A 134820-nucleotide genomic window follows, 5' to 3' on the forward strand; every position below is an offset into this window, starting at 1 on the left:
CCAACCTAGTTTTGCACCACCTATTTGATCGCCATTGCCACAGAACAAGTCTCAATTACTCAACCAACTAGATCGTTTACATAGAACTGTGACATGAATGCCTCCTGTGGGTTGTTGCTAGTGTCATTCCTAGCGTTTGTAACCTGCCTAGGCCTGCGCCTTGTTGTTGTCGTCGCCGCCGATAGTTCCAATGCCTCTTTGGCTAGGTGTATACTCTCGATACTAGCAAATATCTCGTTCACGTCGATAGCCTTGCCCTTTTGCCCTCTGGTTTTCTCCTCGTCTAGGCCATTCTGTAGCTTAGTTATTTGTTCATCCTTCTGCCTAGTATCTCACTCTAAACGCTCGATAACCTGGCCTGTCTTTTTGAGCCAATTACGCATGGGACGAGATAGCGTTTCGCGCTGGGTTGCCAACACTAGTGACTCGCCATATACTCTCCTGTTGATTGGCGTACTATAGACGTCACTATCGAGCGCTTTTCGCTTGCGTGAAGGTGGTGTATGTACTGTATATTGGGCCTTTTCCTTGTCGGCTAGGACCTGGCTAGATCGGATAGGTAGTCGTGGATTCCATGGGTATATATCACTAGCTTTCCAGCCAGCCTTGATATTAGCGACTGTTAGGCCTTCCTAACTAGCCTTTTGATATATCTGGAGGAACTTGGTCTTCTTGATTGGGGCTGCGTTATCGAACCTAGCGAGATCAGCTAGGGTGTCTCGATAGCGCGACTTAACAGGTGAAAAACAAGCAAGATCAAGAGACTGGAGAACATAGCTTGAATAAGGTAGTAAGTAGTATATCACAATGTTGTTCTGAAAGCATTTCCACATAAATTCGTATGTGATATAACTCTTGTGGCCATCCATAAGTAATAATCGATAGGCGCCGCGAGTAGTGTCTTCTGTAACTGTTTAAGGTATAAATATTAGGTCTAGCCAGGCGAGACCTATCTCGTTCGATATTCAGCCATTATTAGATATTATATATCGATAGGTAGGACTGTTCTAGTCGAACTAAGTGGTCCGAAGTGTTTAGCCTTTAAAGATAACTAGCGGTTATAGACGCTAACCAATAACCGATACTGTCTCAATAATCGTTGTCTATTCTCGCGTCTCTAGCGTTTTCCTGAGTGCCCTGGTAGTGGCCGATATCTTAATAACTAATTAATTATTGTAGACACCTAGGGCTGTGCCAGCTTCGTCCATATTATAGCTATTCTCAGGCCATATAGAATATCGCGCTTTAACGACCTTTAAGTCGTTGAACCAGGGCTCAAGTAGCTCAGGAAGGGTATAGTTGACACGCCTAGCACAGATCTTTTGACCTACCTTGCTTTTAACGTCAGGGTGACGTTCTAGGAATCGTGGTAGCCAGTTAAGTCCAACGCGTCGAGGGCCGCCATTTGACTCGCTGATTATCCCTGCGAGATCTCGTACAGCTCTGTAGCTAGGTGCGTGTCCTTGTGCCTCTAGGTCGATTATCTAACTCTTTAACAGGGCCTCCTGTTGATTCGACAGTAACTGCTGCGATTCATGGGATAATGAGGGTGATTGATGACCCTGTAGACGGCGAACTAGTGTGGAATGATGGATATCGTTTGCGGCCGCGGCTGCGCGAATAGAGGAATGTGTGCGTCGTTGATAGTCTGTGATGGCTTGCTGGATCCTAAGCTCTCGATTTGAGGCGTTTAACGCGCGATTCATGGTAAATTGGTTGAGTGGTTAGTTGTTCAAGTTGGTGGTAGAGAGGTGGCGGGGTTGCAGGACGCGTGGTGCAAAACTAGGTTGGTGCAAAACCTGGTGGTGGGACTTACTCTCGGTTCACCTTCCACTCCCTAAGCCATAGTTGAGCATTTCCCAACGTTCTCCCTGAGTGAGCACCTGGGATTTCTCTCTTTCATTCTCAACACCAACCTCCTCAATCCTAGACGATGACACCCTTTTGACAGGTTTGGACATTCCAAAATGGACCTTCTTCTAAAGCGCTCGGACTGCTGGCTTAGGCGTCGTGCCCTCTTGCATGGCAAGGCTAAATTTCCGCCAACTCGTTCAACCGCTGATGAAATGTCGATCTTATATGAAACCCCTGAAACACAACAATGTCATGATTCACTGGCGATAATTCTTCTTCTACTCGACAATGGTAGCTACACTATCTGCGAGAATGTAGGTTGCCGTCTTCAAGCGGCTTTGACGCCCTATCTTGTTTATACTTTGAAGTTCTCATCAGTTCCCCTTCTCCCAAACTGTGTTCACTGACGAGTCTCTTTCTGCTCTCGGCTGTACCTATTTAAGCCTAATGGTTAAAGTTCGATTGAGCTTCTCGACTGGACAGATGACAAGATTCGGAATCGGACATATAATTGTTCAAACCTCCCTGGAAGGTGGGACACAAACAAGAGAGAGATGCCGAAAATCTATGGTGTGAAGGTGTTTTTGCAGTAGTTCCCCATCTTACAGGGGACGTCAGGGGCATGACGTGCACATCAGACAAGGTGAATTTCCTTTGCAGGATTCAAGGCCCCTCATGGCCATATAGGTTCTTTGTTAAACATCAACATGGACCGTCAGAACAGGCCGAAATCAGAGATCTATGAAGGCTCGAAGCCAGGACCTTTCTTCCTCAACCCAACTCTCCCAGAACGGGTCATGCTTCTGGCGCCTGGCGCTTTTCGCTGACCCTACCGCAACCCAAGCACACCCAAAGTCACTGGACTCTTGTATGTACCTATCTTCCTAGATACTAACCGAGAATGGTGCGAGTTGAATACGGTGCCCTAACACGTTGCGCCACAAAGCCTTACTATCTCAAGAGCAGCACTTCTCAGGCCCGACAATGGACGATGCGTTGCCATGATTTGAAGCTGATCAGATTGAGGGTCTTCATAGATGGTAGGCATACATAAAGAACCATCCAAGTGTCAAAAACTTCTTAAGCGAGGCAAGATTCCAATGTTTGTCAGCCGTATTGACGAGAGGTCAGCCCAGATCACATGCTGATGCCTTGCTATTACTGTCCAGCCTACTTCACCAATCCCTCAAATGATCGAGCCCAAGCCCGATGCCTCCATGGACTTCGTTCATGTGACTATGGCACGGTGCGCTCGCCTCGAAGACTTTCATGCATACCCAGCAAATGTGTGCCCTGCAACCCCCACAAGTCATATGATTGCACCCCTCTGTTTTCTCCATCGGCGTCATGCATTTAGGACAGTCTTTGATGTTAAGTTCCCTCTTCAGTCTCTCGAGCGCCGCGTGACCACCCGATGCAATGTCTTTGAATTCTGCACATGTGTAATCCCCATGTCGCTCGTGGCAAGAGGTACAAAGCCTCTCAAAACAGTTGGAACAAGTGTACACAGCAGGCTTCGACCCTGAACTTGTAGTGCATCTATATATGTGGCCACAATCCGGAGTTGGACAGTAGCGAAAGGTCTCAGGGTGGCGTTGGATATAATCTTCGAAGAATGATTTGAGAACAGCTTCGAATACTGATGACGAGACATGGTTCTCTAATTCGCGTAGAGTGAAGATGGTCGGGCAAGTGCCTCCGCCCCCTTGGCACTTGATTTGGACTTCTTTCTTGCTAGTCGATGCGGCAGATTTGCAGTATCCTTCAAAGCATTCAATGCAGTACGTGTGCTCGCACGAAGTCTGAATAGGAGTGTCGGCTTCGCAGAAGCAGATTGGACAGCATCCGTCGGACCTTGTTGCGCCATCTAGTGAAGAGCGGAGTTCGATAGCAGGCTTGCCGTCCATGATTGCCATGGCGGCTTCGTATTGCTGCTGTGTACCATTGATGACGATTCTCTTCGAGACCACATTGAAGACCGCGACGTTGTTGCCCAAAGCCTGTACAATGCTCTTAAAGCCACCATTGATCGTCCATGAGAATTGGTGAGGTTTGAGGTCAATTTCGTAGCTGGTGGAGGACTCCGTTCTGATGATATCGGCAATTTGGCGTATTACAAGCTGCAATTTCTCAGATGGCCCGTGAAACCGGAGTTGGCGTTTTGATTTATCTCTGACGATAACAACACTAAGGTCTCTCTCCAGTGACTTGAGCTTCTTGTATACGCTTCCAGTGGTGTTGAGTGCTGAATCCCAAATTACTTTCCCTCCATCCTCAAGGACCACCCCAATCGAAATCTCTTCAAGCGTTCGGCGCGCATTTGCAACGGCTTGCATGTTGTCGCCCTCGACTTTCAAGGTCGTATACAAAGTGCCAGTGTAGACTCGGAACGCCAGATGCTGTTCTCTCCAAGTTATGCTCTCCGTGCCAATTCTGGCTTTCGAGGCCAAGTAAATGGTCGTCAGAACTTTGATCTTAGCTGATTGCACCAGGGTAACAGTTACGTTGCCTTTCCCCAAGATAGTGAGTGGCTTGTTATTTAATGAGCACGCCGATCTGGCGTCAGCTTCATCTTGAAACCAAGCGGTAGCTTTGACTCGTTTCCCCGTGGATGTGGGAGCGAGATAGAAGTTCTCAAGTGGGCCATGCTCCTCCAGGCGCGAGCGAACCTCAACGCTGACTTCCGCATGAGAAGCTTGGTAGCTCAACACGCCCACCTCAATGTGTCGAGGTCTATCGCACCGCAATGTGATACTTTCTTGGATGTCCCTGACCGTCGTACCGTTGGGCACATCGCTCAATATAATGGTCCAAGATACAGGGTTGTACGGGAAGCCTCCTCCACCCCGCTGATCCTGGCTGTTCTTTCCAGCAGAAGACTTGACAGACTGACCAAGGCATGTGTACGTACCCTCGTTGAATCTCTGCGCAACCCTGTTCGCTATCTCGCCATTACCGAAATTCAACCATACACCCTGGGTGGCTTTGTGCCATGAAATGTACACTTTTCTGCAGTTTGTCCGCCTAGCATCAATCGGCATTGGCGTCGCGCTGAGGGCTGTTTGTTGATTCTGAAGTTTGACGCTAAGCTCTTTTGCAAACGTCGGGTCTTCTACCTTTGCCGTAGCCCTTACACCCGCGGATGCCGAATGTTCAAGGATGCGAACGCATTCGGAGTCTATGTTGAAGCCCAAATCACGCAGGATAGCGACGACCTCTTGAGGCGTGGTTCCTGGAACAAGACCCGTAATGCAAGCAAGAGAAAAGTCTGTTGGGAGGGAGATTTTGAGAATATCACCGTATTCATTATAGTAGACTGATGCTCCGGAGAAATCTCGAGCAGGACGGTCGTCACAATCTTGATCCTATTTTTAACGTCAATATGGGGCTCTACCTTAAAGGTAAGGAAAATTACTGGCCTCATCTTTTTCTTCGCAATCTCTGCTGTGGTTTCCCTCATGATTACCTAGGATGTGGAGATATGGGCAAGATTCGTTTCGACAGCCTCCAGGGAGCGAGAAGAATCTGCAGGGAACTTGCGCGCGAGAATCTGATCGTGATGGAGGAGTGCTGTTGTCTTCTTGGCCTCGACAAGAGTCAAAGGAGGTAGCGTTCATGTCGACTTGGGGCGATTGTGCTGTAGCTTGAGGATGACGGTCCCGGCACTTATTGCCCTTCTGACACGATCCTTGCATAAATAATGTGCAGATTCGAGATGATCTAACATCCTCACTCTTAAGGGTTGGAGCTGAAGGACGAATCCTAGGTCTTTGGGTGGTTGATAAGGCAGTATTGTGTGTTTGCCATCCATGAAGGAAGTTGCAAGCATCTCCATACTTGCAGAACCCTTGTGCAAAGAATTTGCATTTTATCATCTTGGTGGGTGCCATGGCGTGTGGAGTTCCAAGATCGGGTTGATATCTAAAGTCCATAGTATGATTCTGCCCTAGTGACGAGTGGACGAGGGAGTTGGTCGTGGTTCACTGCGATTGCTCTGGTACACACTGGTGAGCGACCTTACGACACCCATATGATCTTCAGGATCTGGTATCAAGTCACTTGGTACATGTCTTTCCCAAGCTTGGACGTTTCCCATTCGATGTTGGCAAGTCCGTCAGTCCTCCTCTTTGTGGTTGATTGCCTCAACTCACGTGTTAGAGTAATCGTGTTATGTGAAAGGGTCGAGATGTAGTTACGCTGTAATCCCCGAGCTTGTTTGCTAATGGCAACAGGTCAGTGATACAACAACGAGCAAGTGACACTACAAGAGGTAAGGAATTGACGGAACCCCTTAAGTCTGGAGCAGCTCCGCTTGCAGTCTGCTCCAAGAAGATACCCTACAGCCTCATTGATGGCCAACAGTTAAGCTGGCTGTGACGACTTCGGACGGGCTCGTGCCAGTCTATAGATTAGGGTGTTGATCTCGGGATCTCTTCGTTCTGCAAAATTGCCACTCGTATCATGTATCTGCGTACATGGTGAGCGCATGCAAGGATTGCCAGGAAATAGGATGGCCACGTTACACGGCGGGGTGATTGCTACATGCTATACCTTGCCTACCTTAGGTCACAGCGGTCGACGGCAGCCTCACCAGCAAATCACGTGGCAAGCGATGATTGTCAGCCGCTCCCATGACGATATTGTTTAAAGCGATACTGAAAGATCATTCCAGGAACTTGCATCCTACAAGCTTGATAACAGATGTGATCTGCTCAGCTATAGCTAGGACGTTAAGAGGCATATAGCTCGGCATATTTGCAAAGACCAAGGAGGACGTGCTTCTCCACAGCTGACGCCCGCCTCGATCTCGTTATCTCTGCCCCCACAAAAACGATCAAGGGGGATGCAGGCATCTGTCTGGTCGCAGATATTGCTTGCACGCGATCCACGGTCATCGAGTGAGATGCGATGAGACAACCCAGCAACCCAGTCCATGTGGAGAGAACATCAAAGAGGGGAGATCGCAATAAGCTTCGACCAGCACTTCCGTAGTGCAATGCGAAAATTGGCCGACCATGAATCCACCCAAAGGGACACAGAAGGTCGAAGCGTACGAATGAGAACGCGAGCTCCCTTTCACCCCAAAGTCAGGGCAGATACTGTACGACCCACACCATAAGTAGATACCTTACGGAATTGTTTGAGGAAAGAAACTCTTCTGACCACAATAAAATCAGTTCGTTGCATTTCACCGGCCACACCTGTTGAGTCTGAGCTACTTGCGACAAGAGAACCTTCAAATCGCCCCTACTTGTCCAGGGTGGTGCAGAAGCCGCGGATACGACGAGTTACGAAACTGAGAGGTCTACATTCTTCGGAAGACATTGTGATCGCTCGGCACGACGAGCTACCATCCCACAAGTTACTACTGGACAGTTTGATCTCAATACCCCTCTACTTGTACCAGCCACATACGTTCGGGCCCAAAACTACAATGTCCCAGTTGTCGCACGACTCGTCCATCCTCGTCATAGGAGGCGGTACATGGGGATGTGCCACGGCTCTCCAGCTCGCGCGACAAGGCTACAAGAATGTGACGGTTCTCGACGCCCACCCAATCCCTTCACCCATCTCTGCCGGCAACGACGTCAACAAGATCATGGAAGAAGGCATCCCTTCCGAAGACGACGACGAAGAAAGCTACGTCTGGAACAGACTCTTCCAGCTCGCCACGGAAGCATGGAAATCCGACCCGGTGTACTCTCCCTTCTACCACGCCACGGGCTTCGTCATGGCCGCCTCATCCCCCGAGGCAGGCAAGCACGTCGACTCGTACATAAAGTCGTGCAAGTCACCCATCCGCCGCCTCGATACGCCTGAAGCTTTCCGCGCGACCATGCCCCCCGGCATCCTTACCGGCGACTTTCCCAACTGGAAGGGCTTTATCCGACCCGAAGGTGCTGGATGGGTGTTTGCGCGCGGGGCGCTCGAGGCCGCGTACAACGAGGCTTGCAGACTCGGCGTGCGCTTCGTCACGGGCGAGTCCAAAGGGAACGTCGAAAGACTGGTCTACTCTGATTCAGACGTGCTGGGGGCCCTTACGAGCGACGGCGTCGAGCACAGAGCCGACAGAACCATTCTCTGCGCCGGTGCGAACAGTGATAGGATATTCGACTTTGAAAAGCAACTTAGGCCGACGGCATGGACCCTGGCACATATCCAGATGACCGAAGACGAGCGCGTGCAGTGGAGAGATCTGCCTGTCCTGTTCAACGTCGAACGTGGATTCTTCATGGTATGTGTATTGCATCTTCGGTAAACCCCCTGAAGCTGCTCACTCCTATTCATGGTTGCTCTATACTCTATACGAGTGTAGATAGGTTCAAGTCGTCTAGGTTAAGACAAGTTCATCTTTGCCCGTGATGAAACTCATCTCTACCTTATGGTAGTAGAATGCACAGCGAGGTATTGAAGCTAATTTTTATGATTCCTAGGAACCTACAACTAGGACTGGCGAACTTAAATTCGTTGACGAGCATCCTGGATATTGCAACTTCATTCATGACCATTCTATCAACGCTGAGCGTTCTGTCCCTCTTGCTCGGCAACAAATACCCGTCGACGCTGAGGCTCGTGCACGCCGATTCCTACGCGAGACAGTGCCCCAAATCGCAGATCGTCCATTCACCTTCGCAAGGGTGTGCTGGGATGCAGATACTCCGGACCGCGTCTTCCTGATTGATCAGCACCCAAAATACTCGAGGCTTTTGGTGGCTGTAGGAGGGAGTGGAATGGGGTTCATGACAATGCCGGCTGTGGGCATCCAGGTTGTCAACGCTCTTGAAGGCCAAATGGAACCTCAGCTGAAGAAAGCTTTCAGATGGAGGCCGGAGATGGCCGTCGGCAGAGACTGGCGAGATACCCAGGATCGATTTGGGGCGGATGGAGAAGTGATGGACTTGCAGCAAGTAAAGGGATGGACGAATGTCGACAATAGTAGACAACCACGGTGATAATCTATAACAGAAGAAAATCTGAACCGTGTCCACCTCGTCGGAGGAATCATGCTGTAAATTGTGTAGCCGTAATTTGGAGCGATTGTGGTCGCTTCATACATTTCCACGAGTGTGCACACTTCTCAACTTGTGAGCGGGTGATGATCACTGCTCGGATTGACTTGGGTGAGAAATCATTCACTCCATTATTCACGATCCTCGGCCTTTCCTGGCTTCTTGGTTTGCGTCATTTGCACGGTAACGCAGCCATGTATCAGATCCAGAGACTGGACAAGATTAAAACATCTTGGGACTCATAAAAGGCATCTCGTGACGCCTTTGTGACGCCTTTGTCTGGACGGACTTGATGACGTTTGGCTTTCTCCGTTCTTCGACTGCAAGATTGAGCTGTGCGTCCACCAGAGAGTCTCTAAGTGTGGCAGGGTTACGTGCTTTGACGTCCCATGGAAAATCAGCAAAATCCGAGTCGTGGTTGCCGGTGTGCACAGGTGCGAGCTGTGAGAGAATAAGCGTCGAGATGCTGTACAGGCTGCTTCACTTCTCAGTACCAAGAACCATTTTCTCCCGTTCGCTTTGTCGTGGCATGCTCCCTTTCTTGCTATGCTTACGAACGTTCTCCTCTTTCCTCTTAATGGACTTGAGCTCCTCTCCTTTAATCTCGGACGCCTTCTTGACCGTTTTAGGCAAATGCCGATGTCTCTTGATACGTCGAATCTCCGGCATGTGCGAATAACGCTTGATCAAGGCTTGATCATACTCCAACTTTTGTCGTTGCCTGGCTGACTTGATCCCACCTCGGCTGGAGGCATTTGTTCGCCACAACCTAACATTGCCATCATCCGACCCCGACAAGACATAGTTATTGTCCGCAGTGAATCTGGCTGAGAAGACTCTTTGCATTCGTTTAGTGTGATAGACGTCTCTCGAATGTCCTCGATCTCTGTTCCACAGTCGGATTGTCCGGTCATATGAGGCGCTGACCAACTCTTCGCCAGTTGGACTGAACTCGACATCCATTACGGCCGCCACATGATCCTTCAATACATTCAAAGCTCTGTCCATCTTCCGCATATCGAAAATGTATATGTTGTGATCTTCGTTGGCAGCAGCAAAATTGAACGCCTCCATCGGATTCCAAGAGATGGCATTCGATGCGAGCCTGAGGACGACTTTTGAGATAGAAGAGGATGTCCGGAGATCATAGAGAACAAGAGCTCTATCAAGGGCAGCAGAAGCAAGTATCGACGTTTCAGTCTGGTTGAATGAAACTGCAGTGATGGTGTCGGTAGAAGTTGGCCATCGCAACACCTGGCTGGGTCCGGAGGCAGGACGTGAAAGATCGTAAATTGAAATAGCACTGGATGAGGCTGCAAATGAAGAATGGTCGCGATGGTGTGATATGTCTGTAAAAGCCCCCTGACCAAGGTATGTTGTAAGAGGTACGCCGTTCTTCTCGCCGTTGTAAGGATCCCAGACCTTGACAGTCTTGTCGGTAGCACAAGACAATAGTTTTCGATCGGGAGTCCAACACATGCCTCTGACAACGTTCTCATGTGCTCTGGCTTGCCACACCTCTTCGCGACTGGGCAAATCCCAGACTTTGACCACGCCATCACCACTGCCGCTTGCAAAACGTTCTAGGGATCCAGGATCTTTTGCCATCGAGTACACTCCGTCCACATGTCCAACTCCCAATTGACCAATAAAAGGGGCAGCAAACATTCGCTCCATCTTGACAGCATTGAGGGCTCTCGTGTATTCTCTTGCTCGCTCGAAGGGATGGTGGGAGGGATCAAGATTTCGAGATTGGCGTACTGCACCATCGCCCGGGGGCGGCGGCGCCCTAGTCAACGATTTAATTTTCTGTGCATGGTGAGTTTAGGGTCATCACGAGCAGCATATGGCGTACATACCATCTTGCGAGCAGCATCACTGAGCCAGCAGATGAGGCTTCCTCGATTGCCGGCTTTGATGAGGAGAAATTGTAGAACGGAGGAAACTTTTTTGTGGAGAAGAGGGCAGTCAGCCTCACGTTGCCGCCGGCGCGATAGGCCTGGCGTCATCCGCGGTGCCTGCAGGATCATACCGCATATCCAGTGGCTTGACTTAGCATTTTGATGCTTGTCACTCGCCAGACCGCGTACTGCGCTCAATCACTCTGCAGCCTGAACACCCTTAATCCATCTCTCAACCGCTCCCCAGCCATCTCTTCTCCTCGAACGCATCTGCAACTGCCATCATGGCTCCTCCACCTGCCGAGAACGCCAAAATCACGGAAGCCAACAAACTGGCCAAGTCGGAGCCCGCAAAAGCAGAGAGCATCTACAAGGACGTTCTGGCAAAGTCGCCTGGTGCCAACCAAGCTGCTCTCCAGAATTACGAGAATGCTCTCGTCGGACTGGGAGAACTCTATCGAGACAACAAGCGGTCGGAAGATCTAGCGCAGCTGGTAAAGACTAGCAGGTCGACCCTATCCTCGTTCGCCAAAGCAAAGACAGCAAAACTAGGTATGTTCATCACAGACGCACTCTCTGCGTTACTAACGGTGCTACTTAGTTCGTCAATTACTTGACTTCATCGCAGAGATTCCCAATACCTTGGAATTACAGATTGCTACCACCAAGTCATGTATCGATTGGGCCAATTCCGAGAAGCGATCCTTCCTGCGTCAGAACCTCGAAACACGCCTGGTCAGCCTCTACATGCAAAAACAGTCCTACTACGATGCTCTCACTCTGATTAACGGTCTCCTGCGAGAGTTGAAGAGATTGGATGACAAGCTCGTTCTCGTAGAGGTACAATTGCTGGAATCAAGAGTATACCATGCACTTACGAACCAGGCCAAAGCCAGAGCTGCTTTGACCTCTGCGAGGACATCTGCTGCCTCCGTTTACACACCTCCGCTATTACAGGCCGGACTCGACATGCAGAGTGGAATGCTGCACGCTGAAGACCAGGACTTCAACACCGCATTCTCATACTTTATCGAAGCTTTGGAAGGATACCATAGCCAGGACGACACTCCGCGTGCGACTTCTGCGTTACAATACATGCTTCTATGCAAAATCATGCTGAACCTTGGAGATGATGTTACAAATCTATTGTCGTCGAAGCAGGCACAAAAATACGCTGGCACAAATCTGGAAGCCATGAAAGCGGTCGCACGAGCACACTCTAACCGGTCACTGGAAGAATATGAGCAGGCACTATCTAATTACCGTTATGAACTCGGTAGCGACGTGTTCATCCGGAATCATCTTCGACGGCTGTACGATGCGATGTTGGAACAGAACCTTATCAAGGTGATTGAGCCTTTCAGCAAGGTTGAAATCGATCATGTGGCAAAGATGGTCGGCCTTGATGTGCAGCAGGTGGAAAGAAAACTGTCCCAAATGATCCTCGACAAGGTCATCGTTGGCGTCCTGGATCAGGGAGAGGGATGTTTGATCGTGTATGACGAGGTGGAAAGAGACGCCGGCTACGACGCGGCTTTGGAGACCATCGAGAAGCTGAGCAACGTCGTCGACGTGCTCTATACCAATCAGGCTGCGTTGCTAGAGTAGAACAAGCATGGAGTTTGGGACTGGGACAGTCATTAGGCATGGTAGACATCACGCTAATCGACAGTCATACGATTGCGAGCTTTGCTTTGCCTAAATAGATGATTATCCAGACTGCATAACAATGCCGACGGGGTTCTAGACCAAAGAATCCTTGTTCATAGAAATCATTGGTGACCCGAGAGTGGCGGCAAACCCGTCTTAGTTTCAAGCTCCGTTCCAAATGTAAGATGCAAGGCCGCGCTTTGTCATTTGGTGGATTGACTCCCCGCCGCAGAAAGGCTCCAGGCGCCGAAGACTCGATCACTGCACTGTTTCCGGCCGAACAAACATGAGGCTATAGACCTCCTGCTTTTATTCTGAAACTCTGCGACCGCGCCTTTTTCCAAGAAATACTTTTTTGACTCTCACGACTTGACGAACATATACTCCTTCACGATCCTAATCGCAAGCCCTTCAGCCAAAGTCCTACCCCTCTACAACCGGTACAGAGCGTAGTACGACGTCACCGCAGCTGGTCCTTCCTGACGTCGCGCTCCTGGCATACTCTATCCCGACCCTGCCCTGAATATCTTGAGATACTTGGCCGCAAGGCCTTCGGTGGGCTATTAGCATGGGTCAAAAGTGAGCAATAGTGTGGTTGACCTCATGTGTACTACCTTGGCGCTAATATGCGCCTCCTAGGCAGTCCAAGTTGTCGCGGGACCAACTCGAGGAACTTCAAAAGGCGACTCATTTCGACAAAAAGGAGTTACAACAATGGTACAAAGGTGCGTCTTGAAGAAACGAGAGCCATGTATCCCCCCGCACTAATCAATACACCTAGGCTTCCTCAAGGATTGCCCGTCCGGCACCCTGACCAAGCAAGAGTTCCAGAAGATATACCGACAATTCTTCCCCTTCGGTGACCCAAGCTCTTTTGCAGATTACGTCTTCAAAGTGTTCGACTCGGATAAGAGCGGGACCATTGATTTTAAGGAGTTCATATGCGCGCTGAGTGTGACAAGTCGGGGCAAGATGGAGGACAAGCTGGACTGGGCATTTCAACTATATGATATTGATGGCGATGGAAAGATCAGCTTTGACGAGATGCTGGCGATTGTGGAGGCTATATACAAGATGGTAAGTTCCACATCGCATTGTCGCAAAGGTGCGTTCGACCAGCTGACAATTGGTTGGTAAAGGTTGGGTCCATGGTCAAATTACCCGAAGACGAGGATACGCCTGAAAAGAGGGTAAGGAAGATCTTCCGAATGATGGATAAAGACGAGAACGGAAGCCTCGATATGGCCGAATTCAAAGAGGGAAGCAAGCGGGACGAAACGATTGTGTCAGCGCTTTCGCTGTATGATGGGCTCGTCTAATTGACCCATGACTTTCTTTCTTATTAAGGACGTTTCGTTACAAGACGGCGCACTTGTTCTTCAGCGGATCGCAAGAGTCTGTCCGCGCCCAACGGTTTAGTCTGCTGGTCGACTCAGAGCAAGAAGATGCCGTGCCCGATTCCCGGTTCATGCCATGCGGACACAAGTATATGTGCCGGACAATGCGAATCACCGAAATGAATGCGCCTACATATCTATCTTATTACGAGGAGGCACCAGGGTATTTCGAGAAGTACACTGCTAGGCTGGATATCCGAGCTGGACGTTTCATCATTAGTATCTCGGTTATTCTTTGCCTGGAGTCTTGGTGATGCAAAGGCCATCTAATAGACTTCGTCCGCCGTTGCACGCGTATTATGTTTATACTTTCCGTAATGTCCCATTGTGTCTCACAATGAGGCTATGAAGGGTTTGCTCCGTGTTAGGCCTTCCGCACTTGTACTAGTGTGATCCATGTCACTTCGCGGTCTGTGACAATGTCAATTTGACCCAAGCCACTGTGACCTGAATTAAGCAACGCAAACACTCACAGAGGTGACAGGGAGACGAAGTAAACAAACAGCTCCAACGCAGAACACAGGCCAAAGGACAGACTTTTGTGTCGCTGAGACGACTACGAAAGCCTCGGACATAGACCTGCCCTCGTTGTCAGGGTAAAGACTAGGTATGAACAAATGACAGACATTTGAAAACATCCCTGGATCACGCCAAAAGTGTTGCAGCTGGTTATGCCAGTTACTGACCTGGCAACGCGATGCCGGCATTTGGAGTCAATACTCCGGTTCTGGACTCCTTCCTGACTGTCATTATTGATAGCATAAGAAGCAAAAATGGCCAGCGTATCACGGAGCTCATCCAGTTGGATTTTGGTAGTCTGCCACCAGAGCGGCAAAAGCCCTATGCCGATCTCAATGCAGAACTGAATCGCACCTATCCTCCGGAGAAGGATGGAGAGTTGTCGGCGAGATGCCAAAGGGATTTGTCACAAGATGAATTTGGACTGTTCAGCATCACTTTCGCCGACAGCATCGTATACTACTTCCGCTATCTTCGCGATTTCACCACAGCTGATAACCATGCAAAGGCCTCGAAGATCAGACAGCTCACAAGGTAAGTCACGATCCCGGCGGGCTGAGTCTAAGCTAATGGACCTCTCAGTCAGTGTGTCATCGCCCTTGGGGACTCCAGATATGGGGTGATTATGGTACCTATTGTACTCTCATTTTCACGTACTTTGGCCACGATTGCCTCGAATCTGGACCGGAACCCCAGCCTGGTGAGGAGCAGCGACCTTCTTACCACTGCCGATACGGAAGGCGCCCCGGGGAAAGTCAGCTTTGTTGAAGATGCCGCGAATGTCTTGCGAGACGCCTTCATCAAGTGTCTTGCGGGCAGCCCTGGCGTGTCACGCACTTCACGGCCAACAGCCGATGACAAACGAGTCGGAATCTATCTGACGGCAAATTCATGCCTGAAGCTGCTGATCCAGTGTCGGAAGTTACGAAATGCACAACAAATGTTCTCGAGCATCGACGCACAGTCTCCGCCACTGTTGTATTATCCTGCGGCGCAGCGGGTGACATATCTTTATTATCTTGGTCGTTACCATTTCGCCAACAATCATTTTCTGCGTGCTCAGGCTGCTCTTCAAGCGGCCTACGATCAATGCCATCGAGATGCTTTCAAGCACCGAAAGACCATCCTTATCTACCTTATGGCAGCGAACCTATGTTTGGGTCGCTTCCCATCATCGTTCTTGCTCTCAAGGCCCGAAGCCTCGGAACTGAGCCAGAGATATCTGCCCCTTTGCAAGATATTGCAGAGGGGTGATCTGGGCGCTTTCTACCAATACTTAGATCCAGAGAGAGAGTCTGGGTTGTGGTTCCTCCGTCGATCTGTCCTGCTTCAATTACAGAACAGATGCGAGATCATAGTTTGGAGAAGTCTGATCAGGAAAACGTTCTTCATCAGTGGTTACATGGGCGAAGAGAAGAAAGTCCCATTCTTGAGACTTCACTATGTCCAACATGCTGCGGCTTGGTCTTTGAACAGGCACCTCACCCCGACGCAGGCAGGTGGTTTCATGCCTCAAGTCTCAAACGCAAAAGCCGCCTATATAGACCCCGAGTTCAGGGACATGGACTCTGCTATTAACGAAACGGGCTTTGATTTGGATAGCGGAGAGTACATTGATGAGTATATCGGGCAGCACGAGGCGTCCGATGGCAACAACATTGATGAGCAGACACCTACAATGACTGAGATCGAGTCTGTCATACTTAGCCTTATTCAGCAAGGGCTCATCAAAGGATTTGCGCTACATACTAACCCGAGATTTGCGATACCGGGCAGTCAAAAGGCGGGAGGCCCGATGAAAGCCGGGTTTCCAGCAATATGGAAGGTGATCAAGGGCAGAATGGGAGACGAGCCAGTGCCAGGCTGGGTTGAGGAGGCGAATCTCAACACGGGAGGTAGCAACGTGGTAAGGATATTTGGGGCTAGACCTGCAGGCGCATAGCGTTGGTCCACGAAGCAGACACATAAAAAGACACATAAAAAGACGCAAATAAATCACAGAGACAGGGCAAAGCGCCTTGCAATGTCGAATGTATATCATAAATGCCGCAAATCCTAGCCGGTTGGCGGCTGTACAAGCTCAGGCAGGGTCGATACGGCTTTGGCGGCTCAGATGAGGGAGGCGGAGCACTCGTCTAGCTCTGCGTCGCTCGTCTTGCGCTCCTCTATTCTTCTGGATGCGGAGGTGGCCGAAGTGTTGACAAGCTAATGCTATCCTAGAGAAGGGCAAAGAAATGTCACCACTCCGTTTGAACTGGCCCCCCAGAGTCCTCGTGAATCCAGCTAACTAGTTAGTGCACTGGGAAGCCCGCTCCGTGTTCTACGGCGTATGATCGTGTGTATGGCGAGTCACGTTCTTCAAAAAAAGAGAGAGAGAGAGAATGCGTGTCCCTGGCGACCGATTGAACTACAATGACGATCAATCTGTATCAAATGTCCCCTTCTATTCGGACCCGGTACTCAAGACGGCCAAATCTATTTAGTGGCAATCACGACGACGAAACCTTCCTCTCCGCCTCCGGCCTCAGCTGCAAGTCTCGCGGCAGGTCCAAGGTCCAGGGGACGTCGGAATTCCTGATGTAGGGGGCCATTTGAAATCGACGTCAAGTCCGTCCTGCCACTCGATCTCCAAGTCCGTGCGGCCGTCACCCAGGAAGGACCAGACATTCTCGTGCCGAAACCGCAGGTCGTAGTGCTCGTAGCGAGGCTCCCGGAGGGTCTTGAGATGGTGCAACAGACTTCCTGCCCAGATGTAGACGCGACCGTCGGGCCGGTTGTCTTTGTACCAGGACCTGCAGTTGTCACTCCAGATGCCACATTTCTGGTGCCAAGTATCCATGTGCTGCCTGATCTGGGTCGTCGGTCCCTGTCGAGGCTCCATGGAGAGAATGCCCTCCTCCTATCCTCCTGGAGCTTGCGGCAGCACTTGAGGGCGTACTCGATGTGCACCTCATGCTGGGGAGAAAAAGTTCGTCAGCACACACACCTGAAAACTCTGATACGTCCGTCCGCCAGCCCAAGGGGGGCCGGCGACGACGACAGGCCCAAAAACTTACAGAAGGCATTACACAGCCGTTTCCCCAGTTCGCCGTCGGCCCGTCGATGACAAAATAGTTCGGGTAGTTGGGAGCTGTTATCCCCAGATAGATGTTGACGTTGCCTTTCCATTCCTCTCGCATGCTGACACCTTTCCTGCCGACGATGTTAAAGTGCGGGATAAATGACACGTCAAAGCCGGTGGCACAGGCCATGATATCGAAATCGAGCTCTTCCCCCGCCGCCGTCACGACGCCGGTCTCGGTAAACCTATCGATCTCGTCGTAAGCGACTCGGACATGATCGAGAACTAAGGTCTCCAGGTATCCTTCTCCGGGAGTAAGACGTCGACACCCGGGTGCCCAGTCGGGGATGAAGCGCTTCTTCAGTTCGTCATGGCCAGGTCCGATTCTTGCAAGCATCTGTGCCGTCAGGGCCTCCTTTGCCATGACACTCTCCGGGGTCCCGCGAATGAAGATGGGGAATTGCTTCGTCAGAACCGTCTCCTGGTCCTTGCGGTACTGGAGATGTCGGGCCGGGTCGGTTCGAAACACCTCTTTCTCGACTTCGAGGTAGTGATGTTTGCCATCGGGATGCACCCTATAATCGCCCGGGCTGACTAGAGGGGAGATGTAGGTTGAATTACGGGCAAACACCGTCAGAGTCTGAGAGCCTGATGATAAGAAGCTGTCAGCGGGGGTTTGAACCTTTGCCCTTGTTTCTGTTGAGAGGGAGAAAAATGGAATCAGGCTAAAAAGAGAACATGCTCAATGTGCCTCACCTTTTGCCATCTGAGGAACCATCTGGATCGAACTTGACCCGGTCCGGATGACGGCCACTCTCTTCCCTTCCCATTTAATAGAAGTGTCCCAGTTGGCACTGTGGCTGAGGATGCCTTTATACAACTCACGACCCTCAATTGCAGGCCCTTCGCATGTTAGTTAGCTCTGCATTTAGTATCATTGATCTCTTGAGAATGGCCTCACATTTCCACTTGTTGACGACACCTGCCCCATTGATCAATACATGGCAACGATCCTTGAAGATGCCTTCGGCGTTCTTCAGTTCAATTTCCCCTATCATCGTAGACGTCAGAGTCATCCTCGAGAGCATCCTATTTACTTGGAAAAGAAAAGGCCGCGATCTCCTGGCGACTCACACTCCGCACTGTCTTCGTCCCAGGTGGCGCTCGGCACTTCCGTGCTCAGCTTGATATAGGGCGCTAATTCGTGCTCGTCGTGGAAGTTTTGAAAGTACGCCAGAATCTCGTCCGCGCACGAGTAAAACCCAGACCATTCGGTGTTTGGCTGAAAGGGATATGTGTACGTGTGGGCAGGAATATCACAGGCGCATCCAGGGTACTTGTTCTCGAACCACGTCCCGCCGATCGATGGGTTTCTGATAAGTCAAAGGTCAGCGGGATCTCCTGTGGAAGAAAGCAACAGACGCGTCGAGAGCCATCTTGTGTACGTACTTCTCGTAACATGTCAGTTCATAGTTTAGCAACAGGCGTTTTGCCTTGTAAGCGAACAACAGGCCCGAGGCTCCCGCTCCGACATGTATGATCTTGAGCCTCCGTGGTTGCGAGTGATATTGTGGAAGGATTTGATATTCACTGGTTGGTTGGGTGATCATGTTCAATGTTTGCGGTACGTGTGCACAATTAACCAAAGAGTATGGCGTCTTCTATGCCCTAATAATCAACGGAGCTGGGAATTTTCTGCACTTCCACGTTCTTTCTCATTTAATTTATTCATTTTCTCCCAGATGCCTCGTCCGCGTAGAGCCTGGATACCTCAAACATAAATGCTGCCACTCCGACATCATGGTGTCGAATTCTCCGTCGAGGTAGGGTCTCACCACCATGCTCCCCGTCGACTGATATAATCAGTAAGTAATGACTGACTGTCCATCGTGCATTTAGGGGTCATTGACAGGTAGGCTTCTCATGTCGCCAAGGAAAGCAGTCACACCCCCTTTGGGACGGTCTGATATAGATAGAGGTTGACCTCAGACATTTCTTAGTCACTAGATGCTGCACGGTACAGGGGCAGCAGACCCACCACAGTGTCGCGCTCCGTTTGTGACTGTACCGCGGGAGCATCGTTCTATTTCCCTCGACCGCGTCAGCCACCAGGGATATATCTAAGCAGTGAGATGGAACGACAGCTAATGGCCATCGTGAGTTGGCAGATATGGTCTAATGTTGCATTCAGGAAGCCGTTTGCCGAGAGGGCCTTGACGGCCATGTCTGATTTGTCGCAGGCTGGAAGCTCTATAAGCAATGAGTTACTGTCCCTATTTGAACTCAATTGGTCGTCCCTGGTTGCACTGGCCGGGTCGAGGAAATGGAGCTGTAGAGCCACGCACAGCATCTTGCACCGAGGAGGCTGTCATATAACGCCGCAGGCTGCAAACCCACCCAGGATGGTCGTGCTATTCTCCCTCTGTTCCAAGAGAGACATTACAATGGTACTCGACGCTGCTCGAGCACTTCGAGACAAATCTCTTGCCTTCCCCTCCTACCTCATCCACACGAAACTGTGCTTCTTTGTACGAATATGGCTTCTCAAGTTTGCAGTTTTTGCAGCCTTGCGAGTGATCCGGCTGTTCAGGGCGAAAGAAATGGGCCAGTTTTTACCCACATATACAAAGAGATACTCCGTTCGTCCATGGCTTGAGAACCGCGTTTTCCTGCCCCGTGACGCAGACGGGAGACAAAGTAAATATCCCCTGCTGTTTTCTATCCACGGAGGTGGTTTTGCAATTTGTGATCCTGCGATCGACGATCACATCAACCGCAGATTCGCCGACGACCATGGTTTTGTTGTCGTGGCCCTGAACTACCGCAAGGCGCCGCAGCATCCCTACCCTACCTGCGTGAACGATGTAGCAGATCTCATGCGTGCGGTGCTGGCAGACGGGGATCTTCCAGTTGACCACTCTTGTGTGGGCGTCATGGGCTTCTCTGCTGGCGGTGTTCTCAGCCTCGCCGTTCCTCAGCTCTCTGATATTCGGGTCCAGATACATTTTATTGTTCCCATGTATCCCGGTCTCTGTACGGTGGGATTAGTCCTGGCAATGGACCCGGCCTCTTTCCTGTCCAGTGGAACGCGTATTGTTTTCTCACAAGAGCAATACCACAGGGTTAGTTACGCAAATTTCCAACTCAGTTCTCAGTTAAAGTTGTAGGGACAGTTGGTGACCCGTCTGATCGGTGCGCCCCGAGGTACAACCGCGATAATAGTCCATCATTGTCTTGTCCAGCGGGCGGGCCTTTGGCCAAGGAACCTTGTTGCTGGATCTGAGAGGGATCCCTTGGGCCACCTTCTCGTCGAGCTCGAAGAATTCCGGATATTTGACGAACAAGCGCGGGTCGACCCGGAAGTCTTCGATCCTCTCGGAGATCCGCAGGTGTTTATACAGCGACCATGCGTATTCTTTGGAATGCAGCAGAGTGTAAATGTTTGGCGCTGGTAGGTTGACCTCGGGCAAATTAGTGGAGCTATGGAACTCGTAGCACGAGGGAAAATGGTCGATCCCGTAGATGATCTCGTGGACGCTGAGATTGACCAACAGGGACTCGGCGCCAGCGACGAGCTCGGACAGATCGGCTTGGATGGCATAAGCGAGACCGACGTCGCTGCAGATTTCATCCAGGGCCGAGTTTCCCGAGTGATATTGGATGAGCTTGTCCCGGAGAAAAGGGAACACACACCAGTCGATGAAGGATGGATGTGGCACAGCCACCTGTAACCGCGTAGGGCGGAAACACGGCGGGATCGCAGAATAGGTGTCAGGGCCTGGAGCCATCCGCCACAGGGTAACTTTGGCCAAGCTATCAGGCCCATTGACATATTTGATCCACGGCTCCATCTCGGACCATGCGAACTTGACGAAGGCAGATATGAGGCCAGATACAATTGGCAGGAGACTAGAATCTATTGTCAGCAGGTAGTGAAGAACAGGCCCGGGAGATCCAGGATACCAACGTACACAAGAGGATCTACGTCGCGTCGGTCCCTCAGACAAGTAGCCATCGCACACATTTCGTAGGCGTCGATGTGTTCGGAATGCCCGGAAGAGTTCGACACCAACGGCAACTGCAGCTCACGGGCTGGTGTGAATGTAAAGGTCTGGATGGTAGAGATAGGAGGCAATTTCGGCACATGTCCGGGGGCATTCGTGCCTGGGAGCGTGGTGGCACTGGTGTCGATGGCATCCTTGTCTGATGAAATATCTGTGGTCTGCTTTCGCAGAGACGATTCTCTTGATGTGTCGATTAGAGGAGCTGCCAGTTCGTTTGTTGTGTAGTTCAATCCCATCTCAAGGACTGTGCTGGTGGCGTCGAACTCAGCGATGTTGGGGGCATCGTCCACATCGACGAGGGAGACGTCCAATGTGGTGCCGTTCTCACCTTCCTGTTTCATTCCTGATAGCGCTACTCTGCTGGAACTACTGTCATCCGCTGCTGGGGGCCGCGGCTCGGGCGACGCTGAATCTACGTTGCGGCTGGCATCTCCTCGGTCAGGACCGACAGGATACACGTCTCGGTGATCTTGATTGTTCAGACCACCTTTGTTTGTCTCTGCCACCGAGTCGACGATACCCGTCAAGGTCGCCTGGAGACTTCGTAGACTGGTTTCACAGCGCCACAGCCGTTGGCGCAAGTCTTGATTCTCCTGGACGAGAAAGGTGTTGCGCTCGCTTTCGGAACCGGAAAACTGGGCTAGACGTTGCTTTAGTTCACTTATTTCGAGATTCTGTCGAGCTCGAAATGCTTGCTGCGAAAGACGATTGCGAAGCCTCCTATCGGCCAGAACAGAGTCAGCAACGCCCGAGCGATCCAACGGTGCGAGCTACAGTGCAACCTACCGCTTCTCTACGGCACTGCCATTCTTCGGCGCCACAGGTGTCCGGGGGGTGGGGGCCCTTTCCACTCCCGACTCTTCGGGGCCTGAAGAGCTGGGCTGAGAAGTAGGAGGCGCTCGGCGGCCTCTCATTGTTTGCGCCCTTGTAGTCATGTCCGAAAAGCCGTCAACAGAAGGATGGGATTCAACAACACCTGATTGTATTTAAAAAGGGGGATTTGGTAAGCCCAATTCGACCGAAGCTCGGGCGACCTTCCAACCACTCGGGCATCTTGGATTTAATGAATGGGGAGCCCCAGGTGCCAAGAGAGCATCTTATCGACCCCGGATTTTCTATTCTGTGGCCAACGGAGAGTGTTTGGAGGGGAAGGAATCTGACCTCGGGATGGTCGACACTGAACTAGTCCCTGGGATCTCGAGGACCCCCGGGAGATTCCTGTCGTCTGACTCTGCGCCGCTAGCACCTCCCCACGACAATGACAGAGGCGAGTCACCAACTGGAAAGTGGCTGTGGAGGACAAGGCTCGAGAGATGACTATACGACTGGGAAAAGAAACTCGAAATGCGGAGGATGCTACGCTACCTAACTCACTAACTTAGGACGATTCTTGTGCTCTGGGGGATGCGCTAGGTGTGCTCTGAGGCCTCAGAGAACCGTCAGCGACCGTTCCTTTGCCCAGCCCTATCAATTGCCCTTTTCCAGTTCGGCACTGGTGTCTTGGGAAAAGAGGCAAGGATTTGGAGTGCAGGCGAGATGTGATAACAACTTGACCCCTCTCAAGACAGAAAGGCAGGAGAAGGCCGCAACCCGCGTGAGTGCCTGTCAAAACCCAACTGATATTGACATTCTTACGAGACGAAGAAGTGCGTTCCGTTGAAAGGCGACTGAGGCATTTGTTGCCGAGGTTTGGTGAATGAGAAATCGCTTGAGACCTCGATATTGATGCAGAAGGATTGTGCTTCTCGCCTCCCATCCGGACGACCTAGGTAATTGAACCGGGAACTTTCAACGACTAACAGCGCTACTGCTCTGAGAGCTTTGCAAAAATCACCCCCGAGGGGCTCGATACGACAGTCAAAATCTGTTTGTTTGACCAAGGGTCCCGTCCGAAGTCTTGGGTACGGCCGCAAAGCATTCTGGAGTCCGGTCAGCGTTCGCTGACTGTCCGCGGCACAGGGAGCTCTGAATTGCGCGACGTCCATGCATGTGGATGGCGACAAATGAGTGTCGCTGGCACTACAGGTCTCCGACACTCTGAGATCGCCCTTGCTTGCCATTGAAAAATCTCGACATTGGCAAATGTATTCCTGACAACGACATGAGGTAGTCGGCTGCGGTGGCCCACACGTACACTAACCAACCATCTTCGCCGGGCCAATTTCGTCCGAGTACTCGTCCTCCGGACGTAGGATCCCCCTATCTCTAGGGCGATGGGGTGTTTATAACGGCGGCGGTCGAGGCTGTCTTACTCGTACTCCAAATCGGCCATATCACTTTTGTTGAAAGATGCCTGATGTCAAGTCCGAGATATTCATCCCAGCTCCGCCCGAGCGAGTTTGGGACGTCCTGGCCGACTTCAAGTCCTATCCCGAATGGAACACTTTTAACCCGACCATGAGCTGCGACAGCTTCCAGGCAGGGAGTACGGTCCGCTTTCGCCTCGTCCTCGATATCATCAAACCGCAACAAGTCACCACGACAATGTACAGGATCGACGTCGGCAAGGAGTTTGTCTGGGGGAACGTCCCACTCTATTTCAACGTTCTGGGTCATTCGGAGCACAACTTTACCGTGGAATCCGCGACGGAGGATGGTGTGTCGGGGACCAAGTTCTGGCATGAGGAGCGCTTTCACGGTTTACTTGCCGCCATCCTTCCAGGCGCCTTTTATCGCAGTGTCCAACGGGGGTTTGACACCCTATGTCGAGATGTGAAGCGAAGAGCCGAAATGATTGAAGAGGGGAATGTCGTTAAAGGGGCTGCCTCACCGTGAAACGAACAGGGGGGGAGCAGCGTATCACTCAGTATCATGTTCTTGGTCCTTCTGCGGACGTGGAGACAAATGAATGTCCGATTCACAGGAGGGCACAGCTGTCAACGAGCGGTGTTAAAAGCTTCTATATGGTATCTAGCGCAAGAAACGGTGAGATTTCGACATGTAGTCGGAACTCCACTCAAGGGCAAACCCATATATCGCACTGCGCGTTAACTAGACTAGAGCGGTTCATGGCATAAATCCCTTGCGGGATTCATCTGTTACTGCTTCAGCCCAACAGCCACTCTGTCGCTCATAAATTTGGAAATGTCCCCGAGCAAGCAACATCCGATGACCGACAGTATTCCAAATGGTATGCTGGTATACCATACATATTTCAAAGACTCTAAGTAGGCCCATCGACTACCCATGGTCGCCGCTTCCAGAACACCGGGTGTGCCTCCGGGAATGCTCCCAGGCAAGGCTGTAGAATTGGTGAGAAATGTTTCCACAAAGTCTGGAGCCGAGCCAACTGGAAGGCCAGCAGCTACAACGAGCTGGAGAACCGTGGCGGGAAGATTCACTTTCAGTTTCTGCATAAAGACGCTATAGTAGATTGAATAGCCGATAGAGCTTCCGAGGAACCGCACGGAGAGAGTAAGCGCCGTCGTCGTCGCCATCAGTGCGTCGGGACAGGCATTCATCACCGACACCCCGAGGGCGCCAGAGAGCGAGTATCCCAGCCCCTTAAGGCCTACTTGGACCGGACTAATGTCGATCAGCGTAGCTCGGCATACCTCGTGAAAGGGGCGTATACTCAGGGTCAAAAACTGTGACAAAGGGCAGAGGGACGAAGCTGATCATCGAGTTGAAGTTCATTCCGGAGAGGAACGCAATTGCCAGAGCAATTTCAACGACTCGCTGACCCGCAAACAGCTCGCCGGGGATCATCTGGTGCTGGGCCCCCCTCCATTCCCAGAGTATGAACCCAAAAATGGAAACAAATCCTGAAGACCAGGAGGCACAGGACATAGGCGCTGGTCCAAGGATGGAGAGAGCCTCCACTTTGGAAGGCAACAAGGCTGACTGGGTTTAGAAATGTGTGTCCAGGACGCTCAATCTCCTTGAAAGCTTACAGTAAAGTAACTCCGCCTATCGACAGTACCATGCCAATGTAGTCGATTCGCTTTGCAATTTCCTGTGGTTGCATTGAGCCCTTGCGAAGGATATGAGAGTCGGGGAAGTAGAAAATAAGAACACCTATGAAGCAGACCCCGTTATAGGTCCTGATAGGCAACTTAGGAATCATAGAATCTAATGGCTGCGCATGACTCACAATGAAATCCATAGGCCCCATTTCCATGTCGACTTGGTTGAGAGGAGTTGAGAGTACAGCACATATGGAAGACAAGGAACTCGAAATCAGTCAGCGAGATCTCTGAGTATGAGAGGCTCTTCCGTGCGTACAAAGGAAGAAAGTCACACAAGCCAGATACAATCCACGTTTCTTGACGGGCACCAGCTCCACAACTCTGTTAAAAAGTCATTTCACGTCCAAATGGGCGTCGATGTGGAAATGGAGAAGACGACACCTACCCTGCTAGAGCCGTGAGCTCGCCGATGGCAGCACCAGCTCTTGAAATCGACATCCCGGTGATTCCCTGTCCTAGTGTGTGGGCAGTACCCATGAGAATGATGCCAGTCATGATAAGAGTCGATCCCAATATCGATATATTTCTCTTGCCGAAGGTGTCTTGCAAATAACCACAAAGTGGACAGACGGCGGCCGGAACCAACGTATTCGAGCTGGGCAGCCATCCAAGAGAGCTGGCTCCAAGGTCGGCAGCAATGAACGTCAACGAAGCTGGAGTCGAGATTCAGCTGGGAGTCATAGAAATCAGGCGAGGTCTTACAGCCAACGAAGTAGAGGGGAAGCTGCGAGCCTGTCTTCAACATTAGTCCCGAGTACTGGTAGCGGAGCCGGAAGGGAGAAGTCTTGCCAACATAGACACCACACAAGCAGACCACGGCGACCATATGCTTCCAAGTCCACTTCGCTTCTCCATGCTGTTCATTTGTTTCAACTGGGTGGGCTTTCTCCGTCTCCCAGACGTCGTCCTTTTCGTCTACAGTGGGCACTTGGTCCTCTTCCTTCCGGTCTCTTGCAGTATGATTCGGCTTCACGGGGCTGGCCATTTTGGCGGTATTGTTCAGTATTTCACGTAGGCGAGTGAGTCATTGGACATCAGAAGAAATCTGTCCAGTCGTTGCGGAGTAACAATTGGCGTGCTCCTCTACGCAGATATATCAAGGGCTTTATAGGCCTCGCCTCCCCTGTTCTCCTCGAGGGTCCGGCGCCCTGAATATTGGTGAAGATAGCCAGGACAAGGACTGACCGAGACTCGGCCGAACCATCACCATACCTACCGTCGTAGTCGCTGGTTTCTCTCATGTCGTGGTAAACCTTGAGACTTCTAAGACAGCGGTGATTGTAAATCTGGGGACTAGAAACGCCCAGCTCACGCCTCATCTGCATACCACCAGCCGGAAAATGGTACAACCATTGGAGGGTTCGTGGAAATCGCGTTTCCCACCAATTAAAGCTTGCTCAGTTGCCATCTATTTTCCATGATGCATTGGTCTGCCTGACAGTGAGAAGGCTGAGTGTAGCTCATGGATCGCAGGCAGCCAAACCAAAGTCTTTGACGATGAAACCGCTTATCTGCCCTTTCGTGCCGCGCCCCATCTCCGCCATTCCCCAGACGGGGCTCCATACTTTTTGGCAAGAGATTAGACTCTCTGCGGGGTTGTAGTCGGACATGTCGAAGGAAATTCTCGTCTGAGACCTTCCTCCGTTTCCGAAGACTCTTGCCTTGGTAAATTTTCATCCCTCGTCTGGTGTGCCATTGGCGAGGACCGGTGAGGCATCACCCACCCGAGCCGGGCGTGGACGTACCTATTTCGACCCGATAGCCATATGCCATCAGCCGCTTTTCACCTCATATCTTGTTACAGCGTAATGGTGTTCATCACGAGTAATGGAGAGATCGAGCGAGGCCTAGGCAGCGTAAGGGATAGTATTGTATATAAGAAGTGTTGGAGAGCAACTGATGTCCCGCGATGTGACAAGGACGGATGAGAACTTTTCTGTCTTAGGGTCCGGCGTAGAAAAGGGACTCTGACCCCCCATATAGGCACCGATTGAGGGCTAGCTCTCTGTCATTACGCAGATGCGTCCTAGTAAAATCGGCCTACCTAAGGTATGTATCTGAGTCCCATCAACAAGGCAGACACTGACCGTTGCCCCGGCGGCTACGGACGCCAGACCGGACAGTCTATGAAACAACCAAACAACCAACAAACAACCGAATTCATCCCTAGGGATGCCAAGCGATGGAACATGGGTATGCACCAAAGCAGGGTACTTTTGAGCCGCGTCCGCCTCACTTGGACGGTGGCTGCGCCTCAAACCATGAGCCTTTTTTATAGCCAAACACATGCTCACTCGATTGGCTCCCAGGCTCTGGATTCCAACACTCCTTTGCCGACGTGCGGCCTGCGAAGACGGACTGTCTTGTCGCCTGAACGACCCATGCAGGGCGCACGAGGTTCTTGGAAATAGACGATAGTGAGTCTTGATGTCTGGAGTCATCAAATAAAAAAGTGGGTGAATGTCTCTGCCCCTTGAAAATACCTGCAAAGCCCTTCTTCGATCAATTGCATTCCGCTTCTTTCGTGCCCAGAGAGCGCCTGTAAGGTCCAGATGACTGATTCTTCATGCTGATCCTGGCAAGAGCCGGTGGAGACGTCATGCTTTCGCCAGTGATATACATCGTGTAGCTACTCACGCGACACCCCTCGAAGCAAGAAGAACAGTGTCACTATGTCTGGTGTTGAGATTGGCATCGCAGTCATCGGAGCGGTAGCAGCACTCGTTACAGCATACAAGGATGCCGGTGGAATAGTTGGAAACATCAAGGCGCGTCGCAAGACAAAGGGGGCTCTGCCTCCGAGCTTTGCCTTGGAAGAATCACTCAAGGAAGGGCAAGAGGAGATTGAAAGAATTACAGCCAAGGGCATTCGACGATTCGGCTCCGACTTTGAGCAGGGCGATGGTGAATTACCTACCTCATTTTCTTGCGAGCAGTCCATCTGGCTAACAGCACTAAGACATCGCGTATCGCGCCCTACAAGCACTCATCATCGAGGTGCAGGCGACTTTCTTGCACCATCTGGTCACGGCAGGCAAGGACGACGAGTTCGTCGACTTTGAATCGTGCATCGATTCCGCGATTGAAGCTAGGCTCAGAGCTGTCACCATCCTGAACGAGCTCTACCTGCGGCAGCAGAGGCGCTCTAGCCTGGTCAACGAGCCAGTTCAACAAGTACTCGGGCAACTGCGAAAAGAGGACAACAAGACCTGTGGCGTGGAAGAAACTAACGAATTAAAGGCACCCAGTAACACAGTTGGACCAGAAGTAGCTACGGCACCACGTCCTCCAGCAAGTCGCAAATCGTCTTGGAATGTCTTCAAGAAACACCGACGCACCTCTTCAACGGAGTCGCGTAGGGAGGACCCTTCGACGGTCCGGGGATCGAGAGGATCAACGGCCACTGTCACGTCTCCTGTGCTATCCGCATCACCTGGCTCATTCACATTGAGAACATCGCGCACATCGGCAATACTCACTCCCCCTATCAGTCCTGCCTCCACGTGGACACCGTACGACGCCATCACTGCTGCGGGCTTCTGCGAAGGAGCTCACTATGCCCAGCAAGGCCTCTACGAGAAGTCGGTCCAGGTTTCAATGAGGAACATGGAATGGTCCTGCCACTGTCGCAAGTGCTCCTTTGCCACGCCCGCCGACAAAGACGAGCGTGGCCGTCCGCGGTTTGACGACAACGTGTATGAAGCATCGACGCTCCGTTTCCGGCCTTTACTGTTGTTCAAGTCTCACCTGCCATCGAAGGAGAAGAAAGCGCGAAGCTACAAGTGTTTGATCTGCATCTTGGGAGGTGATTCATCTTCAAACTTCCACGGCGAAGTCCATCTGCTCGAACATCTTTCTCACCACCAAAGCGCGTTAGTGGGTGGGGTGGAACTGGTCGGTCCGATCTGCCTGGAAGCTATAGGTGTGAGAGAGGGTTCAGAGAAGACATTCGATATCTGTTTCCCGATCACGTCTGGTTTCTCTTTGCCAGCAGGGGCAGTCGAGCTGGACGACACAGCAATCGTGGAGGCTGACGGGAATGAGTACGGGGAAGAGGAGGAAGTGTTCAAGAACCAGTGGGTGAACGAGGGGCTCCGATGAAGCAAAGGGGGTCTCGTTTAAGTGCGACTGGGGCCCGCTTGCAGATGTACCTTTCGCGACCTGGTAGTGAGTGCATGTGTTGAAACGGTCTACGCGCGTGCTACTTGAAAAGGATGTCTTTCTGGCCATTCGACGAACTGGGGCAGATTTGAATAGGAGTACAGGACAAGAAGATTGTTTTACCATGCGACTTGGAGTATCCTAGCTGCATAATAAGTCGAGGTAGAGTAGAATCTCGCAAAGGTTCGCTGATTCGACTCACTGATCTCTTACCAGGAAGAGACCCTGAGCATGTGCCTCGGGCGGAATCTGCCGAACATTGAGCCAGATGTCTCAGACCACGAGACAGCAAGCGAGTCTCAGGGGAGCATTCATCGCTTCTTCTCCATCTAGTCTGATTAGGCCTTGGTCCATAAAGTTCGAGTCATTCCTTTTTAATTCCCTTATCTCGGCCTTTTGTGAAGCACCGGCCGGCGGCGGCACGGCTAGTACCATTTTTGAGGATGAGGTGGTGTGTAAGATTGTGTAGGGTGATGTGCACGCCGTCAACAATTGCGACAATTCATTGTTTCGTCTCTCTCATGAGGTGTCTTGCAGTCGACCAGAATTCCACCAAGCAATGCCAGTTGGCATTTCCGGAGCTCGTGCTGGTACGGATGCAATAGGAAGGGAGTGGAAGATCCCGGCTTCGTGTGTGGCCGTGCTCTTGTGCTCCCTGGCGCTCGTCCAGTATTGCACAGGGCCCTTCCCCGTCTGTGCCACGGTGCCAGGAGGCCGGGCGACCCTGGACAGTTGATAAGCGCAAAGTTGAGGGCTGGTTGCTTGCAGTTGCTCACTAGGCTCACCTGGGCTGCCATCCCGCCGTCGACTCCTCTTCGGCGGGCTGCGGGCTCACTGGATGGCGTGGATGGCGTCGACTCTGCTTCGCCTAAATCGTCTTCGTTCGCTTTCATCGACTGCCCCTCTGGCCACTTGAAATGGCTCCCTCTATCAGCACGAACCGCCACACCGTCCACCCGGCGCACTCCTGTGCCCACAATCGGCCGCTAGCTTCGCAAGTCCACGAATCGACCATCCAGCGCTCGAGGAGGCCTATCGCCTCACATCGAGCCCTGCTTCGCTCGTCATGGCTCCCCAGCCTGCCGCACCTTCCTACCGTATGTACCTCGTCGTCGCCGTCCCTACGTATATTCTTTTCACTACTTCGCGACGGCTTTGGTTTAATCGGCTCAAGACGCACATTCAATATATCCGTTCCAACGCGCCCAAGAGAAAGCTCAGGATATTTACTCTGGCGGTCACTGTGTTGAAGTGCGCACGACTCGCTTTGCATTTCGATGGCTTTTTCATATTATCAGGAACTCGAGCATCTCCCCCGAATTCTCTCGAGGCTATGAGGCCAACATCGCGGTTTCTTCCCAGCCGAGCGCACCCGAGAACGAGACGGCCGCATACGATATAACACAAGCAAAAATGTATCATCAGGAGCCGCCCGACGTACAGTCGAGGCTCGACATGAACCCGACGCTCATAGTGGCATGGTGGTGTACATTATTTTCCGTCACGATCATTCTGATCAGGCTATTCGGGCGATGGATACGTACAGAAAGACTGTTTCGAGAAGACTGGATTATGTTGGGCAGCATGATACCGCTCATGATCCGCATGGGCTTTGTCCACGTTATCTTGATCTGGGGAACGAACAACACAAAAACTCAAGGGCTCACCGACATGCAAATACACCACCGCGAGGTTGGTAGTAGGTTGGTCCTTGTGGCGCGCATATCCTACGCAGCCTTTATCTGGATTGCCAAATGGACGGTTCTGGAATTCATCAAACGCCTAATTGGAAAATCTTGGGCCAAAACGTACGAGATTGGGCTCCAGATCATTTACGCCTTCCTAGTCGTCACTTACATTGGCGTTGTTATCAGCACACTCAGTGAATGCCACCCCTTCAACCACTACTGGCAGGTCGTCCCAGATCCGGGCCCGAAGTGTCGCGAGGGTCTGGTCCAACTAATCGTCATGGGAGTCTGCGACATGGTCACCGATGTCGTGCTGATTGCCTTTCCTATCCCTTTGGTCTGGCAATCCTCGATGCGCTTGACCAAGAAAATATCCTTGATCCTCCTCTTCCTCTTATCCACCATCCTCATTGCCATTACGGCGTACAGAATCCCCTCGACCATCTCCCGCCGTTCCTCTCAGCAGTATCGATCACTCCTTGCGTCGCTCGAAATCCTCGCCGCAGCCGGTGTCTCCAATGCCATCGCCATTGGCAGCTTCATCCGCGACAAGGGCGTCAAAAAGGCAAAGTTTCGCATTCCATCGTTCGACGAGACGAGCTCCCTCGGCCGAAGCGTCACTCGCAGCGTCACGCGTACCCGCACACGCTCCATGACTCACCATCATTGGGGGTCGGACGAAGATCTAGCACGCGGTGTTGGTGTGTCCTTACCCGCTCCTCTCAGACACGGAAGTAACAGGGAACCTCGTCTCGCCGAACCAGCGGCGCCTACCACGACCAACGACTCCCAAGACCTGGAATCGGGATTGCATCATCGGCATAGCCCGACGTTTAATTCAGATTGGAACTTTACCCAGGCGTCTCGCGGCAGACGGCGGAGCTCGACGAACAGTATGAGCAGTACCTCTACTGACATCAAACTGCGTGATCTCCGAGCTCAACTACAAGAACCCGTCAGTCCATATGCCGAACAACCGGATACGCCGAGTAAGATGGGTTTTTTCGACGTCGGTGGCCTAGTGGCGAACCCAGAGTCGCCGAGCTCCCTATCCCGACAGACGTCAATCCACGAAGCCCGCCGCTTCTCTCTCCCTAGTACCAGTTCGCGATCTGGTTCCAAGGCGTTCTTGTCGGATATCGGTGGGCTCTTGTCTCGTCATTCCCACATTCGCGAGGAGGACGAAGCGCCTGCTAGGATGCCCTCACCTGCACGCAGTAAAGGTAGAAGTCCAGCTCGCTCACCGATGCGTTTCGCCATGGACAGGAAGATATCAAGGGCCAGCCGTCTACCGTCACAGATAGAAGAGGATGAAGAACCCATTCGACCGGTACCCAACGGCCCCGATGACTTGACGTTCGTGGATGTCGGTGGGCTCCTACGGTGACCATCGCAGCTGTCAACTTGGTTGTTCGGCGCAGAAAAGATTAAAACATATAGCTTACAAGACGAGAGACTAGCTAGACCGCTAGCTAGATGTGATGGGATCAGATGTTATTTATGGGGTGGGGCTTTTTTCTCTTGAATCTTTGAAACGGCTCTATACCATCTAGCGACGGCGTTCCTGGGGATGGTTGAGCGATTGAGGTTTCTGATCACCATTTTTCTTTGGATATATCCCTCTCCACTGCTTCGGCAACTAACTGGTTTGAGATTCGTGGACACAACTATGAGGTGCTGGCAGGCATGGGATAGGCCATGGGATGGATGGGGTGTGGTCTCGGTGATGAATCTTGACAGAACGGCAAAAGGTGCTTTACGATTTTGGGTTCGGGTTTTCCTCCCTCGGAAGGCTAGGTATTGGATATTGACGATTGGAATGATACGAATATGGGATGTGAATAGGAAGAGGGCTGAAGTGATGAGATCGACGAATATACCCTTGGTGTCTTGCTCTGAGTGATGGTACCTAGTGTTGTTGCTACTCGTAGCAGGTGATTCTGCCACCAGTGGAGTGGCAGATACATAAATACCTAACTACATAGCAAGAATGGAATGGAGATTGGGATATATCATCCGGAATACTCCCAAACTTTGCTTGCAATGACTCAACTACCTTGAGGTTGCTAGGACCGCCGTGTGATCTGAGGATGCTCCCTCCGTGAGGTAGTCTGTGAATGCTTGGAGGTACTCTTTTCGCGTTCATAGTGTGCGTTTTCTGCATGCAACCTTCATCTGTTCTTCTGCTCGGTGTTTATCTTTCCGTCAAACTGTCCCCCAGCGAGCATCTTGGCTTCACAACAAGCACTGCAACTAAGGTACCTAGGTATTCTTCGGGCTCAGTCAATCCATACTGTACCCTGCCGAAGCGAAATACAACATGTTTCCCCAACATCTGACCGTCCATCATCTCCTGTCTGCCTACCTCTGCCTCAGGTACCCGCACCTTCGCTCGAACTACTCATGCCAATTCAATGATCCAATATGACGTCGCCCTAACGGAGTCAACAACCGCAGCCAGAGATTCCATTCGCCATCATGACAGCATTATGCCGTTATATTGTCGTGTGTCCTCGATTACTCCTCCAGATAGTGAGGTAGTCAGGTAGGCAGACAGGTAAGGTATAAAGACACCGCAAGCAAAAAAGTTGTTACCACTACTAATAAGAGGTGTTTTACCCAACGTCACCTTCACGGTCCGCTGCTTTGCCAAATGTTTCGCGCACGCTGAGGCGGGGAAAAAAGCAAACAACAAGAAGAGAAGGATAGAGGCTGTGAGATTGTTATTAACTTTATCACCACAATACAAAGGCTACCTGAGTACCTACCTACCTACTACCTAGCGCCCGGAGATGGCTGTGCCTCGCGAACGTCGAGGATACCCGTCGACCGGCTCGACTCTGGGCCTCTTGCAGACGGCTCTCCCACCGAACCTCACGTTCCATGGGGCGCTCTCCCTTTTGACGTACGCGGCTGCCCGAGCCACCGACCGTGTCGAGCTCAAGGACTGGCTGTGGCCGTCGGGCATGGTGCTCAACACCTGGGCCGCGTTCCTGGCTCGCAAGTCCATCGAGACGCCCGACTCTTCCGTCGTCGACGCCTTCGTCGGCCTGCCCTGGCCTCACAAGCTTCTCTTGACCGGAGTCACGGCGTGGGGAGGACGTCTCTTCTACCGCATCGTCACGCGGAGCATCAGGCGACGACAACGACAGAGACACCTCCACGACGACCCCAGATATGTCGCCGTCAAAAGGGAGTCCGCCGACGACGGGTTCTGGACCAAGGCTCTCTTTTCGATGTTCCTCCCCGAAGCCATTTTCCAATCCTTCATCACGCTGCCGTTCACTCTACCTTTTCGATTCGATGCGGATGCTGTGGTGCCCGACGGTCGAGCTCGAGGTGTGGGATTGGCGCACTACCATCACCACCACGACATCGGCCCTGATCCGGAGCAGGCCGAATGGTTTCGCGCGTTGGCTGTTGGCCTGTTTTGCTCCGGCTTCGCTCTGGAAGTACTTGCCGATCGTCAACTTGACAAGCACAAGGACGACGGTGATAATGATAATGATGAAGGTTCAGGTTCCGCCGGCCTTGTAAGGAGTGGCGTATGGAGTATCGTTCGACATCCAAAGTAAGTTTCTTTCCACCTTTTGCCTATCCTTACCTTGGGTACCCTGGATACCTTGGCTTGCCTGGAAATTACCTCTGATGGTCTGTTTTGGTCTGTTCTGGTTTCACCTGTCCTGACTTGACCTGACTTGACTTGACCTGTTCTGAATGGACCTTTGCCCTGGTGTGTTGTGGTGCGGTCTGATGTGATCCGATATGTGTTTTTCTTGTCGTTGTCCTTTTTCCCCCCTCTAGTTTCGATATGAATACCAAACTGACATATCCACCCACTTGCGTTTCGTACTTGTACAGCTACCTCGGCGACGCACTCATCCATCTCTCATTCCCGTCCCTCCTCCTCTCGTCGTCGGCAACGAACTACATTCACCCCCTCCTGACCTTCTTGGGCCCGGTGGCCAACTACGTCTTCCTGCGCCACGTCGGGGGCGACCGCCAGACCGAGGCGTACCAGAAGGACCAGTACAACGTCGCGGCGCAACGGGGCAGCACCGAGGCCGCGGTCAAGTTGAGCGACTTTGAGCACTACAAGACGCGCCAGAACAGCTTCTGGCCCAAACCGGACCAAGTCAAGAACAAGTGGACATGGATCGTCGTCGGGATCGGGGCGGTAGCGGCCGTCGTTGAACGAGGTATTAGGGGTGGCCAGTTACCTACTACGGCATAAACAACAACAAAAAGAAAACCCCTCGACTATGAGGCCATATTTTTATCATGTGTCATATAAGTTTGAGGACCTGGGAATAAACACCATTAGAGACCCCCCCCCCGAAAAGTGTCTTGTGATAAAACTCAGGAAGGGATAAACCTGGGTCCAGGCCGCACACATTCAGTGTTCCACGTACCCTCTTGAACCTGTCAGATCAATACACGACACGAGAAACTGCATAGGACAAGGGTGGCGGAAGTCTCGTGGCCAGCAACGCACTATGGAAAGGAAGGGGATCAGTCATGCCTGACAAGGTCAGTCGTGGTCATGCATTTTGAGTCAACAATGAAGAATCAAGATTCTCAAGAACTTGAACATGCCACGGTTGTGGCGGTTCAATTGATGAGCTTAGAAGAGCCCAATTGATAGCTCTGTCCAAAAAAGCACACACGCAAGCATCAACCTTCTAGCCCCTGACCTTCTCTTGCTCTCTCTTTAGAGTTCCATGCCAATGCGCAAAGCTGGTGCTCGGCCATAAAGTCCTCATCCTGCAGGACCGTCGCTCTTCGAAGCCCATCATAGCCGCGAAAAGAAAAAAAAACACCATGGAATCACAGAAGCACCCTCATCACCGTGCAATGTCGAGATCAAGCTCCGCTGTGTCTACCGAATCGTCCGTTGGTTTCCTCCCATTCTTCGATCATGGCCCTGACGCCTTCTTGAAAAGGTCTACTCTCGCTCTGGCCCGGTCCAGCCCGAGTAGATTGAGCAGGGCGAAGTTCTTGCTGGACCACCACCGCTTGGTCATTCTCATCTCGAACGACCGGCGGGTTCGGGGTGTGAGGACTCAGTGGCAATGCTGAAAACGAGTCGTTGATGCGGACCTGGTCGTCTTCGGGAGTGGAACCCAACATGGGGCCCGGTCTTTCTGTAGCCTTGTTGTGCATCGCGAAGCCTTCGGTGTTTGTATCATACGTGGTACCGCTGCAACGTGCAAGATCCTCGACGCCGTTGTTGATGGTGACTTTCGGGTTGGTCGCCTGGTTCTGCATGGCTGGTTGTTCGATCGGCTCGGCGATCTCTCTCGGTGGATACCTGCGCCTGAAAGGACTTTGGATCATGTCACGCTGGATGGGCTGCGGAAGCAACATGGAAGGATACTGTGGCAAACCGGAATACTGGGACCCGGACATGTAGGAGCATCGCGCCGACGATGGCATGAGATGATGGCTGGACCGGTGGTGACTCGATCGTGCGTACGGGTCGTCACCGCCGTAGAGCAGCGGCGCACGGGTGTAGTCATCAACTGAGTTCTTGAAGGTCTTTATTTTTTTTGTTGGAGGAATCCGTCAGCAATTGCTCCTCATCCATTCGAAGGGAACGCCGGCTTACCTTTCCTCCAGAGCTCGAGTCTTTATCTCCGGTGCCGATGCTGCTCCATTCATCCCAATGACGCTCCTCGCCAACCCGTCCGACGAGGACTGCTGCAGATCTCGTTTCGCCGCCGACTTCCTTTCTGGCGTGTCTGGCTCGCTCCCACGCGTACATGTTGTTGATCCATCTCACTTCTTTCATGCGTGCGGCTTGGCTTGCGGTCAGAGGACGATTTCGATTGATCCCATTCAGGCTCTCTTCAAACTCGAGATCGGTCGTTGTTGACGAACGATTGTTTCGACAATATCCAAAGACGCTTGCGATGAGGACCATGGCACAGAAAGCACACAAGATTACAATCCCCACGATCACAGACGGAGAAATTGGCAGAGTCGACTGGCTGGCTTGAGCGTCTTTTTGTGAAGCCATGTTTCAACAGCAGAGTCTTGTTGATGGATGTAACCGAAGACCACTCAGTCAATTTCGCGTCGTGGAGTGATCGAGCATTAAACCGGGTCTGCTGATGCCTGTACTGAGATTGAAGGGTTGCGTACCAAGTTCATGATCGTGCCAAATGATATTTGAAATGTGAAAGACGCCGCAGTGTCCTTCAGCGCGCAATTCACGGCACATGAGGGTCAGGACGACAGTTTCGGCTGCAGTGAAGATGAAAAGTGACACGCGCCATGATCAGTGAATCAGGTAGTTTTGTAAACAAGCCCAGTTCACTGCCTGAGGATGCGGTAGAATGCATAGGCATCCTAGTTTGCTGGCGGCTCGCCATTCTCAGTTGCAATCACAGCTGGTTGCGTTTGAGGAGGCCATCGGGCCGGTTGGTGAATACTTTACCTGTTCTGTGAAGCTTCAGAGTCGTTCATAATGAGAAGGACTCCCGCCACGCATGAAGCGACACGAGGATAGGCGATACAATATGCCCTCCTCTGCAAAGCCAGACATGCTACCAGTCACCCGAGTGGGAGTGTTATGACTGCAATGTGCGTCGTAATGGAACCGTGGCTCTTGTGAGATACGCAGCTTTTCAATTATATGAGCCACATAGAGCATTTTCGATGCTCTTCAGCTTGACTGGGTGCACGATGTGTAGCTGAAGAGAAATTGCGATTGACGGGAAGGAAATGACAGGTGTTTCAACCGCGAACATATTCGGAAAGCTTCGCCTCACTAACCCAGCTCAGGAGCGAATTCTCGCTCTCACCGAGTACAGTGTGAAAACTGAGGCATAAGTTGTATGGACGACCGAAGACAGCATCGTCGTGTAAGCGCATATCTCATAACATACATCGGTCTGTGATCGACATGATGAAGTGATCGCAACCCCCAGTTGATAAAGACTTCGCCTTATCATTCCGTTTCGCCAGCTCCACATGATAACGACAACATCCTCTCGAATCTCAGAGAATCCTCCCATCCTAGTCCTCGCCAGGATCTGTCGACAGCGCAGGTGACATGTCAGTAGACAGAATCACTTGGGAACATTGTCTGTCTCCTCCAAATTCCGCTCACTAAACGCCATATCTTTGATCAACCGCCCATACGCTAAGGGAATAATAGGATCGCTTCACCGCGTGACATCAGATAGCTAACACCCGCCTACCTCAGGGTCAGATCAGCTCTCTACCATTGACGAGGTCGACAACTGCCTCGATCTCGCCAGCACCTGCCTTGCTCCCATCATATATCTTGTTCATACAGTCGCTTAGCTTTTGTAAGCTTGCCATGATCTGGTTATTGTCGAATCGGTGGCAATGGACATCGAACAATTCCTTCATAGCTGACTGACAGTGGTTCATGTTCATCCTGGCATCATCAAGCTTTGCTTTGACTTGGTTCAGCTGATTTGTGATTTCTGTCTCTGGTGCGAGAGGAGGGGCGACCTCAAAACCTGGATTAGGGATAGCTGTTTGGGAAGAAGCAAGTGTTGCTTGTGGTTCTCTGCTAGCCCCCGTAGATATTGAGTAGGCTGAACTGGGTGGTTTCATGGTTGATGTTGGTTGTAATCCACCCTTGGGCATACTTTCATGTTTGAGGATCTTTTGTCTCTTGACCGAAACACGGTGTGAGGTTGGCTGTAGCGGACGTCTCACAGTATCGGAAGCGGCCGTGAAGTCTATGAGGTCTTCCTCTTTGACATCCGTGTGTGGACGTTTTCGCATCAGAGGCTTTACAGGATGGAACTTGAGCTCGACATTGAGGTTTGGGGGTTGTCTGAAGGCTTTTGTCTTGCTCTTCTTTCTCGATTTTTTTCCGAACCGTCGTGGGCGATACCTGTCGGGATATATGGAAGTTCGAGGAAGGAAAGGAGGCGCCAATTGAGCAGCACTTGTTTTCAATGCTACACGCTTGACGGCCCAGATCAGGTCGAATAAAGCTTCGTGGTTGAAAGTGTCAAATCCTGCTTTGGAAGCTGCATCGGCGATTTCGAGTTCAATCCCATTCAGATCGATCGCTACTGAGGTCAGCACGGTTGAATTGACGAACGAACTCAACGAAACGTACTTCCTTGGAACAAACCGTCGACCCCAGTATCCCGATGCTCGTACCAGCAACCGACTCCCCGACCACAGTAACCATAGTATTTCCAAGGAATGCAGGTACCACGTTGCTGGTGATGACTGGCTAGTCGACCGGTGTCCCAGTGAGCATATGAGCACGTAATGGTCCCAAACGCGTCGATGTTGGGGCATGCTGGGCCCAACGCCCAGTAACGACAAGTACGTGTCTTGTCAACGTTCACAGGCTGTGGCATGATGCAAGGAGATAGGAGAAACGTGAGGTGAGGTGAGTTGAGTCAGAGGGGATCAAAAGCTACACGCTGACAAGGCAGATTGGAAATAAAGACAATAAGGTAGATGCGCAAGTACCGTGCAAGAACAAGGACAGGCCAAACATTGGGAGGGGGGAGAATGAGGGTACAAAACAAGTCGTTGCTCACGGTTGCCTTCACCAGTGATGAGCTGCAGACAGTAGAAACGCAGTTGCTGCAACCTGAACAAGGAGCTCTAGAGCACCACCAGAACAAAGAAAATTCATAGCCTCGCTTTACTACCCTCCAAATCCACGTGTTCGAACTCTCGTTCCACTCAGGCCTCTCATCAGAGATCCCATCGTGTATTTCACCGTAGCGGCGACTCAAGCTGAAGCTCTTCGTTTGAGGGACTTCAACCCAGCTCCAACATTATCTTTGCCAGCAAGTTTCAACAACACGTATGCAGCATTGGTCTCAGTGAAGGTATGCGAAGATCTCTTCCTGCTCTTCTCTGCTCCTGCAGCCTCTGAGTCATCCGAACCAGCATCGTAGTCCTCATCCATGTCCATGTGTCGGCGCCTAGACTTAGGGGATATGCCTGGTGTAATCGGTGTGGGAAGCTGAGCCGAATCTGCGACAGACGCTTGTGAAGTGATGGTATTGATCGTCGGGTACATCGGTTTCCGTGGCGGTGGCATCAGGTCAAGGGGGGTGTGGGAACGAGGAATGTCAGCAGCTGTGCGTCCTCTCCGAGACCTGCCCGAGGGCGAGTCCGAACGAGTCGTACTGGCAGGCGACCATGGGTCGGTGAAGGCAACTTTGGGTGATGGGGAACGTGGAGAGTTGACTGCGGACCACGGAGTACTGAAGTCGACATGTGGTGATGTAGAAGACAGAGCATAGTGATCCTCCGCACCCATGTCAGAAGTACAGTCGCTGGTATAACCTGTCGTCGTTCTGATGGGCTTCGGCAAGATTCTCTTGAAGAACGGTCCAAGCTTTGGCGTTTCAGGCAATTGTGGACTATGCATGGCTGGAACTGGCGGCGGTGTTTCTCTTCCCTCCAGTGCTCGATAGTGCTGAGCCAGCAGTGCACATCGCTTCGTGATCTCCGGATCAATCAGCATAGAGCCGAAATTCTCATCGTTCGGATGGAGGCACATGTTGGGAAAATCTGTACCGAAGACCGGAGTCAATGCGTAGCGAATACTCCAGCAGAATGTAGCAGCAACTGCCTTGGCCGCTTCATATGGTATCCAGTAGCCTTGAGGTCAAGGTTTTCAGCACTGGCTCCAGCTTGTCTGATCAGGGTCGACATACCTTGAGCAACAAGAGCTCCCCCAGTGATGCTATGACAAATGTCCTTCAATCCCTCGTTCCGAGACAGTGTTTTCGCAGGAGTTGTCTGTTACCGGTGAGTCAACCGAGAGATATCTCGGCGTGGTCTCTTACCTTGGAATACCGTCCACACTTGAAGAGAGGTGTAGTGCGTACAAGGCCAATGTTGTAGTCCCAGAGCATTGTGTATGTGGTTGGGTCGTTGGGAATCTTGAACTGATACTGGAAAACTACCGAGAATCCTTAAATATATAGCTTGCTAGTCGACCGAGGGTTCCATACCTTCAAAGCTCTCTCTTCCAGTCTTCTCCCAGAATAGCTTCTTACCTCCATTGTACGGGATGTGCCGTGGGTAGTCAGCGATACTGCCCATTGGATAGATCTCGTGCATCTGATGCTGAGCAGCTAGGAAATCATCTTGGTCCTCGTGAGGTGGATACCGACACGGTTCACGAACAGCACCAGGCTTGAATACGGCAGCATCCTTCGCAGTCTTCGGCTTCTTTCGACTCGCAACGTCGTGACCACCTCTCCGCTTAGGCGAACCTGACGAGGTCTGGCTGTCAGCTGTGGAGACTTCGTCTTTGCTGTCGTATTCGGTGTCGTCCATGGTGGGGTTGAGAAGAGATTTGATATGAGCCATTATTGCAGGGAGGGAGGTTGCTGACAGGAAGCAGTAGCATTTATGTACTGAGATCCGAACAAGACAGGTTTTCCACCTGTTTGGATTGCCGCATAGCACTTCATCCAGTCGACAAACAGCAATCAGTGCATTTGGCTGAGACAAAGCTTGAATCAGACAAACATGAGAGATCTCCTTCTCTTGCTCATCATGGCTCCACTTGTATGGGGGAATCCACGATTTCAGGCAAAGATAGCAGTCAGTTCTTTGACCGTATGGAAGCAGGGACTGATGCTAAGGTAGGTATCCTGTCTGGCCAATATGTAAGGCAAGACATCACTCATCCCGATATTCGCTCAGTGACGAATCAACAAGCCCTTCCACCTGGCTTTGGCGCGCAGAGAAGGGGCGGTGAAAGAAGGTATTCTGGACAGTCGGTTTGGCGCAGCTGTGAGACTCACCACGATACTACAGGCAGGTTTGCAACCGCTGCCGCCTATCTGTGGAAACTTGTTGAACCTGCCAGAGGCATTCTTCAAATGCTAACCTAGAGAGATGAATCTGACCTTGTCCCAGACAGAAGACAGGGCGTCGTGCCAGATCATTTTGTCACGGGTGTAGTAGTCGATAATGCCCGTGACGCGCTTTTCACCAATCTCAAAACACAGCAACGCCCCCAGATACCCAGCGGCCTCGACCGCATCTCCACGGTGACCGCAGCCAAGAGCAGCAATGGACTCCTGCGGTGGTCGATGGATGACGGTTGTGTTGTCAGTTGTATGGGCGACTAGGTAGCCTCTCCAAGCAGTGGTTGCGGATTGATGCATACCTGTGTTTCACAACAAGGCGAGTCATTGGCCAGCCTTGCCGAACAGACAAAGAACTATTCTGCATGAGACCATGCATGAAGGATTGGGACCTGAGTTGGAGAGGCCCAGAATCCCTCTCATGCACCTTTTTCGGGTCCAAGGTGAGTGTGGCAGATTAGGCTTTCACGGTCGAAATGTCGTTGCCGTAGACTCCACTATGGTGACGGTGTTATGGTCCCTTCGACCTTGTAGTAAAAGACATCTGGCATTAATACGTCAATAACAGTTACCTAGGTAGGCACGGAGGGTGCCCAAGGTACGTTTCGGTACTAAGAAATAGATACATTGCCTCAATCGTAGCAAATCGACTCACACCGCCCCCAATGTTCCGAATGCCGATACGACCTATACTATAGCTACCTCGTTTGGTTCGTGGTGCCTCGAGCATGACCAAGATCGGAAATAATGCCTTCATTCACTCTCTGAAAACGCCGCAGAAGAGGCATCCTCCTGAGTTCCTTCGTCTCCATCCTCGTCATCCTCGTCAAACGTGTATTTTGCGGTCTTCTTCGTAGCCACCGCTCGTCTTGCTGGGCGTGCGGCAGGTTTGCGGATCACGGGCTCATCTGAGTCTGACGCAGATGGTGATTTTAAAATATCATCTGCGAGTATATCCATCTCATCATCAGAATCGACCACCTTTTTTTTCGCCAGTCGTTTGGCATACGCCTTGGCTACCGGTGACTGCTCGACTTTCTTTGATGCAGGAGCGGATTTCTTTGCCGCAGGTTTCCTGGCCTTGGGTTGAGTGTCCTTAACCGACTTTCTGACAGGTGCAGTTTTCTTGGGCATAACGACATCACTGTCGCTGTCCAAGTCCATAACGTCATGCTGTTTCTTCGGCGCCACCTTGTTCGATGCTCTTGCCGGAACGATATCGTCGTCACTCTCCTCGACATCATTGGCTTCTTCTTTGCTTGTGACGATGATGGATCGTCTCGGCGAAGACTGTGGGGCCAACCTCTTATAGTCTGTCTCGTCGGCGGAGAGATCCTCTCTAGGAGCAGCTTTGATAGGAAGTTTGTAGCCATGGCTGCTGGTGGGTCTCGACGCAGAGGCAGAAAACAATGTGCGGGACTCGTTGCCGCTGTCAGTTGTCGCCTTGCTCGGCAATCCCTTGACCATATCACCAAGATCCGCAAGCAAGCCATCCCCATTATCACTCTCGGAATCACTTAGCAAAGCATAGTTTGTTGGCTTCTTTGTGACTGCTCGAGCTTGTCGATTAGTAGGCTTGGTGGAAATTACTTCGGTCTGAGACTCGGTCTTGACTGCCAAGTCACCTCTGAGAGGGTCTGCGAGGTCTTCTGGTTCTTCTAAAGGATCGCTATTGCCGTCCGTATACAGCTTCCTCTGCTCCATCGCATGCGCCAGAGCATTAGATTTCGGCGCAGCATATGCTTCGATAGTCCGCTGCTTTGGTACAGGCTTCTGAACTGGTTTTGGCGCAGGGATAGGCTTTTTCGCCTTGGGCGCAGACGCCTCAAAATCGGAATCGTCTGAAGAATCACCCATGCCTTTACGCTTCTTGCCCTTTGGTTTCGAAGCTGCTGTTGCGAATTTCTTGGAGACACGTCGTCCTTTCCGGACCTTTCGCTTCCGCTCATGCTCGTCTTCCAATTGAAAGCGCCATTCTGCGATGAAATCATCCAGGTCTTGTCTCCAGAGATCTTCCTTTGATTTCTGCATCAAGGCATCAATTTCTGTCTCTTTGTCGCCAATCTGCTTCAGCAGTCTCTCTACCCGTTCTTGGGTTAATGACCACAGAGCCATGCCAAGCAGATAATCATATGCGCTCGCCTCAGTGTTATCGTCTTCATTTTCATCGTCTTGAGCAGCGCGAAGAATCTCTTCTTCTTTGGTGGCATCCTTGGATTTTGGGAAAGGCTCGAAGTTCAACTTCTGCAGCTCGGCAATAAGAATAGCCTTTTTCTTCTTGGAGATGCTAAGCTTCCCATCAATGATCATCTGAATGAATCGAGCTTGGTTTGTCAAACGTCTCAAGTCCTTTTGCAAGTCCTGCAGCAACCGCTCTTTTCGTTTCGCGTACAGCTGAAGCCGGTAACTGTAGAATTCGTTCATGATGGCTTCGACATTTGCATATTTGGTGATGCGTCCTTCAGGATCAAAGGCTACAAGGTTGGATGTGGCGATAGACTTGTTCAGCTTGAATTTCTCAACCAAGCCTTCTTCGTTAGCCTTATCCATATGCTTCTCGTCCATCTGGATAATGAAATGAACCTGGTCATGAGTATTGTAATCCTTGTAGTCCTTTATGAACGAGGGGACTTTCTCAGCCTTGATAATCTCTTCCAGTTTGTCTTTGAAATCTTGTGTCCAAGTCCGAATGGGTAGTTCGGTGATTTCGACTTCAGTGGATCCACTTTGATGGATGATGCCGCTGAACTGGTAACGATCTGGGGCAGTCTCTTTGACTTCGCCCTTGAAGCCACGAAACCAGGGTTGCATCGGTTTCCACTCTTCGCCAGCCATTCGTCGTTTGAGATTGTCGACGATATCCTCAGGATTGTAGTTCGGAATGGACGAACTCCAACCCGTGCCGATTCCGTCAGCTCCGTTGACGAGAATCATAGGAATTATGGGTACATAGACCTCAGGCTCGATCTTGCGATCATCATCTGTATTGTAGGTGAGAAGCGGTTCGTCTGCCTGGTGGAATAGTTTCCTGGCGAAAGGCGACAGCCGAGTGAAGATATAACGAGCACTGGCGCAATCGTTGCCGCCCTGATTTCGCGTGCCAAACTGGCCGGAAGGAACCAGTAGATTGACATTGTTAGATCCCACAAAATTCTGGGCCAACCCGACGATAGTTTGCTGCAGGGAGGTTTCGCCGTGGTGGTAAGCAGTCATACCACCAACGAGAGCGGCAAGCTCGGCCACCTTCATGTCCTTCTTCAGATTTCGTTTGAAACACGCGTACATGACCTTTCGTTGACCAGGCTTCAGACCATCGACGACAGAGGGGATGGATCTTATGTTGTCAGCCATACTGAAGAGGATCAACTCTTTGTTGACAAAATCAGAGTAAGTGATCTTCTTGATATTGTGATCAAGGTAAGTTCCTGGTTTGAATTGTCGCAACCACTCCTTTCGCTCGTCTGCCTTCTTTTTTGAGAAGGCGAGCTCAATTAGGGCGGCCTCGTCATCCTTCATAGTGTCAAACTCTTTGTGGTGGGTATCTAAATCATTGAAGTATTGCTGGGCCTCTTCGGTGGTACTTGTGCCCAATCCTTTGTAGTACTTGTTCTCCCACCCACGTTCATGTTTGTGTGCTTCCTTCCATGCCTCATACTCAGGTATGGTATAGAACGCCCGGGATTGAGAGGGGTTCTGTGGGTCGCCTTTCCAGACTTTGATGATGGGAGTGATGAATTCAACTAGGAAGTCTGGAATTTTCAACAGACTAGGGAACTGCACTTGTAAAAAGTTGATCAACAAGCCCTTAATGTGGCTACCATCATGATCCTGATCAGTCATGATCATTAACCGACCGTACCGCAAGCCTTGTCTGTCGGTATAAACCTTCTTATGCTGAAGGCCAAGGAAGTTCTTGATGTTCTGGATCTCTGCGTTCTTCGAAATTTGGTCAATCGAAGCATCTCGGACGTTTAGGAGCTTGCCACGGAGAGGGAATACACCCCATAAGTCGGGGCCCACGACTGATCGACCTGCCATGGCAAGACCTTTGGCCGAGTCACCTTCTGTCAAGATCAAAGTGCACTTATAGCCTTCTTTGGTACCCGCTTTGTTCGCATCTGTCAATTTGGGGTTGTTCATTCGACTTCGTTTACTTCCATCAGATTTTTTGAGGATCTGATCTGCCTTCTGCTGAGCAAAGTGGAGAATGTTAGCAACGACGTCGGTATTCATGACTTTCTTCATAAACGCATCGGAGACTTGACACTTGCTGCCAAATTGGCTAGACTTGGTGGTGAGTTGTTCTTTGGTCTGGGAAGTGAAAGCTGGATTGACAATCAGCGCATTGACAAAGACGAAAATGTGGTTGCGGATCTGATTTGGTTTCAGCGTCGCCCCGTTTTTGTTCTTCTTTTTGACAACATCGATCAGCTTGTTGACGATCTGATCCGCGATATAGTTGACGTGAGTGCCACCAGACGTGGTGGCAACGGAGTTGACAAATGAGACTTGTTGGAAAGAGCCGTCAGAAACAGTGAAACCAATCTCCCAGCGAGGATCAGTAGACTCGGTGATGATTTCGGATTTGTCATTTGCAGCCTCTTCACCTCGTTCCTTTTTGATGGCCTTTGTGTACATCTCGATGTATTTCTTGAAGTTCTGGACTGGAAGGCGTGAGCTGTTCAGCTTCACAGTGACACCCCGGCAAGTGCCTGCTAAATCATAGACTCTACGCTTGAAAAGCGCCTCGAGGTCATCATCCATACCTCCCATGCCAAATTTGGCGAAGTCAGGCTTGAAGGTGACTTTGGTATAGTCCTCGCCTTTGCAATCTGTGATCTTTGCCTTTCCCATTTGAGACATGTTATTGGTCCAAGTCTGCTTGTACTTCTTCTTCTGGCGGGCATCAGCAGTTTCGATGGTGAATTCTGTACTGAATATGTTACAAAGTTTCGCACCATATCCATTTCTGCCTCCAGTAACTTTTTGTTCATTGTCGTCGTAGTTCGAACCTGTGAGAAGGTGGCCAAAGATCATTTCCGGGATATAAATCTTCTCTTTGGAGTGAATTTCAATGGGAATACCACGACCGTTGTTGTAAACACTGATTTCACCATGTTCTCGATCGATAGTAACTCGAAGTTCGCTCATGTTCTTGTCATTTTGCTTGTTGTCTGCCGCGTTGACCAGTATTTCATCAAAAATCTTGAAAATACCAGGGACGTAGGATACTTCTCGGAATTCCATGCTGTCTTGTTCGGTGTTGTAGACCCACATCTGCTTCTCCGTGCGCTCTACTGATCCAATGTATGTGTCGGGACGTTTGATAATATGCTCCAGCTGTGTCAATTTCTGATATTGCTCCGACACTCGTTTCTTCTTCTGAGGGTGTGGTGAATCATTGGCGCCGTCGGCACCAATGGCCTCATTGACCAAGTCGCCTAAAGGCTTCTTATGGCTACCCTTGACTGGATTGGGATTGGCCTTCACTTTCTTGGATTGCGGAGGAGTATCTGCCAGGAGCGACTCGTCGTCGAAAGCATCTCTGGCGTCATCGACCTCATCCTCGTCGTTTTCAGCATCCTTCTTGGTGCGCTTCTTTGGAACGGTAGCCTTGGGTTTCGGACCCGTTTTCGCTTTGGGTGCACTTGTTTTCGGCACTTTAGGAACCGTTGCCTTTTTCGCAGGCTTGGCTTTCGCTTTCTGGGGACAAAATTGTCAGAACAACCGCTCAGATTAGAGTCAAGCTTTCCACAACTTACAGGCGCTGGCTCAAAATCTGAGCTTCCCCCGTCAATGTCAAAGACAGAGGAACCCATGTTGATAGAGTCCGAGTTTAAGATTCTTGTCGCTTAGAAGCACCCGTTCGGTGGGTTTCTGTCTAAGATCGCTGCGCGCATCAAGACATTGACTGTTGTAAGAGAGACATTTGCAAAGAGTGGCGTTGTTAGGAAGAATTGAATTGTAAACAGAGATTCGGGCAAAACAACAACAAGACGCAGCCTGAGCCACATCAACGCCCAGGGTCAGCCTTGTCGCGCCAAGATCTCGTGAGCAGAGCTAATCCTATTGTGGTAGTTTGGAGCTAACCGCTTTTGGCTATCTCACATTATTCTCTCCTACAGACTTTGGCTTTAGGAGACGAGCATAAGTGAGGGATCATTTGGCAAAGCTGGGCCGTTATTTCTTTTAGCCTCCTGCAAGCCACAGCGTGGCTGTATCAGCAAATTCACCACCGAGTCTCGCTCAAGCACTATGCTATCCAAGATGCGGGGTGGACCGCTCTCTATCTGCCTGGAGCGCAAGTGGTGCCGCGGCTTGTTTACCCCTGAACCCTGACCGTGGTTGTGGGATGATTGTGTACAACTCACAGTCCCGATCCATGCGTTCTGTCACCAGCAAACTCACGTCGACAACGAACTCACAATAAAATGTCAAACGCTACTACTGGCTGGCTCCTATGTGGCATGTGCTGCTTCAGATTTGTCTCGTTGCTTTCTTTGCGCAGCCAGCCCCCCGCATTGTTGTCTGAGTTTCACACCGACGCGTTTCGTCGAGGCTGGTTGAATATATTCCATACCGCCCTCACGTTCACTTTGCCTGAGACTACTTTCTGATGTTCGATCAAACTTGAGTGACCAATCCACGGAACAAGCGGTATTGAGAAGCACTCAAAGATAGTTTCGCCAGCTTGTCGTCAGCCGAAATTACAGCCATCGCTGACGATCAGCATTGGCCGGCTAGTGCCAAATGAGGAGCAGTTTCATGCGTCAACCCCCTGGCCCACTCGACTCTCGAACATACAGTACATTCCACTACTTCCATCCTGCGAACTGTGCTTCCGGGAACACCGCCTTCTTCTCCTCTGTATTCTATCGCCTTGGTCGTCTTCGACGACGTCCTTTCCGTACCAGCCGCAGCCACCTCTGACATTCTCCTTGCACGGTCGCTGGCGAACCTCTGCGGGAAGTCTTTCATTTGATCACTGCTGCAACTTTCCAACCTCCGTCAAGGCATCGCTCCTTTTGCCTCTGACGAACTGTCACTCCTTCCCCGCCTCTTCAGTTCTTCTTGGTTAAAAGCATTACGTTGTTCAAGATGGAACAAACAATCGTGGAGGAACTTGGCCCCACGGAAAAGCAAGACATTCTATTCGAAGTCAACACCGCACTTAAACCTGAAGACATTCCTCTTCCCAGGAGCTCCATGATAACCGTTCGATTATCCGATATACAGTCGCCGCCGGAGCTCGACTTAGATGCTGAAGTAGAAGCGTCACCTCAGCCCTCTATTCGACAAAGCAGCCCGTCCTCCACCCGTTCCAGTCGATCATCTTCCAGAACATCCGAAAGCTCCGTCTCGATACGTTCTGTGGACTGGGAAGGCCTTGAGAAGACCGAGGAACAAGAAGCAAAAGATGAGGCCACCGATGAGGTAAGCTGCTATATTAACCATAGCAGGAGGAGTTCTCACACTGTTCCAGTCTACAGCCCTTTTGCTTGCACGACTCGAAAAAGAAAATGCTGCCCTCGCGACTGATCCTAAGGCTGGAATTGCAACCACCTCTCGGCCTCGTAAAAATACAAGGCCGCCTTCTATACAACAGTTGAAGAGAATGATGGATGGCCCTGTCAGACAATCGTTGAGGTATTCGATGCTCCCGACCCCCGGATTCACCGAGTTGGAGTTCTGGGCAGCTTTGGTCCAGGATTACAATCAGACGGTGCAACGCCTGCCGACACTCACATCCAACAAGATTCGAAGTGGTGTGCCAGCAATGTTCAGAGAGCATGTGTGGCCCAGCATTGCACGAGCACGAGACCCATTTCTTATTTCTGAGTACCAGAGACTGTCCTTGGAGCCTAGCCCTTATGATGCTCTGATTGGAAAAGACGTAGGGCGAAGCTTCCCCAATGTCGACATGTTTCGAGAAAAAGATGGTGAAGGCCAGCGCATGCTTGGGAACGTCTTGAAGGCCTTTAGCATCTACGACGAAGAGATTGGATATTGTCAAGGCCTTGGGTTCGTTGTTGGTCCACTCCTAATGCATATGGGCGAAGCGGAAGCCTTTTGCATTCTCGTCAGGTAAGTTAACCCATGAAATATCGTGCTTTCGGCTTCTGACCAAACTCCAGGCTAATGGAGCACTATGATCTTCGATCATGCTATCTGCCTGATCTGTCAGGATTGCATCTTCGGATTTACCAATTTCAGCAGCTTCTCACTCGTCATCTGCCAGAACTGGCAGCCCACCTCGAGGCACTCAAAGTCGAGCCACTCTATGTGTCTCAATGGTTCCTGTCATTCTTCGCCGTCACTTGTCCTCTCCCAATGCTACTACGCATTTATGATGTAATTCTGTGTGAAGGTGCAACTGAGACACTGATGCGAGTCGCACTGTCCTTGATGCAGCGCAACCAGAAGAAATTAATGTCTTATACCGAGTTCGAGGATGTCATGCAGTTCCTCCTCGCAAGACGTCTGTGGGATACTTACGCACAGCAAGCGGATGATCTTGTAACTGACTTTGTGTCATTGACTGGACTTGTGAGCCCAGAGACACTACAGTCTCTCGAAACAAGCTTCAGACACTCACAAAATCTGACGGCGGCGCCATCACTCAAGAGTGCTGCGGCATCTTTTCTTGGTCGATTTTGGGCAGGTTCATCCCACGCTCCTTCACGGTCTGCAAACTTGAGTCTACTGATTCCCGGGAACAACAAATCATCTATCCGAAAATCCTCCTCGGGCCAGAGTATCACTTCGACGGTCAATTCAGTGGATACTTCGGCCTCTGAAGCCAGTACACTAGCAACAGAGCTTTCCGACGAGGTCGCACCCAAAGCTGTTATGTCGAACTTGACTGTGGTTGAGACCTCTGCTTCGCCTCCAAATTCGAATGACCGGGACTTGCACCACCAGATCGAGGAGTTATTGACAGAATTATCTAGAGTTCAACGTCAGCATGTTGACCTTGCCCGGGAATTGCAGCGAGAGCGAGAGGAGCGGGAAGAGGATCGACGGTTGGCTCGAGCTCTGCTCGATCGACTACGGCAACAGACTGACGACATCAAAGATTTAGCTGGAGACGATGCGGAGGAGGAGGATGGTGCGCTTGTTGGACTTCTGGACCAAGCGGACCATCACCTCGGCTCAAATGACTCTAAGCGCCTGTCCATAGTGCAGTCGAAGCATCAACTGCGAGATGATGTTTCTGAGTGGAAAGAAAAGCACGAAGCAGAAGCAGCCAAATGCCGGGAGCTGATGCGACAACTCGACGAGCGCGAAGCCGAGTATAATTCGCTAAAGGAAAGCCTAAAGGAAGCCAGGGCACGGATACAAGATTCACATCGGGAAAAGCAGCGCCTCGAGCGAACGGTTTCGGATTTGCGTTCACGGAATAGCTCTACCCCCGATTCACCTGCGGATCTATATACGCCAGTGGATGAGTTTCCCGATCTCAAGCTGCCGGCACCGAAATCTGGTCTTCGAGAGCTCAGATTGGGCCGACCAGAGCCGCAGTCTCGATCGTCAAGCGTTGGGCCCTTCTCGAAAAGATCGAGCAGTCTCAACACCCAAGCGTTTCTGTCGACAGAGAATCACGAGCCAGCGTCCAACGATGCGCTTCTGATCGAACTAGCAAATGCCAAAACAGCGGAAGCGGTAGCCAGGCAGGAGCTAGAAGAGACCAAGGGCAAGCTTGATGCTCTGCGAAAGATCATGAGTGGCTCTTCGTCCTCACCGGGAGTGCGCGTATCAGAGTCGCCGACCTCTGCGACTTCTGCCAGCGTCAGCCCTGGCGCGAAGGACGCTCCCAAAGCCTCTCACACTGCATCTGCGAGTACGGGCGGCTTCTTCAGCGGCTGGGGCAAACGAAGCTGATGTGGAATTGACCCGGTCATCCTGGCATCTGACTCGATTTTATAATCTATATTTTTAGTTTACGACATCTAGATAGCTCATCAACGACCCCAATTTTTCATCTCTATATGTAAGCAGCAAGCGACTGAGAGAATATTTACAATCATACCAATCATTCGAACATCTCCATTTCGAAAGTCATCATGCAAGGTGATTAATAACCATATACGGAGAAATCTCCAGTGCCTTGCGGCAATTCGTACTCGCGGTGCAGAGGAACAAGGATCTTCTGCTCTCTACGTGTATGTTCAGGCTCCTGCCCGCGCCTCCTTCGATATAATTGCTCTATTGCGGGAGGAGTAGCGTCTGTTCGTCGAGGTTCGCTCCGATCGTACTCCGTAGGGTATCTCGTCACTCAGGCAGTCCAGCGAGCGCTGTCCAAATCGACGCAAACTTTATGGAACTGTGACAATCGCCTCGTTTTCACCACCAACTCCATAAGGGTCGTTCTTTTCTCTATGCCGTCCTGAAAGCGGCTCTGTATTCTGTACATCTTCTGACCTGAAGTAAAACCAAGACATCACGATAACACTCCGTTCGCCTCGACTTCCCTCCTCGCTTCGTCGGGTCGGTCGGCCTGCGCATTACTCGTAAGAGCTTGCTGTAAAACGGACCTTAACTCATGCAAGAAGCGATCGACTTCTTTCTCGGTGCCAACGGTAATTCGGAGACAGCCCGTACAGCCGTACTCCTTGCCTCTAAATCTGACCACGACGCCACGTTGGCCGGCCATCGTCTCGTAAACGTGGAGTGCTGTCGGGTTATCAGGTTTACCACCCTGGTCTGCAGGCGCGTTTAGGATCTCGACAAGCAAGAAATTCGAATCGGTGCCGCCGCGAAAGCGTCCTACGCCCGGTATGCGCGGGAGCTCCTGGAGCAATCTGTCACGCTGCACGATGATCTTGGAGCGGTTGGTGCGCATGATCTCGAGGTTCTGTGGGCTCAACGCGGCCGTTGCGATTGCGCTGGTCGGACTTGAAATGTTGTATGGAGCTTTCAAGTTGTTCAGCAGACCTGCTACTTCGGGCGAGGCGAAGGCGACGCCGAGACGTATGCCTGCCAGTCCGAAAGCCTTGCTGAGCGTCTGCATGACGACGAGGTTGGGCCATTCGAGGACCCATTCGGCCAGGCTGGCGCCGTCCGGAGCAAAGTCGATGTACGCTTCGTCAACCACCACGATACCGTTCCACGTGGGGTGCTCTAGTACACGCTGGATATCGGCCTTGCGGATCAGGGACGCGGTCGGGTTGCCTGGGGAGCAAATGTAGACCATCTTTATCGAAGAGTCTTGGGAGAGTTTGGCGAGGATAGCATCAAGCTGTAAGGAGAATTCGTCGTCTGGGTTCAAGGGGACGTGAACAATGGCAATGTCATTTACATCTGCAGACACAGCGTACATCCCGTACGTGGGCGGGCATGTGACGATCTTGTCCGTGCCGGGCGTGCAGAAACATCGAATGATGGCGTCGATAGCTTCATCGGACCCAACGCCGCAGAAGAGGTTGGCTGGTGTAAGGGTTTTCCTCGTGTGGGTGTGTGTGTTGCGCAAGGCGCAAAAGCGTTGCTTCAGCTCGTGCTGATGAGGGTCGGGATATCGGTTGAGACCGAGGAAGTCCACGCTCAGATTCGTGTTCGCCGAGGCGGCCGGATACGTGCCATTGCTATCGAGAGCTAGACCAGGCCCATAAGCGTTCTCGTTGGCATCGAGGAGGATGTTGTGGCCATCGTCTTTGTAGTCACTGCGAGATGTGAGTCAACATGTGGACTGCGGGGAGATTAGGTGCGCTTCTTACTCGCGTGCGCAACGATAAGGCTGCAACTTGAGGATATTGGGTCGTGCACATTTAGACAGATCGAAAGGAGACTTCCGCGACATCTTGAAAGCGCTTATGGTGGAGTGACTCGAACGTTGAAAGGAAGGACGAGTGTTGAATGCGCACGATTTCATATCAAAAAGTTTCTCCGCATTTCGGAGTCGCTGGAGTTGGTCTCATTTTCTCGCTTCTCCATACGCAGGCACAACAATCAACTACATCTCGCAATATCTGCGCTTCCCTGGGCTGTCTTTCTACGGCGACACGCAACAAGGCTCTCGCTTCATCATGGCAGACTCAAAATCAGCATACGGCAAATCTGCTGCGTCCGACACAGACTTTCGCAGAACATGGGACCGATCAGAGTACGAGGCAAAGGCCAAAAAAGACCAGGAAGAGCGCAAGGAAGAAGCGAAAGCACGCTATGAAGCCAAACTTGAAGGCAAGAAGTGGCATAAGCAGGTGGACATGTCCTCTCTCGATGCCACCTCTGCTCGCGGCTCGCGGCTCGATGTAGCCAGCATGGTTGGAAAAAGCACTCTTGTCCCGGCTGGTGCAGGTGTAGGCAAGAGAGGGAAGGGCGCAGGGTTCTATTGCGAGGCTTGTGATCTCACATACAAGGATAACGTGCAGTACATCGAGCACTTGAATTCGAAGCAGCACCTCATCAACACGGGTCAGTCCGGAGAAGTCAAAAGAGCGACTCTGCAAGACGTACACGAGCGGCTGGAGATGCTGAAAGCAAGAAAGAGGCAACAAGAGGAGGAAGATAAGAGACTGGGCGAGGTTGATATACAGGCTCGAATCAAGAAGGCCGAGGAACTGGATGCCGCCGAACGGGAAGAGAAGAGGCGAAAGAGGAACGAGAAGCGACGGAAGGGTGGCAATGGAATCAAGCAGGAAGACCAGTGGGAAGGAAGACTGGGAATCATCGCATGAAAGGTGCCCTGGGGTCGATGACATCCTTTCTATCATCTGGCCACCCGTAATAGCCATGCAACCAAAGATGGTCCGGGAACGTCAGTCGGAGCAATGATACAGCACCTATCAACAGATTGGACGTTTCCTCCTGGCCAAGAGACTCGTTCGGTGGAAATTTGAACCTGAATGAATCGGGAGCAGGTCAGCCAACAGGCTTTCTTTGGGCGAACAAAAACTCATCCCATACCCCCGAGGGGATTATGAGATTACAAAACCAGAAACCCGATTTTTGAAGGGACAATATGGGACTCGAACCATCTACCAAGCACTCCTCTCCAAAGTTGCAAGGATCACCGTCAACATCTTCTTCTCTGGGATCTGCCAGACAGGTGAAACAATTTGTACCTCCTGATCGCGCCGAACTAGTCACATTTGCAGCGTCCTAGGAAGAGGTTGGATACTGGAAGAAGTGCCTTTGCGGTACAGGACACGAGTCCCATTGAACAAGTCCCTGGAAAACGCAGTGCATCAAGTGAACATTGTCTGTCGGTAAACCCCAGACGAGACACTCAGCCTTCACTCGCTCAGGGAGGGCGGGGGTCTGTGAATTTTTCGCATCACAAAAGTGCAGAAAATCGCCATACCGAACCCAGAGGGATCTCTTGAAGCCTTCCTGCACAGAGCCGCCGATTGAGATCATAAATAATCTGGATTTGCGATAGACTTGCACCCTCAGGAACAAGCACTCAGCGACTAGGTACGCCCATTTGGCACAGCTACAGTACGTGGAGAATAATCCAGAATCCTAGATCTGGATTCTTCAGGAGAGGAGGAGTATCAGAACTAGGCATTCCGAACACTTGCTAGGCTTATGCTACTCGTCTCATGGAAAAAGACGACTTGCTGAAATGACCGGTCTACCGTGACAGGTCAGGCGTCGTGAGGATACATTGCATTCAGCGCGAGGTGCAGTGAGTTTATTTTCCGAAAAGCTCAAGAATTACAGGGAGCATATGTCGTCTTGTAGATGATTTCAAAGATCAGCCGGATACAGACGTATGGCAATCTATCCTTTCCTTTTAGTCTTCCGATCGGCCCTCTGCTGCATGATCTTTCTCTTCTTTTCAAAGGTTTCTCCTATGCCAACGCCGTCACCTCTCGGCCCGTCCTGTGTATCTCTCCGCCGTTTCTCTCGTCGTTGAAGCACCCCTCCGCTCTCCCCTCGCGAACGCCCTGCAACAGTCCTGTTGATCCTATCACCCAGGCCACCCAGTCCAGTCCAGTCCTCGCCACCAAACAGGTCCCTCTGGTTACGCTCGCCCTGTGACCTTGCCTTCCGCTTTTCTGCCTTGCTGAGAGCTGGTAGACGTACAAAGTTGCGCTCTTCGTACTCTGTACGCTCTTTTTGACGTTCCCGCTCCCGCGAAGACATCGCGCCGCGTCCATGCTGGACAATGGTACTGTTTGAGCCGATGGAAGGTTGCGCACGTGGTGCAGATGAGAGCTCCTCATCAATGTACTCATCCAGAAGTTGTGATCTTCGTTTTCGCGCAGGGTCGCTGCGATCTCGCGTAGACGACGCTTCCGGCATAGCTGTAGGAGTGATCCTTGGAGGCTTGTATGCACCGGTCCCCGCGGCCCGTGATGTTGCAGACTGCGCTCTTGTCTGAGAGGGGTCGATTTTGCGTTGCAATGCGGCAGGTCTTGGTGCCGCCGCCATGTCCCCGTCAGTATCTCCGTCTGCCTCCTCGTCTGACTCGACGTCTTCCGACTCGGACGCAGAGACATCTGAGCCTGGATTAAGCGATTTCGTAGTGGGTATGCTCCGGTCTTTTTTCTTTTGGAGCGCGGTGGAACCTTTGTTGGCTTCACGCCGGTCGGATTCCTCTGCGGCTCTGATGACCTTGTCGATTTGATATTTCAGTTTGTTCTCCAATGGTCGAACGCCTCTTTCCAGGTATACTCGCAGCTCAACCAGTGTATTCACGACCTCGGCTCCCACATCCTGATGTCCATGCGACCCATCGCCTTGTCTTAGTCTCAGTAGGATGAGGAATGTTAAGTTCTGAAGATAGGATAGCAAAAGGTCGTTCTTAATGTCCAGAAGAGAGATCCCTTCGCTGGGAGGCAGGAATTGGGCCTCGTCATCGGGAAACGTAGAAGTGGCCAGCTGCAAGGCGGATGTCAATGCAGTTAGCAAACCAGTTGCAGAGTCATCAGCAGCCATAACGGCAGTGTGTGGAGGAGCGAAGGAGGAGTAAAAGGCGAATTCCTGCACGAAGAGTTGAAACTGCAGTCTACAGAAAATATTTCTCGAATTTCTCCAACACTTGTTTATCGAGATAAGGAATTAATCTGTGCGCGTCTGACAGATAAATTTACCAGGGAAGTAGCTCTATCTAGGGCTGGAGCTTTTTGTCAGACTCTCAGAGTATCCTTCTTCGGCCTGTCTTCGAGAACTCAGTCCTGCATCAGCAATACCATCTCGAGGGGTTGAGCACTTCCTTGTAGTATTGGTGGTGACAATGAAGCATATACTCTTGTGCCACGAAGGGCATAGATGGCAATGGTCTCTCCGTCGTGATTCCTGGGGAGCGAAGCGTCGTAAATGTTGTGAGCCTTGTGGACCGCCAGTTGTACTACTCCATCATGGGACTTCTTGGATGCCATGGCCCATTAGACGAGTCAATTGAGTAAGCACTGGTTGTTTGACACATTACATATATCCCATGCCTTCGACGGAGGCTCGAATCATCAAGTCCACAAATTGCTCGCGAGGATCAGACAATACGGCGTCGTGGTCGAACCCATGAAGCCAGCCTCAGGAGGCGCAATGAGCTGTGTTACACTGGCTTCACCATCCAAAAACCTGTGTCGTACACTGATAGCTCGCATTGTATCTGTCAGCTCCTCAAACTGTTGCCCAATTTTCATTATCTCGAATCGTGCTTCATATTCCAGCTTTCATTTTCTAAGCGACATCTCCGAAATTCGACCAGCCAAAGCCGGCATTCTATAGGGGAATGCGCCCTCGCTTGCACGAGTTCGCTTCGCTTCATCTTCGATCATGACGTCGATTTCTCCTTTTCCTTGCCAAATTTCGCACCGTAGCTGCGTGGAGATATTCAAGAGAAAACCCCTACATCCAGGCTGTGACCCTTGGAACAAGACGAGATCAAGAAATCACCACATCAGCAGGGAAGACCGATTCTAACTTAGCCTCGGCGTCTTTCTGAAACTGTACTCAGACACCCAAGGCCCCCAATCACACTGCCTGCGTCAAGCCCATGCCGGCCCTTGCGCTCGCCCGCGCTCACTCCCGCACCTCCATCACAGTGCCTTGCAGGCTGAATTCGCAGGTAGATCATGGGCGGCTCCATTGCCTCATCCAACAAGTCGCCGACCTCCGAATTCAGGTACAGTTTGCACGGCTTACCCTACAGCCAGACCGTAGCATCGCAGCCACCCATCAAGGTCACAAGCTCGACTTCGTTACATCGAATTCCTGACGACGAGAGCCACGAGCCACTCCCATCGCCTCCATCAGTGGACAACGCGTCCACCTGGTCCAATAGGAACAACCAGAACGACGCGTCGCTGCACGATGGAGACGCAGTTCGACTTACTTCTACAGGCTCAATTTCCGCACGAGACAGCCAAACCAGCCTCAATACGAGAACAGCGACACTAAGCAGCTTGACCTCCGCTGCAGCCAGTGTTCCCCAGATCCGTGTCAGCGACGCGCCCGATCGGAAGAGTGATGCGAGCGTTGGGGAGAGCAAGAAATGGTTACCCTTGAATTCCGGTCGAATAGGCGCAATGTTTTCCGAGCAAGAGGCGGCCAAAGACAAATCCTCCATGAATGCAGCTTTTGACGGCCTTTCATTGGACATAAGTATTCCATCAGGCGGGTTTGCGGACGACTTGACAGCAAACAGCATAGAATTCTCGAAAAGAGGGAGCATGCTCATTGATGGGAAAAGAGTGAATTCTTTAAACAACCGCAGATCTTCACCCATGCTCGCTTCAATAATGGACGAAGAAAAGAGAGAAGGTGTGACGCGGACCAGCAGTGCTCAAGCGACTTCGATGCCTTCCCCAGGCGCTACACCCAAGGCTGTAAAAGAGCGCCCGCCAGCAAAAGTTTTGTCTGCCGATGAGGAAATGCTCTCAGAAAAAGTACGTGCTTTCTACGCTGCGGGTACGGATAACCAACATGAGACGGAGTCAACTACCAATCTTGCAGCCCGTATGGGAACACGGTGGCAGACATCGTTGGGGACTGATGCACAAAGTGCAAGTATCCCTTCTTTGTCAAGGGCGACCTCTACCACCGATATGCACGAAGATCTGGACAGCTCATCGAGGCACCCGAGCATGACCGCTTCCGCCTCCCAAGCGTACACAGTACCCGAACGAGAAGAAACGGAGCTAGCGGGTGGATTGGAAGACTGGAAAGATGTTGATAACGCGGACGTCGATAGATACGGGTTCATAGTATCTCGCACACCCATCATGGACGGCGCAGATGAGTCCAAGTCTCAACGACTGGCTCGCGTCTCAACCAGTTTACAGCAAGCCTCCGAAACCCCGAGACGGAAGGTGACGATACGTCGCACGCCGAGCAGCGCCCATGGTTCTACGAGGTCGGTTCGTAGCAGGCACAGCACATCTGATCAAACTCCGCCGCGTCCAACGAGTTCGCAGAGTGGCTACGTTCGTACGTCTGGCCGCCGAAGTACCTCGACTCGCATGCTCGGGCCTGGCTCAAAAGACCGGCGGCTGATGGAGTCAGCCATGGACATGCTTACATTGCCACGGTCCGCGAAATCTGTCGAGGAAGACGGCCACATACACATTGACGATGCTCGCGCCCGGAGGAAGGAATTGGAGCGCGAAGAGAAATGGCGAAGGATGGCACGAGAGAAACCACCTCCCGCGGATCCGAAGACCGGTCTGCCAATTGTAGGCGGTGGCTCTGCGACAGGATATACTTTTGACACCGGCTCGTCGAAACTCATAGAACGCACCTGGAAGGGAATCCCAGATAAATGGCGAGCGACGGCATGGCACAGCTTTCTGAGCACTTCGGCCTCGCGGCAGAAAGAATGCTTGAGCGACGAAGAATTGATTACTTTATTCCACGACTATCAGACTCAATCTTCGCCCGACGACGTCCAGATCGACATTGATGTCCCCCGAACCATCTCTGCACATATCATGTTCCGAAGGCGGTATCGTGGTGGACAACGTTTGCTGTTTCGTGTTTTACACGCCATGTCTTTACACTGTCCCGAAACAGGCTACGTCCAAGGCATGGCGGCATTGGCGGTGACGTTGCTTGCGTATTACGACGAAGAAAAGGCGTTTGTGATGATTGTTCGCATGTGGGAACTCAGAGGTCTGGGGGAGTTGTACAAGTCTGGCTTTGGTGGGTTGATGACGGCATTGAACGACTTTGAGCAAGGGTGGTTGGGACAGGGTGAGGTTGCGCGAAAACTGGTGAGTGTATCCATCTATTTGGAGTTTGCGTACACTCTGGATCTCCAGCTAAGCTAACCCGCGTTTGGTTGTTGTTGTGTTCTGACAGGAAGAATTGAACATTGGTCCTACAGCCTACGGCACACGCTGGTACCTCACATTGTTCAATTACACAATTCCGTTTCCCGCGCAACTTCGTGTCTGGGATGTGTTCATGCTTCTTGGAGACGATACCTCGCCGGCATCTTCTCTGGCGACGACGACGACCGCCGCCAATAGGAAAGCATCGGTCGGGGCGGCATCGCAGAATCAAGCGCAACAAGATTCAGAAGAACAACCGAAATTCGGAACGACCCTCGACGTCCTACACGCCTCGTCTGCCGCACTAATCGACGGCATGCGCGACATCTTACTTGAATCCGACTTTGAGAACGCCATGAAGGTCCTGACCAGCTGGATCCCAATCCAGGATGAAGATTTGTTCATGCGCATCGCCCGGGCAGAGTGGAAGATGCATCTGAAGAAACAGTCGAAATCATAGTACGGCGGCAGCGGCAGCGAAGAGTTCTCATCAAGCAACGAGGAAGGCTGGGAAGTGATTTGATGATGATGACGACGATGATCATGATAAATGAGTCCGTTCCGCCCTCGTTCGCAAGAAAAAACATACACAGCAATTTTGCACACATAATAATCACAACGACGACCATTGGCACAACGGGTGCTTGACTAATTCTAATCATTAAAATGGCCACAGTATCATGGCTGCGGAGGGAAACGTCAGTGGGACCAATTTGAGCGAGGTACTTTTTTGTTCACCAACACGAACGACTCACGCACGGCATAATTAATACATGCACATCAACCGTTCATCGAACGGAATGCACAAATATTATTTTTCTTTCTTTCCGCCCCCTTTTATGACATATACCAGTCAGTGCGTTTGGAAAGACCACCGGAGAAGAGGCCTGAAGGGCGTGTGTGGACCGAGTACTGCCTGTCTACCTATTTAGGTAAGTAGGCAGGTTCATGGTGAGACGGACATGGGAGATGCGGAAAACTCTTTCTTAGCTTGGGATATACGAATGCTCACATCGCTCAAGAGGTCTTTTGAAAGGGGCTTATGACTCTGAGAAAGTAGAGAGCGAAAGCGAGCGAGGGAGAGGGAGACACACACATACACACACAGAGAGAGAGATGGGACAATTGGAGACACCTTCATATTGCAGTGGCATAGACATTTTTCACGACGGCAGGAATTGGTTTTATTATTCGATTAGTAGTGACTTTTAATACCTTGAGGTTGACACTCTGTACTCACCTGGATAGGTAATTAATACTTGTAATATCATATTTGTATGGCGTTTTAAGGACAATCACCAACCACCTAACTTGACCCTGGGAAGGAAGGGTAGTTTTCTTTTTCTGCCTAAGAAGCTGCTGTCTCGACGTAGTCATTCATGTGTGCAAATAAAACCAAAAACTTTCACCCGCTTCTGGCGCATCAACAATCTTTCTCGTATGCCGCTTGGGTCCCCGTTCGACAGCCGAAACGATCTGCCATACACCAAGTAGGCCTCAAGGCTAGATTGGTCCTTGTAGAAGCAAAGGGCGACAGGAAGAAGGAACGATGTGCGATATGTTCGACTCGAGAGGATTCTCCAGGTATGGTATGTTATCAACCACCAAGTTTTCCCCCTTGCTCTGGCGTGTTGCCGTGCTCAAACTGGACAGAGAAGTATTATCAACCACCAACTTCCCTGGATAGTTCGGCTGCGGCATAAAGTACATCAACGCATGGGTTCTGGACAATCTTCGGCCGAAGCGTGTTGTCGAAGAGACTGTGCTATTCTCTCTCTCGCTCTCCCTCTTTGCTCTTGGGATTCATCTCGCGCAAAGTGGGTTGTCGACGACACGGCAAGGAGCGTGCATGCATTCGTTTGGAGAGCGTTGTTGCGGTGGACGAAGCACTTCTCGCTGCTTCTCGCGGCTGGACTTGACCGGAGTAGAGCAAACCCGTCATGCACCACCATCTGGAACCTCGCCTGCACGAGTTAGCAACCACACAGGGAGGCATTGAGAGGTTTTGTCCACTCGAATCCATCTCACTTCTCTGCACCGTAGAAAGTAAGACGTCGTGCAGCACCATGGCATACATGCCCATGGTCACCAATTCGAGGAGATTGTCATTGTAGTATTAGCGATGGAAAGTAGATTTGAGGATGCTCCTGGCTTAGACCTCGAACCCACGAGGCGGAGAGTCGGGCTTGAGGGAGAAACCTCGCACGACGCAACTGGAGCAGCAGCAGCAGCTCCTGCTTCAAAACGCGTCTAGGTCCATTCAGTATGCGCGGCAGTGAGGTAGAAGATCTCCAAGATTCGTAGCTTGGGCTGCGAAAGCCGAACAAGACTACTTCGGGACCGTATCTTCGAGAACGTGACTTCCAGGAATCTCGCGGTCGAAAGACATAAAACTGCAGCCACGACGCAGGCGGAGCGAGAGTAGGAAGACAGAGACTTACTTAAGCCTGTCAGCGAGCGCAGACCGCGCGATTTCCAGCCTCAACCAAAGATTCCACAGACGGAAGGAACATCTAGTATATGTACGTTATGTGTGTGATTGACACAGAGGCTGGGGCAGTGTGGATTCGGGACAAGCTGCGGTCAAGCCCAGATTAACGGCTTCGCTGCTGCCATTGGTGCTGGCAGTACGTAAATTGTCTCGAGCGGCTTGCGTGCCTGTCTCCAATGGCATTTCGCGTGGCCATGGTTCTTGCAGAATATTCTCCGACGCCATGAGCTTGGTAGTGACTGTAAACTTCTCTCTAGACCCTCCAGGCAAAGCCGGTGATCCGTCGAGGAAGATGTCAGAATCGTGGCGCCCCAAAGCCATGCGGAACTCCTCGACAGTATACCTTGCACAGCCCAATCAGGAAGTGGAGTCAACGGCCACGTCTTCTCAGAGGCTTTCTGCTAAGATCAGCCTGATCGAGGCGGCTGGGAAGGATGTGGGCATGGCCTGGATCAGCTGATTGCTGCTGACAACGGAGCTTGTCGAAGTCGCGAGACACCTCCGTTCAGCAGAATACAGTCATGATCGGCATTGTCACATACTCGAAGCGGTGTGTGCGCGAGCGCCCGCGCGCCTAGAGTTGCTGTCCGTTTTATCTCGAACAAAACAGAAGGGAACTTCTCCCGGCCTCGCCAGCCGATTCGATCTCTCACCTCCGCAATTGACCGTCGTCTGTCGATTCCTGAGAAAACCTGGTTGGGAAAGACAGAGGCGTGCTCGAAAAATTTGTCATCCCCGGAAACGGCGGTCATTCGCCTCCCCAGGAGATCGACCAAAAGGGCGATCTTTCGACTGAACAACAGGCGCAGCCAGCCACCACATGCGAGCCGATCAAAGCGTCGGTCAATCTCTAAGTGGATCATGGAGCGATTGCACAGAAGCGATAGGGGGGTCGGCGCGGTTAGATCGGTCGTGCAGGGGTGTTGTGCATCTCATGCAAGCGATCCAAAGGCCCTGTCACCATCGAGATCTTCCGGAGGGAGGTGGCAATCGTGCAGAAGATTTGCCCATCCTATTCGTCGCGCTCACTCAAGCCCTGTGATTCGTTACAAGTGAACGACAACCTAGCGAACGCGAGACGAGCAGTATATCTCTTTGCGAGCCCCTGAAAGTTGTCCCTCCTTTTCTCTCCTTCTCCCCACAAAAGTCTGTTCAGACCTACACTGAGCCATGGCTAGCTTTTTCGATGGATCCTGATACTGGCAATGTGACCTGCTCAAGCACACCGTTATGGGGCCGTTCCTCTCTCGATGTTGATGACGACCTGCTGACGGGAGGGCCAATACCGGACTCGAACGGTATTTCCAGAGCTCGTGTGTAACCCTGGGGTGGAGCCTGTCTGACAATTCATCGCAGTGTTGGCAGCTCATGCTTTTTCCGTACAGCCAAGATCGGTTGACCATTGAATGTGTCAAGAGAGAGATGCAACACAAATCTAGGAAACCCTGACAAAGGTACCTACCAATGCTCGTGGGTTGCGACCTCAAACCTGTCTTCGAACTGGAGCAGCGCCGATGACCACTGATCTCGACCGACCAGCCCCGAGCGAACCACGATCAATCCCAGCCTTCCAATGTTAGTCGGTAACCGATTGGTAGCCATGGCTCTCCAAAGGTGGATTTGGCGACAGCCCGGTTCTCGTTCAGCTGGGGTGCCATGCTGCCAATCGACCATGTCTGGTACGACTGAGCGGCCAACGGTCCTGTTGAAGGATAATATGGATGGTGGCACAAGCCTAGACCAAGAGGTTGAAAATATTTATGTTGTAAGTTAAGCCGCCATGGACGGGTGGAAGACGAGCTGAGGGCCCTGCGTCTCAGCGTGTCTTGAGAGAAGGTCAAGGGCGAAGGGAAGCGAACGAGGTCAACGAGTCTGGAGAGCTAATGCTCTCAAAGACCATTCGCTATGTAGTCGTGGTGCGTATTCGGGCTGTGTTTTCGAAAATCACAGTCTGGATAGAGAGAGAGTGTGTGTGAGCGAGAAAATCAACGATTCGCCACGACGTCTAGAAAGAGAGGACGTAGTATCTCGCCAAGATGCTCGGTCCTAGATCTTTGGGATTCCCATTGGGTGTTTCAGAGTTCTCCAGCTCGACAGGGATGCAAGACATCGAATGGAAGAACAACGAGCGAGCGTGGGGGTCAGCTGGAATGATGGTACAGTATACTCCTTATCTAGGATGGATTTACACAAGGAAACGACGGCTCAAGACATCGTCGCGAACCATCTAGAACAATGTCGTGCGTGCGTTGTCTTCTTTGGACGACTGAAGCGATGCGGAGTAGTACAAGTACAAGTACACTCACCGTACCGAGCGAGTCCGGAGTAGCGAAACATAGGGCAGTGCAGGAAACACGTGTCTATGTCCGTGTCCCATGTTCCGTGTCCCATGTCTCTCGTGTTGGTCGTACTTTGGAAGACTGAATCTTTCCTGTGTCAATATCTCATACTGGATTGGACTCGTCGTCCACGGGCGGAAAGATCTGCTTTCTCGGCCGGAGGAGGGAGAAACGATACTCCGGAGGAGACACCAAAGCAACATCTCGATCGACTCGACGGTCACACCGCGGCATCACCGGCACTCTCCACGTCCATCCGTTCGCCGTTCCTCGCGAGCATGTGAAGACGGATCTAGGATGATATCAACAAAGGCCCCATGCCTCGTTGTTGTTGACACACAAGACGAGTGTTACAGGGAGCACCCTGGCACCGAACGGAGTACGGAATACGGGTGCGAACCCTTGCGAAATTTGATCAAGATGTCGACATTTGTCTCGTCTCAGGTATCCGCCCTCGAACACTGTGTTGCTATGAAGACAAGGGCACTCGGCAGATTCAATCGGCGTATTGTATCACGACGGAACCACTCGCTCACCCTCCAAGAAGCCAACTCAGACAGAGAGTCGGGCCGGTTCAGAAGACATTACATAAGCGGAGGAACCAGCTGGTCCAGCCAATCGCGTGATGCCCGAACGGCTGGATGAAACAATGGCGTTGAGTAAGGGATCGATGATCAATTTCTTTCGACATGTTTCATCCTCGAGCACTCACGGACTGTTTTCAAGGCGGTAATACACACCACGAAATCGCTGAGCAATGTTTTGGTCGGTGCATCTGCATCGACGCCTAATCAACATTTTATGTCAAAGGGTAAACAAAACGAGACTTCTATTCTACCGCAACCAACCTTCCTTCCCCAATGTGGTTAATGCAGCGCTCGGATCCACAGGAGGCTTGAAAGCAAATGAAGGCGGCCCGGCGCGCGCAGTCAATAATCAGACAACCAGCATGGCTGCTGTGCGTGTTGATCAAACGAATGCTCGATGGATAGTTGTGGTGGTGCTGTCATGTTTCAGGTTGGCCCTAACCCAAAGTCTCGTCTGTGGGCGTCTAGCGTCCTCGCGTCCTCGCTTCTCGGGTGGCTTGAACTGGTAACCATGGTTCAAGATGTGGCTGTTGCGGAGGCCAATTTCCCACTGCAATCATGCCATACCAGTTTCAGATGTTCAAACTTCACCACCGCACGTCGCCAGGCCCAACTTCCGAAAGGACACGTCAAACAGCTGTTGAGAGCGCACCATCACGCCTTACTCTCGCTTAGTCGTCCTCCAAAATCTTAAGATGCTTCTGGCCATCACTGTCGAGAAATCACGAGTGCGTTGCTCATGCTCTGTCATATCCACTCATCCCAGTCTCTTGTCACCTGCTCCGTAAAGTCTAGGTTTCGACCATAGACCCCGTCCGCTTTGACCTCTTTCCAACTGTCTCGTGGTTCAGGTGCCAAAAAAAAGCCACAGTCATAGATCATCGCCGCCGGTGGTTTGAGAACATCAAAGCCAAAACCAGTCAATATCTTGTTCATAGAGAGATAGGTCGAGTTCGTAAAAAGCCGTAAAATTTCCTTCCTATCCTGTCGTCTAGTAATCTGCTGCCATCCAAATCTGGGGTTGAAGATTCTCTCTGTTATCCATGTTAGGAAAATTGCTTCCATATTCAATACAGATACACCGACGATTAAGCGTCGAATTAACTCGATCCTCGCCAACCGAGAATCGCCAACGAATAAGAATAATGTCGCACACGAACATTTCGTGCATATGGACCCGAGTCAGACACCGCATCTGACATGGCTGAAAAAGTAACACACACTCGACCCACTCCACAATTCTGGCGTCTCATCTCCGGCCCAACTAGACGGCACCGCTACCGCGTTTCAGACTTGTACCCCTCATATACCGAACGGGGGTGGTCATCGCTTGATCCACTGGTCGACGAATTAGTAAGTTGCCTCCTTGGGCCTGGTGCCGCGCCACCAGCTTCGTCCCGACGTTGCTGTCGACTACTAGGCCGCGGAACATGGCGACCGCCCAAGTCATGATCGCGCATGGAAGCGTCACTGTTTTGACGCGAATGCCGATCCGAGCGGTGGCGGTGTCCGGGCGAAAACTCGCGCTCCCGAGACGATCGAGATGACATGGGCAGTGAGGGATCCGAAGTTGGTGCAGGGCCTGTATGGCCTGCTGCGACTTTACGCTTCTTCGGTGAGTGCTGGTAATCAGATCTCAGGTGGGACGCCGGAGGTTGCGAGAAAGGTGACCCTTGAGTGCTTTTCCCAGAAGTCGTCGGAGGTTGTCCTCCAGATGAATGACTTGGGGGCGTCCAATGGTGGAAGAAAAGCCCAGGTGTCGATGATTGCTCAGACGAGCCTGTTTGGGGGTGTTGTAGTTGATGAATAGACTGCCGATTTCCTTGTACCGTTGCGGAAGTGGGAACGAATTCTGTAGTATTGAGCCGCGACAGGCTAGAGGTGGCTCCTTGAGGGCCGGATAGAGAGTTACGACCGTGACTTGGTGCTTGCCCCGGCTGCGTAGAAACGAGACTCTGTTGAGGCTGCGGCGGCGGGATCGATCCATAGGGGTTGGGCGGAATCATCCTACTGTCCCGATGGACGTCTGGAGATATTTGTTGCTGTTGCTGGAGCTGTTGCTGCTGTTGGAGTTGCTGTTGTTGAGCCTGGATTTGCTGCTGTTGCTGCTGGTTCTGAATACTCAGACTGGCGAGATATTGTTGCGCCCACTCCAATGTATGGGCTGGCAGGTTACCGCCGCCAATTCCAGCAAAGATGAGAGGAACCATGGGGGGAGGAATACCGCCTTGAAGTGATTCCCGCAACATGGTTTGCTCGATACGTCTTTGGTCAAGACGTAGACCCTCCTGACGGGTCCTTTCCTCCTCTTGCTTCCGCCGGTCTTCCTCGGCCTTCGCGTGAAGCCAACTCCGCATCGAGTCATCCTGTCCGGTCCATTGGGACGGAGGGGCAGGAAGATGCGCCAGAGGAGCGGGTGGTGCTGTTGCGTGGCCACGATCCGGGGGCGGCAGACTTAGTGCAGCGGGTAGTGGCAGCCCTCGATGGGTATTGTTCATCCTCGAATCTTCAAAGAACGAAGAAAGAGTACGAGGTGACTCGGGAGGGGAGTACGTTCTTGTCGGCGGGGGTTTATGATAGCTTGGATAATCATGAGGTTTAAAATCGGTTTGCATGGGAGTGGGAGGGCCTGGTCCTAATAACATGAGGGCGGTTGTTGAGGTGGTCGGTGGAAACAACGAACAGGTATGTTGACGAGCATGCGAGCAGTCCAGTGACTGTGCTTGGGTGTTTGAAAGGATGTGAAAGCCTGGGTCTCGCTGGTCTTTGTATACCACGACAAGATGCTTGGTGGATTGAGAGTGTTGTCAATGACGTTCGGGAAGAGCTCATGCGTTTGGAGATATGCTTTGACTTTAAGACCAGGGCAGAGAGTCCAAGTGTCCGGGAGTCCGGGCGGTGGAGGACTATGCTGATAGATTTTGATCGAAGCGAGGGGTGGCAAGGACTGGGATCGTGAAGCGTGGTTTTTCCAAGATCTTAAGAAAAAGATGAGCCCTGTCGGCTAAGCAAACAAGACAAGTCAGGAACCAAGCTTGCCAGTAGGCGGCCTGGTTTTAGTGTAAGCTTTGTCGTATTGTCGACACTTTCGAGCTGGATCCGATCCGCAGAAGCAGGGACAAGTTACAACAGAACGTTGGCCAGAAATCCAATACACTCCAGAGCAATAGGTGACTGGGCCAGGTCAGAGGTAGTGTGGCTCAGGAACGATACTAGTATGTACGGAGTACGAGCAAGTGACAAGCGGTGGATCGGAGAAAAACAAACGGGTAAAGCGCGAGACGTAGCAGGGTATAGAGGGTAATCCAGGATTCCTGGTTTCATCGAGGGGAATGATGGAAGCGTGATGGTTGTTGGTGGAGTCGTTTCGGTGTGGACTGTAGGGAACGGGTCCGTCGATGGTGGACCCTGCACTGGACTTGTGTGGTCCGTCCCAGAAGCGAAGATGGCGGAGACAAAGGCGCCGGTCGACTCTAGAGGCCCGGGGTGTGGCAGGTGAGGTATGTACTGTAGACACTGGAGAGCAGGGGCGCGTAGCTTTTCGTACAGTAGGTCGATGAGCACATCCAAGGATGATGTTCGCGCACGCTGATCTAACGCTGTCACTGCCTCCCTGCCACGAAGTCGGAGAATAAGCAGGCGGGAAAAAAGTATAGTGGCCGATCGAGATTGACAGCATCCGCAGTGTGTGCGGTCCATCACCAAGTCAGCAAATCCCCCGTCTCGCGAGCTTTCAAGTTTCATACCATCGTCCACGGGAGATGAAGCAGGGGACGAGGGATATGATGGCGGTAATCTGTTGCTACAGTAGCTACCCTTTCCACCCCAGCACCGATTAGACAAGTGGCTGAACAAGATCGAGAGGGGACCGTCAGAAAGAGTTCCTAAACCGTCATACCGTTTGAAAGCAGAGTGTCAAAAGTGGCGCAAAAGGACCACAAGGTTCAGAACGGTCGAACGACTTCCTCGACGTGTGGGTGGCAGACCAGGGTCCAAAAAGTCGCTAGGGAGCGACCAGCAGGGGCCAGGGCAGCAACCAGGACCAGGGCAGCACAAGCTGAGGCATGCCAGAGGACGGGACTCATGGCGCTTGCCGATGTGGGATGGAGAGGGAGACGGTGAGAGAGAATGAGCGGGAATAGGCAGAGGGAGGGAGAGAATGTGGCGGCAACGAAGAGGTCAAGGAAGAATTAATTGTACAGTAGCTACTCTGTACTCTGTACGCTGTACGCACTTCACTCACGAACTCACGAACTCACGAACTCACACAGTGTCTACTCTCCTCCTCTGTCGACAAATTCATTGCTGCGCTGATACTCGGGCTCGTTCCTTTAATTCCTATCTCTCCTTCCCGGCCGTGCTCGTCCTACCTCTCGGTGACATCTACTCCATGGGCGTGTGCGGTCTGTATGCACGAGAAGGACTGAGCTACAGCTGCCAAACCCTCATCGTGCCACAGTTCGGTTCGCCGACCCATGCTCCTGGCCACAAGAACAAAGATGTCATGACCCTCCAATCTACGTCGTTTACCACCCTTTTGACTTCCACACTGCTTCGAGAAACCCTCTCCTCGACCATGGAAATCCAAGGGTTCCATCTCGGTTCACGGCAAGGCACCTCTTACTCTTTCGCCTCCTCTTCAGCTCAGCTACCGCCCAAACTGTCGCAGACCGGGACCTGAAAGAGGAGGAGAGCGTCTCTTACTGGCCGTCCTTGGATCGACCCATTGCCTAATGCAGCCCTCGTAGCCTGCCGTGCCGGTCCCAATGCGTGCTCCGTGCTCAAGTCCGTCAGACGTGCGTTACAAGAGACGAATGGCCTTCGGTGGGCTTGTCGAATCGACTTGCCTCACCTGAGCCCGTCAAGTAGAGCCGGGGGGGCGTTACGAGTACGGGTAGACATATGGACCATGGTCGGCTCAGACGACCAACAGTGGGCACTGGGAATGCTGTCCACGCGCCTTACACGCCATGCCAATCTAGCCCATGGTGCCCGAGTAGGCGTTGCCTATCATGTGTTCATCACCACCTGAGACAAGGAAGATCTTCGCGCCGTGGGTCGTTCGGGCGCTGCGCCATGCCTACGATGCCCGTTCATCAGCACTACGGACGCCTATCTTTTCCCTTATTTCATCAGTTGGACATAGCCCGGAGGCTACTGATCCCGGCACGGGAAGGGCACATGGCGACCATCTCATCGCCATGCGACTGACTCCCTTGACGTGCCACGAGATAGAGAACCGATCATTGCCTTTTGCGGCGAAAAAGGGACCATACCTCCGTCATTTTCAACCCTGGTTTTGCATCAACTTGGCCTATAGTGGCCCTATCCAAGCCTCTACCGACCTGCCTATCCGAGTGGTGGTTTGACGTCCCAATCTCCCATTTCCAGGTCTCCGTCAGAGAACACGCATCTGGTGGTCAGAGGAATCATGCTTCTGTTCGGTCGATCGAATATGCAGATCGACTTAAAATCTCCGTTACCTGGAGGATTCCCATGCATGCAACGTGCACGGAGCTCCGTCATTGCGGAATACAGTACACCATCTGTGTGCCAGACTGAAACTTGGATAGGGTTACGACCTCTGTGATGTTGGTTCGTTGCTGCTACAGACATGTGCTGTCACAGAGCCGGTTGTGGCCCCAACGTGGACGTGTTCTCTGATTGCTAGCCTCGCAAAAGATTGAAAGGACCTGATCCCAGCTTCAAGCTACTCATGTGTCACAAAATGCGTCGCCTCCACTGGAGAATGCAACAAGTGGCTGCGCCTGGCGTCAAGCAAACATTTCCTCCGCCCTGGAGAAGATTCTCTGAGCAGATCTGCAGTATTAAACTGACATCCACCGTTATGTTCTCGCCTCTCGGTGTGCTACAGCAGCTGCTTCAGGAAGTGCTGAGCTGAGCATTAAGGTAATGCTACCAGAAGTGCTCGTGCGAATGTTCGTACAGTAGTCTTCACCAGAATGAAATGGTGTCCCTGGCACTTGCTGGAAAACAGCAGCACCGGGCAACCCCGGACTCTCCACTAATACTTGTTGTTGATTGTATCACCATGGAAGCTAATTAATCCACCACTTTTAATCCGCTCACTACCGGTTTGAAAGATAAATCTAAAACTATGGTACTGGGTCGATTGCGAAAGCCAACACGGCAGAGAACTCCCAATATTCTCTACTGAGAATGGCGGTCGGTCTATACGCACGCGGCACTCAGGAATTGTTGTTGCGTCGAGACAATCCATGGAAACCCAATTTCCAAGGAGACACGTTTTGGAAGAAAAATGCTCCCAACTTGCGATAGTGTGACGTTTCCCGAGGACGCTCAGAGCCGTGCAAAAGCAGGCCGCCAGCGAGCTTGATCTTAAACCTTACGAGGCACTTCGTGATTTGTCTCCCGCAGGAAGAGCAACCGAAGTATCATGGAACCCGACTTGTGTGGCTGTGGTCGATTTGCCCTGCAGACCAGCCTACGAGTACCGAGATCGTCGCCATCGCTGCATCTAAGTTAGAGGATCTAAATAGGGGAAAGCCTTTCAGTGGCGTCATCACACCGGGATGGTGAAAGGTCCGTGTTTGGGTTCCAAAGCCCCCCGAACGATGCCCAAATGTGATGATGACCACCCACGTTGGTCTTAATAAGTCTCTCCACGGGAAGCGAGGGCAGCGTTCCAAACGCCGTTCAGAGCCACCGAGTACAATACTGCTGCTCCGTCCATGTTCCTCCAATCTTAGGACCGAGTCACCGAGTCAGTCCTCACGAGCCACGGCAACACAAACAAAAGAGTTCTAGTCAGAATTCAGGGCTTGCCCAGAATTTCACGTAGTGTTGTTTGTCAACTATGTTACCGTCCTAAGGGAACACAGCTTCTCGTATGCATCCGGGCCCTCTGAAGTCCCCATCATCCGTCTCGCACTCCTCGCAGGTTTTGCTCGAGCCCATTGGAGCCACAGTCGCACTCGATCCACGCCAAGCATATGCCAGTCTTGATCAAGCACCCATGTTCTGTCGAGTCACTCCCGAGGCCTCCCTAGCCAGGCATAGCCCTTGCGACCCGAATATGTCAGGCTGTGAACCCAAACACGGGTCAGATCGACAACTCTCAGGCCATGATCTCCCTCTCTGATGCCCGGATTGGGATGTTCATGATGCAGGAGGCGGCAATGATAGCCAGGAAACACCCCGTCGGCCATATGGTTGAAGGTTTTCTCGTGGTTGGTGCCTCTCACAGGAAGAACCACGTGTGCTCTTAATCCTCGCTCGCCATGTGAATGGGTGACAACGATCAGCGCACGAGGCTACAGGGATTGTTCGCGTTTTGGTCTAAGCGAGCCCTTGATCATCGTCTCTCCATACTTGAACTCCGTTACAGTTTGTGCTTCACTCCGAATTCTACGCTTGTCTCAGATATGAGCGAACGATTCCAGTCCCCCCGTCTGGCGACCTGCCATATCGTCGCCGCCGTGTCACTGGGACTAGTCCACTCGGTCTCTACAGATGTCGCTTCAGTGTCACTCTTGTCTAGGAAACCTTTGAATTGGCACCTCTCGTCCTGCTACAGCGCTTCCTTTTGCTCGGTGTATGGAGGATATAAGAAAAATTTCCCTAGCACACCGAATCATCACCTTATGGCGCGGACTTTCCATGCGATGAATTTTCGCTATGCGCGACAAATTCGCGCATGTCATACGGTAATCGCTTCTTGTTCCCAATCCCTCCAGAGGTATAAGCATATAATTCTTCTTCTCAGCACCCAGGATGTGCATGGAGATTGTGCAATTTCCACCATATTACGCCAGTATATGACGACGCGTTGATTTCATCCCGGGCCTCTTCTCTTTGCCTCTTCTACGCGCCATCCGTAACTGCCAGCCCAAACACTGCAGGATACTCTTTAGCGTGACCGTTGCGGCTCCGTAAGGTCCGGAGAAAATTATTATCGTCCCTGCATGGACCCGCGGGATTCCATACTGGACCTAGGTCCATCTGAGAGTCCCAAGGCCGCCTTTCCCCCAAACACCGCTGGCACTTCCTAGTTCTCGTATCGTACCTAGGTGTTTGCTGTCGCATTCGACGGCAGCACGCTCCCACCGCACCACTAAGCCGCGCGTTAGCCAGCATATTTCTTCCATTTCCTCCAGCGCTTACGGACTTGCTACCTTTTCCACTGGAAAATACGAGGTGGGCGTCCAGGGAGTGACTTGCGTAGCAGCTGAGCCCCTATGCATCCCTGTAGGAAGGGTCGCATTACCATGCTGCCAATGACCCTTTTCTGGACAAACTTCATGCACAACCTCTTAAATCTACAGGGCGGTGTGCTCCGAGCTCGGTTGTAGGATGGCTTCGGTCTAAAGATCTGCAGTTCCTCGACATGTTCTTGCATGTCGGTTGCAGCCAAAAGCTGTCAACTCGACTCCCCCGACCAACGTTGCTCCTGCTGACCATTGACCAAGAGTACTCTAGGCAGTCGATCCTTCCTCATCCGACCATCAACTACGTAAAGGGCTTCAGGGAACATGGAGCACCGCACAATTGCTGTTGCAGCGGCACTATGCCCACCCTGCAAACCAGGGTACAGGGGTTTAAACTGTGGGCGAACCCCTAGCCACAAGCGACCTAAGCTACCGTCGACGACGAGCACGCCAGGCCGAAATGCTCGAGAAGCTTGCTAACATCATTTGTTCACTTCAGAGTTCAAGACTAAATCCTCGTCATTGGCATTTTCACGTCGGCGGTGGTGCAGGAAAGGGTATAGTTCGGACTGGGGCCTGTCATGCACAGCAACCAAGGCAGACGTGTTCAATGACCCAAGGTGGCTGGCAAGTGACACGAGTCGCTCATTCAGCATCTGTATGCGAAATTCGTTCCCCCGGTGCCCGCCCCCATCAACGTTGACGACGAGCATTACCTGCTCGGGATTTTTTTTTCTTTCTCTTTCGGCCTCAGCGAAGATGCCCGACGAAGGCAGGAAACCCACAACGTCTCAGAATCGTTGCAAGTCAACCTCACCTTAAACACTCAATACGGGATATGGTTTCAGTGTCTTCCGGCCGCCTAAATGCCCAGCAATGCCATCTACCAGGTGGTTCCTCGCTTACTGTTATTGTACGAATAACGAAGGTAAGCCAACAAGCGAGCTCTGCTGTACGGAGTAAGCACTTTCGAGAAGGTTTCGACTGAGTTGTTTCCTCGCCCTGATATGGCTATGGAGGACCTCGTCAGAAATAAGTGGAGATGGTGGCCGACATCGTTGTCCTCGGGAGCCATCAGAAGCATCATTTGCACGATCAAGACTGTATTCCCAGAGAGAAAAAACTATCTCCTAGACCCAATGTTTGAACACACCTGTTTCCGTCTCGTCTCGTTTCATCCTCGACAGAGCTGAACGCCCTGTTCAGTCCTGCTCAGAGAGGCCCTCGATCGATGACATCTCTTACCCTGTGCGATTCAGACGATGCTGCTGCTAGCTCATCGACTAACAGCGTCTCGCATTTGGCGAAGTGGAAACCTGGAAAGTGTGGTGTCTTTTTTGCATGTCTTAAAATCCTTTTTTCTCTTTTCGACCGCATACAGCGAATCGCCTGTCTTTTCCCACTATCACTAGGTCAGTCCAGTTGCCAAACTACTGCCGGGGCTTTCTGTGCATCGCCGAGAAGGTGCGGATTATTCTTGCGGCACAGACAGCCCACAGCATCCAACAGAGACGGCCTTCTATTCCTTGGGTGTGGTAAGGAAAAAGCCCAGGATCCCAGGTCGACAGGCATTAGCGTAATACAGGTTTGGTCTGAAGCAAATCGTCAAGGACCTCGTACTTTGTCTCAACCAAGTAGTCGTAATGACCGTTTGGGGAACGGGATTCGAGTTTGTCTCGGCGGGTTCTCTTTCCGGGGGGGGTTGCTTGCTTGACCTCTCTAAGCCTATGTTTTTGGTATATTTCAGATTCTGGTATACTCGACGCAAAGGCCGCCTGCACGGCCTCAAGAAGGTGGCGATGTTTTCATTGACAATGTCACTGGAATTTTCTTTTGTCGAGCGACGAGTTTATGGTCCCTCACCTTTGAACATGCATCATGTAACTAACCCCTTCTGTCCCACGTCGACGGATTCAACGCCCGGGGGGGTATATCTAGTCCTCCAGTCACTGAAGACGATTGCCTCTGCTATTGCGTCGCCTCCGTGCTTCAGTGTATGTCCCTCGTTGCCGTGAATTCTCAATGTCGTGCACGACCCACGTCAACTTGTATCCCGCTGGTCGATTCGAGGCCCGTCCATCTGTGTGGAGGACGTCTGTTCTCTCTGAGCGGCGAGCAGTATCCGAAGGGAAAAACCAGGCCAGTGCCCGTTAGGATACCTATACTTTTTGTACAAACCAGGTTGGGAGGGCTGGCCCCGTGGTGTTACTGACTGTGGACGGAACGGTGCGTTAGGAGTCGACCTAGGACAGACAAGACGTAAAGGAAAGACGACATATGACTTTGAGAGAACTTGGGATACGTTTTCTTCTTGTTCTTCTTCTTCTTCTTATTCGTTTCCAGACGCGCCTCCAGAGACCACCACCTTCGAGCGAGAGACTGACCTACCTGTCTGATGTGACGTGTCGGGGGGGTTGTATCGATGTCACGGTCCTTGGGAATTCCGCCGCTCCCACTCCCGCTCCCTCCTCCTGATCGTGCTCCTGCTCCTACTCGCTCGCACCCACTCTGTTGTCACCGACCTCACGATGATTGTGTACATGGGTGCGTTCGAGGAGGAGGCGGAGCAGGAGGAGGTGTGAAAGAGGACTCCGAGTGGCGAGAAACCTGGAGATCAGGACAAAGAAAGACCAAATGTGCTTGCACACAAACTCAACCTCAACCGTGAGCGAGAGACATGCCTCGATACCCTCCAGTACACACAGAAATACACACAGGCACACACACACAGACACACACAGACAAACACATACCGAGAGGGAGAGGGAGAGAGAGTGAGTGAGAGAGAGAGTGTGTGTGTGTGTTTTGGTGTGTATACGTAAAGCAATGTTGTACACAAGAGCTCTCTCTGCAAGAGACCTTCGGTATGACAAAAGGTAGGTAAGTCAAGAGTCAGTTCTGTATTGACCAGATCTCCAACCCACAACAGAACTTAGTATAGTACTAATGCATCTTCAAAGCAAAACGAGAAATGATACTCTCCTTGACGGTTCAAGATGAAGAACACGGCCCTCACGGCACCGTTACCCAACTTACCAACTTACCATCACCGTCACCATCATCACCACCACCACAACCTAAACGGAGCACTCCCTCGATCCCTCAAGACATTTGAGCCGTCTCAAACTCTCCGAGTCCCTCCCCATTTACCTGACAAGACATGGAGGGTCTGCAAGATTATGCAGAGACGCTGGAAGAAAGACATTCATCAGAGACCAATACTTTGACACTCTCTTCTGCGTTCACCTATACCCATCACAATGAAGGAGGCAGGCAATGAGGAAAGTGTCGGGAGGGAAAAGCCGGGTCGGGGGTCAGAGGACAAGTTAGACACCAGAAGTCGGAAAAGAGTGTTGTTCGGAGCGTCGTTCTTTTTCTCCTTCTACCTCGTAGGTGGCGTGGAAGGTGAACAATGCAGGAATGGCATGAACCAAACAGACATTCCCGTGCCATTGCTTTGTGTGTTGAAGAATGGACGGCAGCCAGGAATTTCATTTGGTCTGTTGAAGAATGGTCAACCTGCCACGCCGACTGTGTGTTTGACAGTGCCAAAGACTCGAGGAGGTTTCCCTGTCTCCCTGCTTCCCTCGTACTGCGCGACAAGCATAAACGGTAGGCGCGCGCAGGGACGAAGATGGTGATGGAACCGGTCAGTCAGCTTTTGAGTCTGTGGCATTGATGCCGACGATGAGAACAGTGACGCCCGCGGCCACGGCGCCGCTGATACATATCAGAGGACTGCTGTTCAGAGATATGCCCTCTTGTCTCTGTCTCTAGAGTCCTTCGGCGCAGAGATGACCTTGCCAGCGCGGCCCAGCCTAGGATACCCTGACCATACCGTGGCTGCACTGTTTGTTAATGAAATGCGTATGGTCCTGGTGTCTTACATCTTGACTCGCAATCTGATGCTTCTGAACAAGCACCTTCTTTGATGCTTTTGGTCCAAATCGATATTTCCTCAACCTTAGCTATCGCAGGTCTCATCCTCCTTCGCATTAAAGTATCCTGAAGTGGACCAGTCGAATGGCTTTTGTTCCCTCGCACCCGGTTCGTCCCATGCAACCCAGGAAGGAGGATGCCAGTCTGTCTGGCACTTGACCAGTTCAGGCGGAGTGGTCTTCCATTCCATCATCGGCGTAGTCGACGAACTACGGAGCTTACCCTAGTCGCGCTCACTTTCCTCGATGTTGCTGTCATCGACATCCACAACGACATTGACATTGACACTATCAACCGTATACACTTGGACCTCTTTCACCACGCGCCCTTGCTCGTCGGAATCCGCCAGGTTGACGCTCGGGATGACGGCGGTACACCCGTATCCGTGGCTTCCACAGGTCCTTGCAGGACAGCGTCGTTTCACCCATGTAGCAGCCATGTCCGTACGAGGCACGAAAGCGGATCTTTGTGCTCGAGGAGCGGTTTCGCAGTAAAGATTGTCGCTCCGTTCCAGCACGCATAAACCTGGATGGGGAGCTTTGCGTCAAGGCCAGCTTTGGAGGCCGGGTCGTTCCAGAATGTGTTTCGAACAAAGTCCCACGCGCCCGGCTGGGGCATTTCGACGACCAAGTCTCCGTTCTTGCCGCGCGACACCCACGAGTCGTAGAAGACTTGTCCATCGTCTTTCCAGTCCATGGCGCAGACCAAATCAGCGCACCGGAGTGTGTATTGGTAGAACAGCTCGAGAATATCGTCGGGGCAGATAGCGACGTCGTTGAGAAAGACGACGATGGTGTTGTCTGCGACGTAGTGGGCGGGCTGGTGGATGAGGGGGCCGAGGGTGAGGTTGCGAAGACTGGCGAGCTCGGTTATTCGGTCGTGGCCTGGCTCTAGAAGGTTGATGGGGCTTGTGCCAAAGTAGTATGTCACTACCGTTGCTTTGAGATGAGGTCTTAACCTGGTCAAAATCTCGGTTGTGCTGTCATCTGAGCGGCTTCCGACGACGGATAGGACACAGGTCTCTGGGTCGAGGACTCTGAATGCTTCGATGATGGAGCCGAGGAGCCGAGGCAGGATAGGTGCACATTGGTATAGATTCAGAGCGAAGAAGTAGTGCTTCTTGGTGCGCTCCTTCTGCGCCGAATGTGCTGCTGGATGGCGTCGTAGCCTGTCATATCGGCCGGGACTTGTCGGTGGACAAGTAAGGCGTTCGAATGATTTGTCGTTCCGGTCCAAGATGGCCGATATGTATAGCTCGACAGCCTGTAGTCTTGCCTCATCGAAACCATCGAACTCGGGCGGAACCTACGGTTGTTGATTCACCACTGAGCCTGCTGCTGTAACATTCAGAGGCCGCTCCCTGGAGGTGGAGTTTGCCATTCTGAAGGCCCACGTGCTGGAGGTCAAGCCATTTGAAACTTGGCCTGGCTGGAGTTGTTACAACAAAGATGAAAGCGAGACAAATCAGCAAAGCTGTTGCATATAGGACATGCATGGGTGGCACTGACGCCTTGGGGATCGTCGTCATCATGCATCTGGTCTGTGTTCATTCATCTGATAGACGTGCCTCGCTTTGACCTACGACAGGATGTCAAATCAGCTCAGGCGAACAAATGGTGCTTTGGAAAATTTGATAGACATCAGTCGCAATGTGTTTCCAGCAAATAGTACAAAGGCTCAACGTAGTGCAAAAGGACGCCAGCTCCTTTTCGAACCCTGCCGGATTGGATATGTGCGGGCCCGGCGTCTGCATTGTCTAATAAGTTGTACGTCCTGACAAAGCGCACAGAGACGCTTTTCGGCGGAGTGAGTGCTTGGAGTGGACCATACTCAGCGGGGTGGTCGAGGTCAACATTTTTTCAATCCCACGAAAGTCTGTTTGACTGTATACCAGTATGCTCTTTTGGGACATATTTCCATAGAGGTTTAAGGGGTAGCCCCTGAAAAGTCAACGCACGTGATACTATCGGATCACCTTCCTCATTAAGAATACACTTCTCATCGACTTTTCATATTGAGAGTATGAAAATAGGTGCCAAAGCCTATAAGTCCCCCCAATACCACCTATATAGGTATAAAGATGCCCACCCTTAAGTGAAACCCCTTGGCTTTTTAGGGTTTCTCCTCTCAAGGTCACAGACAACCTCGCAACTCATATTGCGATTAAGACCTGTTTGAGCAGCACGCGCCTGTCGTGGTGAAGGTCTGACGAAGGCTTTACGGCAAAGGCTTCCTTGTTAGGTTCTCGATCTGGAGGGGTTAGATTGCCGTATCTCCGCTCAATTCATTCGCGAGGATCTGAACGTGCTTCCGTTTCTACAGGGACTTGGATGGAAATAGAATACCCAATGTGAATGCGTGAGTGTGAGTAATGGTAGCTCCAGGTTTGAGCGTCGACTCGACACCTGTACAACCTGTTCGTTCCAAATGACGTTGGCGATGTGCCTGGCGAGACCGTATCATCATGCTCAAATGTGTGTTTGCGTGATCGAAAGGCTTTTCACAAGACTACTCATCCCCATCCGCGTTGCGAGCGGTGAAAGCAAGGATCATGAAAAGTATGACTTCCATGGTATCTTGGAAGGTTATTCTCACACCACTCGGCCAACCAACGCAGACCAATGCGTGAACAACTCGGGTGCAATCGTCCCTGGCTGATCTGCTGTATCACTTGACTGTGCCTGGGACCAACTAGCCGTGGTGGTGTTGACGGAATCAACTACCTTCTTCGCCAGTCTTAGAGTTGGAGCTGATACAGGTTCGTGCTGGTGTGAATCGATAATTTGCTCAAGATAAGTCGCACCTTCGACCACATTTGCCTCTGCCAGGGGTGCCGAAGTGACGTCAATCGCAATTTGAAACCGGTAAGCCAACGTCAAGAATAATAGGTATCTGGTGGTTGTTGATTGGTAGTGTTTCCGAGCATATTGACTGCGAAAACTGCCTGTTTCTGAGCGAAGATGGCTGCCCCAACTGATCAATTCGGTGAGGAAGACACGAAGTTGATCGATCAATGCAACTCTGTCTTCGGTGCTCCGGAGCAAAACAACTCCGGTGATGCTTCTGAATATTCCCGGAGCACGAGCTAGGATCATCCATAGCTTTATTGCTGACTCGCTGCGTTTCCCAACTTTAGATGAAGGATCTATGCAGCGGTGCAGAGCCGATTGCCATTCCGGCTGCCTCAGAAAACAATCAATGTTGGCAAAAGTAGCCTCCATAATCTACTGATGGTGAGTCCGGGACACCTAGAACGTGGATTTTCACCTACCATACCGCCAGCCTGTGTTATGAGCAGATCTCTCTTGACCTCTGTATTGATCCTGTCAGGGCCTAATGCAAGCAGCACCTCGAAAGCGCCACGTGCATGCATAATCCACCCATGGTGGCTGCTGTTGTCTAACACCTGTTCACGTCAATATACGAGAAGCTTCATGGAGCGACTTCCTCACCTCAGAGAGAAGCAAAGTCAGAGTTGCGTACCACACAGTCCAGTCGACTGAGCTGCTAGAGGAAAGAGCGAGGCTTAGGCTCCTCAAAGCACGACCGTAGAGTTTGTCAACCTCAAGCTTATCCGACTCTACTTGCTCATCTCCAGCTAGGCACAGGCGAATGCGCCCAGCGGCACAATCAATGGCATCATCTAGACATTTGCTGAAGCCATAGCGCTGAGGCAGAATCTGAAGCGCCGACGGGCTACTCAGGCGGAACGCCTTTACCCACCTGGCAGGGTTCGCAAGTAAGTCAACATTGACGGCATAATCAAGAAGCTTCACAGTGAGGTCAGGCATCATGAAGACAGACATGGCCGGGGGGGTGGGCCTCCCGTTCGGTTTGAACGACAACGCAGGGGGGATAGTCGTCATCCGCAGCTGATCCTCAGACCCATTTTTGGAAACCTTCGGAGCCTGCGGATCAAAGGCTCTGAGTTCAGGCTTTAGCAACTTCTGCCTCCCCGGGTCGTTGGTCGGAGGAGCTTGCACTTGATCACTTGCTCTGAGACTGGACATCAAGAAGTCGGGGATTTGCAATGTGTTGACCTTTTTCCCGTTGCCGTTGGCTTTCCGGGTCGCCGCACCCACTTGTCGAGAAACCCGCCGTATCGTACTCCGGTCCGCCTCACTTAAGCCGCGAGTGTTAGCTCCATGGTTGATGAATGAGAGCTCCATGACGATGAGTCGAGTGAATGAGAGCGGGGTGATTGCGGAAAGATGACTAAGGGTGCTTGCTGCAATTACCGAACTGCTGCTCCTCCAGCAGATTGCACAACTGTGAGCAAGAGGTCACAAATGCCTCCAAATGGTATTTGATGTCTTCCGAATGGGAATAATGCGGTACCTGGCAGGGTAGAGACCGCGTAGTTATGAGAAGATGTATCGTAGAGATTAGCGGTGTTGGTCAGCGACAGGGGTACAACTGCCCAGAAGCGGCATAGCGCGAATATGAGGCTTAGATGCCCTTGACACCCACTGTCTAGCCTCACTATATGTCTGTACCTTTCCCCCGGAGACTTCTCGCTGCCTTGCTGAAACCGATCACATCCTGTTTCGGGTATGTGTTGGTTTCCAGGAAGAAATCAATTGTCTACTGTGGTAAGGCGCAAGTCTCGAATGTCCAAATGCTGGGACCACGAAGCTGCCATGTCTACGTATAAAAAGGTGAAGCACTCGCCGCAACTGACAGCCCCATCTCAACAGAATCTTTCGCACTCTGTTTGTACCTGGTGTACTCTGATTCAAAGCCAACTCCATCGTGCGATATCTGCCCTACAACGTCAAACATGGTCCTAACCAGCCAGGAGCTTCTTCAACGCCACGAGTAAGACTTCCTCCAGCGAGGATGTACTTTGGCTAAATCATCACAGGGCCAGCCTCGTCAACTTCGAGCCTCTGCCGCTCTTGTCTGAGCTTGAACCAGCGCAGATGCCCCGGATGTTGATCAGTGAGCACCTATTGAGCGCCAAACGGTTTCCACCAAGTCTGACATGCCAACAGTCACTTGTGCAGATCCTCGATGCATCCCCGAGAACATCTTCAACCTGCACACCGGAGGTCAAGCAGCCGTGTTCCATTGCAACGAGACAGGGCCACTGACACATCGCAGAGGCGGTAGTGTACCGCGTCCCGGGAGGCAATGCTCAATTCCTGCTGGAGCACGTTCTTTCGCTTGACTCCCTGCTCCACTTCACGGAGTGCATCATTGTTCAGCATACCGGTCAGTTGGGCTTTGGTCGCCCGCATGAATACGTTGGGAACTCATGACTCGGCTTTTCTAGATTGTGGTGCGACCCATTTTCGGGATGACAAAGTCAAGGAAGGTCTGAGAGAGCGAGCACCAGACCTCGAGCAACAAATTGAGGGGTTGAAGTTTGGCGAAATCACAGGGTAGGTCCTCCTTGGATCTTCACAAGGCTATCAGGATGATGCTAAGATTTTTGTGCACAGATCACTTGATGAGAACGTCAAGAAAAGCATTGATTTCTTGCGGGCGTCTGCGTTGGTACCCGAAGAGCTGAAGGCGAACACTAGGGGGTTTGTCTTCGACCTCAAGACTGGAAATCTCAAGGAAGTCGATGTCTAAGAATAAATGGCGCAAGAGAAGACCGGGATGGAAGAGTTGGCAGTCAAGACATGATGTAGAAGAAGTGGAGGACAGGCAGTGAAATACAGAGCGAGAAATGGTGATATCAAATTTACTGAAAGATCGACTTCGACAAGCACTGCAGGCACCATGCTTACTGCAAGTTTAACTTAGTGTGCAGCATTGTGACCCTTTGTGACTGTGAGGCGAATTTCTGTCGACGCCTGACCCACTGATCATAATCATCCTCGCTTAGATTGACCGAGCTCAGTAGTCCACCTGTAGGCTATTGTATACTTGCCCAAGAGTGGTGGGCAAACCTTATTCCGACTTTCGCCTAAGCCCTGAAAGCCCCCTCCTTCGTAAAGGTCTGGGATGTCCATCATTTAATTTTCTCCTCGTCGATGTCGGCCCCCAGAACAAAGGCAACGATGGCGCTTGCCACAGGCAACAAGAGCCTATGCTTAGACTTGTGCCTTTCACTTCGAGGATGATATCTCGCTCGTGGCTGTAACCCTAGTATCCCAAATACCAAAGCGCCGTATCAGAAAAGCAATAGGTTGAAGAATCTCCAGAAGAATCGGCGAGGACGCGCGAGAGTCTACGCCTTAATGAAGTTCTGGAAATGACTCATCGCGGCCTCGAGGATTCGGGGTTCATAGCCCTGGCTCTTAGCATTCTTGATGAGAGATAGCTGGTCACCATCCGTTAGTTCAAATGCACAGTTATGAAAAGAACGAAGTACTTACCACCTTGTCTGAAGACCCTCCAAATTTCTCCTTGGCATATTTCTTAAACGCCGCCTCAATGCCATCCACATCATCAAACGCTCTCGGAATGACTTCTGAGAAGATGGTACTGCCACCCGCGGCACCGGCGATCAAGGTGAACCATTGTTTTCGTTGCTCCGGGCGCATGAGATCGAGAGCTTGTGCAAAGCTGATTGTCTCGAACGCGGAAACGAGATGGATAATTCCATGTGCAGTAGCCAAGTCCTGGATCAGGATGTCTTGCTCGCTGGCCGAGACGGTAGGCTTGCCGGCCAATTCAACGACCAGGTTCTCCCTGTCAGATCCGAAGCCAAGATAATATTGTACGATGCAGCTGTCGTCTGCCGTAGCATGGGTCTGCATAACGTCTTTGAGAACGTCACTCGAACAATTCAAGAGCGGTAACTCGACGTTGAGCCTACTCTCTTCGTCCCGGATGATACCAACATCCTTGTTGATAATAAGGGTTGCAGATGCCATGGGCGGGGTCGAACTTAGCATTCTGGGTCCGCGGTTGTCCAGCATCCAGCTCCAGCCCACCGGATTTTTGCCTGACGTGTCTTTCGAGACGATGTAGTCGTAGAACTTTTGCGTGTCGACACCGTGGATGGCGGCCAAGCCCATGATCTCCGATGCGGAGGGAATATGGATGCCTGCCTGAACTTGGTTGAGCGCTTTGGCAGATTGGCCAGCACCCAGAGAGCCAGGAATGATGAATAGCGTCTTGCCCTTGCTGGCCACGTTATCGAGAACAGCCCTTGCGTCAGCTTGCTCGATGTTCTTGGGACTGTCAGAGGCCGCCATTATTGTCAACGTGCCATTAATGGATCGTGCCGCTCCACCAGACACTGGCGCATCAATCAACTTTACGTCAGCACGCTGGAAGTCCTCGGTAAGTCTCACGCGGACGGATGATGGCTCCGTTGGCGGGATCGTGGCATGAATTATAACAGTACAGTCCTTAGGCAGGGCATGGACAGCTCCGACTTTCTCATCAAATAGCGCGGAGTGGACATGGTGGTGATTTGCAACCATTAGACACACCACTGAGACGCCCCGGACTGCTTCGGCCGGGGACTTAGCGGTGGTTGCTTTGGAACCGGGTATCTCGTTACACGTCGATTGCCATCGATCCAAGGTCGGGCCGTATATGTCGTACCCTACCACTGGGAATCCTGTTCGCACGAGATGTGTCGACATGGCGAAGCCCATGGCTCCGAGCCCGATGAAGGCCACCTTAGGATAGGCATTCGTGGAGGGAGTGATGGCCATTTTGACTGCTCGAGACTGTCGCCTGCGAGCTGGATCTGGCTTCTGGGCAAGTGGGGGTTGAAATGACGAAGACAGAAGGTATCGCAAGGCACCTGATCCAAGAGAGAACAACAACGAAGTAGAGGATGAAGAAGTTGAGTATGAAAACGAAGAAAAGTAAACCTTCCCGTCACGGTCGATATATTGTTTCGATCGGCATTGTTCAACGCTCTCGGATGGCCACTCGACGGCGTGAGCCGGCCAAGCTCGCCGACGCCGCCGCAGAACAGTTGCGGAGCCGGACGTGCATCTTTTTGGGTTTGGTTTTGATGCTGAGAATCAAAATCTTCAAGAAGACGCAACTGCCGGCTGAGACGGCATCATCGGCATTGATGCCGTTCGGCGATTTGCGGGGGATCGGAGGCATTATCACGTGACTATTGTCCTCAGCCCAATGGAAAGTCTCCTGCGTCTGACGAGATTCACCGCGACCGCCTCAGCAATCAGTGACTTGTCAGACAGCGCCGGAGCTGGCACTGGAGGTCTCGTCGGGGTCTCCGTGGTTGAAAGAACCCCCTTCTCCTATTTCCAGCCCTCCTGTTGTCTCAAGGCGTCTCTTGCTTTCACTCGCAGCCGAGAACCTTGAGACCTTTCAACCGAGACCGGTGTAGAGTGCCCGACGCAGGTTGAACAGAGCATCTCTGTAATGGTAAGCAAACAATACCTGAGCCAACTCTCTCCCGGATATGCATCAACTGGCGAAGGCAAGACAAGGCACAAACTCAACCTCATCTATTCTGACCATGCTAGCGCAATCCTGTGTGAAATACGTGGCGAACCTAGAGAACTGTCGTTCCCAATTAAATCGTCTGATCGACTAACCGGTAAGGCCACGCAATGAGTTTGCCTTATTTCATACCGGGGTCTAATACGAACGGAAAGGCAACCTTACAGTTGGGCACCTACAAACGAACGAACCACTGCTCACCAACGCCCCGGAAATAGGCAATCATGCAGAGTACCATTTGTCGAGGCACAAAAGTTCTTCCTGAGGCTCGCAAACGAGAAGTTCCAAACATCGTGGCCCGGCTTCAAGGGCGCCATGACCAGACTGATAAGCACCCACTTCCCCTCCTCTGACTAGCTCAGCCTGATCAGCAATCTTCAGTCCTCATGTCTACAATGACTACAACTTGACAGCAGATGCCACCGTTCTTGCCCAACGTCAGAAGTGTTTCGAGAAGCAGACACAGCGGCCCCCGATCTATTGTGTATAGAACCACCGACAAGTCTTTCATCTTGTCAAACGAGAGCCTCAAGAAGCGCACTTTCAAGCGCGGCTTCGGTTCTTCAACCACGATTTTCGACCTTTCTGCTTCCACAGATCTTACTCAGTTGCCGCTACAGACCCCATCTGGTGAAAAAGGTTTCGACAAGTCCGACATGAATCGCCAGGGAGACCAACGAGATAATCTCAGGGATGGGAGCAGCGGTCGTCCTCACAAATCAGGACGCAAGAAAGAGCAACAAGATCTTGATGACTACGACCCTCTCGTTTCGGGTATGAATCCGCTACAAGAGATTCCAATCTTGCCTATTTACGACCTGATCATGGTACTCCAGCAGCGAGGAATCACCGTCAGGCTTACCTCTGCTGCTGTCCGTGAGGCAGCTGCACAGGGATTCATCAACAGGTCGAACGCCGTCAACGGGGACCGTATCAGTCCAGAGATAGAAAGGACAAGTCGTCAAGATACCCACAACATCAATGTCGCTCTTACGGTCTTGCTGAACTGCGGCGCTGACATCGACTTTGGCCCGCTAGTTCGTGAACATCGACCATCGTCCATCAAGTGTACCACCTGCGGCGAGACCTTTGCCAACCAGCGAGAAAAAGATGAGCATCGGGTTCGCCGGACTTGCGAGTATTGCGATGATGACGATCCGTACACTCACAATTGTCAAACCAAGTTTGATGACCACATACGCCGAACCCACAATATAAACCCACACAGACGTATGCCATCTCATAGTGGAAGCGACGCAGGCTGGGGAGGCGGAGGCCAACGAAACTAGATCTGCGGGATTGTGTTGATGCCGCTGCCTCTCGCTTTGTGTATTTTTTCGCATAACTGTATGATCATAAAGGGACAGTCAAGGAGGCTTTTCGGATCCACTAGAAAGAAGCATGTCAGCATCATTTGAGTATCGATTGCTCATGATCACTCAAAGTCGAGGCCGTCAGTGCCCGATGTGTCCGTGTACTTGTGTAGGGATTAAATTCAGACCCCAAGTGCCACTTGACTTGGACGTTTAATTAACGACGGATGATTCTCAGATCCTCTCTTCACCATTCACCCGGGAGTAACCACGCAGTTCGTCGGGCTAGTGAGGCGCCTTCCACGATCCCCAGCGCCGGAACGCGGAAGTCAGCCTGCTGCAGCCTCTAATGTATTAGCGGACATAGGAGGGAGATTTTAGAGAGGCGCGGATCCTGGATGTGACTTGTTGAGGATGTACAGCAGATGTCTGAGTTACGGTAGATGTTAGAAGACCCTCATCGTAGTATTCTTCTCGTACAGAGAGAGTGTTTTGTTTTCGGAGGAAACCAAATCTCTTCTCACGAGAATCTTCCTTCTCAGCCTGGTCTAACTACGATCCCCCCCGATCGCCGAATCCCTGTTCCCCTTTTGACAGTTGGATTTCGATCCCGGGTGAATCCCTGCACTCTACGTCATTTCAACACCACCACCACAACCACCCGCGTCTTGACCTTGACTCTTGACTCTTGACTCTTGTTGATCGTCATGTCTACTCGCACAGTACTCTGTGTACTCTGTTTTCTGTTCTCTGTGCGAACCACTCACTCCCTGTTCTTTTCGCCATCTTCCAACTTTTCCGGCCCTTGACACAGAGCGGTTCAAGCACACCTGGTATGGGCAGTGATTCGTCGCTGCGGTCCGCGTACGTTACTCGTTCCAGCCACGAGACAGTCGAGCTCATCTGGCACGTTACGAGTACGAGTGCCACATGCTTGCTTTTCTGGATTTCGAATTGTCCACATGATGCCATCGTGCTTCTCGTATGCCCTTTTGGATCCAACGTTTTCCTTTCCGCCCTTCAGGTAGGAAAACGGGACCCTGAGATGAGATTTGCTGCCCTGGTGTATTTATTTATTGGTATCCTTTAGTCTTGTCATGTCTCCTGTCCTGTTCTGACCATCTACTCTGATCGGCTCTGCGCACCAAGTCCCAGTTAGAATCTTTTTGATCCTCTGTTTCTCTTCCTTCTCCTCCCATTGTCTCTAACGTCAGTATATCCTACGGAGTTACATCACACCACACCACCTACAATCCCACACGCCCCCGTACGAGCACATACCCAGGACCCTGTAATCACCCCAGGGCCACTTCCAAGGAACCACCAAGGTAAATCAGGCTAGCCACCATGGACGGCGCAAAGAACTGGTACAACAAACAATACGAGAACTGGGTGCCGTGGATCGAGGACAAGGTGTTGGGATGGTGGGGTGAGAACAAGACTAGTTACGTTGCAAAAGGTACCTACTTACCTACCTATGCTTCTTGAACCTTTCTCTCCGTCCTATCCGTTCTCCATACCTCTGTGCCTCTACGTCTCTATGTCGATGTCTCCACGTCCTTTTGTTTTTTTCCCCTGCTTGGAGCCTAGTCCGGCCAAGAACAACCCTTCTCGTCACAAGCAGTCCCCCGAGATCTAGGCTGATCGATCAACCTTTGTACTCCCCAATAGACAAGCTCGGCCAAACGAAAATCACGGGCGACAAGAACGTCGACGCGGTTCAGGACGGTGTCAATGAGGGCGTCGGCGGGCAGTTGGGCAAGGGCGGCGTCCTCGAGGGCGTAGGGAACTTGGCGTCCAAGGAAGTCTTTACTCGTTCGGAACGGAAGGGGAAGAACGACAAGGGCGGGTACATTTGAGCTTTGGCTTTGGAAACCACACCACCAGACCCCAATACCAGGGACTCTCATGAAGGTGGTGATTATGGGAAATGGGTGCGGCGTGGATCGAGGAGAGGACGTTTCTAGATTCGCGACCGTTGCCATTTTGTGGTGGAGACGATATTATGGGTTGATTTGTATTGACTTTGGACGACTGGATCACAACGAGACGGACCATTACGAGGAATGATACTCTAGATACCATCACAACCGGGAGCTCTTATTGACGCCCGATGGCTTTTCCGACTTTCTAGTATGTCTACCTATCTAGGAGTCGTAGTTGATTCTGTCCCGTAATGAATCACATCAATGCTTGTGTCAGTCATCAGTAATGGAAAACTCCTGCTTTCTCGAGGGTCTGGTGAGGTGTTCGATGGCAACTTCCGCGTGTCCTAGTCGGATGATGGCGCTTCCCGAGCATGTTCTGCAGGCAATTGAACTCTGTTCAAGGCCAACAACAGTCGGTCATCTTGCCCGAGATGGAATGTCAGACAAGAAGACGCGTATTGCACGCGCACCCGGAACAGATTGATGGGTTGATCTGCACAGGAGTATTTTGTGAATTGCCACAATTCGGATGCTGTGGGCTGTAACAGGCAGAGCATGACCATGTTGCAGTCGAGGCTATCATTCGTAGCCGCCCATCATCCTCTGGGAAAGGATCTGTAGTTCCCAACTCTCTGTTGAGGTGAAGGTACATTGTCGTAAATGGGAGTTAGTTCGACCCGCTCAGCTGGACATGCTGCAAGAGGCCTCGGAATGTACGTCTCAACAGGCGATGGTCGTAGTCTCGACGCCATCACTGCCTTACGCCATTTCGCTTGTTGGAGGTTGAGAAAACAACGGCCAGTGGTGTAGAGGGCGATTCCAACCGCCATATCGACGAAGAGCTCGGACTTGCACCATTGAGTCTGTGAGCTCTCCAGTGATCCTACCGTCAGCATCTGTAAGGCGTCGATGTCAAACCCTGGGATGGGTGCTGGTCCGCAAGCCTGGGTAAGACATCGGGCGTTGGGGAGATAAGCGGCGTCGCTGGACGCTACAGTCAACCACGCCCTCGTGAGCCTCTTCCAGATGTTCCCCGTCCTATACCGGAGGTTGTTCTTCTGGTAGACGATGTCCCGCGCTTGACACCGCTGGTTGAGCCTCCCATTTGAACGTACGAAGTAGAGGATGCGCTCGGTACTCTGCCTCCAGCACCGATCCTGCCACCACGACTTGATGTAGGCCTCGCCTGTTTGGCAGCGAGATCAGCCTTCCTCTTCTCTTCTTCAGCAGCACGTCTAGCGGCAGCTTGTTTTCTCTCTTGTTCTTCGGCGTCCCTTCTTTCAGCGGCACGCTGCTTTTCTAGGGCTTCTTCCTCGATGTCTGCGATGTCTTGACTTGCGCCGTGCCATGATGGGTCCAGTATCAAGCGCTGGTTGTGTTCTGTCTGTGATAATATGCGAGTCCATGTATTCAGAAGTGTCGATGCAGCACCAACAGTATTGTTGACGGTCTGTCCAAGAGTTAGTGAGCATCGCAAGGAGCCGCAGCCCACCAGTACAGATACGAACCCGCATGTTGTCCTTTGCCTTCTGAAGGCTCTGGATCAGTCCTTCAATGGTCTCGTTGACCTGTCGTACACTCTCCAACTCTCTGCGCAGGGCCGCATCGCGTTCTTCCTGTTCTTGATATGTTGGCCGTGTAGACTTCGCACTCTTGGACGAACTTTTGGGAGGATCCTGGTGGTCGCGGGAAGACTTTACGGGCGAATCCCACAGGCTTGGGTCCACGTCGTCGCTTCTCAAGAGGGAGTCTTCGGTGTCCATCTCAGAAGAGCAAAAAGAAGGGTCTCTCGGGGTTGTCAGCTAGTCTTGGTAGGCGATGTGGTTGAAATTCTCAAACAGCATGTTAACAATGGCCGCAAGGGAGACCCAAAACAAAGGGCCATTTACGCGTGGGGAAGAAGCCTATGGTTGACGCGCATCTCTAGAAATTTCGCTTAATTGGATGCATTGCGTTGATGGTGGTGGTGGTGGCTGCGTGCCCAGCCACCCACTTCATGTGTTCCAGAAGTGCGATGCCCAACCTCTCCATCCCGCAATTCAACTCACCACATCGACCTCGATGTCGCCGTCGGTTCTCTGTTACTGCCTCACTCAATACTTCATACAATTCTGCCTTCCTTGTGCCTAATGCCTCATTGTCAGCTTTGATTCACGTCTGCATATTTTCACCCTCAACGCGCGTTCTTTGTGCCGGCAGTGTGAAGTCACCGCCCATTGCGCGCGGCAGCAATACTTCACCTTCACTTCACTTCACCTCTGCCAGCACCGCGCATCATGGCCGCGACTCCTCCTGCGCAGATCGCGACCACTCCTGAGACTCCTCTCACTCCTCTCCACGGCGCTGCTTATGAACGTTTCGACTCTCGACGTCCAACCCGGTCCAGCGCAAGAATTGCTTCCAGGGAACATCGTTCAACCTTTGACGCTTCGCGAAGAAGCCCTGGCGATGCTTCATTAACGACGCCGAAGCGTTCAAAGAAGCTCACCGCGACTTCACCGGGACTTCACTCTCCGCAGTCGACTCCCAGACCCAGATCTACGCGTCGAGTGCAGGTCTTGTCCCCGCCTTCTCCTACCGTCCTTCCATCCTCCTCCTCAAAGCATCAGTCTTCCAGGTCAAATCTCCAAGCCCTGGCATCCTCTTCAACAATGATTTCTGACGGCATGTTACCGACTCCGGTCAAAACTCCCAAAAAGAAACAAGTGTCCGAGGTTAATGGCACAGCTCGAGCTCTTTTCCAAGATCCTGCTCATGCAGCGGATGGCGTTGCAGATGTTGAGCCCAATCCACGAAGGAACCGCAAGAACAAGCGCTACAATGGTTACTCTTTGGAGAGCTTTTCCGTCGAAGGCGAAGGCAGCCAAGGCCAGATCCAAATCTTCACCGATTCGCGAGATAGGGTCCCGCAACTCGACAAGAGCGTTTCTAATCCATTCGTAGAGAGCACCGTGGATGATGAAACCGTGTCTTCTCGCAAAATCGCCGGAACCGCAAAGCGACGAAAGGTCAGCGCGGAAGCCAGGAAGATGGATTCTCAGGTGAAAGAAGCCCTTAAAAAGGACGAAGGGATGGTTTACGTGTTGTAAGTTTCTCGTTTTCTGTGGAGACTATATATACTGACAGAGCGCCAGCCGTGGCAAGAAGGTCTACAGACGATTCAACGACGACGACGATGAGGAGGAAGAAATCAACCCCGAAGACCTTGAAGATCTTGGTTTGCTGGAACACACTCCAAAAGGGACCAAAATCAAGCCAATCCGCACGCTCACGAGACGTTCAATCAAGCCAACACGACTCTTCCAGACCGAACAAGAGGAACGAGCCCGAGAGCTTGAGAAGGTTGAGGAAGCATTGACCGATATTGAAGAAACAGCTGATGTCAACGACGATCACCTGCTTAGCGGCGAGGAGTCCCCCACCAAGAGAACCCGCTCATTGCGCTCTGCTGCCAAAGGATCTCCGCGTTCAGAAGATGGGATCAACGGAACCTCGCGCAAGAAAGGAAGTCCTTTTGATACTTGGCCTCGTGTCAAATCCACTGCCGGCACCGTGTCTTCTAGTTCGACAAAGGGAAGAAAACGAGCTGCCGCGGAAGCTATCGACGACCCGATCTAGAAAAGAACAACTGAACTGAATTGGGGAGCGTTGGGTAGAGAGTACGAGATTCGAAGCTCCGAGGATCTTCTAAGGAGATTGTTGAATGTATAGGAAATTGGCATGCACGCGGCAACGGGCTGGCGATTGTGGACGAGGTGGCATGAAATCCAGACGCTACAAGGTACTTGTCCGTACGTGGATTGTGTACCAGCCAGTTGGTGTCATTCAGGCGACTTTCACTTCAGTGACGGAGAGACGTATTCATGCTTTAGGTTATTACAAAACTTCAAGGATACCCAGAATTGAAATGACATTGTTCTCAGTCTTACGGAGCACTACTTCTTGATGGCTTTTACGGAGAGTCGTTGAGTGCTTAATGATAAGATTCAAACCGTTTCAAACCGTAGCATGCTCTTAGGCTTGGGCTCTTTCTTCTCCGGTACTTTCTCAATCGGGTCAAGCTTGAAGAACCGGTTTAACGGGGTTCGGAAAGGGGAATGCTCAATAATGTCTCCGCTTTGGTGTGAGTACCAATCACTACATGTACCTTGATGACCTCCTTATCAAGGTCATTGTGAATGTGCAGAAATCCCAAGCGTCGAATGAATCGAGGGTTTTGTCAACGAGAGGAGACCATGGATTGTACCGCCTGACAACTTTCTGTGCTCATTTGTCGAATAGATACATTCTCACAACGTGTTTTGCTTTTTTACTCCTGATCCGCTGCGGTTTTACCAACGTGGCGAAACACTTGCGTCTCCAGATTCGTCCAAAGCTCCTTGGTCGCGATGTCGGGACATGGCAGAATCTGCACGAATAGAACACAGGCGAAACCACGCTCACGGTCGAGGACCTGACGGGTGAGAGACCTTAAGTCAGCAAATAAAGCGGCTCCCCGAAATAAGTACACAGCGCAGACAGGTAGGTCAGTTAGAAGGTAGAAGGTAGAACGGGATGCGATCTGGGCCATCAACGAACGACGGCTGCTTACCCAATTGGAGTTCGTCATGCCGTCCCAACATACGCTCCCCTTGTTTCGACGACCTGGAATGTCGTCCAGCACCAGCAGGCCTCCAAGGGAGTGGTCGACGCGGACATCTCGCGGGATATCCACCTGGACCAGATCCAGGGCGCGCATCTGGCCGAGTTCGGCTCTGCTGCTGTCCGACAACTGCGGCTTCAGGAACTCCTCGACGCTCTCGGGCTTCAGGAGAGGGGACTCGTCGGCAAGAAGCGCGGCCAGCATCTGCGCGTAGTCCCAGGCATTCGAATATATTCCTGCCCCGCCCATCTCGCACAGCGCCGGGACGGGGAAGGGACTCTGACCTGGCGTCAGCGGCTCGTTGGGGCCACTCAGGCGCATGCCGAGATCCAGCATGGGGAACGACGGTCGGTGCTCAGGGTGGAAGGTGGTGTTTGACATGCCGACGCGGGACCATATGTGCTCTTGCATATATTCGTCGAGACTCTTGTGGGAGACGGCCTCAATGACTTTTCCAGCCCAGTCAATGCCCGGCCCGTACCTCCAGCCGCTTCCGGGGTTGAACACGAGAGGTCGCTCGTACGCTTTCTGTCTCGTAGACGGTTGTTATTCGCCTGTGTCTCTCTGGGTTGAGGGCTAAAAGGAAAGGAGGGCAATGACAAAAGGAGAGGAGAGCATCGCATAGTACATACCCACTCGCCAGAAAGCATCTCTTTGTCCCTGCCGTTGGCCGTGGCCCACTTGATGAGATTTTGGTCGAGCGGGTCATAGGCAAAGCCGCTCGAGTGACTCAGGAGTGTTCTTAACAACGGTTTTTGTTATTACCTTGTAGCTCGTTCAAAATGAAAGATCGAAAAGAAAAATCTACAACAACAACAACAACAACAACAACAACAGCAGCAGCAGCAGCAGCAACAACAACAACAACAACCAAAGATGGCGCACCTCATGGTAATTTTGCTGGTAGGTTTCGTGAACGTCTCAGCCTTGGTGTCTTCCGCAAACGACGTCAAGATCTCCCGATCACCAAGCTGTGGGAGTATTTCTCCAAGGTCTTGATCGAGGCTGGCAACCAGCCCTTTCTCAACCACTTGCATTGCGGCGACCGAGGTCATGAGCTTCGTCATGGAAGCCATCCACCCTGAAGTGGTTATGGTCATGGGCTCGGTCCTGGCGAAATCTCGATGTCCATGAGCGCCATTGTACAGTACTTCTCCTGTCGAGATATGATGTATCAGCTGGGTGCCGCTCCTACATTACCTAGGGAAGAGTGCCATATGGACAATAGGTCTCGACGACTCCCAACTGATTTTCACTGACCGTGTCGACCGACAGCCACAAAGCCAAGTCCCAGGAACTGGCCTGAGCTAATGGCAGCTTTGAGGAGGTTGTCAACAGCGACACGCAACTCTTCATTGTCTGGTTCCGGTTTGCCAATCATCTTCGCGTGCGCTTGGCGAGTTCGACTTGGCGGTAGCCGCTGGAGAGAGTTTGGGCTCAACTGCCTACGCACGCTTAACATCAATTGTCAATGTCGATGTTCGACACGACAGGGTGAGAATCAATGAAAAGAAGAGATAACCCGGGGTATGCTGGCTCGCGGATAGATGGAATTGCTGTGCTATGTCGGCGAAGAAAGTCAACCCCGATTAACAATCAAAGGTCGTCGCCCGGGGCCCCATTTTCTTCCCTATTGGGAACCTCCGGTCATATCGTGACGGTTCAATAGCCAGCTCTTCCCGCTTCGGGTCTTCACAGCCTGAGATCCCCATACTGTGCGAAATTACAATGACCGGATTGGAGCGTCGACCGCCGTATATTGCTTTCCTGAATCAAAGCTGGAAAGCGGATGAGAGTCGAGCCACGACGGGCCCCCTTTCCCCACCAGGTCGCCGAAGGGAGCGTCTACATACAGCCGAATACCAGGGAATGCGTTGCCCCAGCACGGCAAAACGCTTTAAATCATGGTTCCGGGAGTGTCGACGTCGCGGGTCATGATACTGTGAGGTAGATTCCCAAAGGCCACAACTCGCCACGGGCGGTATGCCGGGCTGTTGAAGGCTGCGACCCCTGAATGACACGCTCTCGATATTCTAACGGTGCTCGGCAGGAACAGGGAACTGCTATACTGTATAGCTTCTGTCAGTTGTTCTGCATACGTTTTGATTCCTACACAGGAAGAAGAAGCCGTAAACATTAGCAACTTAGCACTGGTGGCTTTGCAGACGTTGGCTACAGCCTCCCGCCGCACTGGTCGCCCACTCCACGTTTCCCGGATCTTAAGCTCTTTGGATTCGGCCTTGATTTCGGGTTCCTCGTGAACCACGCGTTTCCGTTCTAGACTTAAACGGAGTCTTCACTGGCCCCAAATTTGCGCCAAAACAAAAAGACCAAGTCATGCGGCAGGAAGCCTATTTTCACCGGCCTTGATATCGACCGGTGGTTTCCCTGATGGGAAACTCCGGACCGGGCATTGCCAGTTTGGTCATTTTAGCGAGGGTCGACAGTGTCCCCCCGGGAATCCTCCCCACAAAAAAGAGGGATTGAGGAGCTCAATGATCCGGGGACAGTTTCTATATAGGTGAGATGAGACGGGCATATTCTTACCAAGTCTCTTCTCTGACCCCCAACTTCCATCTCAACGACCCTTGAGAGCATGCGACAATGACAACTTCGACGACCGAGGATCCTGCTGGTGCTAGTGCTGGTGCCACGACGGTGACACTGACATCGCCACCTCGCAAGCACCGAAACACGAGAGTCATTCTCTACAGTTTGATAATTGCTCTTGCAGCATGCTCGTTTGGCTTTGATCAGAGTGAAACTGGGGGTTTCCTCGCCATGCCCGCGTGAGTTAGACCCGTGGTCCACTACACCTACGAGGCCACGAGGGAGAGAAGCCGAGACTGACAAATGAGACACAGGTTCAACAAAGATTTCGGCTCCTACGACCCAGTGACGGAGACCTATGTCATTTCAGCTAGACATCAAACCTTGATGTACGGAGTCGAGGTAGCTTTCATTGCCATTGGTTCAGTGGCAGCTGGATTCATCTCAATGTACAAAGGCAGAAAATTCGGTCTCTACCTCTGCGCCATCGCCACCATCATAGGAGCAGGTCTTCAGATGATAGCACACTATGTTCCGATGGTCGTTGGACGTGCCATTATGGGACTGGGCATCGGCTTCGCTGCGGCTTTCAGTATTGCCTACTGGAGCGAGATTGCACCTGCGCACCTCCGAGGCCGCATAGTCATCTTTTACCAGTTCTTCTTGAACCTGGCGAACTTTGTAGGATCCTGCATCGATCAGGGAACCCACAGCATGCTCAACCGATGGGCGTATCGCGCACCTCTTCTCACCATGATGGGTCCGGCGTTACTCATGCTCGCTCTTGTATGGATCATTCCCGAATCGCCACGATATCTGGTAGCCCAAGATCAGAGTGAAAAGGCAAGGACAAACCTCAGAAAGATTCGTGGACCTTCATACACCGACGCAGAGGTGGAGGAAGAAATCGCAGAGACGATCAAATTCACGGCGCTGGAAAAGGAACTCGATGCTTCGACATCATACCTGGATTGTTTCAGAGGCGCTGACCGTCGACGCACGCTGATTGCCGTACTGATGATGGTCGGTCAGCAATTCATGGGTGTGGCCTTCCTTGCAGGGTAAGTGTTGATCGACTGACCGCTGGCAACGAGTTCTGTGTACTGAATCTTCTGATTCTCAACCAGATACATGACCTATTTCTTCGCCCTCGTAGGGTTCACCAATGCCTTTGTGGTCAGTGTCATAACGAATGCCGTTGCCATTGGGGGAACGGTCGCTGCATTCCCGATAGTCACGTACCTAGGGCGCCGTCGAACCATGATTGTGGGTGCTTTTATCAACGCATTCTGCATGTTGTCATTTGCCAGCATCTCAGTTGCTCATCCGGGGAGTAAGGCGGCCGCGAGATGTCTCATCACATTCATATGCATCTTCTCATTCACCTATTCGGCCACCTGGGGATCAATAGGGCCCATCGTCATGGGAGAGGTACCGTCTAATCGCCTTCGCTCCAAGACCGTCTCAATTGCACTCTGCCTCTCTTTCCTGATGGCACTTGTCGTCATTACGTCTATTCCGTACCTCATTGGTGCTGCCTACCTGAATTTGGGAACGAAGATCGGTTTTGTTTTCGGTGGTCTTACGGTGCTGGTGTGGATTGCCACTATGCTTTATCTCCCAGAGACAAAGGACCGCACCCTGGAAGAGATTGACGAGATGTTTTTGACTGTAAGTTCACCCTTTGGGAGTCCGAGTGATTGCCGCCTGGGGATGCTGACTTCATTGTCTTCTACAGCGAGTTCCCGCCAGAGGCTTCAGAACATACGTCTGCACACACCAGGTTGCCGGTTACGACCTCACCGGAGACATGAAGGAAGATGGCATAATCCACACCGAGTACCAGTTGACACCTAAGGCAGGCGCGGTGTAGGCAGAAAACACCATAAGGCCGGCTGCTGTAGGGTGAATGCGTCAGCGCCACGCCGCCTCTCTGGCAATGAGAGTCAGCTGTGCCCTTAAAAGTAGGGCATCTGATGTAAGAGGTGACGACCAAGGTGATGTGTAGCTATATAGTCAACGGAAGTTGACACAGCCAAAAGTTTGCTGTTCCACTTGGAAATCCGGACGCAAAGCTGTACCTCCTAAGTGGGCGTAGCCACTACGTGGTCCATGTGGCCCATGGAGACTGGTTTGATCTATCCACTTATAGGGAAGAGCAATCCTTGTTACATCGTCATTCCGTTGATGCAGTCTGCTTCTGAATACGAGTGAGAAAAAGTGATGGTGTGCTCCCCCACCACATAAAAGCTCTCGCTGGTGCTGCCAGAAATCGAAACAAGGTCATGGCTTGAACCCAGAAATCTGCCCATATGCTCGCTGGTCTTCATTATCCGCTATATCATTGACTATCGTCCAGGTGAAAGGCCCCAGGCCATGGCGACATATCCCAGAGACCCGGGAACAGGTAAAGGTCGTCGGGTTCGGTGTCCTGAAACCATAACGTGTTGATTCCAAGGTCGCGGTCAACCTCGCGGTTGGTGGTCCTGGGAGTGGATGCCGGTGATCTCTCAGTACGGATGGCATTAGCTGCGCGTAAGTTTCCAAACTTCGCCTCTACCTTGTTGGCGTAGGACATGATGTGTTCCCCGTAGGTGGACATCCCATGACTAAATCCAAATGACAAACTTGTCATGATCTCGGCGACCTCTTTGACCTTATTCAATATCTCTTTTGTGTCATCCAAGGTCTGGCCGAGCTTGTGCAAGCTTTGTAAACTCTCCAAAGCAAAGCGGCAACACAGCCCTATCATCACCCATGAGCTGTCCGAGGCAAATCGGAGACTATCCCTATTGCTCAGATCAACAGCCAAAATCCAATCAAGCAGGCTGATTGCAGCATCTAGGCATTTCCCTACCGCGTGGACATTTTCTGACTGTGAGGGTGTGATTTCGGACAACCGGAGGTTCCGAATATTGTATGATTGAATGCAGAATTGTGCAAACCTGATGTGGAAGGCCACTCTGGACCCAGTAAAACCGTTGGAGGTGATCGGACGCAATCGTTCGGCGCATTGTTCGAGGTGCAAGCAGGCCTCTTCCGCCGCAGTACTATCGTGGCGAGGTGATCGTGTGGTGAAATCATCTGGTAGACACCACCATTCGCCAATATCGTAGCCTTGTGTCCTCAACTTCTCCCACACAAGACAAATTTCGAGTTCAGCTGCCAGACTTTGAACCCTAATCGATGGGTCGCTTTGCCGGAGGATAATACCACCAGCGAATATCGAGCTATCTGCCCGTATGCTGGGTGGAGTGGCCGTGACAAGAGAGACGTAGTGTGCCATAATGAAGAGCCAAATCCAACAAGAATACATCTTGAAGACTCTTAACTTTGCCGTATCTGCATGACCAGCCTTGAGAGCTGCACGGACACCTTCGACAGATTTGTGACACCGCAGACGTTGAGCATATGACTCTGTCAAGCTCTTCAAAGACCAAAACATGAGTTCCGACTTAACTTCGGTTCCCGATTTCGGACCTTGTGCAGCCGTCGGTATCTCTGTGTAAGCGTACAGGAGTAGTAAACCTTGTAGTATTTTAAGGCTTTGTTCACTGTCCTCGGGTAGATGTTCGGTGATGAAGCTTTGCACGAGGTTGACAATGGTGGGCAACAGGCGCGCTCTGATAGTTGCTCCTCCTGGAACAGCCTTTGCCGTAGCATACGCAACACAAATTGCGAAGTTTTGGTGTCTTGCAAGGATCTCGGAAGAATTGTCGAGATCAAGCAGGGAAATGGCGGGATTATACTCTATCATCCTTTCCTTGAAGCTTCTTTGCGTCAGCTATGCACGTGGACATAGATAAGGGCCATTTCATACATTTCCATTAATTGCTCCAGGACACGATCGGAGACAGGAGCATTGGAACAGGTCTGGACGTCGGACACGGCCCTGTTTTCCTGTGTTCGGCTACATGAGCCTGGGCTAGCTCCTGTATCGACCAATTCGGACGAAAGAGCCAGCCTATCTGAAGCTTTGACGACATTTACGGGAGAGAACGAATAGATCGAAGGTAGCGTCACTATATCAGTGTGTGGATCGTTCGATGGAGTCGAGGCACTTTCAGCATGGCCCGAGGAGACAAGATTGCTGGGTTCCAACGGCTCCGCGCCGGGAGGAGTCTCACATTCATGGGATTGCTTATTCACCTCGCTGGTGGCAGGCTGCGTCAGCGCACCTGCTGTTAGATTGGAAGTGTGTTGTGCATCAGCACTCGTCAATCGTCGTCTCTTCACCGACATCGAAGCTAGTTGCCTTTCACGGAGGAGACACTGACGATCTGCTTTACGGCAGCGAGCGCATGGCGGCTTGGTGTCAATGACACACTTCATCTGGCCTTTCATCAGCTATGGATCTTCGTCCACGTCATTGTGCTGACTTTGAGCCTACGGCATGCCTCGCATGCAAATTGCTGCGACGTCCTGCCGTTGAAAAGTTCGCGCTTATTGCGAGGCCTGCCTCTGCTATTGACGTCTGCGTTGATGAATAGTAATTGTTCGCCAACATTTGCGTCCCGCAGGGATGCTGCCATCGAGATGTCAAGGTAATTACTTTAAGAAGGTATATCTGCTCCACGAAATTTCATAAGTGGCAGGAATTGAATAGAGCCAACGAGTTCATGGATGGTTGGTAGGCCTGCGGGAGCGTGAGGTACTCGGTACGTGTATACCTGCGATTTACCGCGGCTAGAATCACCAATGCATACGGCGGAGCATAAGGTTGGGCGCGTTATATCACGTGACTAGAAGCCAAGCCTTTCGGCCAAGCCTGCGCAGAGTCGAATCAGCCCTTTGCCTTCCTGCGCCTTCTGCTTCTGCTGGAAGGGAAACGTGGAGATGAGAGGAAAGACGCTTCTTTTACCATCACAATCCCGGTTCAACCACTTCTATTCTACCACATACACTTCACCTATCATCAAACCCTGGGCCTGTTCACACGCGTTTAACTCTCCACCTCACTCTCTGCTCATCTCAGCATACTGACTTCACTTCCCGCGTGATCTAGTAGTCACTTTGCACACACCATTATTTGCCTGGCAAAGGTCATGATTGTTTGGCATGAGCTTCGATAACCCCTCCTCCTTCGCGCACTGGCAGTCATCCGTTGCTTCACAACAGGACAGGCAGCCTCAGTCTCGACAGCAGCCTCGCGCAGTCCAATCTCCTTGGGGACAATCTTTGTCCTCAACCAGCTCCCGACGTGGGTTGACTCCCCTCGCGACCTCGAACTTGTCTTCGTCCTCGGCCACGGGAACGCGCAGGGACCAAGCGCTATCTGAGTCCGACTTGTACACCTCATCGATCTCTCCTTCCTCGACGAATTTTCCTCCCCTTCACTCAAGTCAGTCTCGCCTCGGTTCAAGGCGGGGGACACCACCTGGCTCGTCTCATTCGAATTCTCCCGTCAACGCTCTCCAAGCTGGCGCTCATCAAGTCCAAGCATATTCGTCCCGCTCCGTCACATCCCCCAGATCAAGAGCACTCACCCCTTCTCAGTCGTTCACCTCTGCTAGTGCGGGTCTTTTCTCCCAGTCTGGCCTTGGGGCCGGTGGAGGAGGAGTGTACGGTAGGAGTGGTGCATATTCGCCCTCTTTGACCGGACCTGGTGTAGGTTCACCTACTGGTGCAAACATCGAACGGTCTCCTAGCATATCATCCAACGTCGGTTCAGCAACCACCGGTCCTTCCTCTCTCTCAAAAATCTCTGCAACCCAGATTCTCCTCCTCCTTGACACGATTAGTGAAAGAGAAGGAAAAGCAAAGTGGGAAAGTAAGGCGGAAAAGATCAGGAAATTGCTTGACTCAAACGGCATGGACGTCTTCGCACCCTACTTCAGACGGGCTGTCACGTCCAACGTGTCTGCAATATTCTCTGGAGCCAAGGATTTCGATCAAGGCAGTTACAAATTATTGAAGCAAGAGCTGGACAAAGTTCTATGGGACCCGGAGCAGCCATCTAAAATTGCAGAAGCTATAGACACATCGAAGGAGGACGTGTTTCGCGATTTTGATCTTGTGGCCTTTGTTCAACACTTCTACTCCGATGCTTTGCCTCAAGTCATCCTTGCTATTGCATTCACGAAATGTACTCGGGTCGATCTGAAATCGAAGGCTGAGCATTTCCTCAACGACTTCGGCCAACACTCGCTTCGAACGCTATCTGAGAGTCGTAACAATACGCAGATACCTGCTTCTGAGAACGTGTGCTCCGTCATTGAATACTATGCGCTGGCGGGTGGGACAAGAACACAACAACAGAAAATTGACCTTTGGACCGCACTGTCGTCACGCTACGGCAATGCCAGCGCAGACCAATTCTCCGCGGTCTTAGCGTCCTCTCAACTCCTCCGAATCGACAGCGAGGCTCGAGAGATGGCTCGTAATCTGCAACGACAGGGTCCCAAAGCCTTATCGTCGAAACAGGCAGCTCAAGATTTCCTAGAATCGCTCAACCCGACTTCAATCACCGAAGCTGAAGTATCTGTTTCCCTGCTATTCCTGGTTTGTTCTGTCACTCAATCATTCGATATGAACAACCTCGTGTCTGCTCTCGTATCAAGACAGCTCGATTGGAATCTAGTTGTACAGGGATTCGATATTCCAGGTTTGCGATTACGCAGAAATTCCTTCTCCAGACTATTCAAGGCTCTGCGACTGATCGCTGTTGAGAAGAACACATTTGACCTGCAGAAGCTATGGGGAGGTCAGTGGCAGAACCCAGATACTCAATTATCTTTCCTTGGTGGCTTTCTCGCTAGCCCTGCGACGGAGGTTGAACCGGCGAAAATTCCAGGTCTCCGTCAATCCCTCTCGTTGGACGACTTCACGAATGCACCCGCTGATATGCAAAAATCGCTTGAAGCAGAGTTGAAGACTCCATACGTGTCGGCCGATGCGTGTCAGGCGATATTCGAGGTTGCTTTGGGACCCAACACTTCTCCAGACGGGGAAGACCGGGTAGACATATTGAGTGACGTCTATCAGAACCACCCTGCCCTGTTCTTGCTATATCTTTCTGCATCTGGCGCGAAACCTTGGGTACCAGACCAAGAGAAGTTCATCGCAGAGTGTTTTGGTTTGTTTCTCGAGAAGCAACGACCAGACTATCGGGTTGTGCTCGAAACGCTAGCCTCTCGGAGTTCCCCACAATTTCTGTTCGACCTCTGCCATCTAGTCTTCCAGGTCGACCCGCGACATACAGAAATTATCTACGAACGGGCGGAGGAATTCGGCTGGACACAAGAATTTCTCAAACACTGGTCGAACCCTCTGGCCCTCGACCTTGCTTGCATTCGTGACAAGATAGAGCCAGAGTTCGACCTCGATCGGTATATCTCCGAGGCTGCCGACGGTCATGATAATTTTGGAATGATTCTCTTCAAATATCTGCGGATCAAGGCAGATGATGAATTTCGGGTGCAGCGGGGCGAGTCTGCAGCTCAATCGATACCACTGAGTTTGCGAACCGTTCACACTCTGCTTGAGAAGTTGGAAGATCATTTGGGCGAACGGGCTTTGATAGAAGCGGCTCAAACCACATGCCTGCAGACGTATCCACGTTTGATGAACTATGGAGCTGGATTCGACGAAATTCTGGACCGACGAAGCCAAGAGAAGGGAAACAAGCTCCCCGAAGTTATCGACAAACAGATGTCAGAGTTATTCGGACGTATGTATCGTTCCGAGCTGTCTATCCGCGACATGGTAAACGAAATGCGCAGATATAAGACATCCACCGACCCTGATCAGCAAGACCTGTTCTGTTGCATTGTGCATGGCCTGTTCGATGAGTACGTTTGCTACAACGAATATCCCGAAGATGCGTTGGAAAAAACCGCTCTGCTTTTCGGAAGCATCATCAAGTACAAGCTATTGCCTTCCATACCACGGGATTTTGGCCTAGCTCTGATTCTTCGAGCAGTCCGAGATCACGATTCTGACAGTCTCATGCATCGATTCGGAATTGAGGCACTGCTTCAGATTAGTGACCAACTATCAGACTGGCCAGGTCTTTGCAACCTGCTCTTACAGATACCCAAGCTGAAGCATCCCGAAATCTTGCAACGTGCTCAAGAAGGTCTTCAAGCGCAGCAGGCGTCCGGAACCAATGGCGTTGGAAATGCTCCTACGAATGGCGAACCCGCGGATCTAGGGCGTGGTTTTCGAGCACTGAGCGCGGATCCCCCCAATCCTACAGCTCACTTTCAGGACCCAGATCAGAAAGTACAAGAGAAGATTTTGTTTGTTATCAACAATCTATCGAAGGACAACATGTCGAGCAAGTTAACTGACTTGAAAGACTCTTTCAGCCCAGAGCATTACCAATGGTTTGCATCATACCTGGTTGAGCAGCGTGCCAGGCTCGAGCCCAACAACCAAGAGATGTATTTCCAGTTCATCCACATGCTCAACGACAACCTCCTTACGTCAGAAGTCATCCGCGAGACGTATGTGAGCATTGTTAAATTGATGACTTCCGAGTCGACCATCAATTCAACTCAGGAAAGAGGCCATCTCAAAAACCTCGGCGGCTGGCTAGGATCCTTAACACTTGCTCAGAATAAGCCTATCAAACACAAGAACATCTATTTCGTGGATTTGCTTGTTGAAGGGTTCGAAACTCAGCGCCTGTTGCTGGTCATTCCTTTTACCTGCAAAGTATTGGCTCAAGGTGCTCATTCCTTGATATTTGTGCCTCCGAACCCATGGCTAATGGAGATCGTTGGGGTTTTGGTCGAGCTGTATCACTTCGCCGAGCTAAAGCTGAATTTGAAGTTTGAAATTGAAGTCTTGTGCAAAGATCTCAAGCTAGATTTCAAGAAGCTTGAGCCCGCTAATGTCATTCGCTTGCGTTCTCAAGCAGACGATGAGATTACAAATGTCTCTGTTCTCCCCGATGGACTGGAAAATTTCGATGAGCTGTCCCTCAACAGTGGATTGAATCGCCGTGAGCGTCTCTCAGCCGCAGAGATCATGGCATCTCTGCCCAGCTTGGAAGGCCTTCTGAAATATCCCCCAACATCCGGCTCTCCAGCAGACCAAGCCATGGTGAAGAACATCATTTACCGCGCTTTTGACCAGGCCATCCAGGAGATCATAGCCCCTGTGGTCGAGCGATCTATCACAATTGCCTCTATCTCCACAGCACAACTTGTAGCAAAGGACTATGGAATGGAACCAGACGTGGAAAAGTATCGTCAAGCAGCCAAGGCAATGGTCAAATCTCTAGCAGGCAACTTGGCCCTTGTCACATGCAAAGAACCTTTGAGAATGAGCATTTCCAACTACATTCGCCGCCCAGCCCAGGATGACCTTCCTGAGCACCTTTTACCAGAAGGCGCTATCTTGATGTGCGTCAATGATAATCTGGACACTGCGTGCTCCTTCGTGAGGGAAGCAGCGGAGCAGCGGGCGATGCCTGAAATTGAGCAGGTCATTGAACCAGAACTCGAAGAACGTCGTCGATTTGCTGCTGAAGGGGGTGGCAGAGACTTCATCCCTGCGAACACCAATCGTTGGTCAGCCTGGATTCCTGAACCTTACAAGCAAACTGTGGGTGGCCTCAATGAAGCACAGCGAGCCGTCTATGAGGAATTCGATCGCCGGGTGAGCGGAATGAATGTGAATGCCATTCCCAATACGTCTTCGGATTCTGCCAGACAGCTACCGGACATATTGCAGGATTCTCTTGCTATGCCAAACCTCGCGACCCCTGCTGAGCAACCAGCGATTCCTCACCACAGCCCCCTTGTCCAGCAAGAGAACCGTATGCTTTCAGCCATGCAACCACCACGTGTGAATGGATTCGCAGAAAGTCTGCCTCCACACGAACGGATCTCTATCCTCATTGAGGATGTGCAAAAGGCTGCGCGGGCATCAGAAGCTCTACGCCTGAAGGACTTGGAGAAGAACAGCTCCATCTTCCAAGATTTTAGACAGATCTTGATCGTCCTTACCTCCTCTACTCGTCCTGCTGCAGACCTACTGGCGAGGCAGATTGCAGAGAAGATCTGCAACATCTTTGTTTCGCAACCTCCACAAAGTCCACTAGAAGCAGAAGTGTTGGCTTTTCTTCTGTCGAAACTCTGCCAGCTTTCTGAGCTCATTATTCGGGATGTCCTCAGATGGATGACTGCGAATGAAGACTTGCTACTAGCCAGCTCAAATGTGGTAGTCGCACTCGTTACTGTGGGCCTGATGGAGTTCGCAAGGGTCGACGTCGCCGTTGCTTCGATCTTGATGAGCCGGAACAGTCATGGTTTGAAGGTGTTATCCGACATCCTCGACCAGACTTTGTTCGTCGATGAGCCGATTGCTCTCAGAGCAGATTTCGCCAACAGCCTCATTGCAATGTCTGGTTGGTTCAAAGAACAGCCGGAGCTGCCTCTTGCCACGGAGATGATTCAGAAACTGAAAGCTCACGGAATCCCACAGTTTGTCAGCGTGGATGTGTCCGACAAAGCAAAGGCCAAACAAGATCAGATGCGGTATGTGTTTGATGAGTGGGTAGGCATGTTCGAAAACCTCGGTGTGAATGAAGGCACATGTGCCGCATTCCTGAAGGAACTCCACAAGGAGCAGACAATCAATGGCACCGAAGATCTGACAGAATTCTTACGACTGTGCATCGACTCGTGTATCGAGTGCTACGATCGTGAAGCACAGAGTGTGCGTGGAAGTGTTGAGGTGGCCTTCTCTCATGCCGATGCCCTTGCACGTTTGGTAATCATGCTTGTCAAGTTCCAAGGTGACACCAATGGTGCTGTGCGTCTTAACAAGGCACCATACCTTGAGACCATTCTCACGGTCCTCGTCCTGATTCTGAACCATCATCAACTTATGCGGGGCGTGGCGTTCCATCAGCGCCTCTTCAACAGGCTTTTCGCCACCATGCTCTACGAATATTCTGCTGCTCGAATGAATGCTACTCCAGAACACTCGGAGTTGATGCTCGCCTTTGCCAAGTGTTTCAAGTCTCTCCAGCCACTCTGGTTTCCAGGTTTCAGCTATGGATGGTACGGTCTTGTGGTCCATCGAGTGTTTGTCGATGGTATGCTCAAACCTAACAACCACGCTGGATGGAACGCCTATCGTGAGCTCATAGGATTGATGTTGCTCTACATCTCGGAGCTATCCGACACTCCTGGCTTGGACCTCCTCAATCTCGATCTGTACAAAGGCACCTTGCGGAACATGTTGATCCTACTTCATGATTATCCAGAATTTCTCTGCGAAAACCACTCGTACTTCTGCTCGCGAGTGTCATATCAAATTCCTCAATTGAGAAACCTGATTCTGACTGCGAAACCCTCGGCATATCATGACCTACCAGATCCGATGACTCCCGGGCTCAAGATTGAACGCCTGGACGAAATCAAGCGAAGTCCCGTACTGGCTTCTGATTTTGACGCGCCGCTTGAGCAGTATGAGATCAAGACCACAATCCTTGATGTCCTCAACAAGACAGTCGACCTGGAAAGTGGTCTCAAACGAATCAAGTCTGCTTTGCAAGACTCCGAACGCGGAAACTCCATCATGGCACCTCCCAAAGCTGTGGAGACGATTAATGCTCTTGTACCTTTCATCGGACAGGATGCGCTCTCGAATGCGCAAGCCAGATTTGACCCGACCTCAGTTCACGTCAACTTGTTGACCAAGTTTACTTTGTCTTTGGACTTCGAGGGTCGTTACCAAGTTCTCAATGCAATCGCGGACCAAGTTCGCTACCCGAGTACACACACAGACTTCTTCTGCAAGCTGATGCTCCACCTGTGGGGCTCTAGCAACACCGACAGCCAACAAGGCGAACTCCGAGAACAAATATCACGAGTCGTTTATGAACGACTTGCTGTTGCGCGTCCACATGTTTGGGGCATGACCATATTGTTCTTGGAATTGCAGAACAACCTGACGTATGGCTTCTGGGATACTGTGGCACCGGATTCTAATATGCAACAACGGTTGCAGCAAGCGATGCGGACGATCCACTAGGGGCTCTTTGTCCATGGGACGGGTCAGTGATGAGATGAAGAGCATGCCAACATCACAAATCTACGAAGGCGGATTGGAAGAAGGAGAGAAGGAGAAAAATGTTCTTGCGAAGCTCAGGATTGGGACTGAATTAATTCCCTTCTTGTACACATATTCCTCAATGGGTTTGCATGTGAAAATGCCGAAGATCCGATGGGGGGCATTTTCGTATGTTCTTCACCATGTGAATGCATATGACGGAGTGATGATTACTCTCGGTTCGGAGCAGAGGATACGGGGCCAGGCATGCATTTTTGTAATGTTTGCTGGGCAGGCAGAGGGCACGAACCAGGGCGTTAGTTTATAGCATGAGCGACGATTGGAGTTTTCAGAGGTAAAAAGTGAGGATCTTATTGATTAATTCCTAAGAGCAGAGGGGGGAGAGGTACATGACCAGGGAAGTCAAGGTCTGATATATAGATGGATCTGGGGCCCTTGGTTGACGTTACAACCTACCAAACCCTCGCTCTTATTGTAAATGATGAGCCTTTTTGTGTACCATAGATGGCTTTTGAATGATATTAGAGTATACCGGTTTTGTTTTCCAGAAATAGAAGTCTGTGTGACAATGATGTTGAGGATGATTGTGATTTGAGATTGATTGCTGCGTTGTTTTGATGGAGGGGTTACTAAGCAGGTCCTATCCAACCCATTCGACAGAAGTCCGTACTTGGTAATTAGAACTCGAACGCGTAGAGAGAGCGAGAACGAGAACGACAAGGACGCTGTGCCGAGGATCTTGATTACACCGATATGTAAATACCTCCTTTTCCCCCGGCGCCGATAAAAGACCGTGTGTGTTGGGGGGGGGAGGGGAAGAGAGAGGGGGAGTGAGTAGTAAGCGTAGAACATATGTCAATCACCGTTGCCATTTTTATTTTTCAAGAGGTCACTTTTTGTACCTTTTTTCTTTAAACCTGGTGGGTTTTCCATTGGGACTCAGTACTGTCTGTATAAAGTGTTTGGTGTGCTTATTGAGTTTGGCTGGAGAGTGAGATTCTACCTGCCCTTCGCGTACGAGATTCAAGTTTACGGGCACCCGCGTTGAAAAAGTGTGAATCGGTCAACCAGGGTAAAGGTGAGCAAAGGAATTCGACTTTGATCTCGAACGGGGTAGTATTTATTGTCTTACCCCCGGTGTGATTAAGTGGGTTGAGGAACGATGCTCATCACCACTTTTTTGTAGTAGAGGCGCGCGCGGAACACGGCCGAAGAATAAGCCAAACAAGATACACGCAACCCGACAACAAGAAGAAGACAGCAGAGGGTTCCCAGGTTGAAGCCCAAAACGAAGCGGCACACGCAGAGTGAACGGATTTATTCTTTCTCGCCGACGAGGAAAAGGATTGATCAAACGCGAAGCTGAAAAGGAAGAGGAAAAGACGCAAAACTCGGAAATCGGAAATCGGAAAGCCGAGAGAGAGAGAGGAAAAAGAGAAAGAAGTTCTGCTAGTCGACACAATGCCATTCAACGCTGTCGGGTTGCCCTTGGAGTGGTGTTCCAGGGAGTACAGGGAGGAGTTGTCCAGAAGGCGATCGTCGTCGTCGTCGTCAGGGTCCTCATGGTCGAATAGCGATAGGACGTCGAGTACGAGTGCGAGTGCGAGGATAAATGGAGGACAAATCTCTTCAGCGTCGACCGCGAGAGCAGATGGACAGAGACGAAGTGGTGGTGGTGGTGGTGGTTCAGGTGTACGGGGCGGAGCGAAGTTGTGAGGGCTGGGATTATGTCAATGTCACATTCAGAGAGCAGAGAAGAACACAAAAAGAGAAGCAGTACCGTTTTGTAGGTACCCCAGGTAGAAACCTATCTGACCTGATCTAGGATCGTAATATAACTAACTACCCGAGAATGAGATGAGTGAGCGTTAAGTACCTGTTAGACGCGACTGCGACCTGGTGGTCGTGATCAACAGAGATAAGCGCAGCGGTAGCAAGGAAGCTTAGCCGAGTGGGCCCTGCGACGGTCGCCAAACAGCGAAAAACTACAGTAAAGGTAAGCAAGGCTGAGATGACGCGATACGACCCAGGGGGGAACCGATCAGGGGTAATGACTGCTCGGTACGATGACCTAGGTACTTGGTACTGAGCACTCTGATCGCCTCTAGTCACACTGGTCGCACCGGTCAATGCTACACATATATACGTATATGATACGATACGCGTAGATACTCTGACAACAGAGCCAGGGAGAAAGAGTAGCGGGCTCGCACCGTTGGACCATTGGACCCTGGCTCATCATCAAAAGTCAGTAGGTACTACCTACCACATGATAAATCAGTCTCTACATGTCCCAGCTGCCTTCTGCTCAAAAGCAACAGCGTCTGCAAGCTGTAACACCGGAGCCGCTCGATCCACGACGTCGTCCAACCTTTTTACACACTCCCAGAAATCTTCAATGGAGGACTCAATGGGTGATGACGAGCCCCGAGCAACAAGAGGATGTTGTGAGTTCGAGTCCACCATAGCTTTGCCGCGATCTGGCACCGCCTCCTGACAATGATCTGAGGCGCTGCACAGCTTGTCCGGTGTGACGACATGGTCGATCCCAAATTGTGACTCCCATGTAGCGTCTTCGATGCAACTACTTCTGACGTCGAGCCACCATTGCGGGACATAGGCCACCTTGCGTGGTTCTTGCTTTGAAGAAGAAGACGTTGACACCAAAGCCAGAGCGATCGTCAGTGCCTCAGCTTCGGTCAATGCGCGGGGCCGTTCATCGAGTATCTGCGCGGTAGCATCAAGCAGACCAAGGCTCCATTCGTCGATTCGAACTGCGAAGAGACCCAGAGCGTCATCTCTCCTGCCATGTCCAAACGATAGGACACTGACCTGTTCGGGAGCCGTGGCCAGGAATTTCCTGAGAGATGCCTGTGAATGTCCGAAGAGCATGTCGTGGTCCTTGAGGAAGAAAATCCACTCCAGAAAAACAGAACCAGAATCAAACCTCTGTCGAAGGTGGAATCCAAGGTAGTTACGCAGCTGCTGCGAGAAAGCCACCGGCGGATCTGTTCGAACAAGAACATCGGCAACCCGAGGGCAGACCAGGAGCAGGTTGGTGGTCGGTAGAGTATGATTTACCGACTGTGCGAGCCAGTCCTCCTGGGGGTTCACTACACACACCGAAGCTTGAGAGTGTGACGGTGTTTTAACTGCAGCTTCTCTGTTGCGGAGAGTGCTGTTGCTTGTGCTGTTGCTTCTGATGCTGCTGGCACCAAGCTGAGGCGACGACCCTGTCATCCCGAAGCCCATGTACGCGCTCAACAGCCCAAGAAGAGCCGCACACACAGCAAAAAGCAGGATTCTCGGCCACGAAGTCAAAGGCATCTAAAATATTCATGGAGCCACGTAAGTTCGACGAAGAGAGGTTGATATGAAGATGTACGTGCCACTTTCGAAAGAGGGGGTTGCGTTGTTGTTGTTAAGGACCTCATGGCATTTCTGTACCCTCTCGCGGCGGAAGTTGATTGTTACGATAATAGCAAAATTGTCAAGATAGACACACACCCGCGAGAGGGCGACTTGAAGTAGATGAAGTTGGTGCTGATACGAGGGTCAGAATGAATGAACCTGGACAAGAGCGGAAAAAGGGTTCCACTTTGTGACTTCTGATCGCTTGAAAGTCAAGGTTGATTTGCAACTAAGACCGAACCTAAAGACTCATGGACTCGCTCCCTGGGGAACACGCCATTTGACCTTTTACGGGGTGACCAGCCTTCCGCGCACTGCAACCGGCCATGACACCGGCTCACGGAGAGGCAAAATAGAGAACCTGCTCAACCCCTTTCTCGACCAAGGAATCTATTGCCTCCTCACCGTTGCCTTCAAGTCAACGGGGGCACAACGACACCCTAAGAAGAATGGTGTTACAGTACAATGAAATAAAAATAAAGGTGGCTGAGAATCAGTCTCGAAGAATCGTCAGGCTCAGGACTGAAAACATGTATCAAATGCACGAGACTGGTCAGATAGACTGTCGTCTTGCACAACCCTAAGCCGCCGCCATAGCGTGGACCTTTTTTCCACAGATAAATGCCACGGCCTTGGTAGCTAGTAGATGGTTCTCCTGGTGCTCAGAAGAACCACCTTCAGGAGGACATGTCTAGTTCCTGACTCGTCCCGCGAACTACCTAGTCTCGCCAGTAATTGCCCGAGACCTCAGAACGCTTAGACCTTGTGGGTGGAAAAAAGAGAAAGTCGACGTCGGTGCCGGTGACGAGTCAGTTCGGCAAAACAACCAAAAAAAAAGCACTCGGAGTACACTGGCTGTAGGTGTCGTCCCAGGTAGGTGGGTACAAGATAGAAACTGACAGGGGGTCAGAATGATGGGCGTCGTGGTGATGCGTTGGCTATTGCGTACCTCCCCGTTGGAAGGGAGGAGACCTTTCTGTAGGTGTACCTTTGTAGAGACACCTCGTATAATCTCGTTGGTGATGATATTATTAGAATCGACGTGGGAACCCCCCCCCCCTCTCTTTTTAGATTCGTAAGTAAAGCTACCCTCACCTTCAGAGGTACAAATTTGTAGGTCCGTGACGTACAGTAACGCGTAATCCTATCCTAGACTTGAACCTTAATTTGGCTTCAACCGATATCAATCGTTCTCTCTCTCTCTCTCTCTCTCTCTCGCCTTCGGGTAATTTCTCAAGTCCACAAACCTACTGATAACTCGGCTGACGAGACACGTTGGCGAGTGGTGGGTGACCTGTCAAGAGAACATCACGGGAAGCGTCCAAACCCGCCCCTTCCCCCCCCCCCCCCCCTCCCTGATCCTTGTCTATTTATGCGTGTGTGACATGTCACGGTTCGTCCATCCAGGCCCTGATCAACAAGTCCCTGACAGATAATGATGTATCCCCTGACCGAGGGACAACAACTCACCGTACGAGGGTCTTCCAGGATGCACGCCTCGCCTCACTTGGCCCGTTCATATACGGCGCTCCTCACCGATACACCATGATCGTGGTCCCATCGACGTTGATGGTGGATGTTGGAAAGACGAGAGCAACAAACACCATCACATTCATTGTCAAGCGGTCTATGGCCCGAACCCTAGCCCTCATTCTCAAGGCCTTGTTCTTTGCGAAGGAAGCTTCAAGACCTCACGTCATCCATTTCGCAATATCGACTGTGCCGTACCCCCCGATCGATTGCTGGTGGTGGTCGGCGGTGTTGGCGTTTTGACGTTGTGAAACCTCGTAGACTCCCCCATCCTGCGTTAACCTGATTGGACAAGTCGATCGAGAGGCTGACGTCGTGGACACGACCCCAAAACATGGCGAGGTGAGCTGAGGCGGACGAGAAATAGTACTCGACGTATACTGCACCCGGCGAGGATTATAGCCAACGTCCCCGACCAGCAGTTCAACTCGGACGACGAACGACTGGTGGTGATGGCGGGAATGGTCGATGACATCTCGCATGGTCATGGTCGGACTCGTTGAGAGCGACAGCACGAGCACGAGCACGAGCACGAGCATGTTTGGGTATGGGCTGACAACAGCTAAGTGAAGCGTACAAGAGTGTAATAAAAGAGTCCTGGGAGCCCGTGGGCGGAGAAAGAAAAATTCAACGTCTAGACCAAAACGGTACTCGATCTGACACACATTCCCTTACCCCCGGTGGAAGGGAGTCAGCCAGACGAGAAAATGCCAGTGTGGTTCAATACGCAGGTCCTCATCTCGATGAAAGCCCTCTGGAACTTCTTCTTCTCACAATGCCTGAACTTTGATGTTCGCTCTCCATACTTGTCCCGATTCCAGAATCGCCCTCGAATCGTCTCCCTCGAATTGATTCCGCAGCGTCCTCTTCTTCCTCGTCATCTGCAACCTCATCAGGACCAGGTGGAGGTGTCAAGTGCTCGTCTGCCTCCTGATCCTGTCCAGCATCTGGCACTGGAGATCGCCCTTGGAACCTCAACGGCATCTGGCCCGTCCGCGTGGGAAATTGTGCAGCAGTGTCTGACAGATTCGAAAGCGATAAGCCGTGCCGCGACGAGTCTGTTTCTTCTTCTTCTTCCTCCTTTATCATGGGCCCTCCTTCGTCTTCTCCTCCTTCTTCACGCTTGATTTTACCCTGGCGTCCTTCTCTTTTCACCACTTTGCGATCTCCGTCATCGTCCTTTCTAGACCAGAGCATCGACAACAATGCCCAGGCCAAGCCCATACTCGTCACACCGACGGTGTAAAATAGCGCCGTGAACACGACAAAAGCGGGGATGCGGTAGTTGTAAACGAGGTACCTCATGCCCTGGAACTTGGCACGGAACCTCAACTTTGCGTCGTACACTTGTAGAACACTGCTCGACTGTACCTCCAGTCGTGCGTGGGTTGGGATGTTTCGTGCCCCGCGGGGGAAAGTGACCATTTCAAACATTGGCACAACCAGATGAGCCGCGTCCAGGTCGCGGAATCCCAGCACGTGCCACGGAAGGTGTAGGAGCGTATTGCTGAGGGAAAGTACGGGGGAAGAATATGGCAGGATAGCAGGCCTTCTCGAACGGGCGAAGACGTTCTCCGTGGTGATGTTGCTGAGCCACGACGACAGGGGCTCTTGCAGGGCGTTTCGCACGTTGATTCCGGGCCCGAGGAGCGACAGGTCCAACATGAAATTCCCGGCTTCGAGATTTATAGGTGTTCTGGGCATGTCCAATATCAAGTCGACGTCGTACGCTTGCTGAGATACGAGAGCGGCGGTGTCGAGCGCAGCAGTCGCGTGTGGGTGTGGTCCCTCGCCATATTGCAGATACAGAACGCGCTCGAGGTTGATCTGAGGGATGTAGTTGTAGTAGAAGAAGCCGAATGCGGTGGAGGATATCGTGAGGAGGACGGTCGAGGTGATCAAGAAGAGAAGCGTGCCAAGGTAGGCTTTGATCGCGGTACGCGAAGTGAGGATGCGGACCGGTGTGAGAGCGAGATTCTATTACACCCAGTCAATACGAAACGTGCACGCGCGACGGGAGCGAGGAGGACTTGACGAACCCAAGCCCACTGGAAGAGCGACTCGCGCGATCCTTCATTGTTGGTGGACGCGACGAGGTCGGTCATGATTCTTCTCGCAGTAGCTGGTTTTAGGGCGAGAGGAGGAGATAATACATCGCCTGGGGGCTCGACATCAAGAGGCTGCAGGTGTCATTCTCGTTGACTCCACAGGAAGAACAGCGGAGTGCTCATCGTAGTCCTGATAAGTCCTGACGAGGTGATATGGCCATTTGAAGACAGTACGAGAACCTGATGAAATGTTGTTGCGCAACGAAACGCGAGTGACAAGTCAAATGACGTCGTCAGCCTCGTCCCCTTCCTGCTATTTACTTTTAGTAAGTCAAATCTCAGCCTCGTCAACACAATACAACTATTTATTTTGGCCTTCACTACAGTACGTAAGCGGATTCAGCACTCCTCCAACTCACTGTCCACAGTCTCTCGGTGTTCATCAGTTCATCCCCCCATTCACACCGCGCTCAAAAGCCCAGTCACGGTATCCAATGCAAATCCGACAATCTCTATACCCTTCAAGATCTCCTCGGCCTTCAAAGCCTCGACATCCTCCTTGATGCTCTTTACAAGATCTTCACCGGTGAAACACCCAAAGTTGATGGCCTTTGCAGTCTCGGCCTCCGCGGGGAACTTGGCAACAATATCGTCTTGGATTTCTTTGTTCGTGAGATGCGTCATGCCACAATCTAAAAGGAGAGAAAGAGACAGAGAGATCTCGTCAGTTCCACATTCTTATCAAGGTAGGTACGCATTTACGTTGACGTTGACATTGATCGTCACCGTAACCGCGAGTTTTGAGGAGGGTTCGATGTGTACGTACCGGTATGATGAACGACTATGACGGTGGTCACTGCCCCTGGCTTATCGCCCATCAACTTCCTGAGCGTCGCGGCGGTACGGACGACGTCGGGACTATATCGGCCACCAGCGTTTCGAAACACGGCAATCCGAGCATTGGGAAAAAATTGTTCCGGAACGACACGAGGGTCCATGCATGTCACTGAGGCGTGTTAGTGTTTTTGTCACAGTGCTGACCAGCACCAAGCCAACAACAAGAAAAAGAAGAGGACGATACGACATACGGACGAGAATTCCACCTTCTGACGCGGCGCGCATCTGCACCATTGTCGGAGGAGTCGGCCATGTTTGGGCAAAGACAGAATTTGCCTTGAGAAGTTGGTCGATACGAGATGAATCTTTCGCTGCTGAGGCTGCCATTTTGTTGTTGACGCTTGTGGTCGATTCGGGTACGGAGGGGGAGTAGTCGGGCGTTGGTGTTTTGTGCCTTGCAGATTGGGATTGAGGTTACAGATCTCTTCTGAGATTCCGATTCCGATTCCGATTCAGGTGGAGATTTGAGAATGAATTGTAGGATAGGTAGGTTTCGAGATGCAGAGAGGGACATCTCCTCTCCTTATATACATTATCTACGTAAGGTATGTACTCTGCTCTCCTTCCGCCAAAACCAGGCACGGCCGTTTCAAACTGCCCGAACACTTCTCCTTCTTCGTAAATTGATGCTTAACTAATAATCGCACGTAAGGGGTAGTTGTCGTGAACCACCCGGAGCACAGAATGGCGACACTGGCCGGTCCCCTCGTCGACAGGCATACATGCATGCACACGTAATCCGGGAAAATGCTAAGAAGGGCTGAAGGGGGCGCAAAAGGCACTAAAAAAGAGATGTACATACAGTACAGTACCTCGTGTACGGAGTACGTCCGTACAAAAAAACAGAGAAGCGCACTTTTACGGTGTATGTACGGCAGCCGTAGGTACAGTAGAAGGGTAAGGTACCCTTGGATAATCTATTCTTTCGTACTCGTACGGTGTACAAAGAAAGGATCACTTTTGTCTACTGCTCGTGAAGCGTCCCGGTCGTACATACATGCGTCGCCTCGCATGACTAAGGCACCCGGATCGGCCACTGGAGTCGGCGAGAGTTTTGGCCCGCTTTCCAAATGGTGATTACTTTACTCGACCTATTCGTACCGGAGAGGTGTGTACCTCCTCTGCCCAGGTGCATTGAAAAACACCCCTTCATACGCTGTCCCTTAGCAAACTTCAGGTCTCCTTTCTTTCGTACGAGAGAAAAAGGCCAGCAACACCACCAAATCTATTGATCTCGATCTCGCTGAACAATCTCTCACGCCTGACGCAACACCGAAACAACTCGATTCTCCCAGCGATTCCCCGATTACAAGGAAAAACCGCGCATACACAACAACAGCTACGAGCAAAACAAATCCCGACATCATTCTGATAGAAATTCAACCACTTTGATTAATCACTAGGTCAATTATCATTGAAAACAGGGTATCTGGATATCCGCTAGTTGTTTTGTAACCCCTATCCCTCCCCATGTCCCGAAAAAACTTCGGCTTTGGTAATTGTTTCCGTTGATTAATTATTGCTTGCTACCTTCAATACCAAGGTAATCGCCATGCAATCCCATTTGCACATAACAAAACTCATTCGCTTCGTCGCTGACCAGTATCCGGTAGAGTCGACAAGACACCTACTTAGCAGACACAAACACCTCGACGAGATTAATACCGTACAGGTCTTTGCCACAATGGTGCCTCACGAACTTCATCCTCATTCCAGACAAGCTTGTTCTTCTCATCGAGTTCGGCATGAGAATCCGTGCTGTCAATGCCAGCTTCTCGGTTCTCTTGCACCAGAATCTTGCTCACACCAGCGGGATCTTTGGCAAGCCAGACAATGGGAGCAGGTGATGTGATGGCCGGGTTGAGATATGCTTGCTCATATTCTTCCGACGTGTACGCCGGAATATTATGGTCATTCTCGGCTGGCACGATGCTCTTGTTGGCTTCGTAGAATTTGAGGAGCATAGGCTCAAGACGTCGGCTCAAGAAGTTGAAAGGTTTGGTCTTGGGTTGAGGAGCCTCGCCTTCGGACTTTACGAACTCGGGGACCGAGTTGCCACGACTGGCTGATCCGGCTTCCATTTGATCTTGCTTCATCTCGTGCTCGTCCATGATCTGTTCGACGACAGTGGTGCTGAACTTGTTGCCTTGCAACAGCTCCAATGGCAACGTCTTCTCGAGAGGTGACAGGGCGCGGTCAAGCAGGAACTGGAAAATGATCACCACCACAAGGAACACAACCATAATGGCCAACGGACCGGCACTGATGGCATCATCGCTGCAGCCGATGGCGAACAGACCGATCAAGCAAATCGTGGCGAGGTAAACACCTGTCATCAGATGTTTCAGTGCCTTTGAATAGCCTTCACCCTTCAGGTCGGTCTTGTTGCCCATGACGAAAAGGAAGTTGTATCTGAACATGAGATAGAGCAGGCAGAAGCCGATGGTTGCAAAACCAAGGATCAAGGGTGCGATGCAGGCGTATGAGATCGCAATAACCCCGAGGAGGGTGAACTTGGGGTAGGTTGAACCCCAACCCAGGCCCGGGATACTAATGTAGCGATTGTACTTCTTTCGAGGAGTACTGTCCAGGAGTCTGCCGACCAGGGTGTACATCAACAGGGGTACTATGTTGAGGAGTTGTAGGGCTGCGTTAGAAAGGCCAAACAGAATGAAGTAGCTGATGTAGAAATTAGATGCCTTGGGCAGATTGGTGGCCAGCAACGTTGGTGCGGAGCCAGGATCCTGGATGATTTGGGTGGTCACCGAAGTGGCCGCTACGTATTGTCAGCTTCCGGGCATTGTATTGTGTTTATCTTGGATCTCAAAACTTACCAGAAGTAAAAGTCGTAATCAGAAAGACCTGCACCACTTGGAAGGCAAAGTACCAGCTTTGAGTTCGGAGCTCAATGGCTGAAAGAGTGGATTCTCCAGCCAGTTTTGCAAGCAGAGCACAGAAGATGGGGACCAGAGCCATGAGAATGGCTAGTAGGACTACGGGGAGCAGACCAGTGACGACACCGAGGATGACCTTGGGAATGTCGTTGATGAAACTCAGGAAATGAACCTTGTTGGTCAAATAGTTGATGTTGGACAATGAGCCCACAAAGGCAACAGGAATGGCCCAGAAGATGATCATGACGGAGATGACAGCCGTTGCAACGAGCAATTTGGCTTTGCGAGAAGCGTTGCTGACACTGAGATTCTTCCACACGACCTCATCCGGTTGAACACCGATGTAGCGGGGATTGAATTTGTTCAAGGAGCCGGTGCCGATGCTTTGGTAGGCGTGGTGTGCAGCAGATTGGTTGGAGAATTCGATAAAGGCGGCCGGCAACTTCGTATGCTTCAAGTCGAGATGCTCGCTTTGCTGCTCTTTGACAAATCGATCAAGCTCAACGAGAGTGCCACGAGACCAGTTGATGGTGTCGACCTTCTTCCACAACTGGGGCTTCAGACGGTGCTGGGGTCGCTTTTTAGGATCAATCCAATGAAGAGCATTCTGTTCGGTTGGCGTGTCACTGGTCTGCTTCTTGAGGGTCTTGTTGCGAAGCTTGTTTGCATTTTTGATCATCTTCATCTCGGCGCCTTCGAGTTTGAGCCCCGTCTTCTTTCGTTCCTTGACATCGTCCTCAAGTTTCTTGCAATCAGTCACGAGCCAGACCTTGCGAACGTAGGGCCCAAACATCTCCTTGAGAGCCTTCTCATCTTGATATTCAAGAGGCAGCCCAAGGACCATCAGGGTGCGTGATGAGAGTCGTTGAGCGTGAGCAGCCGAAAGGAAGAATGCTCGTCGAAGACCGATAAAGTTGATCCGCTCGCGCGCGAGCAAGAGAACCACAAAGCCTAGGTAGATACATCCGACTATCGCATGAGCAAAGTACCGATTGGGATGCTTGACATTGGACATGCTCAGAATGTCCAATTGCTGTTGACCACCGCCGCCAGTGGCATTGACAGGGAACAAGACGGGCCAGGTGATGATGCATCCAACAAGACACATGGCAATCAGGACCTTGAAGAATCGGAGCCACAGGTATCCATCAAGCGAGTTGTGTCTGAGCACATGGCTGTCGGGAAGCGTCGAGTGGTTCTTGATCAGGCCGAAAAAGCTTGAGTCGGACTTGGGAGTTTGCCATCCCTCCTGGAAGAGCCTTTCATCCGATCGCGGTCGGTAGACCCGCGAATAACGAGACCGAACGAAGAGGAAGGCAGAGAACGCGACAACGGCGATGATCAGCGTTGGGATCAAGGTAGACAAAATACCAGAGAGGGAATTCGAGCCACCTTCACGATTGCTGCCCTGCGACTACACAGCAAGGTGAGCGGATGCTAATCGCACTGGACAAGGAGATCATAAGTTACTTACCTGGCGCGCATACAACATGTGATTGATGGTTGAATCCATGGTCCGTAGTGACAGTGGTGAGAGTGGTGAGCCGGTGTGTTCTTCTGTACGGTAGAAACAGAAGTCCCTAGCAGCAGGAGAAGGAAGCGGGCATCGATGACAAGAGGAAGAGCCCAGCGAATGGAAAATGGGTTACAGGACAGGAAGATGCGTCAGATCTGGAAGAGAGGTGTTTATACACGTATAGGGCCGATGATGGCACGTCGTAGCACGGTGTAAGTCCTTCTTCAGGGACCTGCTCGATCGAGAGACAATGACGCAGTAAGAGCAGACGGCAGACACTCTACTGTAGACAAAGTTGAAAGGGCCAGGCCAGGTTTTGGGGTGGCTTGACGGCCAGATTCGATGCTGGATGGGGCAAAGGGGAGAGTGAGTGGATTATGGCGTGCGGTAGAAGTCCTGAGTTTGGGCGGAGACTCTTGGGCGCAGGCTGAGAGCGCTGTGTGTGTTGTCTGCGTGTGCTGTGTGTGGTGAGTGGCGAGTGGGCGTCGTGGTGTCACTGCCGTGTGTGTATTTGCGTCTTCTCCCCTCGTACTCCGTACACACTCGACGGGCGACGGCGGCGATTGTTTTTTTCCTTCTTCTTTTCAGCTGGCGACGAGTGTTTATGATGTCAAATTGCGGCCCCTTGTACAGCTGGGGAATTGGCAGCCAATTCAGTGACATCAAGAAGCCCGACAAGCCCAATCATTTCGTCGCCCAAAAGCCACTACCGCCGGCAATCTGCAGTAGCCTCGCACTGACGCGGCGATCGCGCGAGCACTGGATCACAGGCGAACAGTAGACGAGCAAAGTCTACTCGTAATCTGGCCAGCTGTTCTGCAACGGGATCCAGCCATGCTCGAGCTGAGGCTGGAAATTCGGAGCCCCTGATTCTCCTCCCACCTGTCGATTCACATGCCATCGCCCAAGTCGTCTGTGATCTACAACAATACCGAGCAACAGTATCCAGGATGTGCGGCCTTACGAGATGGCAGACGCAAGTTTCGGATTCCTCTCTGTTGGTTCTTGTCTAATTCATATTGTATCAGGCTACCCAGAGGGTATCTACCTTATCTACTCGTCCCACCAAGTACTTGTGCCGGGGAGTTGCCCAGCTTGCCCCCAGGAATCACCTGGGCGACTATCGCTACTCTGTATGTGGCTAACGCGGGTATTGTGGTTCCAGGCCTTGTCAGCCCAGATTACTTGTAGGAATACGGATACTCCATCTCCCATCATTGCATCAACGACGTCCACCTCCCCAGCTCAGTTCCGGCAGCTTCAGTGCCAAGCTACTGGTGACAACACTGACACTGCTGGCTGCCATCGCCACACTGGCCCAGACAGGTCCCAATCTCCATCCTCCATGATCATGGTTGGCTCCAATGGCGTAGAACACCCCCGCGGCCACAGGAACCAGACACAGATTGTATACTGCTGCCCACGCAAAGTTGAGTTTGACGCGGAGAAAAACACGTTTCGCCAGCCTCACAAGAGACAGGATTGTGCTGAGATCAGAGTTGAGCAGAATGAAAGAAGCAGTTGTGATTGCCACGTCAGACCCAGATGAGAGGGCAATTGATACATCCGCAGCTGCAAGAGCGGGAGTGTCATTGGTTCCATCGCCCACAAATGCCACAATCTGGCGGGATGAGGTCTTGCCAGGATTCCTAGACCCAGACACGCCTTGCAGCTCCTGAATATAGGCTGCCTTGTCTTGTGGAAGGACACCAGCCCGGACATTGCTGACTGGGATGCCCAGCTGCGATGCGATCGCAAGGGCCGTGATTCGGTTGTCTCCAGTACACATGTGTACGTCCACTCCAGAGTCTTGAAGCGACTTCAATATGCGTGGTGCCTCGTTCCGCACGGGATCGGCGATAGCGAAGATGGCCACAGGTAGGTATGCCTCGGGCGGACCTTCTTCGTCTACTGCTTTTTCGTCTACTGCCTGGTTCGAGATCCTCCTCATGGCGACAATGGCAATTGAATGACCCAACGTTTGATGCCTTTGCAAAAGTTGATCGAAATAATAGTCATTTGTGACAGCTTGCTTTTCCTCCATGCTTGGGGCCGAGGATGACCTCGAGGACGTGTATTGCGTGCCGATTGTCCTGAGGAGTCGTTCATTTCCCAGTCCCACCTCGTACAGTGAAGAACTCGCTCCCGTTTTGACGCTAAAACGTCCCGTCATGCCTTGCCCGGGCATTTCTTTGATCTCCTCAGACTGTATCTCCAAATCTCGTGCGTGCTCTGCGCAGTACTGTGTGATAGCTTTAGCAATGGGATGAGTGCTGGATTCTTCGAGAATGCGTGATGCTGCCAGAACCACGTTTGAATCTACATCGGGAACGATGTTTCCGTTTTGGCCGAGATACTGAACATCTGTTACCCTCATCTGCCCTTCAGTCAGCGTCCCCGTCTTGTCAAAGACGATGGTGTTGAGTCTTGAAGCTTCTTGAAATGCCTCGCCACCTCCTTGGACGAGAATGCCATGTTTAGCCGCAAGACCACCACCAACAAAGAGTGCAGTTGGCGCTGCTAGTCCAATACCGCAGGGACAAGCGACCACGAAAACAGCAATTGCAAATTCGAGGGACCAGAATGGCCAACCCCCTTTCTGGACGTCCAGCCATGCTTGTGGTAGTCTCCCGGACTCACCCAAGCCCAACCAGATGACCCAAGTAATAATGGCTAGGAGAGTGATAACCGGCACAAAGTATCCCGTGATAATGTCTGCAACTCGTTCAATGGGTGCACGTTTGGCTTGACCCTCACGGACGACATTGACGATCTTGTCGAGCATCGATGTACCACCAACCTCGGTGATTCTGACTCGTACAGGGTCACCGATGTTTAGTGAACCGGTGTACACTTCTTCACCAGAGGACTTTCTGACAGGTCTTGACTCTCCAGTAAGAGAGCTCTCATCGAATAAGAATGTTCCTTCCTGATCGACAATGCCGTCGGTGGGCGGTGACGCGCCATGTGGGATTTGGACAACATCGCCTAGTTCTAATTGATCCACCGGGATCGAGGAGATGGTGGTCTGCGCATGTTCAAGGCCTTCTTGTGTGTTGCTCTCCACCAGTAAAGCATCCGAGGGTCGTAGTTTGGACAGCATGGCGACAGCATCACCCGTTTTGGCTTTGCTGTAGGCTTCCAAGAAACGTCCAATCAGAATGAAAAATGTCAGAAATGTGACCGTATCAAAATATGTATCAGTCGAGCGGTGATTCTCCATATCTCGAGGAGACGTTGCGTCCATAATCAGGACGGCCAGGGATGAGAAGTAGGCCACTGCAGCTCCAGCACTGATCAGCAAGTTCATGCTTCCAAACCGATAGAACCGCCGCAGGATAGGCACTTTACTAGATCGTCTCCACAGAGATCGGATCTCTTTCAAGGCTCTCCTGTGGAAAACGTCCGTTCCAAAAAGCATGACTGGAGTGGTCATAAAGAACAATGCCCATTCCATTCGCATTGCGTTGCCTGCCCAAATCGGCTCTTCCCACCACCGCCTGGTCTGATCAGATTTGGGTACAAGGCTCATGTACACCACTCCAATAATGAAAGTTGGTATCGCGACAACAGCCGTGAACGCCAGTCGGAGTAGAATAGCTTTCTGTTCACGTCGTTGAAGTCGGCGCGACCGTTCCTCAAGCGTGGGAGGATGATAGACGCTGGCCTTCAATGCAGGGTCTGACTTGTTGATGGCCGAGATGAAACTGCGCACCGAGATTTCGGGAGGGGCTGGCCGATACTTAATAGTAAGAACGGGATTCCGAAGTGTTGGCAGGTGTGATATGGTATAGGTTGAATCGTCTTTAGCTGGTAGAACACTCTGTAAGCCAGCTACGATGTTGTCCGGACAAAGTTCACAATACATCCCCTCGACTTTGATCTGTACTGTTCTCTCGGACGGGATGCTTTCTACGGTGGCGTTATTAGATTCCAGTCGCACCACAGCTACATCATAGCCCATGGCTTCGACCGTGGCCAATACCGCATCGACATTTTGCTTGTCCAGGAAAACAATGTCGCCACGATGACCAAGTAAATCGACGTTGACTGATCGTACGAATGGGAGCTCTTCAAGACCTCGAGTAATGGTACCGACACAGCTGCCACAAGACATGCCGTCAATGCTCAAGGTTACTCTGAACTCTGTGGTTCCGACCTCCGAAGCGGACCGGTTTTGCGTGAGAGGGACAACATCTTCAATCGAGGCCTCGTAGCCAATATCCTCAATCGCTTCAACGAGTTTTGCTGACAGAGCCTTTTGTCCCGAGAAAACCACTCTGGCGTTATTAGTCATCAAACTAACATCAGCAGATTGTACAAAGTCGAGGTCGTTCAATTCTTTTGTTATATTCCCACTGCATGAAGCGCAGGTCATACCCCCAATGACAATCGTCGCAACATAGTCGGCGTGATCCTGGCCTTCGTGGGTACCATCAAAACCTATCACAGCAGGATGGTCTTCCACCAATATATCGTCAGATGTTGCAGTATCCTCTGACTTTGGAGGCTTCGAATGGCGTGTATCCATTCGCCTTAGCCGGGTAATTGCAGCCCAGGGCCGTCGTTTAACAGAAGTCCTCTCTCTTTTGCCTTGACATGCTTTGCAATTTTCGATATGCTTGCGTTGCGCGCGGGACATGAGCCATTTTGACCGTCCTAACGAAGCCTTTACCGGAGGTGGTGACACATCGTAATCACGCGTCTTGACGCCGTGTTCTCCCACAGTGGTAACATGCTGAACCTCGAATGCTGCCTTCAGCAGCTCGTTGGTGATGAGGTCCCGTGTTTTGTCATGCGCATGTTTCACACGGATTGTTTGATCGATTAACGAAATTTGTACTGAGTGGATGTTGGGTATCTCACGTAGGACATCCTGGACATAGGTAACGCAGGAAGGACAGTGGATGTTAGACACTAAGAATGTAGAGACGAAGGCCATGGCTTGAATAATGATGCCTCGTCGACGGTAAGTACTGTTTGAGGTGCAGACACTCAATCTTTAAGATGGGTTCTGGGAAGGAGGCGCTGTAGACGTCAGATTGGCAACGAAGATAACCACAGGATGAAGAGAAACGAGGAAAGTATGGCTGGTCAATCATCTTGGTATTTCTAAACTCAGCGATTGCGCATTTTGTGCGTAATGTGCCAGAAGAAGAGGACATTCTCCTTAGATTGGGCAAGACGGGGGAAGGCATATCGATCTATTCGTTGATACCTGTCGACGATGCGCGTTTTGTGCGTAGTCTGAAGTGACACCATGACAGAGAAGATCGCCAGCCGCAACAGGCATAGTTCATGCATTAGGTAAGCCGCGGTCAGTCACGTGTTAGTTCCAATCCGCCCCAATTCGGCGCGGCCACCTCTCAATTTTCGATGTCCTGTAGAGATAGTCGACAGCTGGCATATGAGAGGCGCACAGATGTCAGTGGTTGACGGCTTATACGTTTCGATTCTCCTCAGAACTGCCATCTAGGATACCATCCGAGAAATTGGCAGACCTGATGTTCGCATCGTTTCACACTGGCACCTCATCCGTTGCCCCTCCATCTCCTTGCTGCGAAACCTCGAGCTTCGAGCCCAAGAACCTGTCATGGCTACCCCTCCAGAAAACCCAGATTCTACCTCGAATTTCAAGATAGAAGATGGCAATGTTGCGGACAACAACCCTCATCCGCTGATATCTGGAACTTCACAAGCCACCGCATCTTCATCAGTACCAGTCACGAGTGGTTTTGACAACCCGAATACCCTGGAAGGAACCATAATCGTCCAGCACGCCGCCTCCAGCCAGCATTCATCCAATGCTTCCCATTTCGTAGTTTCTGAAGCTGGTGCTAGCGGGCCTCGCAGAGGATCTTCCCCCAACATCTTGCCCCACGGCCATACGATTCCTCCTTCTTTAGATTGGGGGACATCGAACGGGGAAGGTACCGGTGATATCAATTCCAATGATCAAACGGTGTACAAGCTCGATAAGGACGAGTTGCATACTGATAGCGACCCTGACTTCCGCCATTCAAGGGGCTCCTTTGCGGCGCTCCCCCCATCCGGTGCGATGCCTTCCTTCGCACATACCACCGACTCTGTGGCGAACAACGCGGACGGCACGAATACGTCCATCAATAGGCCCACCACTTCTGGTGTCTCCGAAGAGATTTACAATGATTCGTCGACTCGCAAGAGCAAGCAATACGTTCTTTCCGACGGCTCTGTTGTGTCTGGCAAAGGGTTGGGAAGGGGCCGACCGGGCGTCAAACGGGGTCCACGAACTACGAAAGACAAATCACATGAAGGCATCCCTTTGGCTGCACCAGATACATCCACTGGGGGTTTGGAGCAACCAAGCAAGAAGCGCAAGAGTGCCGATGGAAACACGATGAATGCCAGGTCAACAACGGCGGATTCAGCTACGACCCAATCTCGAGAGTCTTCGGAAGAGTACAATCCAACTGGGCACACAAGGTCAGGGCGCCAAACGCAGAAACCCGTCAATTTGACCAATGAGAATACAGCTAGCGCAAGCCCGAGCAAGCCTTCGCGAGCTGGTTTCAATCACACTCCCACCCCATCGGCCTCCGCCAAAACTCACCCCAAGATTAAGAGGAGAATTTATCGAGGCCGTGAACAGTTCGCTCTCTGTGAGCATTGCTTGCGAGGGCATGGACCGCCAGGCAACGTCATCGTTTTTTGTGATGCATGCAATAAATGCTGGCATCAGAGATGTCATGATCCTCAAATATCTAAACAGACAGTCTCTGACGCCAAGGCTGAATGGTATTGCACTGAATGTGACCGGATTCTACATGGCAAAAAGGCGAAGAAGATCAACACGAAAACGAAGGTCGCGCCTGTCCCCCCAGTAGTTCCACCCACGCCGGTTTACGCAGGGACTCGAGTTGGTGGACGATTCTTACTACCTGACCAGAAGCTGGCTTATCTGCACACATTGTCCAAAGAGAATTTGATTTCACTCCTGATGCATGCGTCAGATCTCGCGCCTGACTTACCCATTTTCCAGACTCTTGTGACACCAGCTCAGCCAAGTACAGTTCCTCAGGCTCAGTTTACGTCTACATATGTCACTCCGGTAACTGATACGCCCACCTCGCGCGACGCGGATGGCGGAGATGCTGTCGATGAAGGTTACGATGGCTACTACGACGAGCACGCGGCCTTGTACCCCAAACCAGGCAACGGAATACGTTTACCTCCCGAAAGAGAGGATTTGCACATGTTGTTGGAGGGCAAAGACAGCAAGACATTCAGCCACTGGGTTCGGGGAATGCCGGGGAACGACTACAGCGGATCTGGAAATGTCATGAATCGCTGCTGATGCGCAAGGAAGTCATACCCGTTACCAGCATTGATTCATTAATACCTATGAAGTACAAGGGATAGTATCTGGTTGAGAGCAGCCACTGGCTCATGCCAGACGTATTCTCTCCGACACCTCTGCAGAGTGTCTCAGTACATCTGTCCAAAACACTTGTTGATCAATTTGGTCCCGTCAAGGACGCGTGTATCGCAGTCTCGACATTGGGTCGTCTATGGATCATGTTCAAGGACTCAGTCACAGACATAGAAGTGTAAGTACGGAGATGGCCTTGGTGAGGCTGGTTGAGGAGAACATCGTCCATGATCGGTCCATGTTCTCATCCGTGCTGGGCTGATGGGATCAACTAAAGAGGGGTCCAAAGGAAAGGAGTGTGTGTAGATGCAATGTCTTGGGGGCAGACTCGCAGCTTGAGATTTCATTACGGCGATAGATTTCTTGGTGGTTATGAGACAAGCACGACGCAGATGCATTGTGCTGATGAACAACGAACAAGGAATCTCGCACGAGTGCTCAAAGGCTACAACCCTGCACAAACCATTCATCAATCTTATCTAGTCCTTGGACATACTAAGTCCCTTCAGTATCTGTTTGGCCACAATTCTACCGGCTGCACTCATCTTTCGCCAAGGCACATGTCCGGATTTGTCGCGAGACATTCACAGAGGAGAGGTAAGGATGAACTTCGCGATGCACACATTCGATCTCACCACCACACATGCATATTTATCAATGGGCTTAGTCCAGCATGGCGACCATCAAAGCTCGTCGCGATTATCTCGCTTGGACTGAAGAGCCGTTGAATCACCATGTTCACACCCTGCGCGCCGCGCCTCGCCCTCCTCTCAGATTCACAAGCGAACTCTACGATGACCCCGCCGGTCCCGGCCTGCGTCACGACAATGATAGAGCAGACTACCGAGAGATACAGATACTGCCAACCCCTGACGAGATTTTAGCAGTTGACTGCCCTGTGTATATGCCGAAGAAAGATCTACGTCACAAACACCACTTACCAAATGGCCCCGGTCGACACCTCGATTGCCTATTCCGTCAGATGCGTTGCGACAGAACTGAAAGTGTCCGAGATATCGCATACACGGCGGCCCAGCAAGCCTTCTTACAGGTCGATCCTTATGGCAGGCCTCAGCCTATCTCCCACGAACAAATTCTCTGTGAGACACTGTCAGGCCACAGATTCTTTCTGTATCACGATATCAAGATTGAAGAACTTCTTGCGCATGAGAACAAAGGGCTTCTTGTTCGTGCAAGCTACCACTGTCCATCATTCATGAAAGGCCAGAGAATGTATGGTTCGGGTCGGTTCGCAGAGGGAATGCTTGTTGCTTTGCTTCAACTTGATCTCATCACGAATGAATTGTCAGTCTCCTTCCTGGAGGTCAAGTTCTCACAATCCACATTCTCCATGGATAAGGCCGGTGGTGATGGCGAACGAGCTGCTGTGCAGATGTCCTTCTTACCAACTTCTACCCGCGAGGATGTCTTGCAATTGAGTCGTCATGTTCTTGGACTCTCCACTGAGACTCAGTTGGCACTGGTTGAATTCCCAAAGGTTCTCTTTGCAGGCTTCTACAACTGTCTGAAGAGATTGCAAGAGATGGGGGAGACCGACTTCGCATTCCAAACATACATTGCCCCAACGATCACCCCTGAGGATGCCACATCACGAATGAAACAAAACATTCCCAGTGGGGCAATTCCTGTTGTCAATTGTCCACCTCCGGCTTATGCACGAAATGCAGACTTCGAATATGATCTCAGCGCTGTGCTTTCATCAACAAACAGGACCAAGTCCATGTCAGTAGAAGAGTTGTTACGACCATCTTCGATCGATGTCTTGAGGCGTGAAACATCTCTTGATGAGGGACAAGCTATAGCATTCAGAGATGCCTTAGTCAACGAACTTGCTCTCACACAAGGTCCACCGGGATGTGGCAAAACATTCCTGGGTGTTCAGCTGACGAAGGCTTTGCTATCATCGCGGCCAACAAATAAACCCATTCTGTTGGTATGCTTGACGAATCACGCACTCGACAGCTTCCTCCAGGATCTACTGGATGCGGGCGTGACAGGTTTACTTCGTGTTGGCAGTGGCAGCAAAGAGAAGTGGACCCAGTCCATCAATCTCCAGACTTTGAAACGCAAGTCTCGTTTTGGTCATCGTTCATCGGAGGCGACTATCCTTAGAACGCGCAAGAAGGAGGTATTTGGAGATGTAGATGTCATGTGCAAAGGTACTTGGATTTCTCCTTTCCCCTTCGCTCCCCAAATTCCGCGCTTTACTGACATTCATCAAGCAATCTCGTCGAAGCTCAACACTGGGAAGGTGCCATGGCAATATGTCGAATACATTCTATATGAGAAATATCCCAGTATCCATGCACAGCTATCAACCAACGCACCATCTGCTTACGCAAAGTCCTTCGCGTTCGAGCATTGGTGTGGAGGCGGCGATCTCGACACTATCCGGGACTTACACGTTGAGCTTGCGAGGAGACTCAACGAAGTTCTACGAGAACGTGACCGCAGCTCTACCAAAGATAGCCATACCATTCTACAAGAGGTCTCCCAATTTATCAAACAGCAGACCGAGCATTCTGGTGATAGTAGCATCTGGAACCTACCGTATTCTGAACGTCAGGTACTCCTGGGTCAGTGGGAGAGCGAAGTCGACACCGAGAGACTTGCTTCTAAGCTTACTGATCTCCACTTTGAGTACAAAGAGCTGAACGCATCCGCCATGGAGTTGAGCTGTGAGAAAGACATCAAAATCATGGGTGGTTGTAATGTCATTGGTATGACGACTACAGCATGCGCGACACGATGGAAACAGTTGGCGTCTGTTGGGATCGAAATAACCATAGGCGAAGAGGCTGCAGAGGTTATGGAAGCACACACACTGTGCTCACTGCTGCCGACCGTCCAACATGCAATCTTGATTGGTGATCCTCTACAATTGCGACCTGAGACGGAACAGCAGATGCTTGCATTGGAAACACAGATTGGCATGGACTACCGACTCGATGAATCACTCTTGGAACGTCTAATGCTGCCCAAAGACCCATCAACTTTCGCAGTTGCATCCTGTCATCTAAACATCCAGCGTCGCATGCATCCAAAGATTGCCAACATAGCGCGCATCATATATCCCTACCTGAAAAATCACGAATCCACGCTTGACAATCCTCCCACGTTTGGACTTGTACACAGAATGTACTGGTGGGATCATCGTATTCCGGAGCTGGAAGCTGACCATCTGAAGTCTCACGTCAATCCCTACGAAGTCGAGATGGTGGCTGGACTAGTCACTTACCTACTGCGTGGAGGTGCATATGACCTCGGCGATATTGCTGTCCTGACTCCGTACTCGGGCCAGCTGGCTAAGCTTCACGATCGACTGTCCGTCACATGTAACGTCTGGCTCAGCGAAAACGACCATCAGCTACTCTTCGATGAAGAATTAGTTGGCTTAGCTCCTGAACGCAGAGCAGCCAAGGACAAAGTGTCAATGTCCGACATGTTGAGGATTGCCACTGTCGATAACTTTCAAGGTGAAGAAGCGAAGGTTGTGATTCTGAGCACGGTTCGAAGCGGAGGCAGCGCAGGCTTTCTCAACAGTATCAATCGTATCAATGTGGCGTGTAGCAGGGCACGAGATGGCTTCTACATAATCGGAAACACTCAGACCTTGTCACAAGTACCACTGTGGAGGCAAGTCATTTCTGCCTTTGATGGGAAAGTGGGTGCTTCACTGTTGACTCGCTGCAGTACGCACCCAGAACACTGTTACACTGTCCAGCAGCCTTTTGACTTTCAGCTGGTCCCCATCTGTGCTGCCGTGTGCGGCCAACGCTTGGACTGTGGCCATGATTGCAATCAGACATGCCACCCGCCACGCCTCCACGAACGTATGGCCTGTCAAGACAAATGTTTGAAGGTCTTTCCCTGCGGCCATCCTTGCACAAAACTGTGTTATCAAGACTGTGGAACATGTGATTCATCTAGAGGAGATATTGTCCTTGCATGTGGACATCGCGGCACGTCTCTTTGTTCTGGGAAAGTATCAAAATGCAAAGTGTTGATGTCGCAAACCCTCTTACAGTGTGGCCACACTTTGACGGTTCTATGTGGTGATGATCCACAGCAAAAAGACTTCTGCTCTGCTCGATGCTCGGCAATCATGGCTTGCGGCCATCAGTGCGTGGCTTCATGCGGTACTTGTCAGCAGAAACAGAGCCACAAACCCTGCCCTGTGAAATGTGGACTATTGAAACCTTGTGGTCATGTCTGCAAACTGGATTGCCACTCTGGGAAACCTTGCCCGACATCATGTTCAGAGCCTTGTTCAGATTCTTGCGAACACGGTCCATGTCAAGGCCGTTGTTCAGACACCTGTGAGCCTTGCATCAAACTGGCGAAGCCTGGATGTGAACATGAGAACTCATCAGACGTGTTGTGTTGCTTGCCCAGCACCTCTTTACCTTGCTGCTTACCTTGTCCCAAAAGTGAGAGATCTTCTTGTATGATGTCTGTCATTACGCGACTAACTCATTTATAGTCTTGTCATGTGGACACCCTTGTCCTTCTCTACACGGGGAGGTTTGTCTACCAGCGGAACTGTGCCCGACCTGTGCTTCTGGCCTAGTTCCGTGCAACCCCATGCTCTACCTTCCTGATTGCCGTCATTTAGTCGATGTATTTGAGCTAGACAGCCTCAATCTCCAGTCCGCATATGAGTCTACGCCTGAAGGCACACTCTTATCAATCAACTCAGAAGCCCTTCCCATCGACCTTCGCCTACCCGTGTGTCCGTGTGGCAAGCCTTGCACCAAAACACACCGATACGAAAATATCGCAAAACTTGTCAAGTTCGAAGCTACCCTTGATGGGCTTGTATCGAAAATGAGTCGCATTTTGCAAAAACATGCCACCAGAATCGACACTGCCGGAATAGAACTAGCTGACAATTTTTATCGAAGTGTTGAGAATATTAGGCCAAATCCAATGGCAGCAAAAGCAAATACTGACCTCATTCTCCGCCGGGATCAAGATGCCCTCGACCTCCAAAAGCAGATTGTCAAGTTCCGCAACGAAGTTGTCGATCATATCCAGTCTCAGATTTCCAAAGTGAGCGAATCGTTTCCGAACATTGCAAAGACATATGAAATGCCCTTTCGATTTCGTTGCGACGTTTTGGAATGCCGCATTGTCGGTATTCGCATCGCAGACTCCTTGCAGATGGCTGGGCATCTCCTCGACCTACGCGATCCGTCTTTTGGCGTTCAGAGACAAGGAATGACCATGTTGGAATACGCCTACAAAGAGTCAGTGGCCTATGCTGACCGCTACGAAGAAATCCTGAAGAACGGCCGCATTCAACTCAGTCCTTTGATCGACGCTGAGCTGCGCCTGCACCAAATCCGGGTTGGCCTCTTTGCCATAGCTACAAGATGTAGACTGGATGTTTTGGGTGGTTCAGTCCGAAGTGATCCGACCTCGATCGAAGATTCGGCCACCCTCAAGAACAAGTTGAGCAAAGTCATGGACATCTGCGAGCGTTACCCGGACACGCACAAGCTCTTACTAGAGACTGCCACCGACTTCATGCAGGCACTAGAGCGCCCAGCGCTCCTGGCAGACACCTTGAACGTCCCAAAGATCAAGTACCGTGGTGTCCGAGAAATTGAGAAGCTGTGGGGTAACTATGAGGTTGGCTCGCCAAAGGTTTGCGGCAAAGGACATGTGTACTCGGCAAGAACGTTCCCAAAGGGCTGCCCTGAATGTGGAAGCATGAGCAAGACGAACAAGGAGATCTATCAAGAGACGTCCAAGCATCTCTTTGAGGATCAATTTTTGAAGGCAATGCGAGCGAGGACGGCGCAGGCTGTGCCCGCGACTCCTCCCAAGGTTGAAAAGGCGTTGTCCAACGAGGAAAAGTTCTTGGCGGCCATGAGACAAATTGGCAAGAAATGAGATCAAGCGAGAATGCAATCAAAAGTGCTTTTTCTGAGTTAGTTAGATAGTTTCCAGATTGCCCAGAAAGATGAAATCCTCAGGGCGAAGTTCTTCCCTCCCCCGACAAGCAGGCGAAGAGAGTGCGAGGAGTACGCGATAAACGCGCTAAACATTCAGCAGGAGGTGACAACGGACGAAGTTCACAGCCTAATAATCAAGCTCCCAAATCAAAAAGCCCCAGGGCCTGACAGGATACCGAATGAAGTGCTAAAGCAACTCTCACCCACGATCGACGGCCGCTTAGCGCACACGATAAGCAAGGCTCTCGCGCAAGGGGAGCTCCCTAGGGAGATAAAGGAGTCTATAACTCTCGCCCTAAGGAAGGAGGGGAAGAAAGACTACTCCCTCCCAGGCGCGTATAGACCAATAGCCCTTGAGAATACTCTAGCGAAGCTCGCAGAGAAAGCGCTGGCTAACCGCA

General features: G+C 51.5%; 44 protein-coding genes across 44 annotated transcripts; 21 read left to right on the forward strand and 23 right to left on the reverse strand.

Annotated features, from left to right (window-relative positions):
* Positions 1-3029: 3029 nt before the first annotated feature.
* PV08_11402 (uncharacterized protein) lies at positions 3030-5314 on the reverse strand (the record flags this gene model as incomplete). The annotated part of the gene is made up of 2 exons (XM_016385710.1): positions 3030-5219; positions 5270-5314. 2 exons carry the CDS (start codon positions 5312-5314, stop codon positions 3030-3032), a joined length of 2235 nt encoding a protein of 744 aa, XP_016230654.1.
* Positions 5315-7288: 1974 nt separating this feature from the next.
* Positions 7289-8807, forward strand: PV08_11403 (uncharacterized protein; the record flags this gene model as incomplete). The annotated part of the gene is made up of 2 exons (XM_016385711.1): positions 7289-8089; positions 8289-8807. 2 exons carry the CDS (start codon positions 7289-7291, stop codon positions 8805-8807), a joined length of 1320 nt encoding a protein of 439 aa, XP_016230655.1.
* A 537-nt stretch (positions 8808-9344) lies between these two features.
* PV08_11404 (uncharacterized protein) lies at positions 9345-10726 on the reverse strand (the record flags this gene model as incomplete). Its single annotated transcript, XM_016385712.1, has 2 exons — positions 9345-10673; positions 10724-10726. 2 exons carry the CDS (start codon positions 10724-10726, stop codon positions 9345-9347), a joined length of 1332 nt encoding a protein of 443 aa, XP_016230656.1.
* A 323-nt stretch (positions 10727-11049) lies between these two features.
* Positions 11050-12373, forward strand: PV08_11405 (uncharacterized protein; the record flags this gene model as incomplete). Its single annotated transcript, XM_016385713.1, has 2 exons — positions 11050-11317; positions 11367-12373. 2 exons carry the CDS (start codon positions 11050-11052, stop codon positions 12371-12373), a joined length of 1275 nt encoding a protein of 424 aa, XP_016230657.1.
* Positions 12374-12983: 610 nt separating this feature from the next.
* On the forward strand, positions 12984-13734 carry PV08_11406 (calcium-binding protein NCS-1; the record flags this gene model as incomplete). Its single annotated transcript, XM_016385714.1, has 4 exons — positions 12984-12994; positions 13055-13140; positions 13197-13492; positions 13555-13734. 4 exons carry the CDS (start codon positions 12984-12986, stop codon positions 13732-13734), a joined length of 573 nt encoding a protein of 190 aa, XP_016230658.1.
* A 775-nt stretch (positions 13735-14509) lies between these two features.
* PV08_11407 (uncharacterized protein) lies at positions 14510-16273 on the forward strand (the record flags this gene model as incomplete). Its single annotated transcript, XM_016385715.1, has 2 exons — positions 14510-14865; positions 14914-16273. 2 exons carry the CDS (start codon positions 14510-14512, stop codon positions 16271-16273), a joined length of 1716 nt encoding a protein of 571 aa, XP_016230659.1.
* A 533-nt stretch (positions 16274-16806) lies between these two features.
* PV08_11408 (uncharacterized protein) lies at positions 16807-19002 on the reverse strand (the record flags this gene model as incomplete). The annotated part of the gene is made up of 6 exons (XM_016385716.1): positions 16807-17286; positions 17388-18040; positions 18149-18295; positions 18354-18443; positions 18527-18765; positions 18842-19002. 6 exons carry the CDS (start codon positions 19000-19002, stop codon positions 16807-16809), a joined length of 1770 nt encoding a protein of 589 aa, XP_016230660.1.
* Positions 19003-20547: 1545 nt separating this feature from the next.
* On the reverse strand, positions 20548-22370 carry PV08_11409 (uncharacterized protein; the record flags this gene model as incomplete). Its single annotated transcript, XM_016385717.1, has 3 exons — positions 20548-21301; positions 21364-22176; positions 22243-22370. 3 exons carry the CDS (start codon positions 22368-22370, stop codon positions 20548-20550), a joined length of 1695 nt encoding a protein of 564 aa, XP_016230661.1.
* A 1375-nt stretch (positions 22371-23745) lies between these two features.
* PV08_11410 (uncharacterized protein) lies at positions 23746-24231 on the forward strand (the record flags this gene model as incomplete). Its single annotated transcript, XM_016385718.1, has 1 exon — positions 23746-24231. One exon carries the CDS (start codon positions 23746-23748, stop codon positions 24229-24231), a length of 486 nt encoding a protein of 161 aa, XP_016230662.1.
* Positions 24232-24494: 263 nt separating this feature from the next.
* Positions 24495-26409, reverse strand: PV08_11411 (uncharacterized protein; the record flags this gene model as incomplete). The annotated part of the gene is made up of 7 exons (XM_016385719.1): positions 24495-24981; positions 25031-25299; positions 25379-25499; positions 25550-25628; positions 25681-25745; positions 25810-26077; positions 26127-26409. The coding sequence occupies 7 exons, from the start codon at positions 26407-26409 to the stop codon at positions 24495-24497; spliced, it is 1572 nt and encodes a 523-aa protein (XP_016230663.1).
* Positions 26410-28096: 1687 nt separating this feature from the next.
* On the forward strand, positions 28097-29525 carry PV08_11412 (uncharacterized protein; the record flags this gene model as incomplete). Its single annotated transcript, XM_016385720.1, has 2 exons — positions 28097-28328; positions 28384-29525. The coding sequence occupies 2 exons, from the start codon at positions 28097-28099 to the stop codon at positions 29523-29525; spliced, it is 1374 nt and encodes a 457-aa protein (XP_016230664.1).
* A 1126-nt stretch (positions 29526-30651) lies between these two features.
* On the forward strand, positions 30652-32660 carry PV08_11413 (uncharacterized protein; the record flags this gene model as incomplete). Its single annotated transcript, XM_016385721.1, has 2 exons — positions 30652-30836; positions 30884-32660. The coding sequence occupies 2 exons, from the start codon at positions 30652-30654 to the stop codon at positions 32658-32660; spliced, it is 1962 nt and encodes a 653-aa protein (XP_016230665.1).
* A 1405-nt stretch (positions 32661-34065) lies between these two features.
* PV08_11414 (uncharacterized protein) lies at positions 34066-35507 on the forward strand (the record flags this gene model as incomplete). Its single annotated transcript, XM_016385722.1, has 2 exons — positions 34066-34844; positions 35135-35507. 2 exons carry the CDS (start codon positions 34066-34068, stop codon positions 35505-35507), a joined length of 1152 nt encoding a protein of 383 aa, XP_016230666.1.
* Positions 35508-36136: 629 nt separating this feature from the next.
* On the reverse strand, positions 36137-37292 carry PV08_11415 (uncharacterized protein; the record flags this gene model as incomplete). The annotated part of the gene is made up of 2 exons (XM_016385723.1): positions 36137-36811; positions 36882-37292. 2 exons carry the CDS (start codon positions 37290-37292, stop codon positions 36137-36139), a joined length of 1086 nt encoding a protein of 361 aa, XP_016230667.1.
* A 1193-nt stretch (positions 37293-38485) lies between these two features.
* Positions 38486-39630, reverse strand: PV08_11416 (uncharacterized protein; the record flags this gene model as incomplete). The annotated part of the gene is made up of 2 exons (XM_016385724.1): positions 38486-39330; positions 39381-39630. The coding sequence occupies 2 exons, from the start codon at positions 39628-39630 to the stop codon at positions 38486-38488; spliced, it is 1095 nt and encodes a 364-aa protein (XP_016230668.1).
* Positions 39631-40013: 383 nt separating this feature from the next.
* PV08_11417 (uncharacterized protein) lies at positions 40014-41611 on the reverse strand (the record flags this gene model as incomplete). Its single annotated transcript, XM_016385725.1, has 4 exons — positions 40014-40894; positions 40951-41035; positions 41083-41198; positions 41251-41611. 4 exons carry the CDS (start codon positions 41609-41611, stop codon positions 40014-40016), a joined length of 1443 nt encoding a protein of 480 aa, XP_016230669.1.
* A 1259-nt stretch (positions 41612-42870) lies between these two features.
* Positions 42871-47936, reverse strand: PV08_11418 (uncharacterized protein; the record flags this gene model as incomplete). Its single annotated transcript, XM_016385726.1, has 2 exons — positions 42871-47820; positions 47880-47936. The coding sequence occupies 2 exons, from the start codon at positions 47934-47936 to the stop codon at positions 42871-42873; spliced, it is 5007 nt and encodes a 1668-aa protein (XP_016230670.1).
* A 1279-nt stretch (positions 47937-49215) lies between these two features.
* PV08_11419 (uncharacterized protein) lies at positions 49216-51999 on the forward strand (the record flags this gene model as incomplete). The annotated part of the gene is made up of 3 exons (XM_016385727.1): positions 49216-49551; positions 49601-50202; positions 50253-51999. 3 exons carry the CDS (start codon positions 49216-49218, stop codon positions 51997-51999), a joined length of 2685 nt encoding a protein of 894 aa, XP_016230671.1.
* Positions 52000-52558: 559 nt separating this feature from the next.
* PV08_11420 (histidinol-phosphate transaminase) lies at positions 52559-53914 on the reverse strand (the record flags this gene model as incomplete). The annotated part of the gene is made up of 2 exons (XM_016385728.1): positions 52559-53777; positions 53832-53914. 2 exons carry the CDS (start codon positions 53912-53914, stop codon positions 52559-52561), a joined length of 1302 nt encoding a protein of 433 aa, XP_016230672.1.
* A 226-nt stretch (positions 53915-54140) lies between these two features.
* Positions 54141-54791, forward strand: PV08_11421 (uncharacterized protein; the record flags this gene model as incomplete). Its single annotated transcript, XM_016385729.1, has 1 exon — positions 54141-54791. The coding sequence occupies one exon, from the start codon at positions 54141-54143 to the stop codon at positions 54789-54791; it is 651 nt and encodes a 216-aa protein (XP_016230673.1).
* Positions 54792-55839: 1048 nt separating this feature from the next.
* On the reverse strand, positions 55840-57000 carry PV08_11422 (uncharacterized protein; the record flags this gene model as incomplete). Its single annotated transcript, XM_016385730.1, has 1 exon — positions 55840-57000. The coding sequence occupies one exon, from the start codon at positions 56998-57000 to the stop codon at positions 55840-55842; it is 1161 nt and encodes a 386-aa protein (XP_016230674.1).
* Positions 57001-58139: 1139 nt separating this feature from the next.
* Positions 58140-60795, forward strand: PV08_11423 (uncharacterized protein; the record flags this gene model as incomplete). The annotated part of the gene is made up of 2 exons (XM_016385731.1): positions 58140-60275; positions 60364-60795. The coding sequence occupies 2 exons, from the start codon at positions 58140-58142 to the stop codon at positions 60793-60795; spliced, it is 2568 nt and encodes an 855-aa protein (XP_016230675.1).
* Positions 60796-63049: 2254 nt separating this feature from the next.
* Positions 63050-63286, forward strand: PV08_11424 (uncharacterized protein; the record flags this gene model as incomplete). Its single annotated transcript, XM_016385732.1, has 1 exon — positions 63050-63286. The coding sequence occupies one exon, from the start codon at positions 63050-63052 to the stop codon at positions 63284-63286; it is 237 nt and encodes a 78-aa protein (XP_016230676.1).
* A 3743-nt stretch (positions 63287-67029) lies between these two features.
* PV08_11425 (uncharacterized protein) lies at positions 67030-68397 on the reverse strand (the record flags this gene model as incomplete). Its single annotated transcript, XM_016385733.1, has 1 exon — positions 67030-68397. The coding sequence occupies one exon, from the start codon at positions 68395-68397 to the stop codon at positions 67030-67032; it is 1368 nt and encodes a 455-aa protein (XP_016230677.1).
* A 9706-nt stretch (positions 68398-78103) lies between these two features.
* PV08_11426 (uncharacterized protein) lies at positions 78104-79408 on the reverse strand (the record flags this gene model as incomplete). The annotated part of the gene is made up of 3 exons (XM_016385734.1): positions 78104-78281; positions 78335-79143; positions 79190-79408. 3 exons carry the CDS (start codon positions 79406-79408, stop codon positions 78104-78106), a joined length of 1206 nt encoding a protein of 401 aa, XP_016230678.1.
* Positions 79409-80471: 1063 nt separating this feature from the next.
* Positions 80472-82049, reverse strand: PV08_11427 (uncharacterized protein; the record flags this gene model as incomplete). Its single annotated transcript, XM_016385735.1, has 3 exons — positions 80472-81104; positions 81152-81286; positions 81333-82049. The coding sequence occupies 3 exons, from the start codon at positions 82047-82049 to the stop codon at positions 80472-80474; spliced, it is 1485 nt and encodes a 494-aa protein (XP_016230679.1).
* Positions 82050-82660: 611 nt separating this feature from the next.
* PV08_11428 (uncharacterized protein) lies at positions 82661-83460 on the forward strand (the record flags this gene model as incomplete). The annotated part of the gene is made up of 6 exons (XM_016385736.1): positions 82661-82698; positions 82745-82821; positions 82875-82931; positions 82984-83094; positions 83156-83264; positions 83325-83460. 6 exons carry the CDS (start codon positions 82661-82663, stop codon positions 83458-83460), a joined length of 528 nt encoding a protein of 175 aa, XP_016230680.1.
* A 601-nt stretch (positions 83461-84061) lies between these two features.
* Positions 84062-85502, reverse strand: PV08_11429 (uncharacterized protein; the record flags this gene model as incomplete). The annotated part of the gene is made up of 2 exons (XM_016385737.1): positions 84062-84154; positions 84210-85502. The coding sequence occupies 2 exons, from the start codon at positions 85500-85502 to the stop codon at positions 84062-84064; spliced, it is 1386 nt and encodes a 461-aa protein (XP_016230681.1).
* Positions 85503-86684: 1182 nt separating this feature from the next.
* On the forward strand, positions 86685-87557 carry PV08_11430 (uncharacterized protein; the record flags this gene model as incomplete). The annotated part of the gene is made up of 1 exon (XM_016385738.1): positions 86685-87557. The coding sequence occupies one exon, from the start codon at positions 86685-86687 to the stop codon at positions 87555-87557; it is 873 nt and encodes a 290-aa protein (XP_016230682.1).
* Positions 87558-88928: 1371 nt separating this feature from the next.
* Positions 88929-89440, forward strand: PV08_11431 (uncharacterized protein; the record flags this gene model as incomplete). Its single annotated transcript, XM_016385739.1, has 2 exons — positions 88929-89040; positions 89253-89440. 2 exons carry the CDS (start codon positions 88929-88931, stop codon positions 89438-89440), a joined length of 300 nt encoding a protein of 99 aa, XP_016230683.1.
* Positions 89441-90506: 1066 nt separating this feature from the next.
* PV08_11432 (uncharacterized protein) lies at positions 90507-91272 on the reverse strand (the record flags this gene model as incomplete). Its single annotated transcript, XM_016385740.1, has 2 exons — positions 90507-90959; positions 91018-91272. 2 exons carry the CDS (start codon positions 91270-91272, stop codon positions 90507-90509), a joined length of 708 nt encoding a protein of 235 aa, XP_016230684.1.
* A 513-nt stretch (positions 91273-91785) lies between these two features.
* Positions 91786-93127, forward strand: PV08_11433 (uncharacterized protein; the record flags this gene model as incomplete). Its single annotated transcript, XM_016385741.1, has 2 exons — positions 91786-92594; positions 92644-93127. 2 exons carry the CDS (start codon positions 91786-91788, stop codon positions 93125-93127), a joined length of 1293 nt encoding a protein of 430 aa, XP_016230685.1.
* Positions 93128-93818: 691 nt separating this feature from the next.
* Positions 93819-95532, reverse strand: PV08_11434 (uncharacterized protein; the record flags this gene model as incomplete). Its single annotated transcript, XM_016385742.1, has 5 exons — positions 93819-93962; positions 94101-94683; positions 94788-94892; positions 95037-95307; positions 95412-95532. 5 exons carry the CDS (start codon positions 95530-95532, stop codon positions 93819-93821), a joined length of 1224 nt encoding a protein of 407 aa, XP_016230686.1.
* A 1223-nt stretch (positions 95533-96755) lies between these two features.
* Positions 96756-98574, forward strand: PV08_11435 (uncharacterized protein; the record flags this gene model as incomplete). The annotated part of the gene is made up of 4 exons (XM_016385743.1): positions 96756-96940; positions 97016-97762; positions 97829-98372; positions 98440-98574. 4 exons carry the CDS (start codon positions 96756-96758, stop codon positions 98572-98574), a joined length of 1611 nt encoding a protein of 536 aa, XP_016230687.1.
* Positions 98575-99042: 468 nt separating this feature from the next.
* Positions 99043-100943, reverse strand: PV08_11436 (uncharacterized protein; the record flags this gene model as incomplete). The annotated part of the gene is made up of 2 exons (XM_016385744.1): positions 99043-100471; positions 100522-100943. The coding sequence occupies 2 exons, from the start codon at positions 100941-100943 to the stop codon at positions 99043-99045; spliced, it is 1851 nt and encodes a 616-aa protein (XP_016230688.1).
* Positions 100944-101759: 816 nt separating this feature from the next.
* PV08_11437 (uncharacterized protein) lies at positions 101760-108692 on the forward strand (the record flags this gene model as incomplete). The annotated part of the gene is made up of 1 exon (XM_016385745.1): positions 101760-108692. One exon carries the CDS (start codon positions 101760-101762, stop codon positions 108690-108692), a length of 6933 nt encoding a protein of 2310 aa, XP_016230689.1.
* Positions 108693-111008: 2316 nt separating this feature from the next.
* On the reverse strand, positions 111009-111983 carry PV08_11438 (uncharacterized protein; the record flags this gene model as incomplete). The annotated part of the gene is made up of 1 exon (XM_016385746.1): positions 111009-111983. The coding sequence occupies one exon, from the start codon at positions 111981-111983 to the stop codon at positions 111009-111011; it is 975 nt and encodes a 324-aa protein (XP_016230690.1).
* A 2424-nt stretch (positions 111984-114407) lies between these two features.
* Positions 114408-115777, reverse strand: PV08_11439 (uncharacterized protein; the record flags this gene model as incomplete). Its single annotated transcript, XM_016385747.1, has 2 exons — positions 114408-115649; positions 115712-115777. The coding sequence occupies 2 exons, from the start codon at positions 115775-115777 to the stop codon at positions 114408-114410; spliced, it is 1308 nt and encodes a 435-aa protein (XP_016230691.1).
* Positions 115778-116179: 402 nt separating this feature from the next.
* On the reverse strand, positions 116180-116944 carry PV08_11440 (uncharacterized protein; the record flags this gene model as incomplete). Its single annotated transcript, XM_016385748.1, has 3 exons — positions 116180-116412; positions 116547-116726; positions 116809-116944. 3 exons carry the CDS (start codon positions 116942-116944, stop codon positions 116180-116182), a joined length of 549 nt encoding a protein of 182 aa, XP_016230692.1.
* Positions 116945-118275: 1331 nt separating this feature from the next.
* PV08_11441 (uncharacterized protein) lies at positions 118276-121024 on the reverse strand (the record flags this gene model as incomplete). The annotated part of the gene is made up of 3 exons (XM_016385749.1): positions 118276-119393; positions 119452-120925; positions 120986-121024. 3 exons carry the CDS (start codon positions 121022-121024, stop codon positions 118276-118278), a joined length of 2631 nt encoding a protein of 876 aa, XP_016230693.1.
* Positions 121025-122249: 1225 nt separating this feature from the next.
* On the reverse strand, positions 122250-125969 carry PV08_11442 (uncharacterized protein; the record flags this gene model as incomplete). The annotated part of the gene is made up of 1 exon (XM_016385750.1): positions 122250-125969. One exon carries the CDS (start codon positions 125967-125969, stop codon positions 122250-122252), a length of 3720 nt encoding a protein of 1239 aa, XP_016230694.1.
* A 651-nt stretch (positions 125970-126620) lies between these two features.
* PV08_11443 (uncharacterized protein) lies at positions 126621-128363 on the forward strand (the record flags this gene model as incomplete). The annotated part of the gene is made up of 1 exon (XM_016385751.1): positions 126621-128363. The coding sequence occupies one exon, from the start codon at positions 126621-126623 to the stop codon at positions 128361-128363; it is 1743 nt and encodes a 580-aa protein (XP_016230695.1).
* A 748-nt stretch (positions 128364-129111) lies between these two features.
* PV08_11444 (uncharacterized protein) lies at positions 129112-132319 on the forward strand (the record flags this gene model as incomplete). The annotated part of the gene is made up of 2 exons (XM_016385752.1): positions 129112-132127; positions 132153-132319. 2 exons carry the CDS (start codon positions 129112-129114, stop codon positions 132317-132319), a joined length of 3183 nt encoding a protein of 1060 aa, XP_016230696.1.
* A 967-nt stretch (positions 132320-133286) lies between these two features.
* PV08_11445 (uncharacterized protein) lies at positions 133287-134357 on the forward strand (the record flags this gene model as incomplete). Its single annotated transcript, XM_016385753.1, has 1 exon — positions 133287-134357. One exon carries the CDS (start codon positions 133287-133289, stop codon positions 134355-134357), a length of 1071 nt encoding a protein of 356 aa, XP_016230697.1.
* Positions 134358-134820: the final 463 nt, after the last annotated feature.

This window comes from Exophiala spinifera (assembly GCF_000836115.1).
Source record: "Exophiala spinifera strain CBS 89968 unplaced genomic scaffold supercont1.9, whole genome shotgun sequence".
NCBI classification, from domain to species: Eukaryota; Fungi; Ascomycota; class Eurotiomycetes; order Chaetothyriales; family Herpotrichiellaceae; genus Exophiala; species Exophiala spinifera.